The sequence below is a fragment of the Rhamphochromis longiceps genome, linkage group LG14 (genome assembly GCF_057381845.1).
Source record: "Rhamphochromis longiceps isolate RC_006_pf linkage group LG14, R_longiceps_female_GT1.1, whole genome shotgun sequence".
In the NCBI taxonomy this organism is placed as follows: domain Eukaryota; kingdom Metazoa; phylum Chordata; class Actinopteri; order Cichliformes; family Cichlidae; genus Rhamphochromis; species Rhamphochromis longiceps.
The window spans coordinates 33,223,845-33,344,408 of record NC_140570.1 but is presented as its reverse complement, the minus strand read 5'-3'; the positions used below and the strand labels follow the sequence as shown (position 1 = coordinate 33,344,408).

General features: G+C 39.0%; 7 protein-coding genes across 11 annotated transcripts; all 7 read right to left on the bottom strand.

Moving 5' to 3' along the window:
• Positions 1–1,076: 1,076 nt before the first annotated feature.
• On the bottom strand, positions 1,077–29,309 carry LOC146654481 (glutamate receptor ionotropic, kainate 1). The gene is made up of 15 exons (XM_085379884.1): positions 28,906–29,309; positions 20,420–20,587; positions 20,061–20,318; positions 12,791–12,972; positions 12,210–12,263; positions 11,100–11,273; positions 10,570–10,713; positions 4,877–4,984; positions 3,903–4,016; positions 3,606–3,809; positions 3,285–3,508; positions 2,992–3,110; positions 2,624–2,841; positions 1,874–2,099; positions 1,077–1,774 (listed from the first exon to the last, which is right to left on the bottom strand). Exons 1-15 carry the CDS (start codon positions 28,994–28,996, stop codon positions 1,485–1,487), a joined length of 2,574 nt encoding a protein of 857 aa, XP_085236010.1. The 5' UTR covers positions 28,997–29,309; the 3' UTR covers positions 1,077–1,484.
• A 245-nt stretch (positions 29,310–29,554) lies between these two features.
• Positions 29,555–33,016, bottom strand: LOC146654480 (claudin-8-like). Its single transcript, XM_085379778.1, has one exon. It carries the CDS (start codon positions 32,973–32,975, stop codon positions 31,926–31,928), a length of 1,050 nt encoding a protein of 349 aa, XP_085235904.1. The 5' UTR covers positions 32,976–33,016; the 3' UTR covers positions 29,555–31,925.
• Positions 33,017–33,219: 203 nt separating this feature from the next.
• On the bottom strand, positions 33,220–35,624 carry cldn8.1 (claudin 8.1). Its single transcript, XM_085380776.1, has one exon. It carries the CDS (start codon positions 35,518–35,520, stop codon positions 34,738–34,740), a length of 783 nt encoding a protein of 260 aa, XP_085236902.1. The 5' UTR covers positions 35,521–35,624; the 3' UTR covers positions 33,220–34,737.
• A 1,184-nt stretch (positions 35,625–36,808) lies between these two features.
• Positions 36,809–38,242, bottom strand: cldn8.2 (claudin 8.2). The gene has a single exon (XM_085380748.1). It carries the CDS (start codon positions 38,176–38,178, stop codon positions 37,309–37,311), a length of 870 nt encoding a protein of 289 aa, XP_085236874.1. The 5' UTR covers positions 38,179–38,242; the 3' UTR covers positions 36,809–37,308.
• Positions 38,243–39,130: 888 nt separating this feature from the next.
• Positions 39,131–40,458, bottom strand: LOC146654477 (claudin-17-like). The gene has a single exon (XM_085379804.1). It carries the CDS (start codon positions 40,348–40,350, stop codon positions 39,661–39,663), a length of 690 nt encoding a protein of 229 aa, XP_085235930.1. The 5' UTR covers positions 40,351–40,458; the 3' UTR covers positions 39,131–39,660.
• Positions 40,459–46,364: 5,906 nt separating this feature from the next.
• Positions 46,365–87,474, bottom strand: LOC146654476 (rho guanine nucleotide exchange factor TIAM1-like). 5 transcript variants are annotated; one of them, XM_085429508.1, is made up of 28 exons: positions 87,316–87,467; positions 83,535–83,634; positions 70,389–70,473; positions 69,397–70,294; positions 67,971–68,430; positions 67,433–67,605; positions 67,009–67,233; positions 65,461–65,646; positions 64,108–64,254; positions 63,903–63,977; positions 63,324–63,494; positions 63,049–63,153; positions 62,539–62,620; positions 62,247–62,333; positions 61,060–61,272; positions 59,227–59,327; positions 53,973–54,158; positions 53,014–53,082; positions 52,549–52,674; positions 52,338–52,446; positions 51,351–51,530; positions 51,148–51,266; positions 50,945–51,053; positions 49,995–50,053; positions 49,755–49,860; positions 49,545–49,632; positions 49,260–49,432; positions 46,365–49,041 (listed from the first exon to the last, which is right to left on the bottom strand). In XM_085429508.1, the coding sequence occupies exons 4-28, from the start codon at positions 70,282–70,284 to the stop codon at positions 48,512–48,514; spliced, it is 4,767 nt and encodes a 1,588-aa protein (XP_085285634.1). In that variant the 5' UTR covers positions 70,285–70,294; positions 70,389–70,473; positions 83,535–83,634; positions 87,316–87,467; the 3' UTR covers positions 46,365–48,511. The 5 variants fall into 5 exon arrangements, with proteins under 5 accessions (XP_085285634.1, XP_085285635.1, XP_085285631.1 ...); XM_085429509.1 differs by lacking the exon at positions 83,535–83,634 and adding an exon at positions 85,773–85,834 and having other exon boundaries at positions 87,316–87,466; XM_085429505.1 differs by lacking the exon at positions 83,535–83,634 and having other exon boundaries at positions 87,316–87,474.
• A 408-nt stretch (positions 87,475–87,882) lies between these two features.
• Positions 87,883–117,668, bottom strand: LOC146654475 (SR-related and CTD-associated factor 4-like). The gene is made up of 18 exons (XM_085379676.1): positions 117,441–117,668; positions 115,721–115,804; positions 115,022–115,066; positions 114,761–114,922; positions 114,545–114,662; positions 113,693–113,826; positions 113,432–113,578; positions 113,040–113,113; positions 109,996–110,083; positions 109,714–109,797; positions 109,494–109,573; positions 107,455–107,624; positions 106,794–106,894; positions 106,586–106,699; positions 106,314–106,470; positions 106,135–106,226; positions 89,216–89,354; positions 87,883–89,009 (listed from the first exon to the last, which is right to left on the bottom strand). The coding sequence occupies exons 1-18, from the start codon at positions 117,468–117,470 to the stop codon at positions 88,579–88,581; spliced, it is 2,250 nt and encodes a 749-aa protein (XP_085235802.1). The 5' UTR covers positions 117,471–117,668; the 3' UTR covers positions 87,883–88,578.
• Positions 117,669–120,564: the final 2,896 nt, after the last annotated feature.

Sequence of the window (120,564 nt, the reverse complement as noted above, 5' to 3'; positions counted from 1 at the left end):
TAATTTAACAGTCTTTAGTCATAGCTACACTTATTCCTGTTCCATCATCTGAAATGTGACATTAATCCTGCATGTATAGACAAAACAAGCAGGATACAGTATCAGACTTTCACCCAAAATATTTTCCTTACATTTGCAGGATTTTCAAATATGTGTGACAAGGCCTGGCCAATTTTAAACCAGGAATGTTTAATGTGGATCTTTATAATGATGAGGATGAGGATTTTATTTTCAAAGCTATGCCTTATTGAGGGGAAACAGGTAGGCAAAGAGAAAGGTGAATCAGGGATGAATGGACTGTAGGATGTGTCATCAAACCCATTTTTTTCTTGAATGCTGAGGTTACATCTCTATCCTTTACATTTTATTTGTAATCCATTTGAACTAATGGTTTTAGATGCACAATTTAATACACGACTTTATATCCATGGTGAATGTGGGAGAAGTGACTTGGAAATACAGGATTGTTTGTTAGTCTGTACTAAAAATACCAACAGCTTATATGTGTGCCAAGGGTTTAACTTTTGTAAATATAGTTGTGTGTGTGTGTTTGTGTGTAATGCAGTGGCTTTTTTTTAATAGTGCAGTTCAAACCCAAAAGCCAAAAAACCCAAAGTCAGTAATCACATCACCTCTTTTCTTGGATAACGTGAGTAAATGTGTCTCATGAAAGCCGTTTCTCAGAAAAGACAGACTGAAAAACATCACAACTGAATGTGAGAAAGGGAGACGGCTGCAATATAAAAGTCATATTAAAGTTACAAGGCTTTAGTCTTCTAAATGCGACCTCAAGTGCGTGTAAGTTGAGGCCCGATCCAGTGAAGGCCCAGGATCAAAAGCAAAACAATCAAAAAGTTAAAGGTTAAAGGATGTAATGTTCTCACATATTTTTAGTCATTTTGAAACAGCTCCAACATGACAAAACGTATCCATGCATTTCATAAACTTCATATGATACAAAAAAAGTACAGACATTAAGCAACTTGATGAATAAGATGTTGAGGGAGTACTCACTCATAAACTGTCAAATAAATCAACAAGTTTGTAAATGTGTCAAAGTTCCCGTGCGCTGTAAATATGAAAATGACAAACGTGTCATAAGAGAATCAGTCATTACTGGAAAGATACCACTTACCATCACTTACCCATAACACCATGAAAATGACATTTCTCTCACACGGAGTAATGTTTAAAAAAACAAAAACAAAGAGCAAGGCCAAGATGGTCAAGAGTCACGATGTCAGAAGTCAACAACAATCTGTCATCATCATAAAAAGGGTTTCTAACCTATTCTTCCAATCGAGACTAAAATGTTTGTGTGCTCTACATAAAAACTACTGAAAACACAAAACTTTGCCTTAAAAACTTGTTTTGATTGTAACAATGCAGTTCGACACATTCAGACTTCAGTTTTTATTGGCCTAGTGATTGCTGTAGTCCTGGAACGACAACACAAGCGTGTAGTATGGTCATAACAGTCTTTGTTAATACTTGTTGTGCCATTCGCACTGGCCGACGCTCACCTCATCGATGTCCAAGTTTTTTCTGGATTTGTAAATAAACTCTCCAATTGCTACAAAAACTGAGAGGACTAGTCCAGCTGCCAATACAATAAAGATTCCCCCTATGTTCTCCACGCCCAGGGCACTAGCCTCTTTGCTATCCTCTTCTGGGCAGCCATTCCCTCTCCACCACTTCTCCTTCATCATGTGGAGCTTCCCTTCTTCTTGAAGCTGCAGGATTGCAATGGTGACCTTATCTCGGTAAGGGGAGCCTATAGCAGGAATTACAGTAACGTAATCTTTAGGTTTCTGAGAAGGAGCATGGTAATTAATGGTTATTACTGAAATTATTATATAGTGATCACTCTTACCAATTGGGGTTCCAACACCATAGCCCTTTGAGTCTATCAAGCCTCCGATCTGTGTGAGGTTGCAGTTGCGCTGGCTGATGTACTCGATGCTGGTCGACTCCATCAAGAGGGCATAATCTGTAGTGAGGACTCTTTGAATCCCTTCACGGTTGTTTTTCACTAATGCTGTGTTTTTCCTGCTGCTCATGAAAGCCCACATTTTCTCATAAGTAGAGATTTTCGATTTCTGTTGAATCAAAATCAACATTTGTGGATTATTAAAACCACGGTCAAATCTACAAGCACCAAAACGGCATTTTAGACAAAAGAAAGCATCTTTACACCTTTCCACACCTTTGGCGCCTGCTTCTAATATTTAAAATGAAACCATATTTGCAGGGTATCTGTTGACTGGTGCCATCTCCTGCTGTGCATCAGAGCACAAATCTCTTCAAGTTCATTCAATTTTCACCATAGATTTAGATAAACTGCTGGGTCTGCTGCAGGCAAAATAATAAATCCGTCAAATCTTTATGGAACAGTCTCCCACAGGTTCTTGTTAAACTGATACATGGGGAAATTTCCAAGACACTAACCTTTAACCCTCCTCTTTTTCCAAACCAAATCAATTTTATGCCAGCCAGTCAGGCTGCACATGACTGAAGACTGTTGGCTCAAGGGTAAAACTTGCCAGGCTAATTAAAATTAAAAGCAGTGTTCTTATTTCCATTCTTCCCCTACAATTGTCCTGTAAAACAAAAAGACGGTTACCTTAAAAAAGGTCATGGTGGAGCCATCTCTTACGGCACCGTACTCTATTTTGGTTTGCTTGGCCAAATCATCAGCGGAGTCAATTGGCGAGTCCATTCTTTCCACTGTGAGGAAGGCGGCCAAGTTGGCAGTATATGAAGAGATAATGATCAGGGTAAAGAACCACCATATCCCACCAACTATCCTTGTAGAGAGAGCCTTCGGCATCAGTTCAGATCCTATCAGATAAGATTACAAATCACATTATTGATTCATAATTAAATTGAATACTTACTTACTTGAAATTAAATGAATACTTAAAAGGAATGATTAAATGTGCTTTACCAAAGGAAAACTTCTGCCTGCATAAAAAGATAATAAAGGGATACCTTGCTGCATAAGTGCGCCGACTCCAAACCAGACACTGTTTATTAGAGTGAAATTGTTTTCAACCACATCCGAGTCTGGGTTGCAGGGGTGAGGGTTGTACCACTCATAAGGAGTAAACCTAAAGGTTATGAATGAAAAAAATCATCGGTTAAAATTAATAAGTGACTATTGGCCTGTTACAGACTGAAAGTCAAAATGTTAAACTGAAATTTTGCCTTTACATAAACAGTGTTGCTTAAATGTAAAAGCAACTATAATAAGTTCACATCAAATAGCACTTTTTTTTCTTTACCTGGCAATAACAAAAAGCACACAGCTGACACCAAGGCATGCCAACAACACGTACATCCAGATATCAGGAGAGAGTGGGTTAAGGAAGGAGAAGACTCCTGGATTTGTGCCGTTGGGTTTGTGGTAGAGGATGCTGATTCCCAGCGTCATGAATGGCTTCGAGAAATCAATAACTTTTTCCCTGACATATGTGATAGTGAGAGGGGCCACAGCAAGATCAGCCACCTAGTAAAGAGCAAAAATCACTGTCAGCTGCAGACACTGTGACGCTTTGAACAAGACGTCTTCTCTCTTACATTAAGACTGACTGATCAGTACTCACATGATCAATGAGTTCCCGCACCATGCCATTCCACTCCCCTTTGTCATTCTGAGCTCCATATTTGCCATCTGACACCAACTTTACTTCATAAGAGAAGCCCAAAATGTTAGAGAGCTCTTTGAGCAGGTCGAGACAGTAACCCTCAAAGCGGTCATTTCCATAAAGCGGCTTGTCAGATTTCTTATACATGACATAAGGATTTTCCTGGTGAACGACAGAAAGGTTTCAGTGGATTATATAATACAAATACATTTGAAATCAAATGCTCACTAGCAATGATTTTATGTCTGTTCATACCAGAATAGTAGTGACAATAAGGGTCCTATTGGCCATTGAGTCTGTTACATTTGTGGATGAATCCTTGTTAATTTCTGATAAATTAAGGCCTGTTTGGGAGTTCCACACACCAATCTGTAACAAATAAAATATCCAAATAACCACAGTGGCTGGACTTTAAATAGTTGCTACCTGGGTAACCTTCGCACAATTGAGGAAAATAAGGTAAAGACAGGAAAAGAAAGCAGTAACAAGTAGAAAAGTTAATATGAAAAACACAGACATAGGGGGGAAAAAAAGGAAAGGCTCACAAAATGTTATAAACTTGAAATGCCAGTAGAGAAATGTACACCATTTCTAAGAACCAGTACCTGAACCTTTTTATTTTTTAATGAAAAGGGGTAACGTCACAAAGGTATAGTAAATTAGTAGGTGTCAATATTCCTTTAGTGTGCCGTGGCAGCTAAAGTACAGACCTTTTTCCACACTTTATTCAAGCGGTTGTTGCCCGTGTTTGTCTTGCAAAAATAATAAAGAGAAAGCATTTTAATCACAGATCACAGAAGGGGGAATAATTCTTCTGTTAGCAGTTTTTACACCCAACTGTGTTAACCGAGGTTTAAAGTCTTTGCAGTGATGATAGCATGAACAGGTAACAGCTTCTTAATGACCTGTCAAAACCGAGAGTAGCATTGTCACTGTGATTAAAGGAACATGCACACACTTGCAAGCTTGAAGAGACAGCTACAAGTTATTTTGAGAGAGCAGTGTGTCAAAACAGTTCAAAAAGTTACTTTTTAAATGCATAATTAGGACACCACATTTCAAGATTTATGTAGTCTTAATTAAATTGGTCTATATGTTGGTTTAAAGACAAGTCATCTTTTTGCATATTTTTGGGAAAATGCAGTTAACAGCTCTGTCTATGCTCATTAATGATACTCAGCTCTGCTTTAATGTGTATTAACGGTATAAACATGGGTTAGACACTTCACCTTCTCCAAGCCGTCCTCCTTCAGGCTGATGACATCTAAATCAAATTCTTTCCTCAGACCGTCCGTCTTGTTTATTATTATTTGTCCTGTCAAGCCATTCCACTGTGCCTGTTTCAGAAAACACAAGCAAAGACCCCCTCAGGTTTGTTTCCTGTTTTTTTTCTTCCTTTTTTACATCATATCAATGCAAAACAAAGCAGGAGCCCGGAAAAAATGAAAACAGCTTTTAAACATGAATAATTGATGAGTACTTCATTAAGCAAAGAAGACTGACTTGGCTCACAATGGATGTTTTTGCATTGGCTAGATTCTCAATGGAAATATTAAATGTCTCCGAGTCTGTAACACAGAGGATGGTGATGTAAATGGAGCAGGCAGGCATGCCCTCTGTCTGTGAAGAGAGCAGTGGGTGGGCAGCAGCGCTCAGATATATTTGAAATCAGTTGATAATGAAGTTAGCTCAGTTGAATTACAGTCAGGTTAAATCTGTTACAGAGAGCACAGAGAAAGTAGCTTTATATCTGCACTGACAGAGAATGAAGTCAATTTCTTTATGGAAAGATGCAACAACGAAACATCAATAGACCTTTTCAGTACATTCCTATGACGTCTATGTGTGTGAATGTGTGTGCGAATGGGTGGATGACTGGATGACTGGATATGTAAAGCGCTTTGGGGTTCTTAGGGACTAGTAAAGCGCTATATAAATACAGGCCATTTACCATTTTTACCATGACATTCTAACTGTAAAGCCGAAAAAAAAGATAATTATTGTCAGTTGACCCCCAAATAAAATGCTTGTACAGTACTGTGCAAAAGTCTTGACTCACGTTTGATTTCTTTATATTTGCTAGGAAAATGGGAAACAGGTGCAGCACATTATTGAAATGTGTACAAACTCAGTCTCTGCACAGCTTTAACAAGCTTGAAACTCAGTGTTTTGGTTGGATCACCTTTAGTCTTCATCACAACCTGAAATCTGTTTGGCAAGCTTTTTACTTACACTAGCTCTACTTTGTAGTCTTTGGGAATAGTTCTCAAGACTTCTTGAAGCACATTCAAATGCACGGGAGTCATTATCCTTATCTTTACACACTGTGGTATCAATTGATATTTTTCACAGATTCATCTAAAGAAATGATAATTGGAAAATTATGTATACAATATCCTGTTAGGCTTAAAAGATTCACAGGTGACTTAAAAACAAACAAACATGCGAAGGTACAAAGACCAGAAAGAAAATGAATAAAAAAGCAGCCAATGCTGAAACAAAAATGTTGAAAAACTTCAGAAAGGAGCCCGGAGAACTATTGTTCATCAAGAGCACTTGATAACAAAGCCTGGCTTCTTGGAGGCAAAATATACAGAAATGAGGGGTGGTGCAGGACTTTCTCACAATACCAGTGCGTTTTGATCCAAATGTAAAACAAAGCCAGATTTCTAAATGACAACACTACATTACATTTAAATGTAAGAACAAAAATGTCAAGTTCGGGGGAAAAAAGCATCTCAATATTACAGTTAGGTTTCAATATAACGTTGCTTTTTTTTTAAAGCAATGTTGAAAGCAGCCACAAATATCAAACATGGGAAATAACATATGGTATTCAGGACATGAACAGTGTGGTTTGTGTATTTTTAAAGAATTGGTTCAACTTAATGTTTGTTTACTCTAAGAGCAAGGCATTATGGTATTGGAGTGACACCGAGGACATGCCGTCAAAAAGTTTTTATAGCATATATATACAGATTTTAAGAAATACAGTGTCATGCTAGTATTAAACACTGCAAAATATTCCACTAAAATCTATTCTGCTGGAAATAGCATACAGGTGAATTTAGAGATGCAAACCAACAGTGAGCCTTTGACTTTGAAGTGAAAAATATTCCATTAATTCGACTGGAACCGAAGCAAATTCATCTTGAGCCATTAGTACACGCAACGAGCAATAAACAAAACAAGATTAAGAAAAAATGTAATCCAATGTCATCATTCTGAAGCAGTATGATGAAATTGATTTTGCAGAAAGAAAGAAAGAAAAGGAGGATAGTATTCCATGTCAGGAATCACACATAAACTTAAGAGTTCATATTAAACTTGATCACGTCATGAGAAACATCAGTTTCTTTAATACATATAGAAGGTTAGAGGGTATCATTCAATGAAAATGCCCTTTGATATGTCTGCTTTCCAGTGTCGTCACTCACATCTTTGAGATCTGTTGACCCTTCAGTCCAGATTTATTCTTTTGATTAATTCTCCTTTTTAAATCCTCACCAATCAGATTTTCTCTCTCTTGACAATGTGTTTCCACGACTGCAGTTTATATGCAGTTAGGTCTATATTTTGTTGGACAATTTTTTTGTAGTTTAAACTAAAGAGACAAAAAGTAATTGAAGGGGTTTAACAAACATATTGTATCTACTGTTTATGAAATACAGCCATTTTTATAGATAGTACTCCTATCTATAAATATATATATATAGTTACATATATTTAAATATTAGGACTGTTTTTAATCCTTGAATGAAAACCCTTTGTAGTCAGTGACTATCTTAAGCCTAATCTGAATCTGAGCAGAGAATATAGCCCAATCACATCATCAATAAACACTGCTGGTCTGGTTCCACTTGCCTCTACCATATCTCCATATTTTTCCCATCATCCTTCCTGGTACAAGTTAATCTTGGATTCATCAGTCCAGATATTTTTCTGTGAAGACTCTTTTAGATGTTTACTGGTTACACTCGTGTTCTTGAGTGTAACCATGTTTTTGAGTGTAACCAGCGGTTTGCAGCCTTTGTCTTGAAAGAACAACAGAACGGGCCTCACCTAACCTTGAAATTGGTTGTTGGTCAATTGTGCAAAGTATTTTAAGCCTCTGAAACCGTGTATGAAAATGTTTCTAATTCTGCAAAACTTTTATCAAAGCCCTCTGAATTAAAGTGGAAAATCTTGGTTCTAATCACAGTTGTTTAACTGATTTAAAATCTATGGTGGTATAGAGAGGCAAAACCACTCTTTGTCCAAGAAGTGGACCTATTTTTTATATTTGTAAGATAATGATACTGCCGCCATTAAAAACCCATGACCACATGAGAGGAAACGGTGAGAAAAAACAATATTTTCTTTTTTCCACATCAATACTGTATCTAAAATCAGATCCAAGCACATTCATCTGTATGCGTTCAAAGTGCCCCTAATATTCTTGAACAGTTAGTTCTTCATAAAACTTAACTTTCCCTGTTAAATGTGTGGCACAGCACCAAGTCTTGCAGGCAGATTTGTCAGTTTACCTTTCCACCCCCACAAGAGCAGAGTGTAGGCTGAGCTACTGAACAGCACTTAGTGTCTTGCTCAAGGGCCCATCAGCTAATGCTGTTAAGTTATAGTTCTTAATTTAAAATACAGTCTGAAAGGACCATACTAATATGTTTACATATTTTCAATATAGTCTCTACATATGTTAAACTTTTCCACCATTAAACTTTTATATAGGCATGTACACATTAACTTTCTAAATGGTGTGTTTATTTGTGAATGTGTTTTTCACCATTCAAGCAGCTACTCGTTTCTTTAAGGTATCCAATTTGTCTTGTAGAAGCTTGGAAATGACCTGCTATAAATGATTCAGCTCTGCATACATCACGTCTGGTTTGATTACTGTTAGAGTTACATAATTATTGTGTGGTAATGCATCATGGACTAAATCAGAGTGCCTCTCATACAAGCGGTAACAGGAATAAGGAGAGGCATAATGGCAGGTCTATTGTAAGCTGAAGACATCATTTCCTTTGAATATTCCAAATACTCAGTTTAAGCATTCTCCAGATAAGCACACCCCTGTCAGCTCCACCAGACACATAGTCAGTATACTACTTTGCAGTGCAGAACTTATGTTTGATAATAAGATGAAACTTATGAGCAAAATATGATAGATGTACAGTATTTGTCAACCAGCTTCCCTAAGTTCCCTGTAAGATTGTGTGTCGTGGATTTGCTAAGTGTTTCCATTAATGACTAATTTAAAAGCTAAACTTAGTACAAAAAATAAGGACATTTATGTTCGGTCGATTATTTCTTTGCTTCCTGGCAATAAATCTTATACTGCTAGAAAGTCTGTTTACAGTATTTCTCATTAAATGGTGCCACATTTGTAAGGAAAATGCATTTGTGGGTTGAGCAGCAGAGCTGAGCATGTGGGTTGCGCCCATAAAAAACTTGCCAAATCTTCTTTATCCAACCATATAGGCTTTATTGCTAACACACATTTCCTTACTTTCTCTGCTAAGTTTCTATCAATTCATTCACCCAGCCATCGAGCCTAATGCCCAGACCGTCCTTTCCCCATCCACAACCTGTATATTCCCCTCTCCTTCCCAGGTTTTCCCAGGTCAGCTGGGAAACGTAATCTCTCCAGCATGTCCTGAATCTTCCCTGCTTCTTTTTTGGTTGGATATGCCCAGAACCCCTTGCTTAGGATGCATACAATTCCTGAATCACCTCCACTCTCTCTTTTAGCTTTACTCCGAGTACTTCCCAAATGATCAAGGTCCTTAAACTACCTTCAAGGATGAGCCAGACACCCTTCAGAGGAAGCTCAGTTCTGTCACTTGTATCTCCAGTCTTATTCTTTCAATCACTTACCCAGGTTCACAACCATAGCCGAGGACCCTAGTAGCTAAGGTTTACCAGTAAATTGAAAATCTATATAGTATGGCAGTAAAATATTGGCTGGTAGTGACGTGTGTTGTATGCATAATATGCTGTAAATGGGAGAACAGTAAAAAGAAAGCACTGGAATGGCACTTTTAAATTTAACCACTGTACTAAAACAACAATGTTCATTTTAGGATGTTTGGGCTTTTTTGTGTGTAGAAGAAAGAATATTACAGTGGCAGTCATCAGTCGACAAGAAAATTACATTTTACATCGCTTTGTTTTTATGTAAAAATACTTTTCTCAAGTCTAATGACAGACAATATCTTTAAAGACCATACAGCTAAAAGTCTCATTCATTTACACTCTGCTGCCTGGGTCATTTGGCTTTGCTTGTTGCTGTCAATATTCTCTCCTCACTTACAACAAGAAGAGCTCATTGGTTAAAGAAACATCTAATTAGAGAGTGCAATAACAAGAGAGCTTATTAAAGTGAGATGAATATATCTTGACACAGATGAAAAAGTCTGCTTCCACAGCAGGCAGCGTGTTTTTTTCAACCTGTCAGGCTTTGCTGAGTGTTTGTCTCATTGTGTTTCTGTTTAATCTGCTGTTAGATCAACAATTCATGCAGAAATATTTTTCGTGTTCAACAGAGCAAGAAGCATGCTACATGATCCTTAGCACGAGTCTTCAGTTTTAGCATTATTATTAGCTCATGAGGAGCTGTCTCAAATCTACATTGTCTTTACCTGCTTTCATAAACATTCACACAAGGAGCAGCATTCCTCCATGGACAGCTCTAATCTTTACAAGACTACCAACATGTGATGCATGACGTCAATCACCATGTCTTGAAAAAATTATTTTCAATATAATCATCACACACTCGTTGCTCATTCACCAGATCTAATCTCCTAACTCTATTGTTTCTGCTCTTGCACAAAAGCAAGTGACACAGAGGCAGCGGGCTATGAAAAGGACAGATGAATGGATGGAGCGCCGGTGTCACACATTCATTAGGCAGACTCACATCTTTGAGCATGCTCATGAAGCGTGATCCAAAGCGCCAGGGTTTGTGTCGGTGGCACTGAAGGGAGCTCACAGTGATCTGAGAGGTGCGTTGTGAGGCAGCAGCCACCATGTAGACGGCGTCGTACATCAGAGCTGCTTCAGTCTGAAAGAGAAATGTGGCCATCATCCTCTGTTACTGGGGACTGCAAATCACATGTCATCCAGTTATCACACCCGGGCTGTCTATGTACATAAACAGCAGCATTTCATTTCTGCAAGCACACTCAAAGGTACAGCAGCAGTTTTAGAAAATTCATAAAATTTCTGTATTTTGACCCAAGTGTATGCAATGAGAGCTAGTGAAAATGTATTAAAGATCTCATGCAGTGTTACAAATAAAGCTTGAGTAGGTACATTTACATGTCTGGCTTTTTATTACATTGTTACTTGATAGTATCTGGAGACAAAGTTAACAAAATGTCTATTTCATGTGCTGATTTGAAAGTTTCTATCGATAATACAGAAAGCATTAGGTAAAACTAGGCTTACTGTCATCATCCCCTCCATCATTCCAGTCTCGGCTTTGGAGGGTGCCTGCAGTCGCTCCATGGCCCATCTTTCGACCACCGAAGCCACATGAGGATTGTCTATGTTTAGCAATCTGAACCCCGTCATGTTGACCCCGCTATAGCGGTACGGCTCCAAATCAAGGGCAAACAGGTCCTAAGGGGATTGATGTGACATGACATAATCTTCTTCTTTCAGCGGTGATCATCTGCCTCCATCTCTGCCTGTCCCCAGCATCCCTCTCTGTCACACCAACCCTCTTCATGTCCTCCATCACTACATCCATTAACCTTCTTTGTGGTCTTCCTCTTATGCCTGGCAGCTCCATCTTCTACATCCTGTGTCCAATATAGCTACTATCCCTACTCTGCACATGTCCGAAACCATCTCAGCCTTGCTTCTTCAAACTGCTCGACTTGAGCTGTCCCTCTGATGTAATCACTTGTCTTGTCCATCCTCTTCACTCCCAATGAAAATCTTAACATCTTCAACAGTGCGTCAATGTCCAAATACATCTTAGCAGATCTCACTACCATCTTGTAAACCTTCCCTTTCACTCTTGCTGCTGTCCTTCTGTCACAGATCACTGACAAAACCTGTCTCCACCCTGCCTGCACGCTCCTCTTAATCTTCCCTGCGCACTGTCAGGAACTTTGGATGGTTGACCCAGGTGTTTCTACTCCTCCTCCATATTTACTCCTTGCATCTTAGCTGTTAAACCTGCCTGTCTGTCAATTAAACACATTCTGTCTTCCCTCTACTGACTTTCACTCCTAATGTCAATATGAGACCAAGATATAGTTAACTGAAGAGAAAGGGTAAACCAACACTTGATTAAAACAGTGGAACAACATGAGTACAAGGTAATAACATGGAATTATGCCAAGGGCACCCAGCAGCCTTATTATAAAACAAACCACAGATGTGCAGGCTCATCAGCATAACTCAGTAGTGTAGCATAAAAACAGACTTTAGGCAGGCCAGCATTGTGTAGTTATGTGGCATCATAGCAAAATACCTATCTATCAAGTTTCAGGAGTCACAGTTATTATGATCAGAAAGAGGGTTTTTTGTAAAAGATTTGTCTCTTACCAATGTGGTGAAGAAAAAGTGGTAATATTCAGTCATCATTCCCATGGACAGAATCTAAACAGGGAGAAAGTGTTTGAGAGTTTTCTGTTTAACGGTACAGTGGAGGTTTGTTCCAGCCACAATAAATAATCTTCTCTTCCGCCTAAGACCAACCAACCATACCCACAACCACAGCGAGCGGCAAATTATTTATTCCATCCATTTCCTGAATTGTCTCATATTTCTTTGGCTCACATTAACAACTATGCGAGTGAGTATATGTCACAATTTTCTCCTGTTAGTGAAGTGTCTTCAATTAATCTTCCGAGCAGCTGTTGGTTCTAAACGTGTACGTCTGGCCCAGAAATAGGCTCTGCTTGGATTTGGTAATGAACACAGGATTTCTGAAGGGGATAGAAGTGCACTAATCTTGCACGTAGTGAATATTAAACCAACAGCAATTCAGAAAAGAGATTTAGAGGCTTTTTTTTTCCATTGAAGAAAGAAAATCCACATTGGTTATCTGATCAAATTTTCACTTTATGTGGCGTGTGGCTGAACCCTCAGTGGCCCACAAACTGGCAGAAGTGCATGTTATTCACCTGCTTGAGAACATCAGCTGATGTTTGGTAAGAGCAGTCAAAGATGACATAGAACTCCTTCCCTTTCTTCATTTCCTTCAGCAGGGGACGGGCATCTTTACTTCCTGTGGGCAGCTGCCGGATCTTTATTTTAATGCTGTATCTGGATGGAGCTTTGATCAACTCTTGCAGACGAATCAGGCCTTGAATCAAAAGACAAGGAGGCAATTATTAAACACAACAGTCCCCGTTTTAATGGAAACCTTCCACCTGGAACATTTTAACTGTACAAGTTTACTTATATGATGTAAGGAAAAACTAAAATTCCACCTCCAAGGCCAAAGCTACCAAGCCAAATTCAATAAAATTGTGTGGAGATGTTTGGACATTCGCAGAAGAGGGATAGTGGATATGCAAAGGATACTGAAGATGTTAAAGCCATTCAAAAGAGGAAGACCACAGAGAAGATTTATGGATGCAATAAAGGAGGATGTGTAGAGTGTTGGTGTGACAGAAGAGGATGCTAGGAATAAGATGATATGGAGGAAAAAGGAAGATGATTTGCCGTGGAGACCCAAAAGGGAGCAGCCGAAATAAGGCGATGAAGAAGAAGGCAAAGGATCAAGCCACACAATTTTAGTTCAAATTCAATTCAGTTAACTTCCATTATATTTATTCACCACAACAGCTGGCTCAATGCGCTTAAAATCTAGATTACTCTCTTTAAAACTGCAAAATGAAAAATTGGCCTTGATTGAGGTCACTGCATTTTCTCCTGCTTCGTATTACAGCACCTCTCATTTATTTTTAGGGGCCTTTTATATGAAATTAAGCAGAGCACAAAAAAGCAAACCTTGTTTAAAGAAATCCATCATGTCAACAGTTCTCTGGTGTCATGTCGTAGGAGCAGCAAGAATTTAAACATTTAATCATTTAATCTGATTATTTTGCATCCCACCACAACATTTGGCAGCTAATGGCAGCTATTATATATGAAACAAATATTTATTTTATTTTGACTTGAATGTGGATTTTTTTTTTGTTTTTAAAAGCATCTTTTAACCACAAGCTGCCTCATCTGCACTTTCATTGCTTCCTTCCTCAGTGTTTTCAAATCCCAGGTTTCCTCAAACTATGGGAATGCTACTTAAAGAGGTACAATGCTGTCCTCTGCAAAAGGAGAGATTTTTTCAACATCGGCAATAAAACTATATTTAAAAAATATTTAGTTACTGTAATTTGCCAGAAGATTAAATTTATGCCTACTCTGGCACTATATTGGTTAATGCTGCAGTTCCACAAAGTGACCAGGAGGGGTCACATACCTAAAATAAGTGATTGCTAGCCTGATACTTAGTGGCTAGACACCCTGATAACCAGAGCCCCTGAAATTTTGGGGGTCACGTGGGTCATGTAGCCTTGAAATAGTTCCCGCAAGTACAGTCACTGCTGCTTACCGGGCAGTTTAAATGCATGTTGATAACATATCGTTGCAAATAAATAAATGATACTGAAATAGTATAATTTGCAACAGGAAATGTTTTTAAAAATATATTAGTAATATTCAAATGCTATAATGCAGCAGTATGCAAATCATTTCACACTAGTGTAAATGCTTTAAAGAAATATGAATTATACAACTGTGATCTGCACATATTATTGAAAACATTTTTACAGGCTTTCGTGCAGCAGTTTGTGTCTCTTCCGGGATTTGAAGGGATGTTTTACTTCTTAGGGTATAAATCACCTCACACTGCACTATGGACATTTTCTTCTATAGATAGACATGACTGGAAGCCGGAATTACTTTTAAGTAAGAATAAGAGGCGGTCGGATGATCCAAATATCAATCGTATCGATACCAACACTAGTATTGGTATTGGATCGATACAAGCACAATTGAATCGATACTTTGCTTTTATCCTTCAAATTCAGTATGTAGCCCACTGAACTGTGTTAATTATTTCTTTGGAAAAAATAAACCTCAAACGTGCATTATGAAAAATCTCCAAACCTTTTGTGGTCTTTACAGACAGAAAAATTTACATTTCAGTTTCAAAACACACAAAAAGCTGAAAGTTGTGTTTTGTTGTGTTAACTAATGATTGTGGAAAGTAACAATCACAGTGGTGGTGAAAATTTGTTCAGAATTTGCAAATTGAGAATTCATCTTATAAATCATGGCACACTACTCGTCCCCCCATTAGCTGCCTGAATAACCAATTCGTACTGATATCGTCAATACTGGCCCTGTACACTCAACAAAAATATAAACGCAACACCTTTGTTACTGCTCCCATTCCCCATGGGATGGACGTAGAGACCTAAAATTCATTCCAGATACACAATATAACCATCCCTCCCAAACAGTGGTCACAAATCAGTCCAAATGTGTGGTAGTGGGCACATCTGCTATATTGAGATAATCCATCCCACCTCACAGGTGTGCCACATCAGGATGCTGATCTGACATCATGAGTAGTGCACAGGTGTACCTCAGACTGCCCACAACAAAAGGCCACCCTGGAATGTGCAGTTTTTTGCGCTATTGGGGGTCTGGGGACCCAGAACCGGTCAGTATCTGGTGTGACCACCATTTGCCTCATGCAGTGCAACACATCGTCGCATGGAGTCTATCAGATTGTCAATTGTGGCCTGTGGAATGTTGGTCCACTCCACTTCAATGGCTGTGCGAGGTTGTTGGATATTCGTGGGAACTGGTACACGCTGTCGTATACGCCGGTCAAGCACATCCCGAACATGCTCAATGGGTGACATGTCTGGTGAGTATGCTGGCCATGCAAGAACTGGGACATTCTCAGCTGCCATCTGCCCTGAACAATGTGAACCATGATTCATCCGTGAAGCGCACACCTCTCCAACGTGCCAGACACCATCGAATGTGAGCATTTGCCCACACAAGTCTGTTACGGCGACGAGCTGGAGTCAGGTCAAGACCCCGATGAGGACGACGGGCATGCAGTTGAGCGTCCCTGAGACGGTTTCTGACAGTTTGTGCAGAAATTGTTTGGTTGTGCAAACCAATTGTTCCAGCAGCTGTCTGGGTGGCTGGTCTCAGACGATCTTGGAGGTGAACCTGCTGGATGTGGAGGTCCTGGGCTGGTGTGGTTACACGAGGTCTGCGGTTGTGAGGCCGGTTGGATGTGCTGCCATATTCTCTGAAACGCCTGTGGAGACGGCTTATGGTTGAGAAATGAACATTCAATGCACGGGCGACAGATCTGGTTGACATTCCTGCTGTCAGCATGCCAATTGCACGCTCCCTCATTGCTTGTGGCATCTGTGGCATTTTGCTGTGAGACAAAACTGCACATTCCAGGGTGGCCTTTTGTTGTGGGCAGTCTGAGGTACACCTGTGCACTACTCATGATGTCAGATCAGCATCCTGATGTGGCACACCTGTGAGGTGGGATGGATTATCTCAATATAGCAGATGTGCCCACTACCACACATTTGGACTGATTTGTGACCACTGTTTGGGAGGGATGGTTATATTGTGTATCTGGAATGAATTTTAGGTCTCTACGTCCATCCCATGGGGAATGGGAGCAAAAACAAAAGTGTTGCGTTTATATTTTTGTTCAGTGTACTTGGTATTGGATCATACCAAAATTTGTAGTGTGGCACAGCACTACTGTGAATGAGGGAAAGTGTGAATGTTGAATGTTTTTGTTGAAACGTCTAGGCAAGTATATACATGTTAAATTACAAGATACACATGTTCAAATAGCATCAATTATCACAACTTCAGGATTTTATTTCTATATGAGATTTCTTCATAATTGAAACAATAAGAAAAAGTAGTCTGAAGTCCTGCAATGTTACGAAGCTATAATTTAAAATATAATAACACATTAAGTTTTGTACAAAGTATCAATATCATCGATACCACCCTGAATTTGACTTGGTATGGGATCGGAAAGGAAATTATTGGTATCGCACGTCACTACTAGGCTCTTTATGTGTTATGTGCCCTCTAGTGGTCACATTGCGAATTTACAACCTTAAATTAACAAAGCAACATGTTAAAAAAAACAACAACAAATTAACATCAACATGATAAAAAATATATATATATTTTCCTGCAGAGATTTTCAAACAAAAACAACTAGAAATTGTCTCTTGCAATTCTATAGCTAGAATATGTAAGTATTCTGGTCATTACTGTTTGGAGTTTACTTTGCTTTAGACATCTTTAGCATGAAACTAGCTTCCTCCACATTGGATCTTGTGTCGGAAAAATGTTTTTTTTTTCAGCCACGCATAAGGAAATGGTGGGAGTCTGCCAGTTGTGATAATGTTTTATAATTTTCCATTGCAGTAGGACAACAGAATTCAAACGAAACACTGCATTGCCATCTTATGAACTACCAGACCTTTTAATGGATTTGCTTGCTAACCAGAATAGGGGCTCCACTCTGCCTTCCCTGTTCTCCAGGTAAGAAAGCTGTTCCTTTAGTTTTCTGCATATTTTTTTTTCCTTGACAGAGTATGTGTCGTTTGGAGTTGCTCTGCGACAGCCTGTCGCACTTGTTTGGCAGCAGTCACAGAAAGTACGATGTTATCTTTTGTCAGTTGTCTGTTTGATTAGTGTTAAAGGCTAATTGTCAATGGATTGCTATGTTGCATATCTAAATAGTTGAAACTAAACTTCAGTGGCAATCAGTAATTCCCAAAGTTTTGTACACAAAGTGACTTGCAAAAATATTTTTAATTTCACAAGTGATATTTTAGTTGTTTTAAATTAGTTTTTTAAGTCAAAACATAGCGGCAATTTATAAAATGTAAATAATTGTAAACTTTACATTTCCTTTAAATATTAAAAAAGGAAAAAAGAAGCGCATAACAAAGCCAAGGTATTCTAAATAAATACACCACATTCTGCATTTCCTGCAATAGCTTTCAGGTGTTTCAAATAAAGCTGTTAATGATACTAGCAAAAATATTTCACAGTAGAATGATCAGAGTTGTGATTAAAAAAAAAATTTGGATGGGCCACAGAAGATTTCGGATTTTTGAAGTGGGCCATGATGCTTTTGGAGACAAGTTTTAGGCACAGATTGTAGAATTTTCCATGAGGTTAAAGTACAAGACAACTGCATATACAGTATATGACGATATATTTTAAAGCTTTCGTTTGGGCATCGCAATTCATTTTCAGAAAATGTTTCAAAATGGAGAAAATGCTTGTCTCGCTTTCCCCCCTGTAATGATAAGTGGAAAACTGAGCAAAAAGAGGATGAATTAAAATCAGTTATATTTGCATTAATAGAAAATGAATATAAAGTTCCTCATAGATGAGAAGGATAAACAGTTGCTGAAATACATTTTCATCCACTGTATAATTAGTCACTGAAGTCTTTGCAGCCTTTTAGTCTTAATCTGTGTTTTCATTTATATGGTTTTCACCTAAAGTTGTAGAGTACCCCAACCAACAGAAAATCTGAACTTCAGCATCATTACAAAAACAATGATGAATCACATTTAACAACAGAAACAACAAATCAGGACACTGAGCAGTATGCACCACTGACACTTAAAGTGCATTCCTAATGGTGAATACTGCTTATTTCTTAAGTCTTGTATTATTTACACAGATTTAGCTGCTGTTTATTGAATCCATTCTTCTGCCTCAAAGTTAAGTTTTCCCTTTTCCACTGGCTGCAAGACGAGCACCAATCCATCCCTGTGCTCACCAGCTGGAGATGTATTGTTCTCATGAAACCATTGTTCTTTTATTTTTTCCTCCAAGCACATTTTGGTTTGTTGTGGCCAAAAAAAGTTTATGTAAATGGATCATCTGGACTGATGGAGTTTAGATTAAAGACAGAAGGTTTACTGTAATGTGAGGACTTGATGGCTCTTGAGGGTCATATTTGTGCAGGTGTTGCTGCACAGAAACTGCCCCAACTATGGTTGAATCAGTGAACCAGCTAAAAGAAGTTGAATTTTGCACAGACTGGCGGAGATTCATTTATACGATGAATGCATGTAGTACCTTAGAGACCTGATGTTGTAGGTACTGCTAAACAGAAGGCCAGTGTAGAACTTTGAATTTCTGAGCACAACCACGTTATAGGTTCTGCACCCTGATTTTAAACAATGTAGCATGCAGTATTGCCACCCTGTTTGTTGATGTAGACATTGACACTCTCCTCTGTTTGGTTCACAGGCTTAGCTTTCTGGTTTTGTCCAATTTAAAACTAGAATAATCCCAAGAAAGTCATTCTGTATTATTTTTCACAGCTAGCATGGGGCAGTTTTGCCCAAACCCAACACTGTCCCTCCAGACTATATAGTTCTTAAGGGCTTTTTCCATCACCTTGGGTCTTTATTTACCTTCCAAGCAATCATGGAAGAGATCAATTGGAAAGTTTTCTGGTGCTTTAAATCCCAAATCTTCTGTTCCTATTAATGAGGAGACTGGTACCTGAAAATGCTCAGTTATCTTCTTTTAGTCTTTTCTTACATGGTGGGAAAATTATTTGAACTCATAGAGTGCTGGAAAACTGCTTAGTGGAGCTCATGGCTGCTGATCATTAGGACAAGGTCTGAGGATTCAGAGTAATCAGAAATACAGTTGTGTCACATGGTAATTGTTAAGAAGCCATAGCCCTAACATCTCAAGGTCTTAATCTTTTGTAAAGTAGCACAAAATGAAAATGCAACAAATAATACAGCAGTCTTTCTTAAACTCTCAAAAAGAAAGCTTTATCTTTGACTTTATGTCCTTTGAAGGTCTGATCATCTTCTCCTCTCATAACTGCTCACAGTAACAGGACCATGACATATTCTAGCACAGTTAGCCAGGTTGAAAGAGTGTACATCACAGTGGCATTGGAAACTCTTGATTTAGAATCATCATAACTACTTGTGCATTATCCTCACTTCTTAGTTCTGTCTTATATTTGCTTCTTCCTGTTTATTTAGGAGTGATTTTTGTCTCACCATCTGTTGGGACTGACTTCTGTTTCCAGAAGACTTCTGTTCTTTAAAAGTTTTAGAGCACGTGCAGGGCACATTGACTCATCTATAAATAGCTTCAAGGTAATTTAACAGGGTTGCTAAGGCAAAGACTTGCAGGAGTTGTAGTTCTTATTTCAAGGGCACTTTATAAATATGACAAACAGTTGCCACATTTTTATACTTTAAAAGTAAAGTTTATGTTCTTCCTGCTGTGTTAAATCACTAACGGCCCTTCAGTATGATAGTGAAGTCTGTGTTTCCCTCCAGATCTTATGTTGTATCATTCATTCCCATCTCAACTTACCAGTTGCATCCTCATAGACCACAGTAACCGTCTTCCACTTGTAGAATTGCACTATGTCCAACACAGCTCTGCTTATAGAGGCATATTCAGGATAGAGGTTAATGTAGAAGCTGTCTTTGTTGTCCACTGATGGGTGTTTCCAGCGTGTCTGGATGTGAGGGACTTCCAGGGCATTACAGATAGACTGGACTGCGCTGACCGATGAGCTGTGAGAGGGTCCAAAAACAGCACCGACGCCCAGCGCCAACTGGTCACAGGCTGAAGTAATCAAACAGAAAGTGGGAAGAAAATAAAATCTCAACAAAAATCTCTTACTGATTCTCAAGTGGGGTTTCAAAATTAAATGACAAGATCTTTACCTCTTCTTGAAGCCTCAAAACTGTCGAATAAGTTTATTCTCTGGATGTCATAGGTCAGCGTGGTGTTTGGCATTAAGGTCCGGTTCCTGTTTATGTTAGTTACGGCAAATTTAAAGGCCAGTTCTTCAACACTAATGGGCTCATTTTCAAGAGTCTCAAAGATGCCCCCTGCAAGAAGAAAAAAGTGGAAGGAGTTTTACCCAGCTCACATCAAAGCGCTAGCAGAAAAATTATCGATCAATTGGCTTCTCTCGGTATAGATATTCACGTAGTGTCTTTTTAAAGATTGAAGGTTACCACAGCTGAATTGTAATAGTTGCATAATACGGCCCCATTTCGTTTGTACTTCTGTCACATAATGCTGCTAAGGGACCCAGTTGAGATGACAGGATTTAATATTATTCAAATTAAAAGTTGAACTCTCCTGGCTTCAGCCTGTTACAGAGCCTGAATTTCACAAGCTGTCACAATAACTTTTATGAAAGCTTTGGCATTTGTTCAGTTAATTTTCACATAAAGGATAACAGATTAAACATTTAGCACATATAATCAGGGGAAACATTTCAGCCATCCCTTATTCTCTTATGCATTTACACATTTTTCAATTAGGGGGAAAAACCCCTTTCCAAATCAAAAGACATTCATACTTATTAATCTTGTTTTGTAGTTTTGTCTCCTTTGCAACTTACTGCTACTGGAAACAGTCATCATACCTAACATATAAAGTCACCAGCTTGTGATTTACAGATCAGTTATTGAAGCCAAAAGATGTGAGGTGACTTACTGTGAAAGGGTTAAAGGTGCCAAAGCACCCGTGCTTTTTAGTGCTTTTATAGACACTTTTAGTGTCTATAAATTTCTTTATTTCAAGTAACATGACTTTAGTTATCATCCGTTTGCATCTGCGTTTAACTACTTGAAGATGCAGTAATGAAGATGTTTCCTCAGAGTTTCCCTGCATCTGTTGTTTTGTAAGTACTGTGAAATGCTTTTCTGGTGCTAGAAATTTTTTTGACAACTTTGGGCTAATTAAGTACAAGTACAAGCTATTTTAATGTCATATGCACGTGTAAATAACCACAGTGGGTTTGTACTGTGCAGTGAAAGTAGGTTCCTTTCACACAGCAGTTACAGATATACTTTAATATGATACATAACATAAAATGAGAAGTATATTAAGATAAAATAAAGAAATGAGGAACAGAATTAAGCTCAGATTTTAATATAAAATGCAGTTTGTGGAAATGACATGGACAGCTTCATCATTGTCGCTGCATGAAACACTTTAACAGAAGGAATATTCCCAGAAGCTAACTGTAGTTGCTGCAAACATAACACTGTTTACGTGTAAAACCTTGATATCATAAGACTAAACATGTTTCATTTACTATTAGTAAATGTCCCTCATAGTCAAGAGGACAATTTTTAGATGTAAATTAGGCTTATCGGGCATTTTGTAAATTCTTTTCTAGTTTTTAATATTACATGTACAACTTTGTAACAATATTTAGGAGCCCAAGGTAACAAAAACAAAATGATTATTGTCAGTTTACAGTAATGGTGAAGAGCAAAGTCCTCACATTTTACAAGCATGAAAAAGGGGGAGAAGTTATTTAAAATGTATTAGAAGTATTTATCAAATATGATATTAATATATATGATATTCAAAATACTATAAAGATACACTTAGCACAGAAGTTCTCATTTAATCAATTATTTAAATTATTAATTTCGATTAATATGCTTTTTGAGAGGCACCACGTCTCTGTACAGTCCGACGGTACTTGTTCTTATGTAGCACTGGTCATCACCTTTAAACTGAGATTTAAGTGGCTTTAAAGGTAAATTCAGTCACTTTTAGCCACAGTTGGTGTTTGTGCCAGTGCCACAGAGGAGGAGGAGGAGGAGGAGGGAGGGGAGAAGGGGGGGTTATTTCAGAGTTGAGAAGATCATACTGAAAAACATCCAAGTCTTAATCCATCATGCTGCTCCAGAAAGATGGCGGGTCTAGCATGCCACAGCTGGCAATAAAGACATATATGACTCCAGCCAGGCACATGCACAGTCTTTTACATTTGTTACATAAAACGCAGCTTAAAAACTATTGGGATTAAAGCCAGAAAAAAATACTGGATTGTTGCTACCTGCGTGCAGACAGGCGCGTGTGAGATTCAGTGTGCTTATGCCTGCCGAAAATTCCCCTGCTCATTCGATTCACTGAAGCCTTTCAAATGTAAATAATTTAACATCTGGGCCTTCAGTGATAGGATTTCTCATCTAATATATTCAGGGTTAAATGTTTGTTCCTATTGCATTGCACTTCACAAGTGTCAACAGACTTGGGTCCAGTGCTGAATGCTGTGGGTAAGCAAGTTGCTTTCAACTTTGACATATTTTTAACTAACAAAACAAAGACTACAATAATGCATTTTTGAAAGCTCTGCCTTTTTCAGAAATGTTAATCAGGCATTATATTAACAATCATCACAAATTATAGATCCCATTTAGATGGTGCAAGTGTTTGCGCATGACCCCGCTTCAACACTGAGGCTACAGATGGCAATAGGTCACTGCACTCTCAGTCTTTGAAGAATTTCCTGTGAAATTGTGATTGATTTGGAAGTAGAAAAGGCCTTTAAAAAGCTCCCCCTGAGACCTTGATTGTGAATGACCTTTTTCTTTGGTGTTGCATAGCCTCAAACCCCAAACTGAGAGAGCCTTGTCTGGACTCCCTGGTCACTAAAAGCATGCTTGAAAGTGCCAATCCTAATTATGGTTACCAAGCCTCAGTGAGCAGCTGCTGGGACCTGTTAAAGTCCTTAATTCACTCGACTGAAATATAAAAGATACATCAGTCAGTTTATAAATTTGAGAGGAAGTAGATTCTATTTCACTGTCTTTGGTGCCTCTTTTCCTTTTAAGGTGTTTTTTTTTAAGGTAATAGAATAGGAAATGCACACGAGTACGCACCAGCTGGATCCTGAGGTTTGTTTGCTTAAAGTGCAGAGGCTGCAGCAAATGTCACGGGCTTTATTAAGGATTCAGCAGCATCACAACATCATCGTCATCATCCTCAGTGACAGAGATTTTGTTTTTCATTCTTTAACAAGGCTGTGAAAATGGATCATCCACTTTCTGAGGGAGTTAAAAATAGCTGCTGCTCTTAAGATTTTATGATTTATATGATTTGCAGTTGGCGTCTAATTTTATACATAATCACTTTTCCATTCAGATCTAAGAGCTCAAAATGTAATGACATTTGCACCTAACAGTATAATACAAAATGTCTTTTTAAGACTCAAAGACTATGAAAAATTAATGTAGCTTCACCGATATGTTAAAAGCTGCCAAATAAAAACAAACCTATTAGGAGCTCGACTTATATTTGACTTACTGATAAAGCTATAATTTTTTAAAGATGAGCTGTAGCCATGAAATCTTTATTGCCAACATAATAAAGCTTATTAATTTCCTCTCTGAAGCTTGGGAGCAGGGAAATCAAACTGGTTAACTTTCCCTTCATTTCACCTTGAAATAATGCCTTAAAATTTGTTTAAAGTGCAACAACTTGCTTGATTTCCTGAGAAAGAACCTGATTTGAGGAAGGCTGGTGACTGTCAGTAGTCAGTGTCATTAGATAACTAGTAAAAAATATAAACTATCACCAGCTTACCTAAGGTAGTTTCACTCTGCAGGAAAATTCCCATCTTTCTATTAGCTCAGTACCACAGGCCTAGAAACTAGTCTGCGATCCTCTGGCAACCATGAGTCACCAGGGAAAAATATGTATTCCCCAACCAGTTGGCAAGTGGTTGCTGGCTGTCAAGGTGAAATTGGTCACAAAGAGGTGGCAGGGCTGCACTGAAACACCTATTTCTGACTGTTTTGGCAGATGACCCTTGTCATAGTTCGTAAGGAAGATGCTAACTGCTCACCATGAAGTAGTGATTCAGTGGAAAAAGGCTGACTTTTTGCCTTCAAAGTAAAAGGACTTAGCGATAACTAGGTAAATTATTAAACTTTTAATATAAATGAAACTCCATTTCTGGTTTGTGTTGCACTTTTTCAAATTTCACCATTACTGCGAGTAGAGTTGGATGTGTCGAGACCACTTTTACGAGGTCTTGGTCTTGTCTTGGTCTCGCTGTCTCGGTCTTGCTGTCTCAGATCGACATAGTAGTAGAGAGATTTGGAGTCAACAGTATCCATGACACACAACGTAACCTTCGATAATGTGTCATGCGCGAAAGCATCAGCTCTAAGAGCCGTGCTTAGAGAGTGCTTTGTAGTGAATCAGAAGAGTCGACTCCCATTGAGCGAGAGCCGTCTCCTCACTTAATTTCCTTTCGCTGCTCAGCTCTCACACAGTGGCTCAGCTATGCTCCAATCCTTCCATATTGTGGCCAATCACATGCGAAGATATAGGATAATATCATTATGTGAAAAACAGAGAGGGTGAGAGACGTGACAGTCAAGTGGAGCGTGAGCCTGTCCTCTCAGTAAGTGAGTGAGACAGTAGACAGTGGTGAAGAGGGCTGTGCGAGTGCATCGCAAAAACACAAAAATATGCCTGACACTCGTAAACGAAGCAGCATCTGGCTGCAGTTTAAAGACCTTTTTGTCTCGTCTCAGTCTTGGTCTCGTCTCGACTTTGTCTTGGTCTTGGTGTCAATACCCTCTGGTCTTGGTATTGTCTTGGTCTTGGTTTAGGCGGTCTTGACTACAAGTCTAACTGCGAGTAGTTGGCAAGCAGGGTGTCTCTAAGCAAGGCTAACCCACCATCAACCATCCAGACAACTGAAGTGAAGAGCAGATCTCAGGGTATTTTTTGGGGGGGAGGGGGAAATGGTTTTAAATTAGCTAAAGTATATATATATGATTGAAAATTCAGTCCAGGCTTTTTAATTAAGATCTCACAAAAACACTCTGTGTATATCACCAGAAAATAATTGAAGTTTGCTTCGTCCAAGGCTCTAACAGCTGGCGTCAAGTGAAGATTCAGTGCTTCTTTTGTCTCTTTAGGAAGACATTATTAAAGTTGCACATATAGTCCAGGAATCGTCTGAAAGATGTGGAAATCAGAAAAGCTTTGAATGCTTGTCAGTGCAATAGACAATGACGCATCTGTTCCTTTGTTTGGTGGAAAATCTTTACCACAGCCTCAGATCCAAACAGAGCATCAAATTGGAGTCCAGCTGATATAGACACTGATGTTCGAGTTTGTGTTTTATAAAAACATGTACCCTTTAACACACAGCAACAGTGATATACATATTTTCCATTAACTACTAATTTTATGTTAAAATGGTTAGAGATCAAGATATGTGGCTAATAAATGTGTATCTTTTATGAAATTGATCTTTTCGCTTTTGCAGCAGACATATACAAGCCTTTAGACGATGCTGTGTGTTTGTTTGGCTCAGTGTATCTTTATAGTATTTTGAATATCTACATTTCATAACTTCAAACCAGTCATGACAGTCAGTTCTCAAATATAATACTGATAAATTGGAAGACAAATAAGTGTTTGTTTGCAGATGACACATGAATCAGTGCTCCCTCTCAACAGGTTAACAGATGAAGGGACAAGAAAGGATCATTTATACTTTTATAAAGATTAAACGATAGAGCAGAAATCACTAGAAATATTTTCCTCCCAAAATTGTGAATATCCAGTAGGGAAGCTTTCAAATGTGAGTCCTGAGAGTTAAAAAAAGAAACAACCTATGAATAGTTACCATTAATTTGTGTATGATATAATTTTCAGGATCACTGAGCTTCCGTCTCATCCTTAATAGGCCAGACAATGGTTTGGGGTAATGTATGCTAGGAGGTCACAAAAACAAAAGATTCTGCTTATGCTGCAGGCGGAAACCTTTAGGCTGATCCTTATTATAGGCTTCCTCACTTCAGTGCAGACAGCAAGAAAAATAACCGGGTTCAGGTTCTGGCAACAGGATGGACTTGATTTTAATCCAGAAACCCGCTGACATTGAGACAGTGTCCTTCAAATAATTATTTTAATCCACTTTTTGTATTATTTTTTTTTTTGTGACCGTGCAATAATCACATGAAGGAGAGTCTTTTAAGGCAGAGGAACACAATGACGTAGTGTTGTGCTTTCTTCCTTCTCCCCATCCTGGGCCAGTTCCCAAAGAGACCTCCCGCCCCCACCCCAACAACACCACCAGCACCACTCCAACCTGGAGCTATGCCAGACTGTGAATGAATGAGAAGGTCCTCACAGCCTACTATGTTTGTTTGATGTAGAGCACTGAGGTCTCTCTGTTTATGTGAAAGATCCTTGCGATTCACTAGGAAACATTCAAAATGAATAAACATATAAGTAATCTTCTATATTAATACAGCCAGAGTAATACTCTACCAGATTTAAAAACTGTATACTGGAATATATATACTTCATCAAATTATAATTCAGTTGTTGATCTGAGCTGGTGCCACATTTCTCATTATATGGACTGAGCTATAAATACACAAATGAAACATAATGTATCAGAAAGTAATCATTAAGTATGCAAGCAAGAGGAGAAAAAGAAATTTAACAAAAGGGAAAGTAAACAGAAGGCCCAGCTACATCTGTTAATTCTGTGTTGATTCTGTGCTCTCCCCAGTGATGAGATTTGGTCACTGCCTAAGTACCATATTTGGGGAAGAGACTTAATGCATAAAGAAGATTAGAGTTAGTTGTTTAAGGGCTTGGAGCACAAGATTTACCATTATTACCAGTCCCAGTGAAAAAAGTGGGAGCCTGTCACAATCTGATGCAGACGCTAGCCAAGACGGAGAAATGTTAATTGAGCCAAGCCACACACCATATGGGAGGGATTATGATGTGTGTGGGTCATGAAGAGAATGACAAAGATTAGGTGGCCTTTGAGAGTGATAGATGATTGAGAGATTAACAATATAGAGCACAGATCGGGACTGTTGAAACCAGGAAGTCACACCGACTTCTTAGCCTTTTAAAGTTATGCAACACCACGTTTATTATATTCTTTTAAAAATTTGAATATATATTCAAATTCAGAGTTGCTGCAGGCATTAAGTAAAACGACGCGTCCTTAGGGCTAAATTTTAAAAGCCATTTTTGTGATGCAATCTTCTAACCCATGTGAATAACCAATGGGAGAAGAGCAAAGAGCCCGAAAGTATTAATTTGCAGCAAACACCGGCTAATTGTTCCAAAGTTACATCAGAGATCAAAGGGGGGATACTGAAGCAAGAGCTCTGTTTGTTTAATTACAGGCACAGAGGGAAATTGAAATTACTCTTCTTGTCAACCCTCAAAGGCTTAACAGACAGCTTTGGACTCAGATCCACATTTACAGATGTCACTGGCCATCAGTGCACACAAAGCTTAAAAAACCTTTGAGTATGAAAGGGTAGGGAGCAGCCAAATATATTTTATATATATATATATATATATATATATATATAAGTTTTGCTGAATTGCCCACTCTTTATTCTTTAGTGATGTATCAATTTCACAGTGCTGTGTGCCAAGGAGAACATTATGCCAACAGTATATGCTTTCAGATGTAGCAGTAGGCCAACTTAATCACCCGTCTCTCCTCCTGTTCTTTGCTGTCAACATGGAAGGAAAAGAGAGAGAAAGAGAGACTCTGCCATTGGTCAACCAAAGTGGATTAACACAATTTTGATTAAAAAAAAAATAAAAAATTTCATTTGAATAACCTACAGCTCGGTCCGCAGTACCCTCTCTTGGAGTAAGAAAAAAAAAATACAGTAATAAAAATTATAAGGTTATTGCACAAACATCACAACAGGTGAATAAAGTTGAATATGTCTTTTTTTTTTTTTTTTTGACAATGCTTTGTACTCAGTGCATGCTAGGCAACTTAGTGAGCGACAGTTACATGATGGCAAGACGCAACAACAACTGCACATTCAAAATTTGCTCCTAAAAACAACATATGTGATGTGCCTCGATCTCGTTTGGCTCTATGGTATTTAACTTGTGGTCGAGGGTATCAGGATTCAAAAGCGATTCAACTACAGTAACTGAGATGTACATTTGCAATGAACAGACATCATTTCACAAATCTTGGCCGTAATTGAATTTGCCTTCTTTGTTCTTTTAAAAGAAATGAAACAACATGCTGCACTCGCACTGAGAGAGATTAAGAATGCCTTGCATTACGAGAAACCACAAAACTGTATTTATATATTTTATGTATTCATTTAATTATTTAGGTGCCATTCTATAGGGAAAATACATTTTAACAATTCCAATCAGTGTTGCACAGAAAGTATTGCCAATTTTTCAAGGCTCTAGCTTGAAATCCTTGATACATAATATTTTTTTACCCCAGTGGGAAATGAGATGCAACCCAGACTGCATAATAACTGGGTCAGCGATGGAAAAAGCTGACGAGCGCAGTGGCAGCCAACATGTTAACAGTTATTATATAAATATTTATGACATGGACACTTTTACCACTTACCAATTCTCAGGACTTGCTGCGAAGTGAGCCAAAACTCTGCCATAAAGTACAGCAGCGAAAATAACAGTCCCTTCCTTTTCACCATGGTCATTCCTCCAGAGCTGAATTTAACATTTATGGCAAATTTATTTTTCTTTTTTCCCCTTAGTAATTCATGCTGATAACCTGCCAGTCCTTGTATCCGTAACGAAAATAAACTGGCATCCGACCCATATCCATCCCTCACACATTGTGGTGAGAAAAAGAAACAACACAACCACACACTCCACTTGAAGTTGTCACTGATCAAAAGATTTGATCAGATTTTTCCATTCTAGGATCCTTTGTATGCCTGTAAGGTTTTGTTTCCCATATTCACTGTCCAGATAGCCTTCTTATCATGTTTTTCCCGGTGCACACTTGAATTGTAGGCTGCAACTGAGGAGGAGGACCGCACTGGGCTCCTGTTGTCAAGTAAGCAGCAACGGGAAACAGCTTCTGCTTACAAATTTCACAATAAAAGATGAAATGGAAATCAATTTGGAACCATACAGAAGATGAACAACATTCTTTTATTTAATTTAACAAAGAATAGAAATCAAATAATAATGTAACACATACATACATTTTTCCCCCCAATAAAATACATAGCCATGAATGTCCCTCATTTTTATACTGAGCAAAGTGTGTTTTTATTTTCCCGAGGCTTTAATCACATAAATATGTTGATGACTCATTTGGCATCCTCTGTCCGAAACACCTTTTATTTCAGTGCTTTAATTCTGAAATCAAATTCGCCTCGTTTCCGCTGTCGCTCACTGTGTCATCGGCTCACTCGACACAGTTGAAGATCCTTCCCATACAGGCGCTCAACTGAGGGCACTGCCAAGCCGCTGATCCGCAAACATGGATACGTCCTGAAGATTAACTTCAAATCTGGCAACATTCGACCTCGACAAGATCTCTGCTTTGGTACACCGAGGAATGATTAAATCTTTGGTCCAGTCCTGATGGAAACGCAAATCTAATCTCCATACTGGTCGTTGACGCTCCCTTGAAGATTAACTACCTCAAACCGTTCAACTGCCGCGGTCTTGTAGTTAAATAAAATGTGTTCAGGTTACCTTGATACTCTTTGCTTTATTCCTTGAGGAAGAGTGGCTTGAGATTTGAAGTGGCCATTCTGAACCAAGAATGTCTGATGGGTTTCTTGAGATTAGTGTAATTACTATATTTTTGATTATCAGTAAATTGGCTAAATTAGAGAGTGATATTTAAGCTGTTTTTTTTTCCCACTCACAAAGTAAAAGCTCAATATCCTCAACTGTAAAGTACTCTTTAAAATTCATTTTCTAGTAAGTAAAATGTAATGAATTTATCACAATGTCAAATAAAATAGTTTACGTACATCCAACAGCATACATGTTATGGACATATTTTAACATGAGACTTCCAAAACTGATGATCAAAAAAAATCTCTTGTTGTGGCTGAACATGTGAATGGAGAACAAAAAGATACTGTTGCTTGACCATGGATAGTTTTTGCTTTGCTTTAAGCTTAATCCTGGTGCTCCCTCCCCCCCCCAATTTATTCCTATATTATGATATTTAGCTTCATAATATGTGTATCTTCTTTATCTGGAGCTCGCCAACTTAAAAAACTGCCCTGGAAAGATCTCTGGTGTCATCTAGTGGTGATATGATGTCAGTAATGAAAATTTGTTTTGAAGATTTGCATTGTGAAGAGATTTTAATTGCCAGCATGTATTCATAAAATATATAAGTATATACAGTACACAGTTTAACACATTTATTAGTCCACCACCTAATGCAAGATTTATGCCAAAGACGCCCTAAATTAATAGTGCTGGTGATTAACAAAATAATTTCTTATGTTTCTGTAATGGTTAATCCACCACTGTGTGGAAGGTTTTTAATTAAGATCGTATTTTAAAGCTAAAATATAACTATTTTTGTTTTATCGCTAAATTTTAAAATTCACTGATTTACAAAAAAGTAAATAATGATAATAAAACACATTTTATTATTAGAATGTTTAGAAATGCAAATTATTTGCTTGCTTGTTTTAGTGGTTGACTGTTATGCTCGATTAATTTCTGATTTCTCAAATAAGTCCAATGTGCGGTTCACAAATTTGTGTGAACCGCACTTGTCTTTAGTTTCAAACAATCTTTTGTTACATATCTAAAATATTTTAAAAAATATATATATATATAATATGCATGTCAAATTCATTTTTAGCAACTTTAATTTTTCATTGTTTTAGATTTTAATGTGGTTTGAGTTTTTAGTTAAGTAGTTTAGTTTAGTAGAGCTTTAAAACAAGAAATTTCATCATTACTTTTCTAGGAACATTTGCTTTTTTTTTTTTTTACCATAAAATATGTCTTCCATAATCAAACTTGCTCAAAATGCAGAAAGAAGAATTCAACGGGCTTCTGGGACCTCACAGAGCATATACCCTTAATCTACCCTCACTGCTATCTCTGGAAAAAAAAGGTTTTCCCTCTGGGAAATATAAACAGTTTATACACACCTACAGAGTGAAGTGTTGCATTAAAAAAACAAACAAAAAAAAAACACCTGCCAGCTACTAACATTTGTAAATTAAAATGTGGTTTTAATGATCATTGCTAATCGAAATTACAGGCAAGCAATAATAATAACAAGTTATTTATACATCTGGCTGGTGGAAAACACATCATGATAGCAAAACACACACTGAGACATCGTGATAACGATAACAATTCTAGAGGTTTTTGAACAAATGGCTGCAAAAGGTTGCAAAACATTAAGCTATAACTTTCCATCCTGGTGATTTCTACAGAGGTTAAATGGTTTACAAAGGCTCATCTTTGTGTATACTAATAACAATGGTTGTGTCCCATTTGATAAAAGCAGACATTTTTTCCACAGTGCAAAACATTTAAAACAGTTATTAACAGTACAAAAACTTTAAACACACCGTTCAGTATTATTCAGTATATGCATTAGGATTAAACTCAGTTGTGGATTTTTCCTTATATGTATACACCACCTCTCATCTCACTGTAAGGCACTGATTGAGCTCTTGATTCTTTATATGTTATGAAAATAGGAGTCTGTGGAACTGGATGGAAGCTGGACTGGTAGGACGTGGTGGGAACATAAGTGAGTGAATATGGTATGGTGTTCTGACTCATGTATAAGGAGTTCTCTGGAGCATACAAGTTTCCACTGTGGTTAGAGCTCTGCACTGAGGGGTGATGAGACATACTGCCTTGATATAGCAGTGATGCGTTTTCCTGAGGAGTCAGATTATAGACAACAGGTGGGTTTAATACTGTTCCATTATTTGTCCTTACTGGAATGACAGTTTGCAGTGGCATTGCAGCGTTTTGTCCAACGGAACCAGTCGATCGAAGGCTGGACAGGGGATGATAATTCATCAGAGCTGGCCTATTGGGCGTTGGCTTATAACTAAGTAAGTTTGGTGGGTGATACATATCAAACGAGCCTTTGCCTTTGGGCAAACGGCGGCAGACAAACAACAGGGATGAGGCGAAAAGCACAGCACCTGTCACCCATCCAATGTAAAGAGCCTCTCCTAGCTCTCTTCTCTGGGCATCAATCAGCAAAGGATTGTAAAAATCTGTAATGATAACATGACCTGTCCACGACACTGGGATAAAGACACAGATGCACGCCATGAACTGCATAACCCCTGCAACCATCAATATAATGGTCTTAGCCCAATCATTACCCCGAATACAGGACACACATCGCATTCCTGCCAGAGCCACAAGAAGCCCCACCGCTGACAAGGCCACAGCAGAGCACATCAGACCCCTGGCAGCCTGTAATTCAGGGGGCAGATACAGCAGGGAGTCATAAACCTTACATTGCATTCTGATGTTGGCTTGTCTGTAGCAGTTCATCCATAGGCCTTCCCAGCGGGTTTCCATCACAATTATGTTTTCTCCGATGAACGCGGTCACCTTCCACATGGGCAACCCCGTGGTAGCCGAGGCACCGATCAAGCCAACCAAGCCCACGCATATTGCAGCTAGCTCTGAAGCACCTTGAATCATGGTTAAATCTCCAAAACTCCAGTTGTGGTTAAATCCAGAATTAGAATGGCTCTCATCCACAACAGTTGCTTGCTGTACGAGACAGTTTGTTATGGGTAAGAGGCCCTGCATTCACCTGATTGGTTTAGAGGGATGAGGGTAGCAGGAGGTCTGCTTATTTTGTGTTTATGGTTCTCAGATGATAGGGGTCAGTCATTACTTTCTCCAACACTGTACACACAAAACAAGACAACACCAAGCACTATTTTTTTTTTATTTTAATTTTAATTATTTGCCATGTTTTCTTACTCTTTAGATGCGGTACAACCCAGAAGCAAACATTAATATGTGGTACAGTTTAGTACAGCGCATGTAGTTCTTATATTGTCCACAGGGGAGCAGAGATGACCTTAGAGGATAGTGAAATGAGGGGGATCTCACATAACACAGGCCAAATACAGTTTGTTCTAGATAGTTACAGTTTAGATGTCTAAGTTTAAATTATGTACAGAACTTGTCAACATGTATTCATTATGGCTTCAGAAATTATTGCGCGAAACCTCAAGCAACAATAAACACTACATTGTCCTTACGTCACAAGTATTTGCGTTACCCAACAGCAGTGACATTACTGTTTTATTTTGAAGTTCAAGTTGTACAGTTTACATTTGAACTTACTAAAACTGAAATTAAGCGACCTGTTCGATTAAGAAGTCGTATTCTATTGAACAGAGACAGAAATGTTTAACACAGTCTGCTTGGTTTTCTATTCAAAGTGACTTGCAAATTTGGATCATATGATTATGCCGTTGTCTCAATGCTTTCTTTGTAACTATCTGGCTATGCTGCCACACCTTAAGCAAGTAGCCTTAACCCAGTATCTTGTTTTTATGTAACTATTTCCTCTTTACCCGGCCAACTTAAACAGATTCAGGATTTTTTTGGTTAAGCAAACACCATAAACGCCATAAACGTCCTAGTTTGGGAGGTATTTTAGATAGATGCATTTACTTTCCAGTGAAATTCTCATAATGAAAAATGAAAACTGTTTCTTCTTTTCATTTCACACATGAAGCGTTATGTGTTTGTTGGTCTTTTCTTGTACTACTTCTACACCTGCCATCATTTAGTTATTACTTTTGATTTGAATACTAGTTGAAACTGATTAGTAACGATTAACAAAAAAAAAAAGAAGAAACAGAATGTGACAATGTGACAATGAGAGACTATTTGTGCCACAGAGATGAGTTTGAGCTGTTTCTTTTCTTTTTTAGCAGCACAGCTCAGACACAGTTAAGAAATATTTTTTGAAATGACTAAAGCTTTAACGCTCTCAAGGCAGGCGTTGCAGATTTGCAACAGTTAAAAGCTAACAACCTGATTACCCCACATGCATATTTTATGAGTTTTTTTTACTCACAAGTACCACTGCAGGTATTCTTTTGTGCATCAGCAACAAAAACTTAATTTGAGCCTGAGAGGGTTAAATGTAGTTACAACTACGCTTGTTTTTCAGAGATGACATGTCCCATTAACAAAGTGCATGTTTTACAGTAAGTCAACTTTTTAATAATTTTCAGTGGTTAAAGATTGAATTAAATTGTTATATACAGCATAAATGTACACTTTTTTTAAGCATTTGTATAAAATATAAGGCTGTTAGTATAAAATTGAATTAATACACATAATGCAGTAGAAATGGTGTATTGGTTCACACACATTTTCTCTTAAACCTGAAATGCAGTTTCTGATCAATTAAAAAAACAAAAATAAAAATAAGTGTTTACAGAAACGCGACCCCACTGTGTGCACTGTGTACAGAGGGATATCTGGACTGGTAACTGTAGACAGACGATGGGTATCTTGATAGCATTGGCTGAGATCGTGGTTGGGGAAGCGTCATCAGTTGTTGAGGCTGTAGAGGCTGTAGTGGCTGTTGAGGGTAGACCGAATAGTCTGAGGCCTTGGAGTATAGGTATCGCTCTGAATCTTTGTCATCCGACTGTATATTACAGCAAATAAAAATGCATCCTCCAGCAAACAAGAAAGCCGAAGTTACCCAGCCAATGTAGAGAGCTGCTCCAAGCTCTCTCCGCTGGGCATCGATCAGCAAGGGGTTGTAGAAGTTAGTGATGATGACGTGACCCGTCCAGGAGACGGGGATGAGGACACAGAAGCAACCCAATATGATCATGCTACCAGCAATGATGAGAACCAGCCGCTTAGCTCGATCATTGTTTTGGATGCATGATGTGCACTGCATGCCTATCAGACTGATCAGCACACCAAGACCACTCAGTGCCAGAGAGCAGCACATAAGCCCCCTTGCCGCCTGCAGGTCAGGAGTCAGGGCCAGGAGAGAGTCGTACACTTTACACTGCATCCTGAAGCTTGCCTGTTGGTAGCAATTCATCCACAAGCCCTCAAACAGAGTCTCAAACACGATGATATTGTCTCCAATGAAGGCTGTGACGCGCCACATAGGCATTCCTGTAGTTGCTGCTGCCCCGATCAGCCCGATTAGGGATACTAAAAGACCCACAATCTCCAGTGCTGAGTTTGCCATCCTGTTCTTCACTTACTCATCCAAGCTCAGAAGAGCAATAGTGTGCGGACACAGTGTAACTGCTGTAGGAAGCAGTAGGTTTTCTCTGTGGAGTGGCTTTGCATCCCGATGGAGGAGGAGCAGATTCATGTTTACCTGTACACCCTCCTCCCTGTGGACATAACACCAGAATGGGAGGTAGTGGGAATTGTGACATGTTGCTAGGAAACTGAATCCCTTGGGCCTTTAATTCTTTGTACAGCAACCCAGTAGCTGCTCTAAGCTTCCCCCTTTGTTTACTCAGAAGTCTCAGTTTACATTCTTGGACTTCGGTTTAAAAGAAGACAAAACGACGAGGTGTTTCTTAACAATGGGGGCATGTTCAGAATCGTCAAATGTATCACTGGTAAACATACTCTGTTAATGTATTACCAGTTATAGTTACAGATCAAAAATCAGTTCTGATTCACTTCCTGTTTATTACTTCATCTTTATTTTTAATCATTTACTGCTATTGTGGAGGGCCTCATGGTACATGGGCATGTAGGGGAACTGGAGACACAAAATAACAGCAATGGACAAAACTCTTTGTCCCCCATTTTTGTAAAGCACACTGTTAAAGACAGGAGCGCACAACAGACAAGACAAACAGTGGGGTCGGGGGAAGTCTGCTTCTGTGTGTGTATGAAAGATATGAGAGATGTGTAGTTTTAACAGAATATGAGTAGTAGTAGAACGGCGGGGGGAAAAAGAACAAAGTATGGCAAATTATGACAAATATTCAACATTTTTTTTTATACATTTGATAAGTACATTTTAGAAGTACCGTGAAAAGGAAACAATTTGTACGTGCGTGTGTGCGTTTGTATATTTTTTAAATATTCTTATATATTTTGGTTTGCTTTAAGGGTCTCAAATGTTACACATGCATGACTGTCAGTACTGGATTTCTTGTCTGGGTCTCTTGTGTCACTCTCCTCTCAGGGGAAAAAAAAAAAAAAAGCAACCAATTCCTGTTTGGTTGAAATAAAGTCACCTGGTAGGTTTGTACAGTGGGTGGATCTGTGTAAACAGCCTGGTTTTACTAGTTTAGGCACATTTCCACACACTACAATAGAAATGACATATATTTCCATTTGCTCACTAGTGAGTGAAGAAAGTGCAGTTTCAGTTGGAGGTTTTGGAAATTTACAACAAATTTAAGATCATTTGTCAGCACTGAAACACTGCTTACATTATAATGCACCTTTAACTTCTTGATCAGTTATGTACTGTTGTGTTAGACATTGGGGAAAAAAATACAACAAGATTCTCTTTTACAAGCCATTTACTTTATTAGGAAAAAAATAAATTTGGCCAGATATTTTGGCCAGCATTTTGAAAAAACTTGTATGTAATATTTTAATTTATAACAGTGTTGAAAACAAATCACTGGTTTACAATCTGAAAAAAGGGCCTAGTTGACAATTTGTTCTTGGAGAGCAAGTCAGAAACTGTAAAGAACGCAATATCAACATGCAATTGTTGTAACATTAACAGATGTAATAGATTACACATACTGTGCTAGAATATAATTTAGTGTGAGTTAAGCAAAAGGGTTAAAAAAAAACCCCCAAACAAGGAATATAGAAATCCAGCAGTTTGTCAGCATCGAAACACATTCAAGTCCATAATGATTCGGAGTATTTGCAGTACACTTTGATAAGTAAAGAAATATCTGGTTGTTTCAAGTGAACGACAGTTAATCAGTTCTCCTCATCAAATGTGCCAAATTTTGGCAAGTTTATTTTAAAAAAAGTCCAAAAATCTTTAGTATTGACTTGGTGCGTATATCACAGATCCTGGTGGGGCTGCAGAGTAAGCAGGCTGGTAGGTATATGCTGGCTGGTAGGTGTATGCGGGTTGGTAGAAGCTTCCTGTGGGGTTGTATTGAAACCTTTCATCTGGATCTTGGGTGCGGGGAGCATGGCGGCAAAGCAGGATCACTCCGGCACTGAAAAGCAACGCTGAAGTCACCCAGCCAATGTAAAGGGCCTCCCCGAGCTCTCTACGCTGGGCATCAATCAGTAGAGGGTTGTAAAAATCTTGGATGATGACATGGGCTGTCCAGGACACGGGAATTATGGTTGTAAGGCAACCCATGAGGAACAGGCAGCCACCAGCCACAAGAACAATATGCTTGGTACGAGCCCGGTGGTCCACCACTTTTGTGCATTTCATCCCCACTGCTGAAACAATAAGGGCGAAGGTGGTCAGAGCCACAGAGCTGCACATCAGACCCCTGGCAGCCTGGAGATCAGGAGGCAGAAACAGCAGGGAATCGTACACTTTACATTGCATTCTGATGTTGGCTTGTCTGTAGCAGTTCATCCACAAACCCTCCCAGCGGGTCTCCATGACAATAATGTTCTCCTGAATAAAGGCTGTTACCTTCCACATCGGCAGGCCCGTCACAGCGGCAACGCCAATTAGTCCAATGAAGCCAATGATGAGAGCTACTACTTCACAGCAGATAGCATTTTGTTGCTTCCGTTTTTCAATTTTCTTCTTTTCCTCATATACAGAGTCCCCATACTCTCCGTACTCTCCATTTGTCAGCGCCGGCTTCCCATCGTAGTAACTGCCAACATAAGATTGAGGTGGCTTGCTGTAGCCACTGTAAGCAGTGTAAGTGGCCATTCTGGTTAACACAGAAAGCTTAATCTCAACCTTCTGGTGCACTTATACAGCTGAAGAGAAAAATCTGAGAACAACAACAAGTTGAGGAACTTATACACCCACAAAAACTATGCTAATGATGCAATGCAGCCTTACTGGTTAAGCTGCTTCAGAGCCATCAGATAAATGGCGAGACACAAAGGAGTGCTGCTTGTTTTGAATACCTCCAGTACTAATGATCAGTCGTTAGTTTTTAGTTATTAAAAATCACTAAATCTTGTTACCACAGTAACATCAAGGTTTAATCAACATCATATTTAAAAAAAAAATCAAGCAAAAAAAGTCAAAGTTAATGAAAAGTATGTAAGATATTTTTAATACTACACGGAAATACTTGACGTAATTTTAGAGAACATTTAGCATAGGGAAAATGTATTGTGAACATACGATGTAATATCTCAGTACTATTACATGTGCTAACTTAAAATTAACTAATGCAATGTGTGGCCAGTTTTATCATTTGAAAGGATTTGCCAGATAAAAAAGACTTGCTATAAATGTTGAAAAAATGAATAAAACTAATATAACAACTGTAGCATCCAACTACACTAATGGGCGTAGGAAACGACTCCATCTCACAAACAGAAAGCTGATGGGTGGATGATCACAGATGTGAAACGCACTGCTTCTCTACACGTAAGACGAGCTGATGAAAAGGTGTCGCACAAAGAAACCTGAGAGGGAGGGCCTTTTGTCATTATCACACAGGGTCGTTCCCTTGTTGCAGCCACAGAAACATTTTAGTTTCTGTTCTGTCAAATGTGAAAATGAGGCACTTCTTCATTGGCTGTTTTCACTTTTCCACCTTAGGTTTTTAGTACAAGAAAAATACCTGAATGGAGTGTTGGTCAAGTATTTGCTTTCCACAAAAAAGTAGAAATTCTATGAATTGAATCACACAAACAAACTGAATTAAAGATTTTAATAAATTATCTGTTCACTTGGTTGGCGGGATTATTAGATCATGAAATATAATGAAATAAGACAGGGAAGCAGTTGCATTTGTCATGTCTCAGATGAGAAATTCATCATTAAGCACAACAAAAATGACTTAAATAAATACAGAAAATACAGACTTGCAGCCAAAAAAGTACTTAAAAACAGTGATGACATTCTCAGGGTCATTGGAGTAAGAGCTGCATTAAGATTGAAGTTGATCGGTGATAGCCACTGCAAGCAGTGTATTGTTGATCAGTGATAATATAGATTTGCCAAAAATTATATTACTTTAAACACAGGCAATGTTGTTTATTCGTGTACAGCATATTAACCAAATATTTTTGCTGCATCTGTAAACCAAACAGTGCAGACAAGACAAATGCATAGTACAATAGAACATGGTTACATATTGATTTAAATATATCATTGCAAATAAAACACATGTTGCTCATAAATATACGGAGAGACATCTAATATGCAATTAGTACACTGCAGTACAGTTATTTACACATATTCCTGATTTGTATGAAAACTAGATTTCGCTCTTGAAAAGTCAACACTGTCCGCCTTCTGTTCATTCCTTTCCACCATATGATATGCTTCAATGTAGCGCTGATCTTCCTTTGCACTGCGTTTGCTGTACCTAACCAGCACAATGATCCCGGTGATTAGCAAAACACCAGAAGTGGCCCAGCCAATGAAGAGGGACAATCCCAGCTCCCGCTTCTGAGCATCCAGCGTTGTTGGGTTATAGAAGTTACTGATGACAGTATGGGCCACCCAGCTTACGGGGATGAGTGTGGTCAAAAAGGAAAGTAGAAACAGAATCCCTCCTAATGCATAGGTGATATTCTTACTCTTTAAATTGTCACCACAACAGCTGCTCTTCTGGATCCCGAATCCTGTGAGCAACAACGAGATGAAAGCCAGGACTATGGAGACACACATGAGCCCCCTCGCTGCCTGCAGCTCTGGTGGGAGAATTAACAGCGAGTCATACACCTTGCACTGGATGTTGATGTTAGCCTGTCGGTAGCAGTTCATCCACAAGCCCTCTAAGAGCTCCTCCATGACGATGATGTTGGCACCGATGAAGGCAGAAACCCTCCAATGGGGCAGACAAGTGGTGACTATTGTCCCACATAAGCCCAGGGCGCCCAGGACCAGTGCTAAAATCTCAGATTTTGCCTGCATTGTTTGGAAGGATAAAGTTTCGTCTCTCGTCTCTTGTCTAATGAAAACACTGCCCAGTGCACCTCTTTTACAAAGCTTTAAAACTGCGATACTATCAGCATTCCTGTAATGTTATCATACTGGTTTCGGAGGTCTGGAGACTGGCTAGGCCACTCCAGGACTTTCAAATGCTTCTTACGGAGCCACTCCTTTGTTGCCCGGGCAGTGTGTTTTGGATCATTGTCATGTTGGAAGACCCAGCCTCGTTTCATCTTCAAAGTTCTCACTGATGGAAGGAGGTTTTGGCTCAAAATCTCACGATACATGGCCCCATTCATTCTGTCCTTAACACGGATCAGTCGTCCTGTCCCCTTGGCAGAAAAACAGCCCCATAGCATGATGTTTCCACCCCCATGCTTCACAGTAGGTATGGTGTTCTTGGGATGCAACTCAGTATTCTTCTTCCTCCAAACACGACGAGTTGAGTTTATACCAAAAAGTTCTACTTTGGTTTCATCTGACCACATGACATTCTCCCAATCCTCTGCTGTATCATCCATGTGCTCTCTGGCAAACTTCAGACGGGCCTGGACATGCACTGGCTTCAGCAGCGGAACACGTCTGGCACTGCGGGATTTGATTCCCTGCCGTTGTAGTGTGTTACTGATGGTGACCTTTGTTACTTTGGTCCCAGCTCTCTGCAGGTCATTCACCAGGTCCCCCCGTGTGGTTCTGGGATCTTTGCTCACCGTTCTCATGATCATTTTGACCCCACGGGATGAGATCTTGCGTGGAGCCCCAGATCGAGGAAGATTATCAGTGGTCTTGTATGTCTTCCATTTTCTGATGATTGCTCCCACAGTTGATTTTTTCACACCAAGCTGCTTGCCTATTGTAGATTCAGTCTTCCCAGTCTGGTGCAGGTCTACAATACTTTACTTTTCCTGGTGTCCTTCGAAAGCTCTTTGGTCTTGGCCATGGCGGAGTTTGGAGTCTGACTGTTTGAGGCTGTGGACAGGTGTCTTTTATACAGATGATGAGGAGTTCAAACAGGTGCCATTCATACAGGTAACGAGTGGGGGACAGAAAAGCTTCTTACAGAAGACGTTACAGGTCTGTGAGAGCCAGAGATTTTCCTTGTTTGAGGTGACCAAATACTTATTTTCCACCCTGATTTACGAATAAATTCTTTACAAATCCTACCATGTGGATTCATGGATTTTTTTTTCACATTCTGTCTCTCACAGTTGAAGTGTACCTCTGGTGCAAATTACTGACCTCTGTCATCATTTTAAGTGGGGGAACTTGCACAATCGGTGGCTGACTAAATACTTTTTTGCCCCACTGTAGCTTGCCATCACCAGTGTGTGAATGTGTGTGTGAATGGGTGGATGACTGGATATGTAAAGCGCTTTGGGGTCCTTAGGGACTAGTAAAGCGCTATACAAATACAGGCCATTTACAGGCCATTTTACTATACAGTGGCAGCTTGTAAAATTCTTATAAGATTGGTTTGGGTCTTATGTGTTATAAATATATTCCAAGGCCACCCAAACAAAGCCTGGAGTAACTAGACTAAGTATTACAAGTAATACAAGCCTTGAAGTGAACAGCAATGAATTAGCCTGTTGAATATTGAAAAAAATCCAAGAAAAAATTTATGTTTAGTCATTCTCAGAAGCAACGCATTCACTGTTTTCAATGCAAGCCCACATACAGATGATTACATCCAGATGGTCCCATTTCCCTGCAACAAGAGCTCACATTCAAAGCTACATTTTTTGTGTATATAATACATCAGATGTAAGCAAAATGATCTGTTGTGGCCATTGAACCCGGTATTATTTACCACCTGTGATTGAAAGTATAGATTAATTTGTTCGTAGAAGGATGCTTTCTAGACATTTAAGTCGATTTTGTTTTCCTGAATTGTGCCAGGTATTTGGCACGATTTACAAGGGAGACTGTCCGTCTGATTTCAGGTAAAGAGGGAAAAAAACAGCAGGGAATTACAAGGTGAAAAAGCCACTCCTTTATTTAAACCTGGTCTAGGACGTGCAATGCCCTGCTGCTCACCTCGTTTCTGAGAAGCAGGTGAGACAAAGAATGACAGAGAGAGAGATGTAACAGGAGAGGTCATAAAACAGGAACAGAAACTGCAAAACCTGCTGGACAGGTTTGCTGAGTGATACCATCATCACATCCTCACCTGCTTTGAATGTAAACATGTATCCTCATAGGGAGAAACCTGCAGCTGTGAAGAAACCTATGTTGTAGTGTGTATTCACAGCTGTGAATTTTGATTTTAGATCAATTTTAATTAAAAAATGTATATAGATTAAATATAGAAAATATAGATTCAACTCAGATAAAATGGTACAAGATTGTAGATGCAGTGTGGCACCTGTTGAATGTAAATATGACTACACATTCCAGGAAGAAGGCTGATAATTCTTTTACTGTTTCAACTGAAATGAGTTAGTCTTTAAATTTGGTAAAACAGTTACTAGAGTAATCATTTTCATAAAGCTAAATAAGATGGCTTATGGTTTCTTGTATATAGATTATAAGATGGGGAAAAAAAACTATAACTAAATTAGAAAAATCTGTGATAAATTTAAAATCTCAGTGTTTGTGAGCATTAACCTCTCAGTATTTTCTGCATTTCATTATGGTTAAAAACATGTGGACTCCCTTGTTCTACAGTATAGTACCGTATAAACTGCAGTTGCATAATATTACTATTACTCCTAATATTTTTATTATTACTAAAAACAATAAAACAAATTAACCAATGTGCATACAGCAAAATATTTTTTTCAGGAACATCAGAACTAAAACACAAAGGCTTGACACCAATACTGAGCCTCCAAGTAAGCGCTGGCACATAAACATCACACGAAACAACCGCATACGTCAGAGTGGAAAATGGGTGCTTGCTTGGAGATGTTAAGTGTTATAAGTGGTGTATACAATTTTCTTTTACCCCAAAAGTGCTAATTTGTCAAATTTAGAGATATTAGTTCTTACTTAGATTACTCTAGAAACTTAGTTTAGTCTGCCTCTGGATGTTACACATAAAGCAGGTTCAGTGGATACCTAATCCGCAGCACCACCTGCTGATTTCTTTCGTTAGTCCATAAGTATTTGGAAAAGTGCACGATGTAATTTGTTTGTACTTCTGCTTCTTTTTTTGTTTTTAACTATATATGCAAAATGTAGTGCTGAGAAAAATTATTCTAGTGTAGAAAACCTCTCCAAGCTCCCTATGCTTGGCATTGATCAGCATTGGGTAACGTGACCTTTCGATGATAGAGGGATAAGGAACCTAATACAGCTCATTAGAATCATGAGGACCAACTGGTTAGCTTGCTGATTGTTTCAGATGCATGATGTCCACTGCAGACTCATTTGACTGAGCAGCAGGAGGCTAACCAATGCCAGAGAGCAGCACGTCAGCCCCCTTGCTGGCTGCAGCTCAGGAGTCAGGGCCAGGAGAGAAACATACACCTTACACTCCATCCTGAAGTTTGGGTGTCAGTAGCAGGAGCCACTGAAAGCAGGAAGCCAAACTGATCTTGCTAGCAATTACCAGCATTCAAATGGCGCATGAATAAACAGTGTACATTAGAGTGAGAAGCAGGCACCTCTTTAGGGATGTTACGCATTATCCACTGTTTGGTGAACTACTTCAAATGAAGACTTCCAATCTAAGTGTGGGCGATTGGGGAAGGACAAGACAATTATTTCTTATCTGTTGTATAAGAAACATTGCATAGTTTAAGATTCCAAATGTTCTGTGCTATCCATACAATATGAACCATATTTTAAGCCTTAATACCAAGCTTAAAATCTTGTTTTGCACTTAGTATTTTTAAAATCTAATGCAAGGCAAAGCCCTGTTTTATAGATTAGTAGAAATGTAGCATTGTTTGTCTTAAGACAATACACATAGAAGTAGGTTAAAAGGTACCTGGTACCTACTGCTACAGAACAGCCCCACCTGCTGACTTGTTTTTTGTGTTTTACGGTCCATAATTATTTCTTTAGCAATTACAGCTACTTTTGTACATAGCCCCCCATTTTCAACAGCCTAGAACTGTGTTTCTTCGCTGGAAACGCTCTGCCAGCCAAACATTTACTGCTTCTTTGTGCAGCTCTCTGCATTTAGTTTGGTATTTAACAACTCAAAAGCACGCTGTGTTGAGTTGAGCTTAGGGGACTGTCGTGACACTGGGGAATATTTCAGTTCTCTGCTTTGAGAAACTGTTGGTTTGCTTTTGCAAAATGCTTTGGGTCATTATCCATTTGCACCTTAAATCACCATATAATCCGGCTAGCAGCATTTGGCTAAAACAGAGGAGAGTACAGCCCTGTACATGTGTACACATGTACAGAATTCATCCTGCTACTTCTATCACTAGTCACATCATCAATAAGCCTTACATGCCTATGCCATAAATTTTCCTTTCTTTCCCCATATTTTTCGCTTTCTGTGGCTTTTCAGTCCTTTTGGTGTTGCTGAGCTGGCTAATGTGTTTGTACCACATGGGTCATTTGGCCTCTTCTAATGTTTTGGCTGTTTCTTTTGATTTTAGATTTAGTCTTTGATTTTCTTTCATCATTCATTTATTAGTTGCTTTGTAATATCCTTTTATGAATACATAAAGATTATAAATAGAGATATTAAAAGATAAATAATCCCATAAATTAGGATGGTTCCATTTATCTCTTGGCAGATATTTAATCAAGGAGTCGTGTCATTCAGAACTGTACTGTATTGCTTCACATCACAAGGCTGTAAGTCTGAAGAGATCTTTCCCCTTGATCTAAAAGGAGCACCAGAGCTTTTGTGTTGGGGGTGGTGATTGACAAGGATGTGCTGGCTGGGGGTGGGGGGCAGAGAGCTCAGTTATAAAAGAGATAAGGTACCCACTGATTGTAGAGTGCTGCCATTCTTCCTGATGTTAGCTTGAAAATACTGAAGAAATTGTTCTTTTCCAAGGAAGCAGAGAATTCAACAATGGTGGAAGACAGTTGTCTACAGCTCATAACAGGGTTACAGATGTAATGTTTTGACTAATGTACAAGAGGACGTTACCTTTAATAGACAATTTAAACTTACATTTTCTATTTTTGGCATTCTGTAATCTGGAATGTAGATTTGTTCTTTTGAACTCTTGTTCCATGTGCTTTTTGCAGCAGTGTTTCTCCCGCTTAAGACAGTAGACCGTTTAAAACACAATAGCCCTTCAGTATCAGTTTGCTAAAACACGTTCCAGTTCATATTGTTGTGATTTGATCTTTTTTAAGGTTGTGTGCAAAAAGCAGATGCCAGAGAAGGGTCTTCCTGCAACCATTGTTTATCTTTGCTCATGCACTTCCTGAATTTTTTGGCCACCGTTCCCCCTTGCTCATCTGTTGCACCCGCCTTTGTATTTCTCAAAAAACCTGACTGGCAAAAAGAGCTTTAACGAAATAGGAAATGACTCACTAGCACTGAAATGCAATAGTTTCTCATTAGAAAAAATGTCCATGTAATGACCACACCTCAAATTACTCATTTAGAGGAGGCATATTGGAAAGTACGGTGTTCATTTTCTATATCCAGTTATAGAATGTATAGATTTAGATTAAATCAATCGTTGTTAATAATTCTCAGCTTGCTTCATTCCTGTTATGTGAACACTAAACACTGACTGCAGACATTTTTGTGTTTTCTCTGTTAATGGCGATTTAGGTTGCGCACCATCACTCAGACACTTAGTGAGCCGAAGCTAGCAAACACTCTGAGTGGCTCTTAATGTCTTCTAAAGTTCAGCTTTAAGTTTTCCACTTGTTGCAATTGCAGTCAGTCTCTAAGTGTTGCTTTAAGGTAGCTGAGCATCGATTAGTCACTTAGTTCTGTTGTTTACAAGCATGTCGACTTGACATTTTTGTTTTCTCCCATCACAAAATGGTCCTGTAGACTTGGTATCTGCTGAGCTGCAGGGAGTAAATGAGGCTGCTGATTAAAACCACACCAACCACACATGTTAAATTATAAGTAGGAAACAACTGTTTTTATTATGATATCAGTACATTTCTATATACACACAGTAATAAAAACGCAGTCTTAGTAGCACAATGAATTGTTTACAAGTATGACTTCTTTCATTTTGCACACGGCAAGTCTTTCCCTTGATTGCTTGAGCAAATTTGGACTTTCTCAGTGGAAAAAAACAAAAACAAACAAACAAAAAAAAAACACAACTGTGTTTGGTGCTAACAAATTAATTTACATATGAATAAATAAGAACATTGCATTGTATTCCAATACTAGTGAACAATCATTTTGAACACACAAGACATTTTTTAAAGAAGCTGAAGTCTCTTTCAGGAAGCAGGTTTACAAACTCTAAGCTTACCCTGAACTCTGAACTGATAAACCCTGAGATAGGGTTCAAAAAAGGCTGGTTCAATCGATGGGGACAGAAATAAATAAAGCGAATAAAATATGGATATGAGGTTGTGCCTAGGTTCAAACTGAATGGGAATTCTTAGCTATGGGCTCTAGATTTAATGATAGTGAGCCGATGTATTTTAAAGTTTGTAAATATCTCAACATGTAATGCTGTCAGACCATACTAAACCAATATCAGCTTATATGTAAAAACTCACTTTTAAACTATAGCTAGTTTATTTTTAGAGTCTTAGTCATTTCATTTGCAGCTCTACTGACATGTATTTACACAATCATGTAATCATGAACATTATTCACTCCTCGTTACATGACACATGTTTAATGAATGAGTATTTGATGTGTCTAAATGTTGATACAAATTGGTGCTAAACTGTGATTACTACAGTAATACAAGGTAAATGTTCCAGTGCTTTGAAGTGGTTCACAACCTGACAGGCGCCTAAATGTCCACACAGTCACATTTGGGGGGCAGGGATAGCTCAGGGGTAGCTCAGTAGGTAAAGTGGTCGCCCCATGATCGGAAGGTCGGCGGTTCGAATCCACTTAACGGCTACCCTGAGGTACCCCTGAGCAAGGTACCGTCCCTACACACTGCTCCCCGGGCGCCTGCTTAGTGGGCTGCCCACTGCTTCACTGAGTGAATGGGTCAAATGCAGAGAAAAACAAGTAATTTCCCCATGGGGATCAATAAAGTATCCATTATTATCATTATTATTATTATTTATTAAGGCGTATCTGTCTGGGAATCCAAGGCCCTTCTTTAGGGAGAAACTCCTGGACAGATTTGTTAAAGAAAACCTACTGTTGACTTTTTCTCTTGTGACAGGGTTAACAATGTCAGCTATTTTACTAAACCTGCTTTCTGAAACAGACCCCAGATGTATTATGTACAATACTGAGTGGTTCCAAGTGGAGTGTTAAGTATCGATGTGTATGAGTGGTAATACTGAAGAGGAAAAGTAAATGTCACCAAAACGGTTTCACAGTAAACAAAGACACGTGAAACAGCCAAATTCAAGTAAAACAGGATTATGCCAAATCAAAACAATGAAATCCCCTTGCTTCTTTGACAAGGGGAGTTTTACATAATTCCACTATTATCCTATTAAATGTAACAAAAAAAGATAGCTTTAAGTTAATAAACAGCAAATCAAAATCAAATACATCAGGAAGTCTGTACTCAAAACATGTCAGTGTATATTCATGTGAAAATCCACAAGTATAGTAAACTATGCAAGACAACGGTCCTTTGCAATTAATTGTTCTATTTCTTTAAGGACAAATAATATACAGCCCTTAACTATGATAATATCTCTGAGTAACACAGACATAACAAATATTTATGTTCTCACAATACCCAAATTTGGCAACAGCAGGCAGGACTAAAGAATGCCGCCCAAATGTGCAAACCATGCCAATCAAAGCAACTGATTAGACTCTGTGATTGTACCATTATTTCAACCCTCAAAGCTTACACTTGACTTTCCTGTAACAGCATTCGATTCAGGAAAAGCTCCCTCACTCTGGATTCCTGTATTGCTCCACTAATATTCTTACCTGTACAAAAAAAAAGCATTCAGCATAAGATAAAGAAAGGTATATCTTCTACTAGCTGTGCAATATACATCAATGCTCATGCATTGTTTGTGATGACTTGTTTTTATGGAGCCCATGTAAAGCTGTCTAGAACACTCGCTGTCTATCTTCTGGCATCTGCTTTTATGTGGCACAGTCTGGGGATAAACCTGATTGCTCCCTTCTTACCCAAATCTCATCCTTCTCCTTCTGATTTTGATCCTCCGTCTTGTCATTGATCATGGTTCTCTGCTTCGCCATGTCAGATGTCTCACTGGCTGTTGGGGATTTAATCTTCTCTCTTTCCACACCCTCCAAGGTCAAAGCCATGACTGGGGCCTCCAGGTCAGTCTCAATGGACGCAGGTGTTGGTGTCTGGCAGAAGTCGTCGTCGTCACTGAGGATGTCAGTTTCCTTCACCTCTTCTTGATCTTCGTATTCTTCTAGGTCGAATTGTTCTTCCACCCAGCGGTCTGTGTCACCTGCCAAGTCAGACTGCTGCTGCTGCTGCTGCTGATCTGGTTCCTCATCCTGCTGGGACCGTTTTGAGCCAGGCTCCTCTGGTGAAACGAGGTCTTGCTGTTCAGGATCACCATCAAAAACAATATCCGTGTCTATGGTGAAACGGTTGCGCACTAACTTCCTTCGGCCGAGAGTCCTAGTCGGGGCAGATGCTGCAAAACCCCAGAACATCAGAGAGATAAATTATTATGATCTTACTACTTTGAGTACATCCCTTTGGAGTTTGGTTGAAAGTAATTATCTTCCTACAATACTGGTTAAAACCTTAAATGAAAAACTCAGGATAAAACCACAGGATTCTGCCTGTCTGTCAAAAATAAATTGTGCACTTGAAGCTGTTGGGTTAATGCATCTACAGACTGGCATTTACCTGCTCTATTTATAGTGGGGCGGGCTCCCTTCAGAGCACACAGCCGTTTTCCTCCAAAGGGTACATACTGCTGGTTGAGTGGTAAGCTCTCTGTTTTTAGGAGCTGCCGGCGATGCTTTTCTCGCAAGATGGAGTGGACTGTCTTCACAAAGTCTTTTCTGCTCTCCGGAGAGCTGAGAAAGGTAGACAGTTTGTCACTTCGTTAGATAGCAGACTGGACTTTATCAGTAGTGGGCAAGCTGTAATCTGCAGTGTAATTGAACCTCCTTTAGCAGAAATCCTCACCTGCAGCACAAGTGAAATGTCCTTTCTGGTCTTCCTTCTGACTCCGATTTTGTGTGGATAATCTCACACACAGCAGAGCCCTCGCCATCTGAGGGAGAAATCATCACTAATGTCTCATATACGTAGAAATCTGGTAATATATTGTGAGATAATCATTAGTCGGACTGAAGCTAGAACTAGTGTGCTACTAAAGTTTGTAATCTACTATACCTGCATTGGTCATAGACCGGACTTGAAGGGCATCAGTTGGGATCATGTGACGGAATCTGAAGGGATCTTTTTCTTCAGAAGATACAGAGACCCGGTGGGAACCTCCCTTCAGTCAAGTAAAGAATTTTTTTGTTTTTGTTTTTACAGACAAAAAATGGTCCACAGGAAAGGCAAGTCAACAATGTGTTTGCGATTGGGGTTTGGTGTTGCTGATGGAATCCTGTTTTTGTGAAAACCTACCATTTTCTTCTTCTGCTTGGACCCCTCCTTGCAAACAAAGACCACTGCTGTTTTGAACACTAGAAAGCATTGGTGGAAAAAAAGACTTAGTAATCACTGGGGTTCAGGTCACATGTCAAATCAACATATGTAACTTTGAAGTTAACAACAGGTCTGTTCATTAAAAACTACATAGGAAGGGTTACTGGTCTCTTTTTTGTGCACAATTGTGAACAATTCTTGCTAAAATGAAAAGACTTTTTTGTTTATTTATGTTTTAGTTCATTTTTACTCTTCTGTAAAGCATCCTTGGGGTTATCCAAACCTTAGTTAATATTATTATTAGTACCATTGTTGTTATTATTAATACTATATATGGTCAGAAGTCGGGGGGCAACTAATACACATGGGTTTTTTTAGCCCGTCTGACTACTCAAAGCACTTTAGACTACCTTTTTTTACAGCACTACATTTTTACAGCACTTTATTCTAGACCAAGTACTTGGTCTACCTCACATTATTGGGGAATTCAGAATCACCAGTTAACCAAACATGCCTGTCTTTGGATGTGAAAGGAAGCCAGAGAGCCTAAAGAAAACCCACACGGGCAAAGGAAGAACATGCAAACTCCACACAGGGAGACCTTAACTGACTAAGCTTTCTCATTGTGAGGCAACAGTGCTAACTATTGCACTGCTATGCAACCCACATTACAGTTAACTGAAATGTTGTCAAATGCTGCTAATCTGTCACTTATGGAGTGTAAGGCATTTGAATTTTTCCATAATTACTAGGCAGTTCTTTCCAAAATGTGCCCTGATGCATGTGCACGCTTTACACAACGTGTGTGACTGTGCCATCACAGTCAATTTGTCATTTTTCATCAGATGTTTTGACATTTTTAGATGGAATCCAAACAGCATACATACACTTATTATTCATTTATTACATAATCAACAATCCTGCCATACCAAATGTAGCCATCTGGGGTTCTTTTTTCCATTTTCCTAAGGAGGCAGGTGGGTTAATCCATGTCACAGTGTTGTGGAGAAGCAGATCGCCCATTGACAGATCAGCAACCTGGTAATTGGAACGAAATAATCAACCAATCTGCTCCAATTGCGTGTCATTTTTGGTTAACATAACAGAACCAAGCCAGGTTTCTCCGATCTACCTCTTTCTTTTCACTGCTCTGCTCTGTGATAAGCTGATCAAACACAGCTCCAAACTCCTCGTGGATCTTCTGCATTTCATTGATGTGGCTGGCAACCTTGTTCATGGCTTTCATGGCAACTGCAGTCCAGCACAAATCGCGTTATGAGGCGGGTTGTTGGGATTGTACATATTTTTGAGATCTGCTATAAGAATTTGTCTTACCGTCGAGGTGGTAATGTTCTTCACTGTCTGGGTCTGTGAGCGAGAAGAGCTCCTTCAGCAGGAGGGGATACTTGAGAACCCTCTGTATGGGTTTGATTAGGTAAGACTCCAGTGTGGAAGAGTGCTGCTGCTTGGGGTTTCGTTCATCCAGAAAGGCCTTAAAATTGGGGTCAGTTTTGGCTGGAATGACCGAAAAAGAACACTTAGTGAAACGCCTCCATATGTTACCTATTTACCTACTTTTAATTATCCTCTATGTAACTGATAAACATTGGATTCCTAGTATTTTCACTAATGGTCTATTCAATTCAATTTTATTTATATAGCGCCAAATCACAACAAAAGTCGCCTCAAGGCGCTTCATAGATACAGAGAAAAACCCAACAATCATATGACCCCCTATGAGCAAGCACTTTGGCGACAGTGGGAAGGAAAAACTCCCTTTTAACAGGAAGAAACCTCCGGCAGAACCAGGCTGAGGGAGGGGCGGCCATCTGCTGCGACCGGTTGGGGTGAGATCTATAAGTTTGTTGTCTGCTTGCTTATGTTTAGCCTGATATTATGCAGATTACTGGCGTACAAGCATGCTTTGTCTTGCATTAGAGATTAGAAGCCACATCAAAAGGTCTGAATTGTTTTGTTTTTACAGAAGGGTCATTTTTATCGAACAGCAGCTAAACATGAGTGGGCAGAACAAAAATCTGTTTACTGTTTCAAAAAAAAAGAAAAAGAAAAAGAAAAACAGCTTTATTCTAATAGCACCTCCTTAAACAGTGTGGCAGATAACCAGTTGACTCACTGAATGTAAATGCAGAAAACAAAGCCATCCAGTCAAGTCCTGAAGGGAGTGGGTGTACTAGCTTAGAAGACAGTGTTCGAGACTGCTCATTATATACCATACATTTGTGCAAAGCTTTTAGCCCTGGGAGCCTAAATGCATCCTTTCTCCTTTAAGGAGGGATGCATCTCTGAAGCACATTTACTCACCCTTCACGAGGACCTTAGGGACTTTGGTGTGGCTGGCGCAGAAAGCACTGTAGATCTTAAACCGGTCTGCATAGTACAGGAAAGAGCCTCCGAGGGAGAAGAGGATTTTCTGTAAAAAGGAGTCACACAACCAGTAATTCAAAGACTTTGTCGGGTCTTTAAATACCTGTTGCTAGTCTTTTGCTGTATATTTCAAAGAATAAGTGCATACCTTAAACTGATCCACTCTCTCCAGTTTCTCCAAATCAGGAACCAGTCTCGTCCCGTCTTCCAGAGTCTTGAGAAACTCGACTTGGAACTCCACCATTTCTGGCAAGTTACCAAACAGAACATCCAGCTGAAAGAAAAATTATTTGAGATGATTTGAAATAAAGAAAGAATTTTAACACCTTCCAGTGCATTTCAAAATATTATTTTTATTAATCACTTGCTACCAGTTAAACCACAAAAATGTCCAAAAATTGAATATAACCAAATGAACCTCGTTGTTGAAAGTGCAGATAAAACATGTTATTTTCAAACATCCCATCTCTCTCACACATCATCCAACCCTCTTGTCCTCACACAGAGCTGCACTTCACATGATTATGTAACCTACTTTTCTTAGAACATTTCAACAGTACTGGCATTTAAAAGCCTGGACCCCATAAAGGCACATGGGGAGCATTTGACATACCTCATCCTGAGTAAGGAAGGTCTCTTTCTGCAGTGGGGTTAAATATCTCCCAATGAGGCAATTAAGATCCTGCAAGAAAACCATGAAAAAGAGTCGGTAAATTGTGCTTTACTCAGGTTTGCCTTGTGCCACCGTGTGAAATATGGACACACACAAAAAAATGCATTTTTAAATAAGGCTTTGACATTTTTAACAAATCAACAGGTATAGAAAGGGATAGTCAGACACCAGGACAAATAAGTAATTCAAGCTCAAACCAAAAGCAGCTGGTGGGTGCCTTTTTCTTCAGAAAGAACGGCTATATGGAAACCAAATTAAGTAGATGACTCTGGTAATACAAACGTGAGCTGAAATGTAGAAAGCCTAAGAAATGAACAAATGCCTGGCAATCAAAAGTAACATGAGACTGACTCCAAATGACGTGCTCAAACTTGTAGCAAACAAAACACATTATGTGGTATTGCATTAAAGCTTTGTCAACTTGAAATCAAAACCCCTTCAAGTGTTTTGCCTGTATTTATTGCATTAGCAACAAAACTGCAACTCCTACTACAAGACACACAGACATAAAAATGCACCCACATGTCTGTTTGAACAATACACCATCAGTCACTTGCAGTATAATTTCTATAATAACTATATCTGTGGCCCGTGAAATAGGGCATAACATTTTAGTTAGTCTAAATTATTCCATTATATAGCATCGCTAACCCAGTTATTCCACTGAGCCATATTTATACTGGGCTGAAAAAGATTAGGCAATATCCAAGCAAGGGCACAGCTGTGTCCTGCTCATATCTCCCGAGACACAGAGATAAATATGGATAGGTCATGTTGAATGGGTAATGTGGAAGCCTAACACGACCTAAGGCAGACAGAAATATCGATCGATGGACAGGAGGAACATGCACACTCACAAACACCATCTGCCTCCTACAAGTAAGATGAGTGATACTGACTTTGACATAGGTGCGTTCGGTCTCCACGAGTTCACAGATGACTTTGCGGAGCTTGTCGGCATCAGAGAGCTGTCTGGGAGTTGCAGGAGGTGGAAAGGGCGATTCCGGGCTCGGCGAAGAGGACACACACTCCAAGGAATTCATGTCATGGAGACTGCGGCAGAAAGCGGCGACCTGCTCCGTGCTCTGCAAGAAAGGGGGGAAAAACAACCAAAAAAAGATGAGCGTTTCAAAGGCAAGAGTGATAAAATCCTTCATAAAAGAAAACGGCAATGTTCACAAAGGTGGGAGCCGCAAACATTAGGAAGCAGATGCCACTTTCTACCTACTGTTGTGCACACATCCATGACTGTACAGCAACTGAGCCTGGAAAGAGGCAGTGAGGCAGCTCTAAAAAAAAAAAAAATCATTTGCACTAATTTGGTCTATTTTCAGTCTGTCATAACAATGACTTTCCACCTCCCTCTCACTCACATCGCTCTTTTCCCTGATGTTTTCCTCCTACTGATGGATCGGTGGTGTAATGATTCAGCTCTTTCACAGAATCAAAATATACACACAACGGTGTCTGTCTACATACAGTATGGGTTGCCGTGGTGACCAGCGCTGATGTGCATTAGACTATCATTTTGGGTAAAAAATAGACCCCACTCAGTAGCAGCCTACATGGCTGAACTAGTACTTGTTACTTTGGCCACAGCCTCAGCATCCCTAAATATAAACTGGCATTTTGGCTTTAAAAAAAAATAATAATAATAATCAATACAAACACAAAGCAGAAAGCACAAAGAGCATAAATCATATCCATCAAAGCCTTATTCACTCTGTGAGGCCAGACTTCATTTGAAAGTACATGATAAAGATCAAATGAGACAGTCACATAACAGGGACCACTAGGAGCTGTAGTCATTATTGAGTTCATAACTGGAAGCTGAGAGATGTGTGCTTTGTTTTATATGGAGTTTTACAGGCTGGACAGAAACAATTTGTCCTCTCACACCTATAGGCTCCCCTGTGAAATACTGAGATTATACATCAACATAGCTGCAGAGGATGAAAGGTTGTGGTTCTCATATTAGAAAACCCAATTATGATCTTAGCTGCTGTCAGTCTTCACATCTAAACTTTGTTTTTAGTTTTAGACAAACAAACATAAGGATTCTGCTGTCTCTAAAAAGCAATGCGTGTGCAATTTTTCCAATATTTACCAAAATGCTGATGAAAAACGGCCATAGTCCTGATGTTCTTTGCCGTCATTCACAAAAATATGATGGAAAAATGCAAGAGCGAGAAGAACAGAGTACAAGAAGAATACTGTTATCCAGCAACTGTTACAGATATTCCCGTGCAGCTTTGCAAATGACCGTGGTTATCAGCTTTGTTATCTAATCAAAGAGACATTGATATGTGAGGCACGACAGCCATTTGTTCCTCTTGACAATGTTCCCAAATTAAGCAGGCAGCTCTCACATAAACAGATGAACTAGGAGGTGCTGTGTCTGTAAATGCAATGTTGCAAATGGATCTTACACTAATTCACAAATGCTTTGTGATTTGTTAGATGTGATATTTTTTGGTCAGAGTGAACACAACACATACTTTGTAAGTAAAACCAACTGGATGTAGAGAGTGATTTAGTTAAAAAAATAAAATAAAAGTTTTTTTAAAAAAAAAAGTCTTATGAAACTTAGAGCTGATGATATGTAAGGTCCAGTACATTACACATAAAATTGAGCATGAAATGATAGATGGAAATGCACAAACAGATTGCAAGAGTGCAGAAAAAGGGGAAAATTCAAATCTGTTTCTTTTCTGAACATTTTGCAAAGTTTTACTAAGCCTAGTAAGACAGTCACAGTCAAGACATGCTCTTCACAATCTAGGCTAATTAACACTATGACAGCTTTGCGTGCTTGGACACTTATGACATGTTAGAAAGGAGAGAAAGTACAGAGGGGGAGAAAAAAGAAAATCACAGGCTTCTGTATCTATTTAAAAGAACAATGTGTAAATGTAAAAACCTGTCACAGATTTTTTAATCTATATTTTATTTGCTGGGGGAAATAAACTACTTCAAAGCATAAAAGCATGGCGTAAGGAGAAGACTGCATGTCTGTTCTCTGAAACTGAAGCCCGATATCGCAGCTTAAGGTGCTAAGAGAGAAACTCAGAAATAGTCAGTAGATTGTCCAAGTCGCATAAAGTCCAAGTCATCTGCAGTAAGACTTGTAGAGCATGGGCTCCTATATGCAGTATTTTATTTTGGCATCTCCTGGAGCATTCCAGTGATTATGGGGCAACTCTGCGGCGACAGTGACTCACAGCTTCCTGCCATTGGTCTACAGCAGCCAGCGAGAGGTGTGAAACTAACACTGAGAAGGACAGGTGATTTTGTTTTTCTTCTCACTGGAATGAGACAACAGCTATCACAGCAGCACCAAGAATTAAGCAGGTAAAAAAAACGACGTGCATGAAAGAAAAGAGGCTCACCAGATGAAGCATGTCATAGATGGAGTCTGTGGAGCGCTTGCTGTGCTTGCTCCACTTCAGGATAGACATAGCCGGGTGCAGATGGACAGCCAGCGTCAGTTAAAGTACCAGAGAGAAAACAAAGACTCCGGGCTTTAGAAAGAGCAAAGTCTACACTGTGTCTCTCCAATACATTTCTGAGCCCTTTTGTCTTCCCTGGTTTAAAAAAAACAAAAAAAAAAAAACAGGAGAAGATGCTGTGGTGCTTGTGATGAAGGATGAGTGGAGCTGCTCAGCCTCCTCCTCTCCGCCCACCAGCACTTAGAGCCTTCCAACTCCCCTTCTTTTGCTCCTTCACAGTCTGCTGTAGCTTTGTCACCAGTACTCTGCTGTTTTCTCTCTCTGGCTCTCTCTCTTCTCTACAGGCTGGGTAAACTTAGGCACACTGTGTGAGTGTGAAGATCTGGTCAACTCTAGCAGCATTGTAAATTAGTCTCAATAATCCTCCAGACCGGGGAGAGAGCAAAGGAGCAGGAGGGAAAGAGTCTCCTCAAGGCTGCAGTGGAGCAGGATTGACTGGGTAAGCCACGCCGCAGTAGAATACAAATGCAGGATTTCAGGAAAAGGGGAGAGGGGAGCTGCTGAGGAGCAGGCTGGAGAGGGGGTGAACTGCCGTGCAGCATTTAACAAGTAACAAAAGAAGCAATGGTCCCTGTGATTAAGTTACAAGCTCTGAAAATACCATAGCAGTGAGGAAGAAAAATACACACTTGCTGTTTTCACCAAACATCCAGTCCCCCCCCCCGCATAACAACTGAATTGCATGACTTGCTTTCCACTGTGTGTCCTGTTTGACTCAGTCAGTAATTTCCTACTTTCCCAGAATGCCCCACATAAAGACTCCACATTTGTCATTGAGAGATGGGAGTGTACAGCTAAACAGTTTAGAGGCTGTTATTCAGATCACAAAATGATGCCACACTGAGTTCTTCTCTATTGAGCCTGTAGCCAGAGCACACAAATTGGCATCGCTGAGAAATGATGTAGGTGGTCTGTGCCAAAGTCCTTGCTTTGAATATGTAGTACGTAATGAGGTTATGTTGCACATAGCTTTTCTAATAACAAGACAGAAAAACAGTGATAGTACTTTGCCCCATAAAATAATTAGAAATCTATGTGTTTTTCATAGCACAAAATACAATCTTACAAAGGTTAGGCTGGCTATCTATGTCTGACAATGACTGAAAGTAGGAAATCGTTGATCATCTTTTCAGCTGTTGTCATACAAAGTCATGGTGTGCACAACAACACCAACTAATATTTTTATCACTTTGTTAAGCCACTCCTGAGCCGATTTCAAGAAAACATATAGACATGTTTCAGATACGAGGACATAAATCTCAGCTTTTCTTTGCTTTGAGGTTTTTCACAGGGCCATCTTTTTAATGATTCACATACCGTCAATGCTACACAAAGAAGAAAGCGAGTTCTGATCTCACAAAAGGAACCTATCGGTTAATTTTCAAACAGAAAGCCCAAAGGAGAATGAAAGCAATCAATGTTTTTTTAAAGAAAAAAAAAAAAAATAGCTGAAAAAGCAGTATTTAACAGAGCAGATCACAATCTTAACCACAGATTTTGTCCTTCAGTTTACTCATAATCTAGACTCGTTTTCCTCATCCCTATAATATCATTAATAATTACAAAGGCAGTTACAGAGCTGCACTTGATTAACTGCTGCTCATTAAGCAAGACAAGTTCAACGGCGTGATTAAAACAGACAACGTATAAAGAAGCAGTCATGTAACCAGCCCTGAATTTGAAGGGTAAGTAGGATGTCTGAGGATATCACATTGATCCTTGGAGCTCTTGCAGTGAGCTCCCAATTTAACCGGGTACAATGAGAAATGATGTCGTTATCAAGTGTTGTCATAAGAGATGAGAGATAAACTAATCTACAAGAGCACATCAGTGCTTTCATTCAGCATTTCATGAGCAAGTGCCCAGTGATCCTTTGAAGTCGGTTACAGAGAGCAGATTAAGGACTGCCGCTTTAACTATTTTTTCGCCTTTCTTCTTCTTCCATTTTTTTCGAATTAGACATCTTTGTTAGTCATAGCACTTTAACAGCAACACGTGGGTCTTTGAGACTTATTTGCTTGTCTTGGCAGTAGTGGTCTGTGCTTTCTATTTTAAACTTGTCTCTGTTCATTTATAGCTAAAAATGAATCCACCCCCAGTTATTACCTGGTCCTACTAACCTCGCATAATCAAGCAATAACAATGCAAGCTTAATCAAACCCATCCATCACTCGGCTGTTTCATTCAAAGCAAATCATTTCTCCTGTCCTTTGTCTCCAGTGCATAAGATACACTTCATGCAGCAATGATGAGATATTTTTGTATTTAGGTCCCTTTGATTTAATCATGTCAGAAGCTATGAAATTCCATTAGAGTTGTGTGTCATGGAGGGAAAAGAGAAACCTGATACAGATTGTGTTGAGAAGCATGGGGTTAACACCCTCATGTTGATTATGGATGCTGCTCTGCTTTCATAAACAAGATAAAATGAGCCAGTAACAGATGGTGAGTCAAACTGTGGCAAAGCGAAATGCCTGTGAGTGCTTTTTCATAATACCAGAGCTAAGAGGTGTGCTGTAAAGAACAAGGACGGAAAAGAAGCATAGGCGCTGCAATATTACACGAAAGCTTGGTTGTCAGATGTTTTCTGTGATGACACTAAGAATAATAATAATAAAAGTGATGATAAACATTGTGCTCTTACCTTTGTGCACTCGTCGAACTCACTGAAGATCTCAGAGTCGTCATCCAGGCTGTCTCCTGAGCTCTCCAGAAACAGTCCAACTCCATCATCCAGGATTTCCTCTGAGAGAAACAAAACAGTCATGTATATGCGTCACAAAAGCCCCCCCCTTTAAATTAGATTAATACATTTACTTGCCTTGTCATTTTATTACGATTTAAGACCTTCCTAAACTAATCCACTAAGCTAACTGCTCAGAATGTCCTATTTTTCCTCATTTAAATCCAGTAAATCTGTTGTGTTTGCATTAATGAAACTGATGTCGCTAAGGATGATGGTCTGAAAGTCAGTTCTTCTTGCATGGAAATAAAATATACGCTTGAGATTTGCCTACTTGCACGCTTCTGATTCATTTACATGCCAGGTGAGTACGTAAACATCACCACACTGTGAGCATCTGATGGCTTTGATACGCTTTAGATTTGTGGGAATTGAATTTAAACTGTTCATTAACCTCTGCTAATTGGACCTATAAACATGCAAGGATGGAAGCACCAGTGGCACTTTAAATTAGTAAGTGAAATACAGTACTGTGCAAAAGTGTTGAGCCATCCATCATATCTTTATGTTTGGCTTCCAAGAAGCTGGAGTTTCTTGTAATTCATTAAAGTGGTCTTGCGCAGTCATTCTTCACACTTTCTGAAAGTTGAGATCTTTCTGTGGGCATTGGCTGCTTTTTCATCCAATCCCTGTACCTGACCATTTTCAGGAATCTACATTTTTTGTTAATGTGGCCCTCTTAATCTGTCCTACAAAGATGCAATTGTATTTCTGGACCAAAATTGTGATTCCAAAATAGCTGTTATCCAAAAACTTGGCATCTCTCTGCATGGTGTACAGTGTAGCCTAAAAAAAACCCCAAAAACAGAGCAAGTGGAGGAAAAAGCGGCATGCCTAAAAATCTATGTACAGTAGGTGAAAGTCTTCCAGAAACAGGAAAAAAAATTCAGCACAAATATGAGGACCAGAGAGATGAATCTGGTCCTTCATTTGATCCATCTGCTCCTCACTAAAGCCTAATCGGAAATGGTCGTAGAAGTAGAAGGGTGGGCATCGGGGAGAAAAAGGCAGACTTCAGAAAATCAGTGGCAGCGGATCTTATGAAGTGAATGAATGTACATGTATGTGGAGAAGGTCAGGAGAAAGGTACATCAGAAAGTGTCTACAGGCATCTATGAAACAGTGGCGGCTCTGTGGTGGTTTGGGGCTGCATTTCAACTAGTGATGTTGGAAATTAAGAATTTAGGAAAACACCATCAGATACCATCATTACGCATTTGGAAAGTGTCTTAACGGCAAGAGCTTCATTTTTCAGCATGACAGTGATCCCAAACATACTGTTAATTCAACAAAAGCAAACCTGGATAGAAAAAACACACAATGGAAAACTACCAGCCATGGATTGGCCTTCCCAAAGCTTGGGCTGCAACAAATATTGTGACAGAGAACGAAACCAAAAGCAGCCAACATCGAAAGAAGAGCTTTAAATGTCCTTCAAGCCGGGAAAGCCTGGAACTATTCCTGAAGACTACTTAAAGAAATTAAAATAAGCTTGGCTAAGAGACTTCAAAAGAAAAGAAAGAAAAGAGTTCTGTGCTAAAGAATAAAGGAATTCAAAGCAAATATTGACTTTCAATCCTGTTGTTATTTATTGACTGTAGTATCATTTATGTTTGCATATATTTCAGTAAATCACTGCACTTTTTTCCCCAGCAAAAGAAAGAAAGGTTGACTAAACTCCACACAGCACTGCATAATGTTAAAGTATACCATTTGTGTCTTTTTTCCTTTTACCTTGACTTTGGGAGAAAATGTCAGTGTAGAGATCCTCCTCTGCATCTGAGCGGCGTGGCGGCAAGTAGCAGAGCTGACGGCGGTCCACCGCAGGCAAGGTGTTGACTGTCAGAGCCAGTGAAGCCTGAGAGAATGCTGCTTTCATGTCAGAGAAATTAAGACTATGGGAGTCTTTTCCATTTAACTGAAGTATTTCATCCCCTGCGTTCAGACCTGCAAAAACATGCACAACCAGCTTTCAGCATCAGCTCCAGTTTACGGTCTCCTGTTCCTTCATTTACTAAAAAAAATGTTCTCTAATATCAGATCGTAATGACCTAATCTTTAGCAATAATCAAACAACTCCTGCTTGAAATGTTCAAATGGTGTTTTAAGTAAAATGTATTTGTATAGCGCTTTACTAGTCCCTAAGGACCCCAAAGCGCTTTACACAACCAGTCATCCACCCATTCACACACACATTCACACACTGGTGATGGCAAGCTACATTGTAGCCACAGCCACCCTGGGGCGCACTGACAGAGGCGAGGCTGCCGGACACTGGCGCCACCGGGCCCTCTGACCACCACCAGTAGGCAACGGGTGAAGTGTCTTGCCCAAGGACACAATGACCGAGACTGTCCAAGCCGGGGCTCAAACCGGACAAACTCCCAACTCTTGAGCCACAATCTACAACTTTGGAGACTGTTGTTTTAATTTCAGCCCCACAGGCATGACCCGTTTCTCTATTTTTTGTGAAATATTAGCCAGTAACACATTAACACTTGTTGTCCAACATCAGTCATAATTGTTCTGGGATCAATGCTCTTTATCTTTATTTTGACATCATTCAGCTCTTCAGCTTCATTACAGGAGAGCCAGTGTGAAGCAGCCGTTGTTAAGTGTCAGATTCAACATAATTCTTCATAAAGGCCAGTGAGAGGCATGATTATAGTAATCAGCACCCTTGAGAAGTGTTGTGTCCTCTAAAACCTTCTCTACCTGTTGAATAAACGTGCTAATGCATTTTTCGAAAGAGAAACCAAGCAGGAGATGAAAACTCTCCTGGCCTTGATGTGAGAAAATGGAGAAGCACTAAAAACAGCTAAGGCAACCTGCATTGTTTATATTTTCCTTTAAAGTGTGGCTTATTAGATACAAAGTGTGTTTAGGAAGAGTTCTTTCAGTAGAAATGAAGGATAATTAACCTTTAGCAAAGGCTAATCCCCCTGCCTTTACATCAGTGATGTAGAGCTGCTGTACTCCATCCTCCTCCACCACCGAAATGGAGAAACCTGAACACAAAAGGGAAATGTGAAGAGAAAGAAAAGCAGAGAGAGAGAGAAAATGATGATATTAGCCAAGCATCAGAGGGACAAATAGGGATGGTTAACAAAAGGTCAAAGAAAATCAATTCTTATGCTGAAGAAAACAGAAATACGAGTCTTTAACACTGACTTCATTGCAGCATTCTAAATAAAGATAGAAAATTATTCTTACCGTAACCAATCATGCAGGATTCATCTCTGTCAAACTGGATTACTTTAGTTATTTTAGAGCAAAGCTCAATTTCTTTGTACAGCTGCAAGGAACAAAAGGAAGTCATTATACATCCTGAAACAACAGCCTACTTCATTCATGACGTGGTGGGTGGGCTATTGACAGCATGGAAGGAGGCCATTAATTTTCTGTACTTTCAGACAAAGCAGCTCTAGCAGCTCTTTATAGAGGAGTTTCTTTGCTATGTCATGATTACATGATTTAATTACAAAAGAGGTTACAGATATTGTTTATAAAGCTTCTCCATGATTATTTTTGGTGCATGGATCTCCCAGGCACAGTTTTATTTATTATAAACCTTGTTGCTGTAGTATTTTTTTCCTATTGTGATTCCTAATACATTGTAAATCAACTCCTGACATTTTTTTAAATACATTTCTTGACCTTGACTCATTTTCAAAACAGCCTGTGAGGGGAGGAAAGATCATATTCAAGATATCAGTGACATACCAAGTCACATATATCCTCCTCTGGTTTGGGAATGTAGAATTGCACTTGATTTTCTATAAGGAATTTGAGTCGTAAGTAGTGTTTAGTGGGATCGAGCTGATGAGCCTGTGGGATGAGCACAAAAAGACAGAAATTTATCCAGAATCGCAGCAGTGAGATATCTTTCATGTTTTCCTAACAGATGGTATTTCTCTGGCTCAGTGTGGCTTTCAGTTTAAGCGTCTTATGAATATCGCTTTAAACCGTAGCTCATTCGAGGCTCTGTGTTTTTTTACCTTGCAGATGGACTCGAGAACACACAGTGCAGACTCTCCTGGCTGGATGATTGTTAGCACGGGCTGGTCATTTGGGAGACATACCCAGGAGGGTGTAAGGTGGTCAGGAACCCAGATATCGCTCTCTGTGCTGGGTCGTGGAAGGCTTTTCACAGTTCCCTCCTCACTTTTCTTGAAATGGAGACATCCAAAGTAATTAAACACACTTTACTGCAAGGTCTGACTTCTTCAAATTAGATAATACTTCTAAAATAGTCTCCAAAATAATCCATCTTCACCAATACTTTGCATCTTCCTTCTAAATCACAGAGTAGTCGGAATACACTTTCCAAGCCATATAGTGCATTTGCTTAAATGGGGAATGAAAGAAAAATTAAAAGCTCTAATTTTCCTGAGTAGCTGTCACAGCTTGTAAGCTCTTCACTTTGGCTCTGGCGCTTACTCAGAATACATTAAGGGGTAATATTTCACTGATGTCAATGTTGGCCACATATTTTGTTGAGGAAGTTCGCACTTCTGTTTGACCAACTGCTCACTGACAAATGAATGCAAACAGATAACTGAATTATTCATCCTTACTGTGTTTTCCTTAGCAGGATCAACATATATGCCATCTACTGGCTTTTTAATGGGCTCTTCACCATCAGCAAAAACCTGCAGGAGCAAACAACAAAATGGCAAGTTACCAGTCAGGTAGGATGGATGCTTGAGAAATGGGCAAAAGTAACTTGTCAGCTGTGATTAAGCGCGGAAATTTTGGAAGGAGGTGGAACACTTCACAGACCTGGCTGACCGTTGGGTGGGCTTTTGTCTTTTTCTTTGAGGTAGTGTCCAGACCCCAGAGGGAAGAGAACCTGCTCTTGCGCTTACTGCAGGAACGAGACATGGCCTGCGTTCGCCGTCTCACTCCGGTCTCTGTGCGGGCTGCCACCTGGAAAACGTAACATGGCGAAGTGGGGTCAAAACGGATCAAATGAGATCGACAGCTATCTGTTTGACCTCGCGTCAAATCCCATTTTGCCAAAATGACTTGAGAAGTGCAGCATATCAGCATATTTTAGGGGGTTTTAAAATAAATAAAATCATAAATATTCAAGAGAGGAAAGCTACAGTTCTGACAAAAAGAGAAAGAAGAAATAAAACTGAGTATATAAAAAAAGTGATCAAGGAACATTTCACTGAGTGGTTTATGGAAATTACCTTGTCTTAAGTGACTGAATAAATGGTCGTGTTAATCATACAGATATAGAGTAGTCAAATATTATGCATGAAAACTAGACTTGGACATTTTTTAGGCTGCTTAACTATTAAGAAATAAGTAAAAGGTTTGGTTTTTTTTTTTAAAATAAATACTGAATTAAACATATCAGCACTGTGCCTGCAGCAGGCTCTAAAACTAGCCTAGGCACTCATTCTGTCATTTGTTCTGTCAACACTTTGCAGGCCATTCTGGTGAGTGCACAGTGCTGATACAGAGTAAATTCAAGAGGAGTGAAAGCGTAGGAAAGCTCTTAGCAGTTGTCTTTTGTTAGACATCCTTAACTGCTATCTCCCAGCTCAAACACCCACCTGCTCTGTAGCACTGCGTTGGTGGTGGTGAGGGAAAAAGCACCTCAGTGATCTGCGAAACATCGCTAAAAAATCAGATGTTTTCTTTTACTACTAGTGCTTTTAGATGTGAAGTACATAACCTCTTTGCAGCAGCAGTGGGAGGCCAAAACTGAACTAAAACCCTCACAAACGGGTGACCTACGTGAGACCCGAGCTCATAAATAGCATAGTCGTTATTTTTAAAAAAGAAAAGCGTGGTTTGACACAATGCATTGTAGTTTTTGGACTCGACTGTCCTGCCAAGAGCATCACTGGATGTGCTCAGTGATGCCAAAGTGTATTTTGAGTGAGATTTCACAGTCCTTTACTAACACTATGAGAACAGGTTTGAGCTCTGCAACAGCGACAGCTACTGTTACTTAAGTGCACTTTAGATAGATGTTTGTCCCCAATATAATAATCAATTCCAAGGTACATTTTTGAGGTCTCCAGGTCTCTTTTTCCACAAAAAAAAGAAATTGAAAAGGACAGTAAAATATGCCATTGTGTTTGCTTCAGCAGCAAAAATAAAGAAGAGAATATTTACCAATGCATGGAAGGAAGAGACCGAGAATATACCCAGCCGGCCCATTGCCAGCTTGGTGGGGCGAGAGGCAAAAGCCAGAAGGCGTTTGGGGTTAGGCAGCTCTCCTCCTTGCAGGCTGGCCAGGTAGCATCTAAAGCGAAATAAATCCATGTGAAACTGCTCCAGGTTCTGCTCCCACAAGAATATCTGCAGGTTGAGAGGGACACAACAGTAATAGTTCATTAATGCCCTTGTCTGTCAACTTCAGACTAAGATGGGGCATCTCCTCACTTCCATAGAAGCTCTGTTACCACTTTTCTCAAAGTGTTGCCAACCTGCACTCTCTCTGTGCCTAATGGTTTGATGTTTATTGGGGCAGTAGAGCAGGACATTGTGATTATTCACTGGGCTGTCCCCTCCCTGTCATGGTCCTGCACTGGTGTTTGGAATAGGCGGCCAGCTCCATGGCAGAGTGCTCTGTATTACTGCCAAGTAGCCCAGAGACGAGAAAGAAACAATACTGCGCATTCCACTGGCAGATAGAGGCTGGGAGCGTTTCAGCTTTCTAAGGAGCAGTCCTACATCCATTCAGTTCTCACAATTTGAAACCTGACACTGCCAAACAGAACAGCTCCAACCAGCCACTACCAAACGGACCAAACAACAGCGATCTCTCCCCTTTCTGTAAACAGACCCATTAAAGACAATATGAACTTTGCAATTAATTGAGAATGTCAGGCTGACCAGAGCAAAGTGCATATTACAATAAGAAAAATAAAAAGCAATCTGGGGGCTGTTACATTTGTAGCATTAGCAGCCTCTAGCGGATGATTCCTCTAAATCTGCAACTTAATCCTCTCTCATTGCTCCCTGCTTCTCTCTTTTCCTCATATTCCATGTATTAAAAACCTGAGGATACAAGACTGAAATACATACTTACATTTGATATCTGTAAGTATTGTAACAATAGCTAAAATATCACTAAAAATGATCTTTAGCATTTTTTAATTAAGCTAAAGATTCCTCAGGATTGGTTCTCATTGAGGTTTAACAGATGTCTTAAGAGCTCTTAAATAGATATAATGCTTTTTTTATACGTCTTCCTGACATGCTTATGAATCCAGACAAAACTGAACTTTTGTGGGCTGATTACTAGGAGGGATGGGCAAAAGCTTAAATTTGAAAAACAAGTATGTCACAACTAAAACTGACTGATGGGGCACAGTTATATTTGGCATTTTTCATACTTCCATCCTTATTTGATAAATATTCAGCCAAGCTAGGAGTCACTATGTTGCATTCCAGGTGTTTTTTGAAGCTACTCAACCCATTTTTTCATATATACTTTCTATCAGTATTGAAGTTATAGAGACGCATTAAGAAATCAAACTGGTAAAACTTTGTTTAACTTCACTGTTTTCTTTTGAAATAATCTATTTTTATAGAAAGGTGATTTGTAATCAGAAATAATATAGCAGTAAGTCGTCTTTCCATGCCTTGTTCAGAAATGTTTTCCCCCTGCACACCTGCCTGACATGAGCTCAAGGAAGAAAGTAGCATGACACCTACTTGATCCAGGATCGTCTTCCTCTTCTTGGTGTCAGTGACAGCAGACAGCTGCATGTCTCCCATCTTCTTCATCTTCTCGTCCATGTCGATCTTCTGCTCGAGCTTCTTGATCTCGGCGCGAAGTAGCCGAACAGTGTCCTCTCTGTGATGCTGGCGGGCGACAGTAGTGGCACATGCTGAGTGGATGGCTGTGATCCAGTTTTCCAGCTCTGTCTGGCTGCAGGTCTACAGGGGGAGGGACCATGAAAGGTCAAAGGTTACACAGCACACAAACTCCTTTGTTTTTGTTTTGTTTTGCTCCTGATGTATTAAAAGGCCAGAATTTTAAAGATCATAAAAAGAAAATACAGTCAATACAGGGCAATGTATGCAAATTAAATTTGTATTTATTCACAGAACAGTTGACATACATGCATTTTCTTACCTGGAACAGAAAAGCATCTCCCAGGGAATTGCTGAGGCAGAACACAAAGTCCTTTTTGGGATGTTCTGGTACAGCCTGGACAATACTGTTCTCCACCCAGATGGCATGTTTGGGATTGCTGTTGTTGTCAATTCCTGAGCGTCCATCAGTCTCATAGAAGAAGAGCGTGCAACCTGGAAAACCAACACAATGGAACTGTTGATTTAATTATTTAGTTTTACAAGAAAGTCAGATTTCCTCAAGCAATTTAATTCTGCTCTCCAGTGGCCAACATTAAGAAGTGCAGCATGGCAAGAGTCAGGGAGAAAGGCTTTATTAGACACAGGCTTCTAAATTGATTTCAAGTCCAGTCCAGTGACATAATGCCTTAAAGAAATCTTATTTGAAGTAAACCTTTGCTCTCCCTTTTGAATGTCAGCATGTAACTAAATAGCATCAAACATATTATCTTGCATGAGCAGGATGTCACAGGCTGACATTACAGGATTGCAGTGCAATAAAATGTAAATTTAATGATACCACTGAGGCCATGACACACCTTTGAGAGAAACCCAGTAACTCTTCCACTTGCGCCTTGTGGCTGACTCCACTTTCTTGTTTTTCTTATGCACAAGGAAGTTCTTAACAGCAAGTTTGCCAGCTTTGCGCACCATCCCTTGGACAACACTGAGTAAGAGGTCGGACTGGTAGGCGGAGCTCATAGTGCTCTGCTCATCACTTAGGGCAGACCCCGCCTCCTCCAAGCTCTCAGTCTGGCAGGAGCTCATCTGTAGTTCCTGACGGAAGTTTTCGTACACGCCCTGAACGCACTCGCTGGCCCCTCCGCCGCCACTGCTGCTCCCGCTGTCACTGCCAGTGAACATGTTCCTGCCATGCACTGAGAACACAGAGAAGGAGGCCGACATGGTCTTGTAGCGGCGAGACTGGTGCTCCGGCTCCACCGTCACCCCGTCGATGCCGCTGTCCTCATATTCGCTGCCCTCCCCGCCTGTGACATCCTGAGTTGTGGCAGAAGCACAAAACAGGTGAGACGGCATCACAGCTTCTTGTTCATCACTAAGAGGGCAGCTGGTCATTAACAACCGCTGCCCTCACCTGATCGTCTATCTCTAAATAAAGGATAGAAGCATTTTTGAAAAGCAAACATGTTGCAAAAAAACAAACAAAAAACAGATGCTTAATGAGAGCCCACAGGTTGTCTAACCCTGAGTTTCTGCTTAAAATTAATTGCCAACAGCAAAGCGTCTGCCGTTGTGTGAGCACAGCCTGCCCGGCCTGTGGCACCACAGGGTCTGCCCTCTCCTACCCACATGGTCAAAGGCTCCTGGGAGATGAAGGGGGTTACACTGAGCTTGGTATCTCCATCTGGTCACATGACCTAATCATGCGGTCCAGAGCTCCATTCACCAGAGTTGACGGTGCCCCGTAGAGACAGGGCCACCAATGCACGTTTTACTGTTACACTCTTCCACAGGCCTCCCTTCATTATCATAACAAAGGCCGAGGTATTTCTAACAGAGAGTGACTTTAGGCTGTGCTCGCCCCCTCCCATCATCGCAATCTCCTCTCACAAGAAAAACAACAGTTTCTTCAGGAAACTACGACTCCCTCGTCCCACACAAGCTTTCTTTTTACACTCAGTTTGTTTTAACAGCTTATTGTGAGGTGACTGAAGCGGAACAAACTCACAGATTCATTGGGGAAGTGAATGAAGGGAGCTGTACTACTACTAGATCATTTCAGATTTAGCACAGCTTTTCATGCTCTGTCCAAAACAGAACAGAATATCCACGACGGCATTAAACAAAGGAAGGTCCTTGACATATATGTATCCAACAGGCTATCAAAAATTCATCAGCACTCGAATTTTTACTGTTTTCTAATAACCACATTTCAATTACTTTTTTAAAGCTAAATTTAATGTGCAAACAAGCAGTACATTATAAAATAGTTACAGATCTTACCTGTATAGTCTGCGCCCTCCTGCCCTGCATGCTGGCACACATTTCAACTTGGTGGCTGGTCAGGCCTTCAGACAAGCAGTGTGAACGTCGGCAGGGAAGGGTGTATGCACCGTAGGTGTTTCCATCCTCGTCTGATGGAGATAGCATTTTATCGTCCTCACCCTCCCTGATAGCCCTGTTGGTGTTGTGCCACTTTGCATAGCGGCCATGGAGTTGCCTGGAGGCAGGACTCATCTGGCTATACAGCTCATCCAGTGAGTTTGCCCTGTCAGTGGAGTCTGTTGGGCTGGACTGCAGGTGGCCTTCGCAGCCAGTGAAGTCCCTCTCGTTAGTCAAGTCTATAATCTCCTCTGTGCTGGTCAAGTGATCTTGACTGACATCAGACAGGGAGAACTCCAGGCTGTCATCTCGCCACATGTCTGCAGATTTAGACCTCTTCTTGAAGCCAACAGTCTCCTTGGAGCAGTCTGGGGTTTTCTGGAGGTATTTCACTTCACCTGCGTACATATCTTCATCCTGCACCTCCTCTGCCATGGGACCAGGTAGGGTTATGTGCATTGAGGGATTGGCCAGGTCATTGTAAAAGGATACTGGACGCAGATTCATGGCCACCCGGTCCACCCAAATGGGGCTTCCAAAGTCTGGGAGGATATTTGTCTCATTGAAGGGTTCCAGGCCATTGTCAGCCAGGGACTGTGGGATGCTGGGTGTGCTACTTGAGCGCGTGCTTGTCTCAGAGTTCCTGTGCTCTATTTTTCCTGATGAAGCATGGCGAGAGCGTCTGGACTGCTTGTTGGAGATGCGAAGAGACCGAGACATGTGCTTACGTGACAAATAGCCACGTCCATAGAGGGCATGGTCCCCATTCTGGCTCTCAGCATTTCCCATGATTCAAAGGCTAAACGGACAGGGGGAAACAGATTAAATAAACCTAGGGGGACATGAAGGAGAGACATACAGAAGAAAAGAATTGTATCTGAATGGTGTTTTACCTGCAGGGCCGTAATGACTTTTCTGGCATTTTGTCACTGGATCTTAAGACAGTTTGTTCCTTTGGCTGGTATAATCCACAAACCTCTGAAAAACAGATATCTAGATGAAAAATCAGTACAAAACCTGTGTGCTCTTAATTATGTGTGGCTTAGCTAAATATTTGTACTCTTTCAACAAATCTGTCTACAGATATGGACCCGTAAAGACGGAACATGACATGTTGTTTCCATCCTAGGCTTTCCCCTAAAACATAGGACACTGTTCACATAAAAAGAATTGATAATGGTAGATGTTATAAACGCAGAGCTGTAACTTGTCTTGCTTTGCAGTTATTTCTTTAGTAATTATCTGTAAAGTCAGCTAAATAAACACTGTGCTTAGACTGGTAGAGGATGTGAGCCACTCAAGCCCCCTTCAATATGTACAGGGATTTTGTGAAGTGGAGGGTACCTAATGAAAGTGTGAGCGAACATGAGTTATTCAGAACTGGAATGAACCATCCATGCAGAGATATAGTTGTTTGCTCTCAGGCACTGCTTCCTGCATTAACAAGGACTGGGAGCAGGAGGGTGCAGAAGCTTTGACTATAATGCACATTTGGACTCTATTTATCCGCCTTTAGGCCGGACAGTGTGATGTAAAAAGGAAAACAAAAGTCCTGTTCCACTTTGGGACCACCAACAGATGGGACAGAAGATTAGCTGACTCATTTGTGGCCGCTGCTTCTCACGATGTGTGCTTCTCCACTTTTTAGGATAGACCCTCTGGGGGAGGGGGGGGGGGGGTACTGTGTTTTTGCAAATAAGCAAATAAGCCCAACCCTCTGGTGCTGCCCTCAGGCTTACTGTGAGGAGGGGCTTTACATAAATGGAAGTTGACCCCGTTTTTATACGTTGTGATCCTTATCCTCCCTCCTTATTCTGTCCACTCATCAACTCTCACTGGTACTGCAGTGTACCATGTTTGAACTTTACACAACTACATTCATCTTTTATATAACTCTGCAGTGTGTTGGCTATTTCATTTAATCCCATTTGGTACAAAATAGAACAGAGCGGAAACGCAGGAGGGAAAGAACTATGAAAAAAAACAAAACACCAAAGTTGTTACAGGAAATGATATTCACTGAGGCATACAAGCATTGCTCACAAAATGCAAGCACTACAATATACTGTGGACCACTTCTGGAGTTTTTTCACGTAGCATTCCTACATAATAACCTTAATTTTTAAAAATGGAGAAGAGGAGAGAAAAATGTCCACCTTGTAATGGTTGCTCTTTATGGTTGAAGTTTCTGCTATTTGTAGCACAAATGTGTTATTGTGTATGTAAAATGGCAAAATGACCAGAACTAAATTACAAGTGATGCAGATGGATCTCGCTGGAACCCAGGAATCTCATTTGTTAATCTCTGAAGTTCAGGAGCCAGGTGTTGTAGACCAAAAACGTTACTGATTAATTTGGACTACAATAGAATTGCAACAAAGTTATGCATTACTGTGACCACACAACACATTATCTTTACATATCTATATCTGTACGCTTAAACTTATGAGTGAAATTGGAAGTAAAATGTACAAAATGAATATTCAGCCAAATCCATGAGACCAAACCAAACCAAATGTTGCAATAAATGCAACTCATCTCCTAACAAATCAGCAGATTTAAAGAAAAAGATCCGATAAATTCTCAGCAGAATACATGGCCACCAATCACTCTGCCACAAAACCATAAATAGGTTGAAAAGGGAACAGAACAGTCAGCAAGTTTCTATTGGCACTGTTTAAAAGACACAACACAGATTCCTACTGAACATGATTTACACTGAAGCTCCGGGTATAGCAAAACACATAATTTAAATGGCTGACCCAGAGAAATGTTATACTAAATTTTTAAGAATGCATTGTTCAAAAATGAAAACGCAGGATTATTAAATTTAATTGCACTGGAGCTACCAGAACATCTGAATACAACTTTTAAATGGCCTCAATTCCCAAACACAATGTTCTCTGAAGCTGCAATGCTGCTGCCGCACAGAATCCACCATCAGCTCTTTATTAATACATGAGCAAGAAATGCCACGGCTGGAAAAGATATTTTAGGGCGCTAAAATCCCATCGCATACACCCAGTGGATTCTTTTAGAAATACAGACTAACACACATCACAAGTTAATTCCACTGGATGATCAGAATTTGGTGATCCCATGAAAGATCAACCAAATCTAAAGAGTTCCCACTGGAGACTTTCAAAAATTAAAGTGGTTCCAGGATTATTAAGGGGTGGGTAACTTTACTATAATGACATGCAAAAGCAAAACACAAGGTTTGAACTTTGTAGTGGGCAATCCACGTGAGAAAGTGATTTCCCATGCTGCCTGAACCACAGTTCAACCTGGTGACTTTTTTGGCTTATGTTTGGACAGTATGGTTAAGATTTCTCATCTTAAAACTGTAAAAAAGAAAAAAAAAAAGGGACATTTCATAATCTAGAGTACAAAATATCATTTAAGAAATAAAGAAACTTTATAAAGAAAATGCAGAAACACATCTGCCTTCTTCTTAAATGGTCCAGAGCTCAGTTAAGATGGGCTGTGGTGATCTTCTGGTTTTCAGTTCTTTTTTGGAAATGATATACAGGCATTCTGTATTCTATTTTTTATATTTTTTACACTACAAAAAAGTCAGAGAGAGTCATTAAGTGTACACTTTCAACTCGGTTGATAATGTCAGCACTTATGGTAATCTCAAATGTATCCCTCATAACCGCAGGACTGTACTGGAACATTAAAATCATGCAATGTGATTTATGCCAGAATCAACTCTTCTTGGAGCAGTGACTTGTTTTTACACTGAATGACCTGTTGTGTGGAATGCTGTCATCCCTAAAATATGTGACTGGTAGATTTAAGTTCCTTTTGTTATTAAAGACCACTTTGAAGTCCTTCTTATACAAATTCTTGGGCCTGCTGGAACAGGTATGAGGGGAAATTGTCTCAACCCTCCACCCCCCTTTAGGTCCTCAAGGAATGAAATTCAAGCCGCTTGCATCATTTTCAGACATCATGCAAGTTGTTGCCCCATGGTCAAAATACAACTTAAGGTCTTTGAAAACAAGGTAAAGACCATGAAACACCTGGTCAGACTTTCCTGTATACATGGACAGAGCTGAACTTCATGCCAGGAGATTCAGGTTGAGTCATTTGTCTAAAGTCTTCTTTTCTCACATGTAGTACACAGTGAAAAATAATTCACACCAGCATCATTCTCTCTACTGGAAATATTTCATTTGGTTTTGCAGGAGCTCCCCAACAAGTGAGTGCTGGACGCCAGACACAGGACAGTCAGTGACTAACTGTGAACTCATCAGACTATCATCTGGACTATTCTTACATCAACACAGACTGTTTATTAGGAAGTCTGCAGTTCTGACGTGCACCTCCATCAGGCTACGTCTCAAAAAAAAAAAAAAAAAATAATCAATGGCTACAGTGCATTTTTGAAAAAAGCAAGGCTTACGTAAAGACATATGACAAAATGTGATGATAAACATCTCTGTTAAAAAGCTGTTTGGAGTCCTGCAACACATTCCTGCCATTTGACCTAGGTACAACTGTGAAAGGAAAAACAAGCCAGGCCCAACCAGTAACAAGCTCCAACACAAAACCCTGTAATCTGAACACTCTGGTCTCCAGAGATAATAACACAGGTAGCTGTATGCAGCAAGAGGAGGGGGTTTAACCACTGAAAGACTGCACTTAAGACAGCTCACATTTCCCAACTGATATGGAGTCATATGTGTCTGTGAAAATGGAAGCACTAAACACAAACCCTTGTTCTCATGACTCATTTTCTGCTCTCGAGTGGGCTCAACTGTATTCAAGATTCTATTAGGCCAGAGGGAAATTTGGTATTACAAGAGCTTGCATCCATTTTCAAAAGGTTCCTGTGCCAGAAAAAAAAACCCCATCCATATTAAAAGTAATTTAACAGCTTAGATTAAAACAATATACTACGGTTATATATTCAAAGAGTAATTTCCAACTGTAATCTGTAACCCTGGAAACATTAAATAGCAAACAAACTGAAAAGAGGGGCTTTCAGTGATATGGAAAGCAGCTCAACTTTGTTTGCTAACACTGCTGAATGCATCATGAAAAAAACAAATCAGGTTAGACAGGATCGGCCAAAACACTATTTATGCAGCTTTATTCAAAATTTACCTCTAAAATAACAAATAGAGCATGTATGGCTTTAACAGCCGCATTGACAAAGCAGCAGGTGAAGCAACATTTCAGCAAAAACAAATCACCAGCCAAGCCACGGAGTCATTTTCATTCGCTGCTGATCTGATTATGTGTTTCAGAGTACGGCGGGGCACGTGAGGCTGCTGTGTGTGACCTGTCTGACCCTGTCACAAGAGGCTCAGGTGGCTGGGTGTTATGGAGCATTTTTAATGTAGGAGAGCAACCCTTCGAAGGATGCCAGAACATACAAAGCCGAATTATGAACGCCAGCAGAGCTAGTTTGATGCAAGTGAGCTCCACTCAGTGGAAAGGATTTTGTCGATAAATCATTCTTGATTGCAAAATGTGGATACAGCAATGACCTGGAGCTGTGTCGTTTTAAAAGAAACGCTATGCTTTTGTGAGCCTGTTGCTGAGCAGCAGCTGGTATTGTTTAGCCTAGTGGCACCTTTGTCCCTCAATGCCATGTGCAGAGGTCAACTCTTCTGCTGATGTTTAAGCTGCATACAGCATAAACTGCAGGTTTTATTGGGTCAACATGTCTTTTGTCCACTCTGCAGACTTAAGAGTACTTTATACGGTTCTGTGGTCACAGATAAAAACAAACTTATGAAAAATTAATGTCTCGTCTTTTTTTCCACAGTATCTGTCAAAATGACGACCAGAGTTTGAGGTGTAATAAAACGCCCAGAGAATAGAAACTATCATCTATTATCCTACATTTGTCCAAATTCATTGTAGGTGCAAGATCTTGTGAGGTCATAATACTTTCACCTCCATTAATAGCAGCAATTTGCTTGTGTAGAGGTTCACAGCTAAGGTGCCATAAGATCACTTCCTGCTCATGGCTCTTTGCCTCCTCATTAACAACCTTTGAAGTTACTTTAACAGTACTTTAACAGCTGTTAGTGGAAGGCGTAACTAAGCTGTGGACAACTGTTATGACATGCGGGGTGGGGGACCGACGACACAGGTTTGTGGAAGTGATTGTTTTTGTTTCATATGAAGTGTTCTGTTAAAATCACTTTATATCTATTTGTTTTAACTAAATCAATATTTCCAAATGTTCCTCCTGCCTTCATCCCTTCATTTATTTTCACTTCTCTGAATCTCTAAAGCAACGCTCATTTTGTGTAGTAATCATTTAGGACTGTATCAGAGCATTTGAAAAAGCTCTTTTACATTTCCGCTAATATCTGAAAGGATTTTTTCTAAAATCTACAATCTGCTGTTTGATATGTGAAAATTAAAAAAAAAAATAAAAGTGTTGTACCCAATCAAGAAAAAGCAAATCTTTTGAAGAGTAATTTAAACTTTAGTCTTGATAATGTGGAACTGGATCAGAAGCTGGGGAAACGTTAATGATAGGCAGATCAAACAAAAATCCAAGATCAAGACTCAACAGTTTGTGACACAAGTGTGAATCTGGGATGAAAACGGCAAATTCTTTTTTTATGAAAAAGGTTTGAGCCGCTGTTACAAAATATTTAAACCACAATCAGCACATACACGAGCTGACCTTCTCATATCCTGTAACCGTCACTGTCAGAGAAAAGGTCTCCCCCAAGTACATGGAGCATCAAAAGTACTCTGTCTTACATGCTTCACATTCCAGACTTCCAATGTCCTCCTCCACACTCCGACTCCAAACATACCCAGCCATTTCCCCTGGACACAAGAAACAAATGTTCTTGGCAGTTTTACGATGATAGATTTGCGATCGACAGTATCAATGACGGGACCCAGTGGTTAGCAAAACATTATCTGGTGTGACAAATCTGTAAATGCACCAGGAGGTATTACCAACTGATGACTGGGACGGGATGGTGTATGAAAACATCTGGAAGATTACAAAAAAAAAACTTTAGTGATTATATGAAATTTTACACAACTTTTATAAAAGTAAACTATATGCACAAGAACGCTAAAAGTCTGCACAGAGATAATATGAAGTACGAAGATAGTACGAAGTGGGGAACAAAAACATGGGGACAATGTTTTGCACTCAGGCTCTCTCACTCACCCAATCCTTTGCTTCCAGGTCAGTGAGTGGGAATACTAAGCACGCTGCAGTATGGTGCGTTTCCTTTTATATTGCACCAGAAGTACAAACCCCACTCAATATCACATCTGGGTCAGAGTCAAGACCCATTTCCATCATTTTGATTTCAATATTAATGAGCAGGGAATGCACATTTCAGGTTGTGTTCCAAACAGATGGAATAGTGTGTCTAATACTGGTACACTAGGAAAAGGCGAGTTCATCTGAGCGAAGAAAAACTTTCCAAAATAACATTTGATGCATGTTCAATCATCCAGTTAAGGAAATCCCAAAAACTTTATTTTGTTTATGTGGACATAGCGTTTTCAGTGGAAACTGAAGAAGTCACTTGGATGAGTGACAAAACGTTTCTCCCACTGAAAACGCTGCATCCAGATGAACAGAATCAACTTTTTGGGATTTCCAAAATAACATTCTCAATATGCAAGTGCATGCGGCTCCTTGGGCTGCTGTGTTTCTTTAAGACTTTACTATACAATTTAAACACAATGAGGAGATTTGACACCAATGTATCTGTGAAAACAGCCCATGAAGTCATTCCCAAGCTCCACCTTCACCACAACACCCCTGAAGCTCCCGGGTCCCCACTGTGTTGCATTGTGCAGTGAGGCAGAACTGAGCACAGTCCTGACACACATGACTACACAAAGCTTGGTTGAAATCTCTCCACTTCCTCCAAACATCCCTGATTACAATTTCCAGCACAAGCCTCCTTTATCAGCCTGTGGCATGTCACTTAGAAAGTCAAATTTCAGGTAAAGTACAGCACCTCCACCCATTAGGTTTCATATATTAATGGATATTGAAGGATTTTTTTTTTTTTTTTGACTGCACCTTAGGTTACATTTACCGACAGCAGATACAATGTACTTTCACAAAGCTCAGTGGGATGTAAATGGTGTTTATTATGACAGCCCAGCAGTAATTCAATCTCATGGAGGCATCAAAGTATGCTTCTATTTTTAAAGACTGTGGGATGTCGCACAAATTCCACCGACGTTAGGTTAATTTTTATTTTTATAAACAGTTGTATACTTGCTTTTCTAAATGCTATAGAAGAAAAAAGTGCATATGTATATATTATTCTTACCCTAGCTCAGGCTTATAAGTAAACTGAATAGCAAACCCAACATTCTGTGACTACCAGGAAAGAAAATACCTGCAATCGTAAGTACATGCTCTAGTCCCTTTGAAAGGTAACAAAGTTTTATGCACATAAAACTGCAAACTGAAAATAATTTGAGTTGTGGCAGAGCAAGTTCCAGCATGCTGAATTCTGCCTCAAATAGTTCAGTTGAAATCTTATGAGCTTAGTATCTGAAATACCACGTGATCTCAGATGAACTCTTAGCCTGTAAACCTACAATATAACCCTTGTTTCATGGCACACGGTAATAACTTTTAATTAAGTGAAGCTTATCGCATAAGATTGCGCAAACCAATCAGTGGTTATTTTCCTCTGCTGAGAATAATTTTGTTAAGACAAATTTAGACTGAGGACACTGCATGTGACTTTTGTGTCAAGCTTTTAACAGGAACTCAGAGTTTGTGTTTTTCGAAGCCTGCTTTCCTCCAATCACAACAGGAGCATCATCAAGATTTACAAGCCTGAAGGCCAGAATCCGACCCCCTGTCCTGCTAAGCCGTGAACAGTCAATACATTACCATAACTATAACACCAGATGACCATTTCTCGCCCTCTCCCCACTGCAGGAGTCACAACCAGCTTTCAAGCACAAAGTTCGGGTTTTAAATGAACTCACAACGTAAAGCCTCCCCCCCACTCCCCCCGTGATGCGCTCTGGGAATTCTCCTTGGCTTTGGACATCTCTCACATTTGCAATTCATCATCTCCCTTTGTCAGCATCACAAACCTGCCACCACCACCACTGCTTTGTCATTACAATGACACAGACACAGGGTGCATTGTTTGCATCTAGGAGTGAAGTGGATAACACAATGCCTTATTGCCTAAAGTTTGCAATACACAGGATTACTACAGGTACATACACTGAGGAATCCCCATACCCTGAGGCTACGGGGCCTCAGGGTATGGTTACAACTTAATATAATATTAAATTGCTGGAAGAATGGGATTGCAAAAACGAGTGGACACTAATGAGAATATTGCAGTCAAAGCTAATAAATCCTGAAATTACACATCTCAGGAGGGAACAATATGGTTCACGAGAGAGCTGGCTGCATCTGACCAATTTAACTACTGAAACGTACCAGAAAATGTGTGACATTTGAACTGCTGATATTTAGCAACACTTTTAGAAAGTAGGAAGCTTGAGGGTAAAGAGCCATTTGCCTTTTCTATCTCCTAACCAACTACCAAACACGTGGCATGGCACAGAAAATGCACAACTAGTGACTTACCTTAATGTTCTCATGGAAGTTATAATTCTACTCTTCCTCCAGTTAAATCTGATGCACCAATAAGAGGGATATTTCAAAATATAAATGAGGTGATGATTGGTATTCCTCCTGCAAGTCCACAGCAGACTGACTCCTGTATCCAAGGATGAGTTGAAGAACTGAGGGAGAGAGGGAGTGCCGTTTGTACCCCCTCCCCTTCTCCAGCTGACTCTTTCACACTCTTTACTCCCTCCCTTGTTGCTCCCTCTTCACTCTATAATTCCAACCCCCTAAACTACAAACAGGAATGCATGTTCCTCCCTCTCCTCCTCTATAATTGCCCCTCCACTCCCTTTAAGGAAGCATGATATTTACACTATATGCTGCAGAACGGTTTATTGGGAACAAACTAATGGGACAAAGAACAGTCAGATTCAGGCCTGTGTTGCTCATTTTTGATTTTGATCAGAAGCCTAAATGTAAATTTCACTTTCATTTTGCCAAAGATAAAGGGGTCTGAAGATTCGTTAAAACAAAATTCCGGAAAATGAAATTAATGTGTGCCTCTAAGCCAATGAAGGCTGAAAGGTCACAGTTATTCTGTTGCAGTTTGTAATTGGTATATTCACTGACAGCCCACAATGCACTTGTGAATGTGAGAGAGGCAGGACTTGCTGTTGTCATAGCACCAGTGATGTCGTGTGGCTTTCACATCAGCAGTGACAGAGGTGTGGGATTCATTTTGAAATGACGGAACCGGCAGAGGACGCGGGGACAGAGAAAGGATAGGACAGGGAAGCGAGGGCAGAGCAGTGTCTGCTCAGCTGCAGCCTGCATCATGTGCCTCAGAAGCAGCTTTGCATGCACACTGAACTGAACTGAACACGCCCCAAGCTAGCTGAGAGCATAGACACCCTAACAGTCACAGAGAGAAGAGGCATAGAGTTCACAGAGCTTAGTGTGTCTAGAAAGAGTCCAGAGATTGGTGGGATGAATTGCCATGTCTAGACTTTTGGATGATTATGACAAAAACCTAAAAAAAAAAAAAAAAAAAAAAAAGGGGGGGGGGGGGGGGATGGCCCTACAGTGTTGTCATGCTGGCTTCCTCTTCTACCAAGGTTATGCCACTAATATTAAAAAAATGATAATGATAATAAACATAACCACCAAGTTTTAATCATAGAGAAAAATATCTCTAGCATGCAAAAGCATAACCTGTAATTTGTCAGCATTAGACACACAAATTGTACCATGTGGCACTAATTGTTTTTCCAATTAGCAAACAATTAGGTGGAATTTGATCTTGAAAAGATCTCAGTACACATGACACACTAGGGATGTTATTATGAGAGTATTGCTTAAAAACAACGGGCCATCAAACCCACATCCCAATACAAATCTAAAGTTACTTTTCAAATAAACAACATCGGAGAATAAAATTAAAGTTTAATAAATTTGTGTTACATGAGATGAGATTGGAATTACTCCCTGCCCCCAAAAAAGAAAAAAAAAATGAATAAGACAGCATTGCAATAAATGCATCCGTCAGTGAAATGTAGGCTAATGCTGAATCCTCCTCTGCTGTCACCACAGGCATTTCAGAAATGTAGACTGCTTGCATGGAGCTCAGATAAAAAAAATACTCTGCTTTCTCATCACTGGCACAAGGCTATTAAAACCAGCGCTGCCTGCACTCAATTTGGATGCTGATTGAATTGGACATCCAATACATTGACAGGACATTCAATACCGCTGGAGCAATTTGGCAGGTGAGACTACGGGTACAGATCCACAACAGCACTTCAGACTGCTGATGCTGTGCAGGTGTCACAACCAACCACAATCAATGCCAATCACCTTCAGCCATAGCAAGAGGGGGAAAAAAATCAGCTGAAGGCAAAGTAATCACAGGAATACTTTTGTGAGGATATAGTTAAGTTCAAGATCAGAATGACAGAGTAGAAACATGTATTGGATGTTCAACAAAACAGAGCTGGATTCAGGTAGTAAGGAAGCCCCTGACTCTCCCCCCTTTTAAATTTACCTACACCCCCTTTAATTTGTGTCTTAACTTTGCCAGTAAAACAGGGGATGCTGTCACCACAAGGCTTCGCAGCAGGGGTGGTGTTAGTAATAAGCTGTGCTTTGTCTTCAACAAAAAAAACAATCTCATTTAAATTGGAGAATGGCTTCCCCAAGGTGGGTTTTGAATGTGATTGCAAAGACAATGAGTTTTTTTGGGGGGGATTTTTTTTTGTTTTTTCATAACTGCTATAACTGTTACTCGGTCACATAAATTCTAATTTCTTCCGTAGTGAGGTCATTGATTCCTCAAGCCATGGCAAAAGTCAGTGTCGTTTTTTCAAGGCAAAGAAACCCAACATGTCTAACTAGCCAAATCAAACCGCTGCTCCCCACAACAGCTTTAAATAAAGGTCAGTTAATAATTGACGACACTTGCTTTATTATAGCAATTCTGAATGGACCATGAAGTGGTGCGTCATTCAACGTGATGTAGCTTTGAAGTTAAAGTCACCATCATTTTGCATTAATACTTTTGCAACCAAAAACATTACTGGTCACACAAAAAACTCATTTCCATGAAGGGCCATGCAAGCTTACGTAGCTTATTATTATCAGGTTGCAGTAGTATGACTTCCTGACTAGGCCTAAAATTTAATGGCAAAGCCTGCCATTCAGCAGCATCTGCAATATTATACGAAATGCTAAACAAATCGAGTACAATGAAACTATGGATGTGTATTAAAAACAGCAACCACTACAAACTACAAAGCCAAGATACCTTCTTGTCTTACACCAATTATCGTCTTCCTTCAAATAGACACAGATGAGTTTTACCCACAACTCAAGATGTTGAATCAACAACTCTGAAAAATACAAACTGTTCACACATCACGCTGGGTCTAATACTATATGCAGGATTTGGTTCAGCCACCAAATTGACATTAACATTAAAAAGAACATCCATCACCACGAGGGTTTAAGTGTTTGTCTTATTTTCTTGAAGGTCTCCACAATCACCAACCCCCTCCCTCATCCGTGCCCTTCTGTGGATCCATTGTACTGAAGAGGAGCACTATGTACGAATGATATCTAAAGAGAAAAAAATGCAACTGTTACGCAAGACATGAAAGTAGCAAGCCCAGCCTGGATAGAGATCATTAGTGGAGGATCCAGTGGTCTCCAGCAGAGACTTGCCTCTCAAGAGTAGACTTCAAAGACGCTGGTATAGAGAGAGAAATAATTTAGAGTGTAAAGAAAACGCTGGAACTGATTGGTTGGGATTGATCCTGTGCAGCATAGGTGGCTCCCCAATATTAGTTATTAAAAGATGCCAGTAATATTTTAAAGTGTCTTTATAAATTGCTCTGTAGAGTCTGATACATACTAAGCCAGTTACACAAAGCATACACAGTTGTGCCTATAAAACGTGTAAGCTCATGTAAATGTTTTAAATACATTCTGGTAGCTTTCAAAAAAATAATCAGAATATCATTTAATATGTCTATTATATCATAAAAGATAAAAAAAAATATAGGCAAAAGCAATAGCAACTGGATAGCTGAAACATGCAAATTATTAATATTTTAAATGTATAAATCGGTTTAAAAGTCAAGTAATTATCTAAAATCTACCTTTCTCTTAACTAGAGGCATTTAAAACACCAATAGCGACATAAAGCACTTGTACTTTATGTGACCTAGACTTATCTTACCACATTTTAGTACAGATTAACTTCCATGTGACCAAATAAATGTTTTTTGAGGGAGCTTTGAAAGCATATCCTTGGCAACCAATTGTTTTTGTATGCCGGTGAAAGCGCATTCGACGCAGATTCAAACCAAGGCAAGCAAAAAGGGGCTCTGAAAAGTTATTTTTTGTGACCAATGGTGTGTTAAAGTTAGCTCAACTCCCATCACCCCAAAGTGACTCATAGCCTCAGCAGTTTTGTGCACTTAGTATCTATTATTCATCCTAAACCACAAGGCTGTATCAGCCACGTGAAGCTGATGATCATCGCCATGTGCATTTTTGACAGCTGGTCACACGTTTCTTCTCACAGCTCAGAAATAGAAGGAACACAGCTTTAACACGATGTTTAAATACTCATTTATCTTTCCAAAAGCCATTGCGGAAAACGCGTACTAAAGGCGCTACTGAATACTGCATGTACACAATAATATCCCAATAACAAGGTAATAAGGTTCTGAAGCTCTTGTTTGCTGTGAAGTTGATTTGACAAAGAAGCACAATGTTATTCATGCCGTCTTTGAGAATGTTAATCTAAGTCTGTAATAATTTATGAGAAGCCTGCGTTTTCATTGTGCTTAGAGGTCAGGCTTACAGTCATACAAAATGCCTCTGCAGCACTTTCGAAGCTAAAACTTAGGAAGTTAAAGTCCTTTGGTTTTCTTGCTTTCTAAGCTTAGTGGAATACAACACAAGTTTCTCTCACAGTATATGGAGTGCATCACAGTTACACTGATGTGCAGCACTGCTGGAGGCGTTGTCCTCTGGAAGCATCTGGGATCAAATCTTGGCAAGCCCTTTAGATGCTTCTCGAGATAATGCAAACTGTCAGCATATTAGGAATTCAACATAACAGACATTTCATAGCCAGGAATACACGGCGACTTCCTGAGAATCTGTGTTAAATTAGAAAAACATGAAAGACCTTTCGAAATGCATGTGATATGAAGACACGGGGTTCAAAGGTTGTTTCAAGTACAATGCTTAAGATTTAGAATAAAATTACTACACTTGACTACACGTGTAGCAAACAATGAGCAACATTCTTAACCATCCTAAGATGGATATTAATAATATTCTCTAATGGAGACGGATGTCCTGTCAGGAGAAACGAGGGAATGCCGAGCTCTCGTCTGCCACACCGTATCACATGGATGTAAACAGAAGTGGATTGGAAAGCATGGGTGTCCTTAATTAATCTACTCAAAACTGTTGTACTAAACATTTTGAGATCAACGGATAAAAAAAAAAAAAAAAAAAATGGATAACTTCACTTGTGCATATGGCTGCAATGTGAAATATGTCTTAGTCTGTTATAAAAATCTGTCGGTCCATGGAGTATTAGAGCACATAATTCTCACAAGATAAATCTGGCAACCAACCTCTGAAGACCATATTTATCACAAGACTCTGGATAGCAGAGTTTGCAGCTGCAACATCAATGTTACACAATAGTGTCAGATCACAAAAAAAAAATTGTGTATAACAACCTGATTCAAGTTTTACCTTAAACTTCAAAACATTAAACGTTCCGTTATGAAAAACGGAAGGCAAGAAAATTCTCACATTTGACAAACTTTTTTACCTTTCAACAAGAATTTAAATGATATATCCATGTTCAGAGTTGCTGGTTTCCCATTTGATTCTCATTCAGAGTCAATGGATCAATCAAGTGCTGATCAGTAGTTCTACCATTAAATATTTGGGGAGCTTGGACTCTGCTAAAGCAAGTAGGATACTGACAGAAACTCACAACTCCATGTAAGCCAGGAGTTTGTTCAGATGCTTTACAATTCTTGCAAGCAATGTGCAATTAGGAATATAGAGGTGGTTGTTTTATTGCGTGTACATGGCACTGAGGCTTTAGCTCAACTCAATACTCTCATTGTAATACCTACAATCAGCGGCTTAGCAGTATAAAATAAGTTTCCTTTTGGAAAGGATTTCCAGCTCTGTGGTTGTGGTCTAACTTCTGTAATTAATATTTCCACAACACGCCTCCTCTCCTACTCGCTGACTGTTTAAATGGATTGTTTGAAAAGCCAACACTGGGATACCAGTGATCTAACAAAAATCCAGCCGTGGTTGTGAAGTTACAATTCAAACCACTGTAGTGCAAAAGGTAGTAGTAAGTTTACATTTCAGTGAATGGTTGGCGTTAGTATGATCACACTGATCTCTGTATGTTATTCACTTGGCACTAAGCAAAAAACACTAGACTGCCTTCAGTATTTACTTTGCACCAATTTGCAAATGAATGAAGAGTTATGTGCAAGTGGGATGGAAATGAATAATTCAAAAAGAGCACTTATGAGGGTTAGATTATGCGCATCTCGAGAAATCAACTTTGCTTGGTAGTACATTTCTGTACACGCATGAAGAACAAAGTCATGGATTGTACCAAAAGCCAACAAATTACCATAAAACTGTGCAGGGATTCTTTCATGAGCAGAGTTGTTGGACTGCTTCATGCTGGTCTAACATTTGAGATCTTTGAGATGCAAAGTTAACAACTGTTGACGCAAGCCAGAGGGGAGAAATATTAAGTGCAACTTTACAACAAAAATAAGGGGGCAGAGAAAGAGTGAGGTCTCTGTGCAGGCATGTCATACATGCAAGCTTGCACTCAAGTTACCACTTCGAAGGAAACCCTGAGGCCAAGCTGCTGGATGCTCATAAAGATGGTCGTTTGATTTCCGTGGTTCTCCACTTTCATTGTTATGGAAAGGTTCTGTAAACACTGGAAGAATACCTTCCAAACACATGTAAGGAAACCTGCTCCTTTTTAAGCTTTTAGGCCATCCACAAATAGGTACTCACCATAACAAACCAAACAACCCCCCAAAATGTGCAGGATCTTTTAAATATTGAGATAACTCAAGAAATAATGGGAATTTTAACTAAAAACTACTGCGTGAAGAAACAAAACTCAAAGGGCACCCACCTTATTCCTTTTGGAGGTATGCTGAACAGACCTGTGGTGTTTAAATCCATCCACAATGACTTCTATGAACATTTAAAGATACATTTTTTCTTCTGTCACCTTTGAAACTGACTTAATTCCAAAGACAGATATGAACAGTGTTAGTTTTCAGTTATCATCGTGTTAGTTTATCATCATGTAACAGGGCAAAAAAGAAGCGCATAATTTGCATTGAAAACTAGCCCTGTGGTATTTAAATCAAGTTTCCCCTTCCTGATACCTTTCATCTCTAAATGTATGCCTGATGTGGTTTGGGCTTGTTTTATTGGATGTCATTCAGCATTTTTTGATACCCAAAAACTAGTTGATCCGTTTTTTCCCTCCTCATTAATACTTGCAACAACTTGACTGCATTTGCATGTGGGTCTGCAGCATGTATGTGCTTATAAGCTGTCGTGGCAATTGTGAATTTAAGTGTACTTCACAAACCCTGGATGTTCAAAGGTTCAGCTGCACTTCAAGTGATGCAACAACACATGACTGCTAGCCATCCTGTTACTGTAACTTCAGTCTTTATAAAAGTTATTTTCCGCTGTGTATTGTAACAGTTAAGATGTTATTGCTGGTATTATCTTTACAAGTGCTTCAATCACTTGCACAGTAGGCAGTGTCTTGGCTCGCAAGACATAGGAGCTGCTGACTAAGAAGCTGCACCACAACCAAATAGGGTGAGATATTTTTTTATGAGCCCATGTTTCTCCTGATAGCATGAACTGCAAAAACACGTTGGCTAGTTGTAAATTAATAGTAATCACTATCTATCTATTTTCCCTCCATATATATGAAATCTGATGCGGCTAAAGACCTACACAGTGACAAGACAGGAAGTAACACTTTCAGCAGCAGTCTATGGCAGTGACGCTGCAACAAACGTGACATAAGGTCATTGGAGTACACAAATGAGCTGCCGCTTTTCAGTTGAGTCACCTGCATACGGTCTGTTTACTAAGGTGTAGTCTCATTACACCAACAAACAGCGCTGGATCAGTGATGTGCTGTGCTTCATGCAACAATGTACCGCACTCAAATCACACGCTTCTCATTTTCGAAACTGTCCAAATGACCACGGAGGTGCTCAAAAACCTGCAAGGTGTCAAGGCGGGCATCTTGCCCGCTCTGCACGTCTTGCATAATTTGTTCATGCTGGTGTATTCATACACTGGGCTCGAACGGCTGGACATGCATGTTAACCCAGCTGCGTGTCTCCCATCATTCAGGCACAGCACATGACTGTTTGCACCCCCAAAACAACCGAGGTGAGACTGAATTATTGGGCATCAACACTCCGCGCACAAAAAAGCCGCATCTTGCCCGGCTCGTCCGCTGGACCGACCGCACCGCCAGCTTCAGTGCGGCAGCGTCTGTCACCACTGATAAACTTGTATGATTGAGTGATGCGATCATGCGTGGAGACGGCGCTAGGACCACGCGGGAGTTTGATCGGATATCGAGCCGATTTTTCCTTCTAATGATGCGGGCGGCGTGGTAAGCCGGGTCTCCTTACCTGTCTCCGCCTCGGTCATGATTTGCCCGCTTGCGCTCTAACATTGAAATTCCCATGTTTCACACACCGGTAATGCCCATCCATGTCTCACAATCCAGTCGCTTCTCCAAGGTCTGCCTGTCCACGGACCATGCGTGTTGTTTCCACACCGCTGAGAGGGGCGGAGCCCACGGCCCTTGGAGACGGAGTACAAGTGGATCATGAGAATGCCACTTATGTTTTCTCACAGCCAATCGGCTGTGCAGCTTCGAATCGGCGTCCAGTGACTTTGTCCACTAAATGTTTTGGTGTACAAAAAGAAAATAATAAGAACCGGAGACCATAAAAAAAGATCTCTGCGCATTTCTCCTTATTGCAGAATGCTTGCGCGTCTAGCGCCTGGAGGTCTTTCTGTGTAAGCAAATCTATGCGAGGTGATATGTGATGGAGACTGAACTCGGTTTAAGCAGTGTAAGCAACCATCAGTCATTATCACTGTCGAGATTTCATAGCTAAAATCTGCAAATTCGTGACCAGTTATAATAAGACAGGCGCCAAGGTATGAAACAAACTCCTTTAAAACAAATATCACAGGATCTGCGTGCGCCTTTCCAAAGGTTCCTGAAATTTCTGTTATGTTAAACCCCCTCATGCAGGACAATTTATTAACAAAATAACTTTGATCAACAGAAATACATCACATGATCAAATGGCAGTAACTCTTCAATATTCACTCCACATGATCCTACAAGGTGTGACCTTAGGAAACAGGGTGTACTCTACCCTCTACTGGCAGGAATGAAATATTCTTCACATGACAACCTTTTTTTTTCCATGTGAAGACTTAAATATCAACGTAGTACAAAGGCAGTCTACTAAAAACAAAATACCAAAAATGTTATATAATTTTCTTCCATACACAAAACTCTGATAAAGGAATATGCTCAAAAATACAGACATTGCCTTTGTTTGTACCTGCACCTACCAATTAAAGACTCAACCATAAACTCCACAACTTTTAGGTATACAAAAAAAATAACAAACAGCTACAAGCAATTACATTATTTACAGCAACAAATCTCTTGGTTGATGAACTTAAAGAAGTTGGTATCACATCACAAAATAGTGTATTCCTTTTCATTTTGGACGCTGGGAAAGGGATCTGGTGCAGTGACAATTTTAAACAGTTTTTTTGATGCACCACTCACAGATAACAGCAGTCTTTGTCACAGTGGTTCCACATAAACCCCGCTCCTTTCCATAGGTTCATTAGTCCTCTTGCATTTACCACCTCCCTCTGTGAAAAGGTGGACACCCAAATCCAGGCCTCGCATTTCGGAACTGCCTTCCTTCCCTGTCATTTATGCTCTCGGGTCCCATGGAAGGATGTCGATGGAAGGGGGGACCGCGAGGAGGGAACGGCATGGGCATTCTGAACCTGTCTGATGGAAACATGGGTCCTCCTGGAATCATTTGCGGGGGCATTTGTGGCATGCTTGGAGGTGAGAGGAAAGGAGGCATATGAGGATTTGTCATGCCGGGAGGCGGTTGCAGAGGTGGCATACCCGGGCTGTGTCCCTGCATGATAGCAGGGCTCGGCAGGGTCATTACTGGTGATGTGGGATGCCCCAGCTGGTTGGCAGTCATGACATCAACAGAAGCACCTTTCTTTCCTTTAGGATCTTCTGTGGATATCTCTGGAGATTTTATACTTCCTGTTGCAAAAGAGTTTAAGATAAGGTTGTATTGATTTTCAAACAGAAATGAAGTATAATTGCAGCAGGAAAAAAAAGAGAAAACATTTAAAGAAATGCAGCATAGATTTTTACTAAATTTAAACACAATCTACTTTGACTGCCACTGAATCTTAGGTTTAGATAACAGATTTTAAAATCCATAGCATTTAGCGAAGATTTCTCACCGGCTGCCAACTTTGTTGGATCAAACTCTGTGGGGATGAAAGGAACTCCTGCTGGAGGCATGGATGTAGGAGATAGCATAATAGGGCTTGGGAAGACAGGCGAACTTCCGATGAGTTCTGTCTGTTGAACTGGTGGTAACTGGAAGACAAAGAAATATAATGGTATCCTTAAAATTAGTGTAAATGAAAAAGATAATCTTTCTGATGTGACCTTAAAGATTTTTTTTAAATTCAATTCAATTTTACGTATATAGCGCCAAATCACAACAACAGTCACCACAAGGTACTTGCTGTTGTATGGTAAAGACTCTACAATAATAGAGAGAAAACCCAACAATCAAACGATTCCCTTTAAGCAAACACTTGGTAATAGCGTGAAGGAAACACTCCCTTTAACAGGAAGCAACATCTGATTCTGGTTCAGCATCTTCTGATTCCATAGCATAATGTTGCTCATTGATAACACCCACTGGTATTTTTTTGGTGTCACTTGAAAAAAAAAAGTTTTTAATTGGTATTTTATTTTACAGCATTCCTCAAAGTTTTCATTAATCCACAGAAAACTGAGTTCTCTGCTGCTAATCACACAATATCAAACTGAAATAAACATTAAAGCTGTTGCAAAAGGTTAAAAGGTTGGCATGTGGCAGATGCCCACAGATCAACAAGAGGCTAACACCTTCACCTTGGAAAGTAGATTGCACAGTAGATTTAAGCACTGTATTTGTTTATTTGCAATACAATTTTTGAAATTGCACCAATGTTTGGTCAGGTACCAGTAAAATATGACTTTTATGTCTTTAAATCTGCTAAAATTCATCCCAGTCTGATTTATGATCAAAGATATGAAAGGCATCAAAGTGTGCCATGTTGACATTTAGGCAATCATTTACAAGTCAGTAATCATTTTAAGAGGAATCAGTCTCATAAAACTTTACCAGAAACAGAATAAGTTGGTTATGTGACACTGATTACAAAGAAAAAGACCACCACTTCTATGTGAACGAACTGAACTTTAAAGGGCATGGCATTTAAAAAAGGTTTTAGTTACGAAGTTCAGATTTTAGACAAATGTTTTACTTTCAGGTCATTTTTAACTGAACTGAACCACTAGGACCTCGGATACCTTTTCCATACATGACAGCAGCTCTATATATACAGGGAGTGCAGAATTATTAGGAAAGTTGTATTTTTGAGGAATAATTTTATTATTGAACAACAACCATGTTCTCAATGAACCCAAAAAACTCATTAATATCAAAGCTGAATGTTTTTGGAAGTAGTTTTTAGTTTGTTTTTAGTTTTAGCTATTTTAGGGGGATATCTGTGTGTGCAGGTGACTATTACTGTGCATAATTATTAGGCAACTTAACAAAAAACAAATATATACCCATTTCAATTATTTATTTTTACCAGTGACACCAATATAACATCTCCACATTCACAAATATACACTTCTGACATTCAAAAACAAAACAAAAACAAATCAGCGACCAATATAGCCACCTTTCTTTGCAAGGACACTCAAAAGCCTGCCATCCATGGATTCTGTCAGTGTTTTGATCTGTTCACCATCAACATTGCGTGCAGCAGCAACCACAGCCTCCCAGACACTGTTCAGAGAGGTGTACTGTTTTCCCTCCTTGTAACTCTCACATTTGATGATGGACCACAGGTTCTCAATGGGGTTCAGATCAGGTGAACAAGGAGGCCATGTCATTAGTTTTTCTTCTTTTATACCCTTTCTTGCCAGCCACGCTGTGGAGTACTTGGACGCGTGTGATGGAGCATTGTCCTGCATGAAAATCATGTTTTTCTTGAAGGATGCAGACTTCTTCTTGTACCACTGCTTGAAGAAGGTGTCTTCCAGAAACTGGCAGTAGGACTGGGAGTTGAGCTTGACTCCATCCTCAACCCGAAAAGGCCCCACAAGCTCATCTTTGATGATACCAGCCCAAACCAGTACTCCACCTCCACCTTGCTGGCGTCTGAGTCGGACTGGAGCTCTCTGCCCTTTACCAATCCAGCCACGGGCCCATCCATCTGGCCCATCAAGACTCACTCTCATTTCATCAGTCCATAAAACCTTAGAAAAACCAGTCTTGAGATATTTCTTGGCCCAGTCTTGACGTTTCAGCTTGTGTGTCTTGTTCAGTGGTGGTCGTCTTTCAGCCTTTCTTACCTTGGCCATGTCTCTGAGTATTGCACACCTTGTGCTTTTGGGCACTCCAGTGATGTTGCAGCTCTGAAATATGGCCAAACTGGTGGCAAGTGGCATCTTGGCAGCTGCACGCTTGACTTTTCTCAGTTCATGGGCAGTTATTTTGCGCCTTGGTTTTTCCGCACGCTTCTTGCGACCCTGTTGACTATTTTGAATGAAACGCTTGATTGTTCGATGATCACGCTTCAGAAGCTTTGCAATTTTGAGACTGCTGCATCCCTCTGCAAGATATCTCACTATTTTTGACTTTTCTGAGCCTGTCAAGTCCTTCTTTTGACCCATTTTGCCAAAGGAAAGGACGTTGCCTAATAATTATGCACACCTGATATAGGGTGTTGATGTCATTAGACCACACCCCTTCTCATTACAGAGACGCACATCACCTAATATGCTTAATTGGTAGTAGGCTTTCGAGCCTATACAGCTTGGAGTAAGACAACATGCATGAAGAGGATGATGTGGACAAAATACTCATTTGCCTAATAATTCTGCACTCCCTGTATTTTTATAAAGTTTTTCCATTCACTTTCAGTATCCGAGGTTTGAAGTTGCATTTGTCTCTACATACCCAGCGAACAGTAAAACACACACCTCTGAACCGGCATAAACAAAAACGTCAGATATGACACTTTTGCCAGACTGAACAGTTTAATCATTTCACTTACTTTTAAGAGAATTGTATTACATTTTACTTTAAACATACTTTAAGAAGTTTATAGTGCAGTAAATAAAAATCAAATAAAGGTTGCATGGAGGATGTCTTCTTTGACAACACAATTATTATGTAGGAGTAATGGATAATAGTTACTGATTTGTGAATAATTGCAAATGAATAACTTGAGCTTATATTACAGTTTTATACTACAGTATATTTCTAACTAAATCGTCAGCTCATTCTTTTTCTCTAGACAATATTTTCTTAAAATATATCACAAAATTTGGGTTAACTTGAAAAAAAAAAGCAGATGTTGAATATAAAAATTAGATCAGAGGTCAAATGTAACATGATATTTGGATGCAAACTATAATGGGAGATTTAGAATCCCAAAATGTTGTCAGTGCAAACAAAGGCAGCAGAACTGTAAACACAGATCTAAAGATAAAAACCATTTTATGAAAGCTGACCTAATAAAAGCTTGACCTTATTTGACCTTGAAGAGAGGTCAGAGGTCAGAGTAACACGATATTTAAAAATCCCAAATATATTTTCCTTTATATTTATATGTTCACAACGTAAACAATGGCAGTTAGAAACAAAGTTTTATATAGCTCTATATAGCACTATTATCACTTTGGATCACTTTATTGAACTTGAAAGAGAGGTCAAAGGTCAATGTAACATGACATTTTAAATCTGTATAAGGTACTTTCTGTATTTTGATAATGTACAGCACACTTGTAAGAATCATAGTTTCTAGCTTGTCAGGTTATAAGGCTTTATTCAATGAATGACTTTATTTCTCTTTTTAAAAATTAAAGTAACAAAGTCCAGTTTGAATAAAAGCCGCACAACAATAGCTCAAATAGTTAGGGAAAAGATTAAACATTAAATATGTCCAGGTGTTTGACCTGAGAAAGGTTTTTTTTACCCCAGCACTTGTCTACTTAGTGAAGCATTGTAAATAGTGTTCATCACAAATAGGAAAAAACAAATCACAAAATAGGGTCAAATAAGTAACATAGAGCAACCCAAACAGACAAACACTGTACCTCTATGACACAGACCGAGAGCTTACTGTAGTATCATGGATATCACTGAACTGCCTTTCTAATCATAGAACTTTTAATTGTATTCAGTCGCAGGAAAATATTTGTGAAGCCTTTGGTATTAACATGATTTCTGTATTGATTACACATGAAAAGGTCTGATGTTCTTCTTAATGGATGAACAACTAGAAGTTAAAATACACTTTTGTAAACTTCCAGTTTTGTGCATTTCTATTATGCTTCCTCTAAAGTCCTGTGAATGTTATGTGTGAGCTATGGTTTACATTTTCCATCATCTCTGCATAGTAATATAGGGCTGCCTTTCACTCTATGATAGCTGGGATACACTCCAGGTTCCCACAACCCCAAATCGGATAAGCAGAAGAAAATGGATGAATCCCCAAAGTTTCATCTTCCCCTTTCATTTTAAAATAAAAGAATACAAGTTTTATGAAATTTAAGTTCATATGCAATATCAGAAGTATACATTGCTACTAGCAACAAAATTAATCTTTCTAAAATAAAAATACTATAGAAAAAAGTTATATTACAATGTTTATCTATATAATTCATGAGAATTATTTATTTAATAACAAAAATTTAAAAAAAATTAACTAAATTACCATTTATTATTTTAGGTCTGACTACATTATTTAAAGTATAACAATACATAATAATAAGGAACATTTTCATGATGCTACGCTTGCTGTATGAATGCATCCTCAGGTAATTTAGTTTAGATACAGTATTGTACCGAGTATTAAGGCAGCCCTTATCTGTTTACTATTTGTTTCACACTTTACATTTTGTTGTTTTCACTGAATTCAGGGTGTTTGGGATAACAGACATGCTGAAAGTGAAGCTCTTGCCAATCAGATGTTTTTAAGATGATATTGCATGGTGGGTCAGAATCTGATGCTATTTTTCTGCCTTCATAATTTAATTAAATCTGACAAGATCACTGGCTGAAATTAAATGCCAAACCATGACAGAGCCTCCACAGTATGTTAGAGGTTGCTGTAGGCATTCACTGTTGCACCCATCTCCCAATATAATATAAACTAAAGATTTTACATTTGGATTCATTCATAAAGCTGAGTTTCAGTTCAGTTCTTGTTTAATTTGGCATAGCTCACCCCTTTCTGCCCATTTCCCGTCCTTAAAAATGGCTTCTTGACAGCCATCCTTCGACTAAGACCACATAGGAGTCTTTGGTAAGCAGATGAATGAGTTGAAGGCCCAGATGCATCTCTTAGGTCTTTTGTCAGGTCTTTCCTGGATTGTTTTCCTGTTTCTTAAGGACATGACTTTCTGACACTGTTCATCTGCTGCAGATTTTAAAGCCTGCCTCTTCTTCGTACCTCTTCTTGTCCAGTTTCCTCAAAATATTTAAGAGCATATTGCATTATATCAATACATGCCAAATTTCTGGCTACAGGCTCTTTGGAATTGAGGTTGGTGGCGAAAAATACAATTTCATGCCTGTCAGACTGCGTCACCATTGGCATTTTCCATTGATTCAATTACAGAAATGGGAATAATTTTCATTGAATATGACAAGATGCAAGTAACACAGTCTCTAAATATACAATTTCAAGTTGGTTCTGTTATATGTACACAACACTGGATCGTTCACTGAGTTCCGTGTCTTTTTTATGCTTTAATGATTCTTGAATCAGTGTTAGGTGACAGATTTAAAAAAAGAAAGTCCTGTGAAAATGGTCAGGTACAAGGACTGGACTGAAAATGAGCAAAAAAGCAGAAGGTTGTCAAAAGCAAAACTTTGAAAGACCTCAAGCCTGGAGAACTAGACCTGGACTTTTGCACAGTACTATATATATATATATATATATATATCTTAAGAATAAGATAAAAATCAATAGACATCCTATTTTTTTTAGTTTTCAACTACAGGAAAGAATTTCAATAATTCTCAATAATTCCATCTGCAAACCTAAATTCATGCAAGTTATGCTTGTGACCCCTTGAATGCACGATAATCACTGATCAGTAAATCAGTGAACACATGAGGTTAAAAGGCTAGCAAATGCTGCAGATTGATCACTATTTGTTTCTGCCCAGACATTCTCTCCTTGGTGCCACGGAAACTGGAGAACAAATCTTGGTGCTTGTATAGAATACAATATGCTGCTCACCCTTCTTTGCGACTTCCTAATATCAGGACAACTAATACACACAAACCAGAAATATTTGGATTCATGTGTTAAAAGTTAAGTTGTAACCTCTGATGTGCACTCGTTAAAACAATCTTCTTTAGATGTAAATCTTAAATATGTCATGAATGTCGTCAGTAACTCACAGGAGTTGCCAATTAATCATTCGTCACATATTTAATGATTTTCATAATGCCACCACTATGAATTACATTTGGAGACAACTACACATGCACGTGTCTTTTTTTAAATTTAGATATATTATTAAAAGATATGTGGCCACCATATCACCGTATCCCTGTTTTAAAGTCTTAATGTTCATAAATTCATGAGGGTATCTGTAGCCAGAAGTCACAGAAGAGGTTCGCAAGGTGGATCCATGTATCGTGCACACACTCTGATTAGTACCAAACAGAAAATACTACAATTTCAATAACAAAGACTGAAGCACAAACAGGTTGCTGTCCATCTGGCTAAACAGCCAGCAGTAATATTTGTCAGATAGCATACATGGTTGAGAACTCTGTGATTCAATTGAGAAGAGATTAAGCTTGGCAGATAGCTGCTAGCCACAGCTACACAAGTATAAACAGATAACTAATAAAAATAATGCCATCTGTACAGTTTTATGTAGGTGTAGTTTAGCTACCAGGACGGACCAGTACCTTACTGTAAACTTATTTTTAAAGTTGGCCATTTAAACATGAAAGTCTATGGGGACTGACTCACTGCTTGAACCAACCTCAAGTGGCCACTTGAGGAAATGCAGTTCTAACCACTTTCATATTAACTGCACGTTGCAGCACCCACAGTTTCCACATGTCGGTTGTATGATGTACATTGACAACAAAAAGCATGCAAAGCATTTGGAATATTGTAATATCTCCATTGATTACTCATGAAATGTGATCTGATCTTGAGCCTAATCACAATTATTGAAAAAGAATCTGACTAAACTAATAACTAAAAGTAACAGTAAATTAGTAACCACAGTTGTACTTCTCATATCTTTACTGAGCATACTAAATAATAATTCAAATTGCAGGCTGAAAAAAATTATTTCAATACCTGTGCTGCCAACTTCTCCAAAAGACACTTAAAATGGGAGAAGTGTAGGTTGTAGTCCCTCCCTATAAATAAAGGCACAGTGGGTGGCCTGCAAAAATCTCACCAAGAGCAGCATTCACACTTTCCAGATAATGATATATAACAGATGACGGTAGGTATTAATATTTTTCTGTAGGTAGCTGAGAAGAATTTCCAGCTTTCTGGATACAGGTTTGGGGGGGGGGGGAAGCCCACACATCAACTTCATAGCCTCATTCCAACTGCGAAACATGATGAATGGCATGGGGCTGCTGTGCTACAGGGCATGGATGCAGTGGGAGCCACTGAAACACACAGAAATACTGATGAACACTAAGTTTTGTAGATTGTAAGGAAACAAAAATTCTTCTTACCAATGTACACACTGTGTCTGATGGAGGCTGTGAGCCAAAATAATTCTGACTAAGTGAAGAGTTCACTTACGTTTTCCAAATCTGGACTAAGAGTGTTTAGGAAAAAAATAACTTTAAAAAAAGAGCTTCTGTGTTGAGAGTTTGGATGTCAGATCACATTTTATAAATAATTTAATAAATAATTGAGTTTATATCCCAGTAATTCCAAATCATTCACAACTTTTTAACAATGTAAGCATTTATCTGAAGTCACAGCGTGTAGGAAATGTAACATTGTTCGCATACACCTTGTGGCCCTCCGATGAAGGACATACCCATTCTACATTCAGCCTAAACTACCATCACTTGATTTAAGATTAGCAGTTTTAATCTTAGGTAAAAAGCTGATTTGTTTCTTCAGGCAAGACAAAGGAATGCTGAAAAAAAGCTACATTTAATCTGGACAGCAGTCACCAGGGTTTAATACTTATAATTTTACTGAAAAGCCAAATTGAGACTCCACAGTGGTGTACATTTCTGTCTGCAATACTGCATAGTTTGATACTGCCATTGGAGGGAACCAAAGGGAGGATTTTTCCACACTGAAGTCTGAAGTTTAAATGGTCAAGGCACTGAAGGGGGCAAGAGTATAGTAAGTTTTTCCAACATTGCCACATCTACCTTTTCTTAAATTTTTACAAATAACTACCTGGGGCAGGAATGTATAATTTAACTCCCTGCTGCTGTGACCAATACACTATATGTTCAAAATTTTCTGTCACGTCTCTTAAATCTTTGAAATTAGTCCAATTGCCATAGTATAAAATCAAGCATGCAGCCATGCAGTTTGCCTTTACAAACATTTGTGAAAGAATGGGCCGTTTAAAAGAGTTTGTGGAACTCAAGCATGGTACTGTCATAGGGGCCCTTCCCAGATATTTCACCATCAACTGTAAGTGGTTTCACTGTAAAATGGAAACATTTATGAACCACAGCAATTAAGCCACAAAATTCAGATGGGGTTACCATGGGTTTGAGCCGCATAGTGTGTAAAAATCACCAACAGTTGACTTGTTGCTGACTCAATGACTCCAATTTTAAACCTCACGTGGCATGAATATCAGTACTAACACTGTGTGCTGGGAGTTTCGAGTTATGGTGTTCCAGCTCCAATAGTTGTAATATTCAGGTGGCCCAGCACGTTTGTCTAGAAAGTATGTGTTAGCCTTCCGGACACAGCTATCAGCCTTTGGCAGATGATGAAATTTACTGATAAGAGCTGATCAAATTAATCTATTAAGTCATGTGAATTCTGCACTAGCCAAACGTAAAAAAAACTTTTTTAAAATGTCTAGTTTCATTTCCCCCTCAAGATTTCTTTCATTTCAGTACAATATATACAAAGAAAAAAAGTGTATTGTTGAAAAGACCCCCCCCCCCCAAAAAAAACAAAACATATGGCTATTGGCATGGAAAAAACAGACTTGATAAGTTATAACTGGGTAGCAACATAATGGTCTGCTCTTACCCTGGTGTTTCACTCCATCAGCAGAGTATAACAACTGCTTCATGTTTCCTGCAGGCTATTCCCACAGAGGAAGCCCCATGAGGCACGGAGCCAGGCATAAGCTGTTTGATCAAGCTCTGATCCTTGATGAGTGTCAACTCAATGCTTTCAATCAAAATAATTCATTTGGTCTTTGCCTATTGTGCTACTTAGAAGACTTGTGAAAAGACAGTAGCGAGATAACCTACAATAAACGGAACTTAAGAACCGACAATTTAGGATTCTTCTCTTTTTTAAGGACAAATATTCAAAGAGCCATTTTATTATGATGAAAATTTCCATCATCTTCCAACAATCCCATGGCATCATCAGGGTGCGAAGCACATCCAAAAATAATTGTTATGACCCTTACCTTTGTGGAGACTCATGTGAGCCTGATGTTCTTCAAACATGGATCTAGATCATTCTTGTATTACTCGATGTAACCGAAGAATCCCCTCTTTTCTTGAAATTTCACCTCATTTCAATATGACTGAAACAACACTGCATATATTTTTCATAACACAAGTTAATGAATGCTGAACTAGCAGAACCTGAAATGCATGCCTCTAAATACTGTGCATTTTAATCAGTTTAATATTTTAGAATGGAAATGAACTTTGAACACACATAGTTGGATCCCTAAAAAGAGATATATGAAATTTTAAAAGACCTGTTTTTTTAACAAACAAAAAACATGTTTAATACTAAATAAATAAAATTAAATAAATACATGTACATTCAGCTACTTTCTTTTTTCCTCAAGAATTTGTGAAATCAGATGAAACCCCAAGTTTAATGTGGGACACATTTCACGCAGGTTGCCCTTCCTGACACAACCCTATTACTCTATTTTTTGGAGCTTGGGCCCAACCCAAGAAGTACACTAGCTTGTTATCCCCTGAGGCTAGGTTTTGGTCTCCTCCCTTCACGTGTAAGGTTAATGTGTTAACTACTACACAAAACACCCCCCACCCCAGATAACATATCCTTAATGGTCATGGCAAGTTGTAGAAAAAGGTTACTCAGAAAAATGAAAACAATACCATATAGAAGTTTAAGGTAATTTACATAAAAATGCTGTTCACTTTGTGCTGTTAAAATGTTTTTGTTGCCCGTGGATTGCCACACTATAACAGAAGTTAAACTGTGTCAACAGTCTGGATGACCTATGAGTTAACTGATTGTTTCTTGTTACTTTAGGTATTTTCATCATTTTGATGCGTCTTTACCAGAGTAAGAACAGTTTTGGTCTTTATAGTTTTTGCCTTTTCCAAATGTAATAAAAGAAACATCTTTTATAATGTCTGTGAAACATTGCGTAAGAATGTCTGTTTTTTAAATATTCTATGGTTATTTGTCAATAGTGAATAATGCATTATGAGAGCTATAACTGATGATTAAAAATAAGTAGTAATTAATCAACATGTTTATGTGAGTTGGTTTGAATTTTTTGGGCTTCTATTGAGACACTCTGCTTAAAACAATAGTAATATTTGCCATTAAGCAGAGCAGGACTTTAACCTTTAAAAGAAAAAAACAGAACATTCACAGGGTGTTATGATGCAAAATATTTCTTCTACTTCTACAGATTTTTTTCCCCAACAAAGCTCGGTCCATCAAACTTCTGTGAAGTGACAAAAGTGTAAAGGCTGAAAATGACACAAGCCACGAGCTCCAAGGCTTGTTTCCTCATTAATAAGATGCAGAAGCTGGAATGATTTGCTGACAAGCCAACCACACTGTGTTGAGCATGTCAATCTTTGATTCAATTGCATGTTTGGTGCATACATTTTCTACCTGGCACTGTTTAGCTCTGTGTCCTCCTTTCCAATGTCTCTTCCTCGACCACTTCTCTCCTGCTGCTGCTGCTCTTGATGTTGGCTGACATCAAAACTCCACAGAGTCAGTCAACACTTACTGCTTCATGTTATTTGACTTCATTTGACGCTCATACCTCCCAGGTGACATGATGTACAGACGGAAGAGCCAGTAAACGTAGCTGGGATGTGCCGATCCAAGGAGAAAACTGTAAAACTGCAGCTTCTCTGGACAGCTGAAGTCTATCAGTGTATGAAAAAAAGATTGCCGGTGCATCCTGTGATGTACTCATGTCAAGACAATGTCAAGACATCAATGCTGAGAGGTATTACATACATAGGAAACAATCGGTATTTTGTATAAGTTTCTAGTATTTTGTCAGTATTTTTTCTCAGATACTCAGTTATTTTAGTCGGATGATGTTACGGAATGCAGTTTCTTTTTTAACAGAAGTTTTTTTCTGAAAAGGTTTCTTCAGTTTGTACTCAGTATTCAAAACATGTGGTTTGTATACTCCTGCAATAATCACAACTTCTTCTGACTTTCCCAAGCAGAGCACAGAGGAAGACCAAACATTTATATAAAGAGGTTAACTCCAAAAGACAAAATCACTTCAGGTCTACATGACTCACATGGTTGCCATGTATATCATCCAAAGTGAAACTTTCCCAAAAGCCATTCAAACAGACTTTGGATGGACATTATTTCGACGTGCAGGATTATTGCCACAGAACTTCAAAGAAATAATAAGTTGGTAAAATATTTTTGTATGATCTTACAGTTCAGGCAGAGGGAAGATGTCATTAGCGAAACAAGTAGTCAACAACATGAGTATTTTTGCTGCAGTATTCTGCAGATGCTGCAGGATTAGTAATGACAGCATTTAAAGATCACATACATAAACTAATCCCCCAACTAGTGCGGTGGGTATAACTTCTCAAGGCTAGTGACCACAACTATTTTAAACAACACTAGCAGCAAATCATTTGTTTAATGAAGAAGTCCAGAAAAAGACTCATGTGGTTTATAAGCATTCACTTCATCTCAGTGTGAAATTTTGTTCTTTTCTGTTTCAACATTTATGTGTTTACTGTGCTCATCTCATGTGCCTGTTCACATCAGAAACGCATCAAGTGGAGGTGAAGAAAAACTGGTTAAAAGACCTGACTGGTCAGTTTTCGAGACCGCTCTCTCTAATTGAACAAAAACAAAGTACGGACCAGAGTGTGGGCCGGCGTTTTCTATTGGAGATGCAGCAAGAAAGTGAGAGGCTACATGCAAATGGATGAGGGAAAAGCAGGGTCAAATTTGTATAGTCACAAATTTGCATACATTGAATGTAACAAAGGTATAGTTGTAAAGCATTTAAGTGACTTTAAGGCATGTTTGGATTATTTTTTATTATCGCCTTGAGAAGGATTAAATGGTGATACCTGTAGGTATCACGGTCTGTCAAAACGACCAACATGGTCTGTCAAGTTCCTTCACTGACTGAAATTTTTCTCTGCATCCATTTTATATCCTTTGGCATAATGTGGTTCAGCGTGCAAACTACTGCAATGACTACTTGCAAGACAGCTTGACATCTGGCCATCAAGCAAATAGTCTTTATTAATATAATCTGGTGGTGAGGACAGTCAGTCATCATTCAGCATCAGTCAGAGGATGGCATAAAAACAGTTGTTTCAGTAGGAAATGGGCAAAGACAACACTATCAAAACAGATAGTTTCATACAAGAAACCTGTGATTAATTCATACCTACCCACCTAACCAGACTAAGAGAAATGGTTTTATTGTTGGTAGGCATTAAGGAGTTTTTCCCTTTCATAATTGATCCATGTTCCAAGTCCAGCAGAGATTTAGTTGGAGTTATATGTGACCCTCAAACCTGCTGTATTATTAAAATAAGTTCAGCTGCTCCTCAAAGATAAATTCTTAGAGGTTAATGTTATTTGACTGTATGTGGGGTGAGACTAACTCCGTTAAGATCAAGATCTTGAAGAATTGGGTAATAGCGTAAAAACAAAGAAATGAACAAACAAACAAAATCATGTTTCCAATACTCAAAAATTGGCCAGTTTGCTACAGTTGCTGTCGGCTTACCTTGTCTCCCACTTTGATATTCCTCTTCCCACTTGGACTTTAAGTCCCACCAGCAGCCAACAGTCACGCATAGTCAATTCGAACTTTTCTTCCAAGTGAGGTGCTAGAAAGCCTATTTTAGCTTGTAGCTTTAGGTTCTTAGAGTCAGGAGGACTTAAATGTTACTTTTAGGTTTATTAAAAAAAAAAAAATAAAAATCGTGATTAAACGTGAGACTCACTCTTTTATATTATTGTCTATACTTTCATGAAAACTATTTACTTTTTTTTTTTACTTGGTTATATGTTAAAATTCACACCCACTCCAACCCATATTTTTCATATATTTTTGTAATTCAAGCACTGATCAATGATTAACTCGTGATTTTTGTAATAAGTAAAAGTTACACAATTACTAATAAATTTGCCCAGCACACATTCTGAAAAGCACAGCTTGAATACTGAAACAGAGAAAGGATAACAGGAATATTTCCCTCTACACACACCACAATAATTAAAAGATTGTATGATTCCCATTTTATTGGAATAAGTTATATGATACAGTACAAGATTATTGAGTTAAGGTGCAAGCATATTTCAAGACAGAAAGAAGAATTTAAGATAAGCACTGCTGAATGTAAGGCCTACCAGTAGAGGAGCCTATCTGAATTGTGGACATGCAGATTTTTTGGATGCAGAGAGTAAATAGTCTGAAATTCATTTAAAACAGAAATACGAGAATTTCTTTAGTAAGACTGCCAAAGGTCAGTATATGATCTCTACTGATTATGCCTCAAACTATTCCCCTTCCCATGAAAGTTTAACATGTATTCTTTGACTATACAAGATTATAATATATTCCTACCCTGACAACATGCTGGTACCTACAGCTGCCCTTTCCCTATGTGTAGGATACCTAGTGAAAAATGGTAAAAGCATTCTCACTAACTGTAGTGCTCAGTCTGGTTTAGGCAAAGACTACCTGAGCAGAACATGCAGGAGGTGGGTCATCCACAGGTTACTTATGAATTTAAACTATATAGAATAGACCTTGCTATATTCTCACATGGTCACAATAGGGTCTTATATTAAGAACGTAACACATAAAAGAGCGTTTGGTCTGATTTGACCACGTTGGATCTGTTCATTCTCACACAGCTACAGGAAGTAATGCCTATAAAAGCTCAAATACATCCTCTGTGTGCGACAATGGCTTTAGATTAGTCCGTTTTAACAAACACTTACAGTTGCAGGGGTAAACAAACAGAACAGCTCCCCTTTTAACTGCAATATGGATCAATGTGTTGGCTTTCAGGGGAATTATTCACAAACATGGAAAACTAATATGTATAATTATGTCTGCGAAGGTTCTCAGTCATCCTGAACATTGTAGTCCTTTGACAATATGTATAATTAGTTTTCATGAGTGCATGTTAACCTGCAATAACTGTGTTTTTGTCCTGTCCTATTTAGACAGGAAAGAGATCCTTTATTGAGACCACCATGTTTTGCAAAAGCCTACAATTAAACAAAGGATAGATGTGTATAAATGATAAAATGCATTCAGAAGCATGAAGGTGAGTAGTTTGTATTTAAGTGGTTTGTATTTACAAATTTAACCTAAGAAGCTTAATTCTGTCTGATCAACACATGTGTAACACAACCACAGTGACAATGACGCAGTTATCAAAGATATAACTTCTGTCTCACCCACAGACTGCAGAGAACAAATGTTATTTTAAAGTTTTTCTAGAGCCAAAAACAAACTTATATTACTTATCAGAAAACCTGCTCAACAATAATGAACATATACATAAGTGATCTTTTTGACTCCTCCCTTCCATACTGGTATGTTTTATACAGCCACAGCGCACATGTTAAACTAATATGACTAGTGCAAGCTAAAATAAAGTCCCTATGCAGAAAAACCGCTGCATTCTTGTAAACTTTACTGTGGGCTGAAGGTAGCTGGCCCTGCTCTCTCTCAGCAGAGAAACCAAGTGGTTCCCAGTGAAATGATTTTGGCAAAGGTAATAATATGGTAAAGGTAATAATCACTAAAAATGCTATTATAACAGTTTTCTCCCTGCATTTATGTTTTTAAATTATATGCCACCAAATGAATAGATCTGTTATGTGTGCCAGTTGTAACTTATTTTGTAGAATTATCAAATTGTATTTTTATGGGTATGGCTTTGACGTTCCCACAAAAAGGCCAGTTTGGAGACTAAAGCAGCGGTCCCCAACCTTTTTTGTGCCATGGACCTGCTTATGTCCGACAATATTTTCACGTAAGGTGTCGGGGATAAAGACAACAAAATAAAACCAGTACCAGTATAAAAAAACAATACAAAACAGGATTTATTCATAACACACGTGAAAAGACCCAGGGAAACCGAGTTAACGATAAAAAAAAAAAAAAGATAAAAACCGATAAAAACCATAAATTTCACACCCGCGCCTCAACTCCCACGGCCCAGTACCTAACGACTCACGGACCGGTACCAGTTCATGGCCCGGGGGTTGGGGACCGCTGTTCTAAAGTATCTATGGATAACTTGACAAAAAACGTTTTGCATAAGAATCAAAATGGTAACTAAAGCTTACAGAGGCCTGAAGCATAACTCAAGCATAAACACATTACACTGCTTTTTCACCTTCATGAAACAAAACTGTGCATATAAAAAAAAGAGTAAAAACCATGGTAACTGTAGGATGCAGATGCCTGAAGCATAAACACATGATAATGTTTATTCCCTTCTCGAAGCTCAACTTTGTGCATGCAGATTTAAAACAAGGGCTAAAGTGTAAGCTTACTACAAATTTCTTTTAAACACAACTAACAAGTTGCATTTACATTTATTTCCTTTACAGGTTATTGGCAAAATGTATGCCAGAGTAGCAGTCTCACCACTGAGAACAAAGCTGATAAGCACTTTTTCCCTGGTATTTGTGCATGGTACCATCTGACCTTCAGCCCACCAGTTGTGATTTTACCAGAAATAAGCACAAGTCTGTGATGTACTCCAGCATGTTTATGTTGTACATATTTTGCTTTCACTGTCTATTTCCTCACCATTTACATTCCTGAAGTGCTCAAAAACTGCACTTTACATTCTGCACATAGACACAATCACCACTGGAAGGTAATTATCTTGTGTTGTGTATTGTTATTGTATATTTGCTACACCACAACACTACAGTAAACCTGAAGGACACAGCCAGTGTTTTCTAAACCAGTTTTCAATGCCAGCTGGTTCTTGGTCTCCCTTGTGCTGCCAAACGATCAAACAACCGAAATTGTCCTCAATCTGGTCATTTAAGAAAAACATCTCATACATTTTTAATCACACCCCTAAAGATCTTTAAGTGCTCCTTAAAAAAGTATGTTTTGACCTACACACAATGTAGCAATGCACAGCAACATACTAATTCTTAGTTTTTTCTCTCATCTTTTTGATATTTTAACAAATGTTTTCATTTCATATTTTTTCCATTTCCTTTCCTCCTTCCTCTTACACCTGTGTGCAGTAGCAGGGGCAGCGATGATGTCTGCATTCTCCCAACATCAGCTGGTTGCATTACACAACTCCACCCAGCCAGCTGTATCCCATTCTCATGGTGAAAGTCATTATAAATGCTTTAACACACTGAGCAGAACTTAGAAATGAAAGAAATGTGAAACATGTTTCTTTAATATTCTGCCTTCTCTTAAATAATTTATTAAATCTTCAACGCAGTGATGTGACTTTTTAAAAGACGACAAAGAGGATGATTCAGATAGGCTCCACTACTCATTGTTCAACAAAAATTTATTAGCTTTACAGCTTTCACAAGAAAGATTGTTAAGTCTTTCTTTAAGACCATTAAACCCATAAAAAGAACACTTGTAGTATTAAAAGGTGTTTAAGGACTGCAATTAGCATTACCTGAACATGAGCAGAGACGATTCCATCTGGTACACTTTCCAACACTCCATTAACAGCTGCCTGATTGTTGATGTCTTTGGTAATATTCCACTCTGCAAACAAACAAAAAAAGTACAAAGTTTGTATATTCTTGCAGCAGGTGAATTTTGCTGAAACTCAAATAATGGCTAATTGTTTACCTGGATTTAGTGTTTCTACATCCAGCATACCACCTTCGCAATAGCTCTGCAACTCCTCAACTTTGACTTTATTCCAGGGGATGTAGGTAACTCCTCGCTCCACATCCCAGAACTTTTTGTGAGCAGGTTTTATACCTTTATTCAAGGCCCAAGCAATCTAGGGAAGAATGATGTTTGGTATAATAAAGTTATCAAATAACACTAACAACAAAAAAAAAAAAAAAACCTACTACAAAACTAATACACAAATGGAAATTAAAAACATTGCATACCTTAACTGGTTTCTGATTGACTTTGTATGACCCCCTACTGAGTTTGTTCAAGGCTGTGTAGGCATCTTGCCTGTGAACCATAACAATATAGGCACAACCCCTTGGAGGAATCATCTGGACACAAAAGGTGAAATGCATTAAGATCATTGAAGCTTGAGTAAATCAATAATGTTTATAAGCATCTCTGACATGAATTGTCCAAACTTACATTGATGGACTCAATCTGCCCAAACTCTTCCAAAAGAGACATTACATCAGACTGCTGGGTTTTCTTGTCTAACTGTCCAACCCAAAGTGTAGTACTGCAAACTATAAGCAAAAAGACAGAATAACTAATTACATTAAAGATCCAGGCTTTTAGATTTTTTTTTTAAGCAAGAGTTCACACTTAGCTCTAAAATGTATTGACTTATATAACTCATGACTCCTGAAGCCACAGATTTTGTAAAGATGAATTTATACAAAAGAAATTATTCTAAGAAAATTACAATACATACCCTAGTAAACCACTACTATAGACTACTACTATATAAAGAAGTTCATTAGGTGTTCTGATGTACAAGAAAATAATCCCCATTACAAAATACACTTCACCAAAATAAATGAATAAGTAAAAAAAATATCCCACTGAGCTCACATAAAATAATCAAAATGTCACCTTAAACTTTCACTTTGTCTGCAGTGAATATAAAGCTTTATGGAGTTTAAAGATACTGCACATTTGAATCTCTTAAATTAAATCGGCTTCTCTCTTCTGGTTTAGACAAGTTGATACAGTAGCTGCAAGTGAAACTGAGTAGTGATTCCTGGAGCTTTATGCACGCCATCATCTGTGACATTTAGTCGTGTTTATTGGTTTGAGTACATACCACTGAGCGTCTGACTCTTTATGCTGGAAAGACCTTTTTGTCTGCGCTCTCTGTCCTTCTCTCTTTCACTCCTATCCTGAGAATGAGATCTCCAGCGCTGTTCTCGGGAGAGGGAACGCCTTGACCTTCTTGAGCGAGATGAAGATCTTGATCTTCTTCTCCTTGGAGATCTGAAATACAAAAGAATAAAACCAGTGAACACTGTTTCAAAAATAATCCAATTCCCCAGGCGAAAACAACTCTTTTCAGATGGAAAGAAATGACAAGATGACCAGAGTGTTTTGGGACTTCACTGCTTGTAATTTGTGCTCAATAATGCATTGAGGTTATTAAATACTTTCCTGGTCCACTATAATACGAAAAATATTTACATTTATTTAGAATTTTGGTAACTGTAACACATGTTTAAAGGAGTAATACAGCAATGGCTTTCTGATTTTGGCAGGGATAGCCTAAAGTTAGTATTGACCTTGTTTCCTACACAAAAAGACTTTTCCATAGGCTTTCTCACCATCTCCAAAAATAACAGTCTATGGCTTTGGATGTAAAATACTGATGTTAGGCTATATAAACCACTGTCTCATGAATCATGACTCGTATACATGTAAAACAAGACAGATTTGGAGTATTCTATGGACTCTGACCCAAACACAATTATATTTTGACACAAGATGTAGCATTTTTTTCAAGGAATGAGAAAAACTATTCAGAGGTAGCCAAGAGAAAATTCTTTCTTCTACTTCACCCCAAATATTTTTGTCTAAACCTTGGCATTGACCGGAAAAATTAGGCAAATAAATTCACTGACTTTGAAATGAGGGCACCCGCAGCATAAAAACACAACCTTTCAGTTTTAGGGCTTTATTCTTGTGTCACTCTATGAACACTGAAATACACAACTCTCAAAAATCAATTTGCACAATTTTAACTGATGAGCAAAGTGGTTACCTGGAACTAGGGGTGGGCGGTATAAACGGTATATGGTAGAAACGATATAAATTTGGCCAACGGTAGAGATTTTGACCATACCGCATGTTGATGGTGGCATCAAGCTGCGCCTCTTTTGGTCGAAAGCATTGCAGCGGTTGCAAATTATGCCAGGCGACAGTAAAAGTGAAGAGGCGAATCAGTTTTGGAATATGGGGAAAGCCAAAAACTGCGCTACCTCCACTTCCATACCATTGATTCATTAATGCTGAATTCTCTTGCAGCTGCTCTATTCCCATGTTGTTGCAGTATATTAGAGACTAACCTCGTATTGTGGATGGATTATCTCAGTTGTTCTCCTAACTGAAGTTTGGTCCGTTTATAGCATCCTGCCATGTGATTGCATTTGTCCTTAGCCACCAGAAACCCTCATGTTAACTTTTATCGAGTGGAAAAAGGTTAGCTTCACTGTGCTAATGTCATGCTAACATAGTTGTTTTGCTAGCGATCACGTAGGACATCAGTATATACCAGCTAGTCCAACTTCAGTAACCCTACAGAAGCCATTGCTGTTTAGTTTTCTGTCTTCATATATGTTGGAAGTGATAGCAGAGCTGTACGTTTGAATTTTTTCAGAAATCTCTCGGTCAGAACATGGTATATCATGTTTAGGTGGAAACTAACTTCCTGATAACTTCTAACTCTGTTGAATTTAATAAATTCTGTTTTCATGGATGCCAGGATGTTAAACTTAATTGTTACACTTGGTAAAGCAGCAGCGCTGATCATTTTATTAAAGATGAAGAGTTTAGACAGCTTTTAACTCTCAGTGATGCTGCAGTGTTCGTTTGACTTTGGGACCTGAAGCAGACGGCGTTTTGGACCCAGATTACTCCGCGAGGCTCCTGACTATGGCAGCCGTAATGCTCCGACAATCCATCAAGCAGTGCGGCTTCGTAGCTTACCAAAGTCGTACGAAAACATTTTTGACAGATTTCTGCGTGTAAAATACGTTATACAGAAGAAAAGAATATATCGAGATATATATCGTTACCGCACATGCTTCAAATTATACCGCGATATGGATTTTAGGCCATATCGCCCAAACCTACCTGGAACCAGATCTGGATCTTCTCCCATGGCCTCTGTGCCTGCCTTCCCGCCTCATAGATAAATCTTCTCTTGAACTTCCCTTTAGGAGAATGACAACAAGACAGGTTTTTTGTTTATTTTCCACAGTTCATAGCATAGGCCAAAATAGAAATGTTCCTACCACTAACTATGACAAAGTACGTGTGAAACAAAAAGTTTACGTTCAAGACAAATGCTTACCTGGGATCGAGAGTAAACCTCATTTGTGGACTGATATCCATCTGGAATCATATGATGCTCAGTTTGACTCATTCCACCACTGTGCTGGATCGACAAAGAGACAGCCCCAGAAAAGGAAGTGTTAAAAAAAATAAATCTTAAAAATAAAAATCACCAAACAAAAAATTTTGTTTAGCATGACAGAGGGGGAAAAAAAAGCAATTTGATATATTTGCAAGAATATGAAGAGAAAACGTCTGAGAGGCAGAAAAGTAATCATATAAAACTGTTATAGACGGGTACCTTTATATCCTCAGTCTGACTCATCATACGCTGATTAATATCTGTGTTGGGCCCCAGACCAAGAAACTGGTTCATCACATTTTCAGGTCTGTTATGACAAAATACACACTCCATATTACAAACACATGTGGTAAATGTACTAAAGTAAAACAACACTTAACCTAACTGTGATCATAGGCATTTTTTGACTACAGACACTTACACATAACACATAAACCAGTCAATAACATGATCAAAAACATCTACATTCAACATGGGATTTTTAGTTTTAACTTTTGTGTTGTGTGCTCTGATTCAGTGGTGCACAAGTACATTTTAATTTACAAGAGTAATGGGCAACTTCAGCTGTATAAACTATAGCATTATGAGTGACAGTTTTGGTGGACACTAGTTGAACAACAGTGTGGTCAGCGTGCTCCTCCCTATACCATTAATTCACACACTCACTTGAGCAAGTATCAAAGTAAAAGTGCTTTCATTTTCAATTTCTGATATTCACTGCAATGCACTGTGTTTTGTCTCTTCCTATTTGGCTAATACTGGTCAACCACAAGATTACTCTCAGCGCTCAGGCTCTGCTACTCAGTAGGATGCAACCACAGACCGTGTGCTGTAGTCACACATGCATACACAGATATATAGCATGTGTGGATAATGTTGAGGGGAGTGATAAAATGTGCAAATAAAGCACAACCTTTTAAGTCAAAACAAGCAACATAGCCCACTACGCTTAAACCATTTCCGCACAAATATCTCAACACAAAGCACGGAGCATTCACCCGACGGCATGTACGCGGACATGCCGGGTGCTGAAGACTAGGGCGGTAATACCGGTATAATGTTAGGCAACGATAGGAAAATGAAATATCGCGATAGAATGGGAGTAAAACGCGCATGCGCAGTGCCTTTGTTTTCATACGCACATGGCCGATTGTTGAGTGAAACAGATGAACCAGAATTGGTTTGTAAAAATGGTGCAACTTCAGTGATGTGGAACTGGTTTGGTGTTTGTCCGTCAGATACACGACAAAGCACATTTTTTTGCAGAACATGCAAGCGGCCGTTGTTATTGTCATATTTGTCGGACTAAGATGCTCTTAAATCTGGGAGTAATCTGGGTCCTAAACTCCGTATTCTTCAGGTCAAACAACACTGCAGCATCACTGAGAGTTAAAAACTGTCTAAATTCTTTCATCTTTAATAAAACGATCAGCATTGCTGCTTTACCAGGTGTAACTATAAAGTTTAACTTCCAGGCATCCATGAAAACAAAAGTTATTACATTTAACGGAGTTAGAAGTTAGCAGGAAGCTAGCGGAAGTTAGCTCGCTAGTTTCGCTAGTTACCTAAGCATGATATAGCATGTTCTGACTGAGAGATTTCTGAAAAAAATCAAACGTGCATCTCTGCTATCACTTCCAACATAAATGAAGACAGGAAACTAAACAGCAGTGACGTTTGTAGGGTTACTGAAGTTGGGCTAGCTGGTATATAATGATGTGCTACGTGATCGCTAGCGACACAGCTATGTTAGCATAACATAAACAGTGAAGCTGGAGGACGAACACTAACACTTTTCCACTTATAAAAGTTAACGTGAAGGTTCTTCATGGTTAGAGACAAATGCAATCGCATGGCAGGATACTGTAAACGGACCAAACTTCAGTCAGGAGAACAACTGAGATAATCCATCCACAATACGAGGTTAGTCATTAATATACTGCAACAACATGGGAATAGAGCAGCTGCCAGAGAATTCAACATTAATGAATCAATGGTACAGAAGTGGAGGAAGCAAGAAGAATGAGTTTAATAAAGTTTGATTTATCTGACTGCTTTGTTTCGCTTAATGTGCCTTATAATCCCGTGCACCTTATGGTCCGAAAAATGCGTACTGCACACTGCAGTTTAATGTTGCAAAGCACCTCTTTTTAACTTCAGTGGATATTATACATGGTTATGCTCAGGATATGTCAGCCCATTTCTACTGGAAATGCCTTTTGGTTAAACTTTCAGCAAGGAATTTGCATTTGCACTGTTACATTTTTATAAAGCTTTAATGTACATAAAAACCAGCTTCTTGTTTAAGTGAAAATAAATGGAAGGTTGTCTTTTTGCGCTAGTAATGTTGTGGAGTTGTATTTTGTCTCGCATCAATTATATCGTCGGTTATATCGTTATCGCAAATTTTCAAATATATATCGTGATAAATATTTTTGGCCATATCGCCCTGCTCTACTGAAGACAACATCTCACAGATTCTGAAGCTGCAGGTTTCGTCACTCTCCAACTAAAATTCATTGAACCAGCAGAAAAAGAATATCAAAACTACGCTTCACATTTGATAAGCATTGTCATGAATTCGCTCTTACTTTACTTCTTATTTCTTTCAGCCAGTGTCCAATCAGAAATCTCTATTTTCTGCATTATTTGCTTGCATATTACACACCAGTCTACCGTTGAGTACAGTGCTGTCAGCTGCTGGTTTTTGTTTTGTTTTTCCAAAAAATGACCTCCGACAAGAAAGCCTAATATCTGCTGTTCAATACCGAAGAAATTTCAACTTTTACAAATTGTACCAAACCACAAAACACTTAGCTATGTCTCTAATAAAACCTCTAACTTTGCTCTGCTTCACTTCAGCAGCATCAGGTAATGTTCATCTATTGGTTCATGGTTTTCTTCAGTTTTTGATCTACTGAAGAATATTTTTAAGGGGGTTAACTTCTATAAAAAGCTACGGCAGCAAAATCTCCTTAATACTTTCCTCAGTTACTTTGACACAAAGGCATCTGCTGTGATGCTTACACCTCTGATGAAGTCTCACAAGTGTCAGCTTTGTTTTTATACATAGATTTTATAAATGGATATAAAAATATATGGATATTTACTGATAAATAATTATAATATTTCTGACGGAGTCAAAACGGAATTGAATCAAATCAGGATCTTGTAAATCAGAATTTAATCAGTTATAGAAATCAGTGATGATACCCAGCCCTACACACATGTGTAAAAGCACGAGTACATTTTCAGAAACTCACTGTGAGTGAATGTTGCCCTCAGTAGCCATTGTGTCTTCAGGTTCATCATCATAGTCAAATCGGTCAAGAAGTTTCTGGAGAAAAATATACAAAATGTTTTGAGGATAGGGACACAACTCCTTTTTGTCTACCCTAAAGCTGTTTACCAACCACCATTAAACAACAAAAGTGGAAATGAACACTAACAAGCAGGTTATATCACACCAATAAAATCCATATAACATGGTGAGATTAGATGGTGCTGTACAAATGGGACAAATATGCAAAGTCGACTGCAGCCATCAAAAAGTTTTGTATAGAATTTAGGAAAACAAGGCCCATTGTGTCTTTGGTTGAAATGCCAACCGCTTGTATTTATTAAACAATTATGTAAATGAGAGCTGTGGCAGTACCTCAGCTAATGAGCTTTTCTTTTCAGTGTGTGCACTGTATGCGTTGAGCTGGGCCAGTGGGATCTGAGGCTGTTTTGGTATGTTGTTTTCAGTGGTGGCTGCTAGGGTCTTATCTGCCTGCTGGATGTTCTGGAGCATCCTCTGCAACTAGAAAGAAAAAAAGGAAAACAAAAAAACAAACAAACAAAACAACAGGGGCCATTTAGACCTAACACAACATTAGTTAAACTGCTGGAGGACATAAACCACATTATTACTTACCTCCTGACCATGTGGAGACTGAAACAGCTGTGCCACAGCAGCTAAGGCATCAGGACTGGGTAGCTGGGGGACTGTAGGCATGACTGGAACATTACTGACAGGAGGCCGTGTCTCTGGTTGGGGCTCAGTAGGAACTGTTCAGATACAATAAAACAGCTTGTGTCTGCATGATGAATTAATACTAGGGATAGGAAGTGAGAATTGGTTCCCAATAACTTAATTTCTTTGAATGTTATTCTGCTTGCCTAACAATTCCACATATTGGTTACACTTGCACTTCTGCTACAATCACCAGATTTCAGTTTGGATTTATTAATTTATTTTTTCCAGTACCAGGAGAGGAAAATAGCAGTGTAGTCTGTAGCATGGATGTGGCCATTACCTTTATTTTTATTGCTCAAAAAGACAAAAATTCAACAGTAAACTGCATACAAGACAGAAACAACTGAAACCACCTAGACAGACAACATGCTAACGTTAAGCTAGCCAAGAACAAAGAGTGATGTTAAAGGGCTGGGCAATGAATGCTGACCTCGGGCCAGTAGCCAGACTTACTTTTTTGAGTAATGACCCCAAAAATGATCACCACAAAGCAGGGAAATGACTCCAACATGCACAGTTGTTTGACAAAGCATGCAATTAATTAAAATGTTGCTTAGCGATAGTGGTGACCCTCAAAACAGAGAGAATTAGCACCCAAGGAGAATCAATAAGTAATTGAATTGATAAGTGATATCGATAACTGAACTGGAATCGCTAAATTCTTAGGAATTCCCCCCTCCCTAATTACAACATAATTTACTCTCAGATAGTTAAAAACACTGCCCAAAGTTCCACTACCAGTTCTACTACCTTCCACAGCAGGGCGAGGTGCAATAACACCATTTGCCATATCCATTAGAGGCTGAAGGATGTCCATGTCAAACACACCATTCTTCTGCCACAGGTTAAGGACACGGACAATTTTAGTCTGAAAAAGGGGGGGGGGGGGGGGGGGGGGGGGGAATCTATGAGATTCTTTTTAAAGCATTTATTGTACTTATATAAATTACTTGAAACACAAAGTACCTTGTCATCCTCTGGGCAGCGATAAAGGTTTTGAAAGGTCTCTGTGAAGTTTTTCAAGAATCTTGGACCAAATACATCCTTGTCAACACCAAACTGATGGCGTGATTGGCGAACAATGGAATCAACCACATATAAACCAGGAACTTTTAACTCAGGCTTGCACTGAAAAGAAACAAAAGAAATTACAGTCCGCAACTGTAAAATGCACTTTTATCTAAACTTGGCAACATAGTAAAGATTAAACGGCTGAATAATACATACCTTCTTAATGAACTTTTCAACAATCTGGACAACGTGTTTGTAAAGCTAATGAGACAAAAAAAATATTTCAGTCACAGGATGACTATCAAAATGGTAGCATAAGACAAATAAAAACATGCTGTTTTGTGCTAAAAAAAAATAAATTCTCATTTACTGCATGATTTCTGTAATCAGTCGAAAGAGTCATCAAACACTTCAACTACTCTTCTCAGCTGAAGCTTCAAAAACAAAAACAAAAAAAACCCCAAAACAAGTGACACCTCATTTTGCCAAGAGCAAAACTTCTGATAGGGTAAAGTAGAAAACTCAATATGCTTAAAATATATGTGGAATAATAATATTCACCTCCCCAGACCTATGACAAAACCGTTTGCTCATAGTGATTGCCTGATGTTTTTATTAATATCATTATTACTATTATTATTCACACACACAGGCACAGATATAGACTAATAGAGATATACATGTGTGTATATAAAGTCTCTACACTTAAGATATTATGATTATCATTAATTACCACACACAACTGAAGCATTTTGTTTAAAAAAAATATAAAAAAATAAAAATCAGAAAGTTAATACACATAAACCTACAGTGTTTGTTTGTTAAGTTTCTTTGTGTAAGAACCACAACCTTGGGTTTTTTTCTAAATATTTGCTCATTATGCATGATGGTATCCAACAATAAAATTCACTTTACCTTGATAGCCTTGATGGCTGATTTTGTTACAGACATCATTTTAGCACGGGATATTGGCGGCTTCATGTCAATCATGGAGAACAACTAAGAGGTAATGAAAGAGGAAAAATGTAAAATTAGTTCATTTTAAAAGAGAAACTGGCATTCAATTATACTAGATATGTGGTGTCCTTTATAAAACAAAAGGACAAAATAATAATCAAATGTAGCAACAAATAGACCATTCAGTAACAGGAAAACCTCAAAACTAAAAAAAAAACCAAAAAAAAAGTCTTTAATAAAAGTTTGAAAATTTATATTTTCCCCTCTGGTGCTGTGATAAGTGGCAGCTTGTTACAGCAGTTCTCTTATATTTGCTTTTTTAATTTATTTGGATATAAAGTGATACAGTTGATTTTCCTTTTATGGAAGTCTAGTCAAGTCAAGTTTTGCAAATCTACTTTTGGGGTTTCTTCTCAGTGTACTGTTAACAATGGAGAATGTTTACCAGCTGATCACACTAGTTATTCTACTGAGCAAAGTGAAGACTGTCGTCCTCATGGTGACAGCAAGGTTACAGGATTTGATCTAAGTGGAGAGCTCAGAGAATGAAATATCAGTATCATCATGGTAAATGTGAGGTCCAGGGACAATAAAATAAATACAAGCTTGATGAGGTGATTAAAACCCAGAGACAACAATGAGTGTAATATAACTTTTTCACAGAGACAATGCCAGACTCACACTTCCCTGACCATAGTGTGAGTGAATCTGGCAGTAGGACTTTCTGAGCAGATAGTGATGTTAGTGCTGACACAGCAGTCAATCAAATGATCATATTTAAATCCTCTGTAGACTAACCTCTGCACCACTTACTGGACAGACAGCACAAGACTTTCTCTAACATTGGCTTCAGGTCTGTAGCTTTTTAAAATTTTACAAAATTATTCCCATCTATGAAATTGTGCTGATCTTTTTTTCTTTTTTACAGTTTTTACATTAATGTAAAGAGTTCAGTATCTTTTTTGTACAGAAAGTTTACTCCAACATGACTGTGTATTGTTAAATTTTATTTATTAATACTCTTTAATCATATCTATGCTTTAGTATAGTACTTAATTTAGTATAATACTTAATTTTCACCAACAAACCAACGCTGACACAACAATATGCAAGACATCACATAAACGGCCACTTGAGTTTTCTAAAGCTGCAACAAATTTAAAGAATACACAACTCAAAAGTGTTACTTAAGTGAGCCGATAATAAACACACTTCAAGTATACAAAACATTAAATAATCCAGTAGCCTTTATGAAAAGCTTTGCTTGCTTAACTCGTTGGAAGCAAAAGTAAATATCCGAACACCTTTAGGCTAATGTGTTAACGACAGCTGTATTTCACTAATTCTACAAAAGTGGCGTATGTCCCTACAACAATCATTGATGGCCTGTGCATCTTTATAAATAAAGTAGAGTAGGGCTAAGTTAATAATTAAGCTACATGATTACTCAAAGGCCGTCTAGGATTAACGTACTAGCATCAAACTACAGTTAAGCTAATGCTTAGCAGATACAATGTTTACGTTGCAACTGGACACTAAGCTGGCATTGTCCCCATGGTAAATAAATAATAACCACTAATATTAAGTGTCAAATAAGAAAATAACTGGCATTCGTTAGCTCTGGCATTATATTTGCTTTTGGCTCGTGGGACTTAAGTAAAACATGAAAAAACTTTACCTCCATGTTGAAGGCGTTCACTGCATCCATAACGACTGGTTAATGTTGAAAGCCAACTGACTAGTCTTTATATTTGATTACTTTACCTTGACCATAACCACGCGCAGCTTCACCTAACTATAGCATAACAACCACGAGCATCGGGAAGCTTTATTTTCCTTTCGACGTGGACTAACCAAAGCTCAGCTAAGCTAAAAACTGCTGCTAGCTTAACGGTTCCACCCTGTAGACAGCGCCTGTGATGTCACGAGGTAATGCTGCCTTCACAGTTATCGGAAAATTTGGCGTCTCCGTATGTTTCTACAAAAATCGTTTGGATGACTTTTGGAAGCATTTTACTAAAATTAACTGATTTTCGGACCTATCATGCAAAGGCAAAATGAGTATTGTTCTGAGTTAAACTGTTCATAGGGAATTTATGACTGAATCCACAGTAGACGATGAGAAGTGACAACTGTAACAGGTGAAATTCCCACAACCTGTCTTGTGGGGTAATGCACTTTTGGCCCGGCTTTAGATAAGTCGCAGTTTATGGGCAAACCTTTGGAATGACGACCATGTGCCCAAAACTGTCAGTGTGAATACCTAGTGCCCTTTATAGACGAGAACAACTGTCCACAATCAAACAATTTCCAGTGTCATAAGTTCAGCACGACTTATTAGAGCTGGGTTCTTTAAGTCCCTGTGTACTCTACATATTTCAGCATGTCTGCTCCTATTTTTTAACATAACTAAAATAAAGATGGAATTATATGTACTTATTAGCAAACTGTTAAAAATAGCATCTAGTATACTGATTTTTTTTTTTAATTTCCAATGATTTTATAAAGACCAGAGCCAATCAAGAAGTTGTTTGTAATTCAGCACGAAGCACAGCAGGTGGCGCTCATGACATGGAGTTAAGCGGCTGAAATGAGCGAGACACATTTTATTTTGGTTAATACCGTATCAATGTTGTGTGAAATAAAAGACACCGTGGAGCTATTTTTTTCTTTTAGGGAATTTTCTTTTGCTTATCGATTTATCTCATCAAGCGTGTTGCTAATTCTTACAGTCTTATGACGAGTTCTGGATTTGCGACTATATGCCTTTCCTTGATGGCACCTATTCGATAACGAGACATTAGAATTGAATTAAACCAACGACAGAAAAGTGCACGATTTGATAAGAAGGGACTGGTTTGTTTAAAGAGGAGGCTGCTGTTACAAATTCAATGCAGCTAGCTTCATGCCTGAAACTAAAATGTCGGATATCGTAAAGTGACTCATGATGCTGTAACGTCCCTAAAAAAAACAAAAACTAATTCGAATCTAAAATTCTAAGTGTATAGTATCTGAAAACACAATGAAAATTCAATTGCTGGGTTAGAGCTCCATGAGATCCCATTAATTCCTGCTGGCGCCCCACGCCCCCCACCCGATGGGGGTGTCTGAAGAATAAAATCCACAAAATCTCTTATAGCAGGGGTGTCAAACTCCAGTCCTCGAGGGCCGGTGTCCTTCAGGTTTTAGATCTCACCCTGGGTCAGCACACCTGAATCAAATGATTAGTTCATTACCAGGCCTCTGGAGAACTTCAAGACATGTTGAGGAGGTAATTTAGACATTTAAATCAGCTGTGTTGCATCAAGGCCACATCTAAAACCTGCAGGACACCGGCCCTTGAGGCCTGGAGTTCGACACCTGTGTCTTATAGCAATTACATTTATAGGTAAAATATAAAGTGCATGGAACTTAAAACCATCGAGCGCAGAACCAGAATGCCGCATTTCTTGAATGGCTTTATGTTGCCCCCTTGTGACCAAACCTGCAAACTGCATCCAGCCTTTAAAATACAAAACGAGTAGTACTGACAGAAGAAACAGCTGGACTTGAATCGCTAAACACACACGCGGGTGAGGATTTCACGGATATTCCTCTAAGACGATTCATGGTAGAAATAGCAGTAAATGGCTATTATTTTCTTTAGCTGATTTTTGTGAATGAGACAGTAACACGTTCCCTCTCAGATGGCTGGAATGGAGAACTCTACCAGCGGGATTATATATGAATACTATTATGATTACCTGGATCCCGTGATTGTGGATGAGAGAAAGTTAAAGTACTATAAATGTAAGTTGTTTATTTTAACGCTTTACATAATTGTTCTGTCTTGCTTTTATTACACGAAGATAACACATTTTCTATTCTCCTCCCAGATTCCGTTGTTATAATATTTTGGGTAGTCGTCATTACCTTTGTGGCATGTCTTTTTCTCACTTTGAATCTACTGTCTCGCAGTGGAAACCTACCAAAGTAAGTATAAAGGTCAATTGCCTTTAATGCCTTTAAAGTGCGTTTTCTAACTGAAACATGTATATGCGTTTCAATATGCGTAATCCCTAAAGGGCTGCTCATACTTAAAATTGTCTTGTTGTCTTTGCAGGAATCACACGTCAACTAATTCACTAGAGACTCGATCTTTATGAGAACATAGTGAAAAACGGAGGGGATGGACTCAAATTCAAAATGTGATGATAAGGTGCAACAGCACTAATGAAATTTAAAATGAGAAGAAGTGACCATCATTCTTAACATCTCGCAAGATCACTGCAAAGTTCAAGGCTTCCTTAACCATTAAAAAAATGTTACGTAACAGCTGCTTTGAGCTTTAAACCACTGTGTGTGTGTGTGTGTGTGTGTGTGTGTGTGTGTGTGTGTGTGTGTGTGTGTGTGTGTACATAAGAACAAGGACAGCGAGAGTATATTAGGCAGCTTTGCTCCTTCCATTTTCATTTTAGTCCCAAAACTTTCTGCTCAAAATTTGTACATACAGTACTTTGGAAAAGTTCTGAGCCACCTCTCATTTCTTTGCATTTTACTAGGTAAATGGGAGCATGTAAACATACAGGGACATACGGTATACAAGGCAAAACAGACTTTGTATAGTTCTAACAAGTTTTAAAGTCGCCTTTTGTATGACTGACTTTTTGTAGTTTCTTTAAGAATTCTTCAGGAATGGTTCTCCAAGCTTCTTGAAGAACATTTAAAGCTCTTCATTGAGGTCCAAATCAATCCACAACTTTCATTGTGTTTTTTCAGTGTTTTGGGATCATTGTCATGCTGAAAAATGAAGTTGTTGCCAA

What these genes read in the sequence shown, in the direction of transcription:
- LOC146654477 (XM_085379804.1), bottom strand. Translation starts at nt 40,350, where the DNA reads ATGCAGGCAAAATCTGAGATTTTAGCACTGGTCCTGGGCGCCCTGGGC.
- LOC146654481 (XM_085379884.1), bottom strand. Translation starts at nt 28,996, where the DNA reads ATGACCATGGTGAAAAGGAAGGGACTGTTATTTTCGCTGCTGTACTTT. An exon ending in AGGAGGACGGCTTGGAGAAG is followed by an intron (nt 4,017 to 4,876) that starts GTGAAGTGTCTA and finishes TATTTGTTACAG; the next exon opens with ATTGGTGTGTGGAACTCCCA. An exon ending in GTGCTTTTTGTTATTGCCAG is followed by an intron (nt 3,111 to 3,284) that starts GTAAAGAAAAAA and finishes CATAACCTTTAG; the next exon opens with GTTTACTCCTTATGAGTGGT.
- LOC146654475 (XM_085379676.1), bottom strand. Translation starts at nt 117,470, where the DNA reads ATGGATGCAGTGAACGCCTTCAACATGGAG. An exon ending in TGAACGCCTTCAACATGGAG is followed by an intron (nt 115,805 to 117,440) that starts GTAAAGTTTTTT and finishes ATTACCTCTTAG; the next exon opens with TTGTTCTCCATGATTGACAT. An exon ending in CAGCCATCAAGGCTATCAAG is followed by an intron (nt 115,067 to 115,720) that starts GTAAAGTGAATT and finishes TTGTCTCATTAG; the next exon opens with CTTTACAAACACGTTGTCCA.
- cldn8.1 (XM_085380776.1), bottom strand. Translation starts at nt 35,520, where the DNA reads ATGGCAAACTCAGCACTGGAGATTGTGGGTCTTTTAGTATCCCTAATC.
- LOC146654476 (XM_085429505.1), bottom strand. Translation starts at nt 70,284, where the DNA reads ATGGGAAATGCTGAGAGCCAGAATGGGGACCATGCCCTCTATGGACGT. An exon ending in GGAAGACGATCCTGGATCAA is followed by an intron (nt 65,647 to 67,008) that starts GTAGGTGTCATG and finishes CTCAACCTGCAG; the next exon opens with ATATTCTTGTGGGAGCAGAA. An exon ending in GGGATTAGCCTTTGCTAAAG is followed by an intron (nt 61,273 to 62,246) that starts GTTAATTATCCT and finishes ATGTTTTTGCAG; the next exon opens with GTCTGAACGCAGGGGATGAA.
- cldn8.2 (XM_085380748.1), bottom strand. Translation starts at nt 38,178, where the DNA reads ATGGCCACTTACACTGCTTACAGTGGCTACAGCAAGCCACCTCAATCT.
- LOC146654480 (XM_085379778.1), bottom strand. Translation starts at nt 32,975, where the DNA reads ATGATTCAAGGTGCTTCAGAGCTAGCTGCAATATGCGTGGGCTTGGTT.